General features: G+C 39.1%; 19 protein-coding genes across 19 annotated transcripts; 11 read left to right on the forward strand and 8 right to left on the reverse strand.

The window, feature by feature from the left end:
- Positions 1 to 222: 222 nt before the first annotated feature.
- Positions 223 to 1667, forward strand: GCK72_008799 (uncharacterized protein; the record flags this gene model as incomplete). The annotated part of the gene is made up of 3 exons (XM_003107625.2): positions 223 to 818; positions 867 to 1015; positions 1522 to 1667. 3 exons carry the CDS (start codon positions 223 to 225, stop codon positions 1665 to 1667), a joined length of 891 nt encoding a protein of 296 aa, XP_003107673.2.
- A 252-nt stretch (positions 1668 to 1919) lies between these two features.
- On the reverse strand, positions 1920 to 7909 carry GCK72_008800 (uncharacterized protein; the record flags this gene model as incomplete). The annotated part of the gene is made up of 5 exons (XM_053727050.1): positions 1920 to 2009; positions 2147 to 2386; positions 5779 to 6203; positions 7548 to 7800; positions 7850 to 7909. The coding sequence occupies 5 exons, from the start codon at positions 7907 to 7909 to the stop codon at positions 1920 to 1922; spliced, it is 1068 nt and encodes a 355-aa protein (XP_053586627.1).
- A 1116-nt stretch (positions 7910 to 9025) lies between these two features.
- GCK72_008801 (uncharacterized protein) lies at positions 9026 to 10648 on the reverse strand (the record flags this gene model as incomplete). The annotated part of the gene is made up of 3 exons (XM_053727051.1): positions 9026 to 9770; positions 10334 to 10516; positions 10569 to 10648. The coding sequence occupies 3 exons, from the start codon at positions 10646 to 10648 to the stop codon at positions 9026 to 9028; spliced, it is 1008 nt and encodes a 335-aa protein (XP_053586628.1).
- Positions 9641 to 10545, forward strand: GCK72_008802 (uncharacterized protein; the record flags this gene model as incomplete). The annotated part of the gene is made up of 2 exons (XM_053727052.1): positions 9641 to 9806; positions 10376 to 10545. The coding sequence occupies 2 exons, from the start codon at positions 9641 to 9643 to the stop codon at positions 10543 to 10545; spliced, it is 336 nt and encodes a 111-aa protein (XP_053586629.1).
- A 9363-nt stretch (positions 10649 to 20011) lies between the features above and the next one.
- On the forward strand, positions 20012 to 20855 carry GCK72_008803 (uncharacterized protein; the record flags this gene model as incomplete). Its single annotated transcript, XM_053727053.1, has 3 exons — positions 20012 to 20264; positions 20313 to 20643; positions 20696 to 20855. 3 exons carry the CDS (start codon positions 20012 to 20014, stop codon positions 20853 to 20855), a joined length of 744 nt encoding a protein of 247 aa, XP_053586630.1.
- Positions 20856 to 22481: 1626 nt separating this feature from the next.
- On the reverse strand, positions 22482 to 24819 carry GCK72_008804 (uncharacterized protein; the record flags this gene model as incomplete). Its single annotated transcript, XM_003107500.2, has 3 exons — positions 22482 to 23193; positions 23722 to 23907; positions 24704 to 24819. The coding sequence occupies 3 exons, from the start codon at positions 24817 to 24819 to the stop codon at positions 22482 to 22484; spliced, it is 1014 nt and encodes a 337-aa protein (XP_003107548.2).
- A 739-nt stretch (positions 24820 to 25558) lies between these two features.
- GCK72_008805 (uncharacterized protein) lies at positions 25559 to 27783 on the reverse strand (the record flags this gene model as incomplete). Its single annotated transcript, XM_003107566.2, has 2 exons — positions 25559 to 25844; positions 27119 to 27783. The coding sequence occupies 2 exons, from the start codon at positions 27781 to 27783 to the stop codon at positions 25559 to 25561; spliced, it is 951 nt and encodes a 316-aa protein (XP_003107614.2).
- Positions 27784 to 36497: 8714 nt separating this feature from the next.
- Positions 36498 to 38715, forward strand: GCK72_008806 (uncharacterized protein; the record flags this gene model as incomplete). The annotated part of the gene is made up of 4 exons (XM_003107588.2): positions 36498 to 36557; positions 36604 to 37314; positions 37393 to 37835; positions 37887 to 38715. 4 exons carry the CDS (start codon positions 36498 to 36500, stop codon positions 38713 to 38715), a joined length of 2043 nt encoding a protein of 680 aa, XP_003107636.2.
- Positions 38716 to 39536: 821 nt separating this feature from the next.
- Positions 39537 to 41014, forward strand: GCK72_008807 (uncharacterized protein; the record flags this gene model as incomplete). Its single annotated transcript, XM_003107489.2, has 4 exons — positions 39537 to 39640; positions 40099 to 40625; positions 40676 to 40827; positions 40874 to 41014. 4 exons carry the CDS (start codon positions 39537 to 39539, stop codon positions 41012 to 41014), a joined length of 924 nt encoding a protein of 307 aa, XP_003107537.2.
- A 789-nt stretch (positions 41015 to 41803) lies between these two features.
- GCK72_008808 (uncharacterized protein) lies at positions 41804 to 43415 on the forward strand (the record flags this gene model as incomplete). The annotated part of the gene is made up of 4 exons (XM_003107570.2): positions 41804 to 42168; positions 42382 to 42517; positions 42567 to 43007; positions 43152 to 43415. 4 exons carry the CDS (start codon positions 41804 to 41806, stop codon positions 43413 to 43415), a joined length of 1206 nt encoding a protein of 401 aa, XP_003107618.1.
- A 766-nt stretch (positions 43416 to 44181) lies between these two features.
- On the reverse strand, positions 44182 to 47572 carry GCK72_008809 (uncharacterized protein; the record flags this gene model as incomplete). The annotated part of the gene is made up of 4 exons (XM_053727054.1): positions 44182 to 44279; positions 44340 to 44457; positions 44507 to 45541; positions 47042 to 47572. 4 exons carry the CDS (start codon positions 47570 to 47572, stop codon positions 44182 to 44184), a joined length of 1782 nt encoding a protein of 593 aa, XP_053586631.1.
- An 8918-nt stretch (positions 47573 to 56490) lies between these two features.
- Positions 56491 to 56956, forward strand: GCK72_008810 (uncharacterized protein; the record flags this gene model as incomplete). Its single annotated transcript, XM_053727055.1, has 3 exons — positions 56491 to 56532; positions 56582 to 56792; positions 56841 to 56956. 3 exons carry the CDS (start codon positions 56491 to 56493, stop codon positions 56954 to 56956), a joined length of 369 nt encoding a protein of 122 aa, XP_053586632.1.
- Positions 56957 to 57917: 961 nt separating this feature from the next.
- Positions 57918 to 58318, forward strand: GCK72_008811 (uncharacterized protein; the record flags this gene model as incomplete). Its single annotated transcript, XM_053727056.1, has 3 exons — positions 57918 to 57929; positions 57978 to 58191; positions 58278 to 58318. The coding sequence occupies 3 exons, from the start codon at positions 57918 to 57920 to the stop codon at positions 58316 to 58318; spliced, it is 267 nt and encodes an 88-aa protein (XP_053586633.1).
- A 224-nt stretch (positions 58319 to 58542) lies between these two features.
- Positions 58543 to 59645, forward strand: GCK72_008812 (uncharacterized protein; the record flags this gene model as incomplete). The annotated part of the gene is made up of 3 exons (XM_053727057.1): positions 58543 to 58696; positions 59351 to 59413; positions 59461 to 59645. The coding sequence occupies 3 exons, from the start codon at positions 58543 to 58545 to the stop codon at positions 59643 to 59645; spliced, it is 402 nt and encodes a 133-aa protein (XP_053586634.1).
- A 353-nt stretch (positions 59646 to 59998) lies between these two features.
- GCK72_008813 (uncharacterized protein) lies at positions 59999 to 60382 on the forward strand (the record flags this gene model as incomplete). The annotated part of the gene is made up of 3 exons (XM_053727058.1): positions 59999 to 60013; positions 60063 to 60219; positions 60264 to 60382. The coding sequence occupies 3 exons, from the start codon at positions 59999 to 60001 to the stop codon at positions 60380 to 60382; spliced, it is 291 nt and encodes a 96-aa protein (XP_053586635.1).
- Positions 60383 to 61258: 876 nt separating this feature from the next.
- GCK72_008814 (uncharacterized protein) lies at positions 61259 to 61706 on the forward strand (the record flags this gene model as incomplete). Its single annotated transcript, XM_053727059.1, has 3 exons — positions 61259 to 61264; positions 61315 to 61465; positions 61519 to 61706. The coding sequence occupies 3 exons, from the start codon at positions 61259 to 61261 to the stop codon at positions 61704 to 61706; spliced, it is 345 nt and encodes a 114-aa protein (XP_053586636.1).
- A 92-nt stretch (positions 61707 to 61798) lies between these two features.
- On the reverse strand, positions 61799 to 65441 carry GCK72_008815 (uncharacterized protein; the record flags this gene model as incomplete). The annotated part of the gene is made up of 8 exons (XM_053727060.1): positions 61799 to 61862; positions 62610 to 62728; positions 62771 to 63001; positions 63426 to 63806; positions 64337 to 64459; positions 64826 to 64964; positions 65079 to 65177; positions 65416 to 65441. The coding sequence occupies 8 exons, from the start codon at positions 65439 to 65441 to the stop codon at positions 61799 to 61801; spliced, it is 1182 nt and encodes a 393-aa protein (XP_053586637.1).
- A 6739-nt stretch (positions 65442 to 72180) lies between these two features.
- Positions 72181 to 72477, reverse strand: GCK72_008816 (uncharacterized protein; the record flags this gene model as incomplete). The annotated part of the gene is made up of 1 exon (XM_053727061.1): positions 72181 to 72477. The coding sequence occupies one exon, from the start codon at positions 72475 to 72477 to the stop codon at positions 72181 to 72183; it is 297 nt and encodes a 98-aa protein (XP_053586638.1).
- A 23562-nt stretch (positions 72478 to 96039) lies between these two features.
- GCK72_008817 (uncharacterized protein) lies at positions 96040 to 100147 on the reverse strand (the record flags this gene model as incomplete). Its single annotated transcript, XM_053727062.1, has 5 exons — positions 96040 to 96217; positions 96263 to 96549; positions 97105 to 97815; positions 98558 to 99206; positions 99735 to 100147. The coding sequence occupies 5 exons, from the start codon at positions 100145 to 100147 to the stop codon at positions 96040 to 96042; spliced, it is 2238 nt and encodes a 745-aa protein (XP_053586639.1).
- Between the last annotated feature and the right edge of the window lie 2020 nt (positions 100148 to 102167).

The following is a 102167-nucleotide window of genomic DNA, read 5'->3' on the forward strand; positions in this document are numbered from 1 at the left end:
ACTAACTGTATGTTTAGAACATAATATATTTTTAGGCTTGATTTATCACTTCTTTCGAAAAAATGTCGGTATATCATAAAATCGACAAACCTTGTGAAATACGACATGGGATTGAGTTTCCAACCCGATCAATGTCTCATAAGATTTCAGCAAAATGATACTCTCAAATTCTTTTTCTCTATCAATATTCTGCGAGAGAGAAACAAGTATCTTCAAACCGAAATGAGTTCGTACACAAATAATGGAAACGAGGTTTCCATCAAATTCGCGAAGTTTTGGGTTAATTACGTTTGTGATTTATTCCGAACAAAATTCAATTTGCTCTTTTTGGATTCCAACGCATCAATCGAACACATGTCGGCAGTTGCCGAATGGACGAAATCACTTATTTCTGAATGCTGGTTCTGTCATATCGCTGGTGATGACGCAAAAAGTGAAAGTATCACACGATTTTTCGAGATAACGAATTTCCCCATTCGTTTTCTAATATTTGATCTTAAACACGAATATGAAATTGCTCCAATTAATTGTGGCGTTTTGAATGTGGAAGAAGTTCGGATCTTCACTAAAACCTCAAAAAACCCCGTCAATTGGTTTACAGTCGAGCAAATGATGAGAACAAACTGTTCCAAAATGATACTTGGAGCTTGCACTTTCGATGAAAACGATTTGAATCAATTCATAAAAGGATGGATAAACGGAAATAATTCCAAGATGGAGCTGTTCATTACAGTTGTAAAAACCATCGACTTCGCGTTAGTGTTCGATGGAATCGAGGTTGACGTGAGAGATCCCATGTTGGTACGCCCCTTTTACTCGTGAGTTTTTTCCAGGATCTTGGATTTCAATAATTTCGCTTTTTACAGTTCAATGTTGACTCACCCATTAGAGTTCTTAATCGTAGGAGGGTTAGATATTCGGAGGAATGATGGTACTGTAGCTTCAATCCAACCAGGTGCTGAGTTTGCGGGGCCACGAGTCATGAACTATTTCACGATGGTCGTATGGCCACAGGGTTCATCATAAATTGTTCATTTTCATTATCACTTGTCACTTTTTTTCTAATTTGTACTTACATTATAATCTAAATATGGTGTTATTTCTTGTATGTATATCGGTAATTTTAGTTTTCTAAAGAGAGGGGGTGATCTAATTCCTTTTATACATGATCTCAGCTTTCGAAGAGATTAATATTTATCTAAAGGCACCCTTTAAGGTATTGTAAGCCATCTCTAGCTTCAATCTCGTATGTACATTTGATTTAGAATCTCAAAGTTACACTACTGGTTTCCCAGAGTTGTCTCACTTGCTATTGTTTCATTTGCTAAAAAAATTTTGAAATCCTAAAAGTTCAAAACTGACTAGGGAAGGTCACCGAGTCAGTGTGGAGTTGCGGGACGTGACCTACATCATTAGAAAGCTGAGAAAACGCTGATTCCAAATATATACTCAGTTTTTGCTTTTGCCCTCGAGGCCTGGTATTCGAAACTACAAAATCCCTTAGAAATGTTTCTTTTCCAGGAAAACCCGACGAACTTGTCGCCAAAAAGACAGAAGACGTTCACAAAAACGGAGCCGAGTGGTACAAAAAGGCGGTTCAAGTCGTCAACGACCCGGCTCGAGTCGATAAACCAATAGTGGATAGCGATGCGTACGGGAAGAATTAATAATTATTTAATTGATTTCTTTTTTTATAATTAGTAGAACTTAATTAACACAAAATCCTCCAAACGGGTCTCTCCTCTTCCATCTTCCATTCATCTAGTTGCCTTTTCTCTCTCTCGTTTTGTGATTTTATGATGTACTGTACCAATTTAATTTATTGTTTTCCGTTTTCCCCCCATCTTGTTGCATCCGGGTTTCTATTCGATTAGTAAAATTACAAATTTCAAGTTTATTCTAAAAAGAAAGCCCGCAGTTCAATCTTCACCGACCGTCGTTGTGGCAGTCGTCTTAGATTTAGACACCTTCAAACGAACATCACGGGCGGTACGAATTGGATCGGATCTCTGGAAAAGAGAAGGACATACGGACACACAGACGGACTCACCAAATAAACAAATTGCAATGGACTTCTCGGAGCCATCCGAATCTTGGCCGACGACGTCGACGTCTTCACCTCCTTCTTGCCGCCCCCTCCACTCACCGCATCAGCAGTCAACGCACTACTCAACGGACTCATCACATTCACCATTGATCTCACCGTATTCGAGAATATCAAATGGTCGTGGAAATGGAGTTCGTCTCGTTTCCTGAGCTCACTCATCGGCTGGAACGAGTTCATTATCACTGGATTCTTGTCGTTGCACGTCTTCAGAGTGATTCGATGCTCGTTGTACGCCTCCAGATGGTCTTGGTCGACGGAGACGGGCTCCTCGATTCCGACCTGGAAATTTGAAAATTTTCAAATTTTCAGATCTTCCATTTTTGCAAAAAAAACTTCAAAAATGACAAAAAATTTTGAGGAATATGGAAGCAGGCATGCATGCTAGCATGACTTATATCATTGAAAAACTGAAAATTTGGGGATTCTGAATATCAGAATAGTTAACAGAGTGAGGGGCTGGACTTTGAAAAATTCAGCTTTGAAAAGTAAAAATGCAAAAATTTGAAATTTAAAAAAATTTCAGCAGCAGAAACATTCTGAGACTGTGAAGCTTATGATTATGAACAGGAGCATTCCGACAGAAGTGAAAACTGGGTCGTTTCAAAACCAAGACGTTTCGAAACTGTACCGTTTTGGAACAAATGTGCGTAACCAGTTGAAAACGAACAGTTTCTCTGGATTTTGAAATTTTTTTTCCAAAAAAATAGTCGTTCAGAAACCAGGACATTTCACAACCAAAATTTCAAAATACTGGGACGTTTTGAAACCGGGAGACAGTCTGAAATTGAGAAGTAGAGTACCGGCCAAAAAATCATTCTTATATATAAAAGACAATTGGGCGTTGTCTGTCTGTCTGAGGCGATGTCCGCAACGGTTTTAGAAAGAGAAGAGAAACTGAGCCAGCGGGCAAAACCGAACTGCCTTGCTTTGGACAGCGACAGCCGCTTTAGACCACTCGGCCATGCGGGCACCACAGGTAAACCGCTAAGTCCCAAAAGCGTGTTGTTGGCGGCTGAAAAAGCGCTAGCGGCTTAATAACGGCCCAATAACCGGTGAGCGACCGCCAAAGTCCCAATGGCGGCCTAATAACCGATGAGTGACAATGTTGCGGAACATTACAGAAGTTGTGTTAGAGATGGAATTTTGAGAAAATATTTTAGGAGGTGGGTCCTATTAGATAGATGATTCATTCTTTATTTCGTTTTTTTCATAAAAATGGATTTTATTTTTGGCGGCTTAAAAACGGCTTAATGGCGGCTGAACAGCCGCTGGCGGCTAAATCACTGGCCAGGAACGGGCTAATAACCGGTGAGTGAACCGCTGACGGCTAAACGGCGGCTTAATAACCGGTGAACGACACTGTTCCGAGAAAGAGTTTGAGTTGGAATTTCAAGAAACTATCACACTGATGGATAAATTTTGAATCTAATTTCTTTACTTTTTTCTTCCTAGATTGTTCCCCAGTGACTAATTAATCATACAAATAAGGGACTATAACTGTGAAACCTGTAATACAGGAGCACCTATAATGAAGAGTTTGAAGCAAGATACATATCTCGAATGGCATCTCAGTTACGAACTTTTTTTCAACTGATGAAACATTTCATTTGTATCAAGCTATATTTTGTCAGTTGGGAACTTTTTAGTATCTCTTCTTAGAACCAAGTTATGCTACGTTGAACTTGTACATCTGGATGTGTCTCTATCACAGAGTATACGGTAGTTCAAATTCATGTTCAAAATTACTGAAATGTGTCTCTTTTGCAACTCTCGGTTTTAGTCTATTTAAAACTTTTTGACGCTCACTACTTTTCTCAACTATCTGCTCTTTTTCAACATGCCTTCAACATTCAAGTTTCAATCCAAGTCGCCGCTTTCAGCGAAAAGCCGCAACGACACTCCGCTATTTCGGTGTTCGCAGTAAATCTTCACCGGCGTCGCTCGAATTATTTTTCAGTAAAAACTTTCATTTTTCTTCGATTTTCATGTATTTCTTGATAATTTATTAGTTTTTTACATTTCGTTTAGGTAATTGATCAATCTTAATTACTATCCGCTTACTACCCGTTGAATAATAACTCCATTATTCGTTTCTAGGCTAATCGAGACAACTTGTGATGGCGTCGGGCGTCTCAACGCAATATGGAGGATGTTTCCGCTGTCGGAAGACAGAAAAGGTTTGTTATCGCATGAATCTGATTATAATTCTATGTAGTTTAACTATTCTTTTACAGAATCTGACGTCTTAGCGCCTGAATAAAGCAACAGACGCCCGTCATGACTGCCAAAACGTTCTCGATGAGAAATTCAGAGACAACGACGACGTTTTTTCACATAAAATAAAGGTATTTTTGATTCTCTATAAAAGAAAATAAGCGTAGTTATTTAGGGCAAAACATCGTCAAGTGTGCTCATAATCGGGATCGAACGCCTGTCTCCCCCCAAAGGACTTGTTACACTATTCAACGAAATTCAACAAGCTAAAGAAGAAATCTATGTGAGTAACTATCGGCCTTCGAGCAAATTTTACCTATTTTATTACAGATTTGATGAACAATCTTCACCAAAAAGGGATTCTTTCGAACGAAAATCAAAACACCGATTACACAATTTTACACTTGGAACGAGGCGATCAGAAGCGAAAAAAGCAAGTCAAATGGAGTCAAAACCCAAGAATATTTTAATTTCTATTTTTCTTCTTTCTTCCTTTTTAATTGTATTTTTGTTTTTTCTTATAATAAACAATAATTATTCAACCATGTGTTCCGAAACTACCGGGGAAAGGGGCCTATTGGGAAAGTGCGCCGGGTGAAAGTTGGTCCGGTGGCGGCTAAACGTTGGTCCGTCGGCAGCTAAACGTTGGTCCGTCGGCGGCTCGCAACTTCAACCACCGTATGTTCGCCGTTGGGCAACTTGCGCGCCGCCGCCGGCCCGTTTTTGGGACTTAGCGGTTTACCTGTGGGGCACGTTTGAGAGAAGGTGGCCACGTGAATGAGGAGAGACCAGCCGACTGAACCGCCGAAGGCGGGGCAGATAGGCTGGTCTATCATATGTTGCCTTTCTCAGTTGAAAATGCCCAACTTTGAGAGGGTGTTACGGTATCACCTGAATAGAACTCCATTTTTGTAGTTGACAACTTTTTTGTACGGGCGGTCCCTAGAGAGTTATGGTCATTTGAACTGGACAGCTTGAAAGTCGCACTATTTTGTACTGAAATGGGTCGATTTGAGGGAGAAATAACTTGCTAAAGAGCGACCGTACAAAAAAGTTGTCAACTACAAAAATAGAGTTCTACTTTTGATCTGTATGATCCATTAAATAAATTACTTGGTGGAACAATTTATATAACCATAACACACTCCCAAAGTTGGACATTGTTAACTGAAAAGGGACAAAGCCGTTAGAAATAGTGCGATTTTTGAGCTGTCCAGTTCAAATGACCGTAACTCTCTAGAGAGTGCTCGTACAAAAAAGTTGTCAACTACAAAAATGAAGCTCTACTCTTGGTCTGTTCGATCCCATAGAAATTTATTTTGTGGGACAATCAGTGATACCGTAACACTTTCTCAAAGTTGGACAATTGCCACGGCCAGTTTACAACCATTTGACCGGTACTGTATTTCTCAGTTCCCATATTTTCCCCGGTTCCAAAACGTCTTTACCACCCTCACCTTATCCTTCGGCAACGGTGACATATACTCTGCCCAAAACGGAGTGACTCCATCCGAAATATAGATATTCTGTCCTTTCATCTTCACAACATCCGCCAACTTTGGAAAACTGTCATAACTATCAGTCTCCCCCACCGCCTGTTGATGTCTTTTGGAGTTCGATGAAATGGTGGAAGGTTTGAAGAACGAAGACTTCTCATCCATCAACAATTCCTCTTTACTCTTCGTCACATACTTCAGAGGATACGGTTTCTTGACGACTCGATCCATGAGTAACTTTGATTTCTCATCTATTGGCAATTGGGGAGCCTTGGGTTCCTTTTTTGCACTTTTCAGCTTTTTCAGAAGTCGTTTCATCTTCTCTTCATCTGGATCCACATTCTTCACTTCCACTTTCTTCGTCTGCTCTGCTTGACTCGAAAGGGCTGAAAATTGGAAAAGATTGTTTTGACGGTTTAGAACCGCCTCCGTTTAAGAACTGGTACAAATCAGGGACAGATTACATGAATGTTGCGTGACAACCACCCTGGTATATCACTAATCATTTAGTTTAGAGGTGGTTCTAGAACGGAGAATTTTGATTCGGGTGCTACAACCAGACGGTTCAAAACCATTAAAAGCGTTTTGGAGTCGAAACGCCTCAATTTGAACTGATTTGCTTCCCGTTTAGTGTCGAAAAGTCATGGTCTCAAAACGTCAGGTTTCGAAACGTCCCACAGCTCTGCAGTCGGAAGCATCACCCTAAACATCGATTTTTGCTTCTTTTTGGCTTCACGACACTTTGCAACTAGCCATTTCGCAACTACGATGTTTCGTAACTGTAACAGACGTCTTGTCACCAACAGGACCCTGATACCTTTTTCTTTTTATATTCACACAACTTCTACCGTAATCTCTAACATTCCATAATCTTTTAAAGGAGAACGGAAGTTATTTTTTTTTAGATAATGATACTTCAGACGATTCTAAGAAAATTTTTTTCTGACGAGTATTCTAAAAATCGCTCTAAACTCCACAATTCCCGTTCTCTGTCTCAAAATGAGAAACAGTGGAAGAGTGTTTCCACGCGGTCGTGTAGTGCTCTCGGACAAGTTTTTTGTTCAATTCCTCATATCCTAAATTTTCGTGTTTTATCAATTTATATCTAGAAAAATAGAAAACACTACGAAAATTGGTTGTGAAAAGTGAGAAAACAAGGAATTGAGGGGAAAATCTTGTCCGAGAGGACTACACGGCCGCGCGGAAAAACTCTTCCACTGTTTCTCATTTTGAGTCAGGAGAACGGGAATTGTGGCGTCTAGAGCGATTTTTAGCATATACTTCAATGATGAAAGTTTCTTAGAATCGTCTGAAGTATCATTATCTAAAAAAATAACTTCCGTTCTCCTTTAAAAGATTATGGAATGCTAGAGATTACGGTAGAAGTATTAGGGTCCATGTTGGTGACAAGACGTCTGTTACAGTTACGAAACATCGTAATTGCGAAATGGCTAGTTGCAAAGCCAAAAAGAAGCAAAAATAGATGTTTAGGGTGATGCTTCCTTGACTGCAGAGCTGTGGGACGTTTTGAAACCTGACGTTTTGAAACCATGACTTTTCGACACAATCGGAAAGCAGATCAGTTCAAATTGAGGCATTTCGACTCCAAAACTCTTTTAATGGTTTCGAATCGTCTTGTTGTAGCACCCGAATCAAAAATCTCCATTCTAGAACCAATGAGAACCAACTTGTTATTGTGTACATCCGGACACACAGACAAATATACCTACCCTGACTTCCCTTGCTCTTCGACGCCGCACACTCCTCCGTTTTTCTTCCCTCGGATTCCGGTTCCTGCTCCTTAAACTCTTTTTCTCTATTGCTCGGTGGCTTCCTCCGTGGAGCAACACCCTCTTCCGAGTTCTCCTTCGTCGGCGTCACCGTGACACTCTTCGACGTCGTCTGAGATCTATTCCGGGTCCGGGTCTTCGATTTGGTGACTGCATTCCTCTTCACACTTTGCTTCCTTTTTTTGCTTCTCGTCTGGAAAATGATGAATCTGATAGGGGGGACATCAGAGGGGGCGACTCACTTGTTTACTGTTCTTCTTTTTAGTTTTTGTTCTCGAACTTTTTTTTGAAAATCCACCCATTTTTGTTTTGTAGCAAAGAACTACTGTAGCAGCGATATCGTATTCTAACAATGACGAGGAAATGAGAAGAAGAAGTTGAGATGACACATTGAAATGGTTTCGTTTTTGGAGATTTTAAGAAAAAGTTGTTACGGAAGGGTGCCACGTTTTGATATATTTAGAAATTTGCTGAAAAGATTTTTCACGTGTTCCCCGTGTATAGTTTCAAAAACCCCCTTACCGTAACCAAATCATGCTTAGCTAATAACCTGGATAAAGTTTTTCCTGACCTTTCAAAAAGACACTGAAATTCTAAAATGTTTTGTGAACAATGATTTTTCCAAGGAATTAATTTCATTTTAGCTACAGTAAAACGCTGAAAACCACATTTTTATCTGCAACTTTGCGGAGTTTGCTCCAAACTCAACAAAAATTAGATATTCATAATCAGCAAGTTCTCAGCTTTCAGAAAAGTACCCACAAGCACAGGTTTAGTGGAAATTGAGCCCCGCCACGAAAACTACAGTAACCCAAAAATCGTGTCGAGACCTGATTCGCTCCAAATCTAGGCTTGCGGGTACTTTTCCGAAAGCTTCTGAGTACCTGAATTCAAAAATGTCAGTTTCATTCATATTGGAGCAAAACTTGCCGAGTTACAGAAGGAAACTTGAATGGGCTACTGTAGTTTTCGCGGCGTGACCCATTTTGCTCCAAACCTAGGCATGATTATACTTTTCTAAAAGCTAAATAGACGTTGATCACGAATTTGTTGTTGATTATTCAAAAAATCGATGCTACCACTCACAAGTGCTCATAACATTCCACGTGGACTACCCACAAGTGTATCCGCCACTCTGCGGATTTGTCTGATACTTGCTAGCTCTCAAAAAGTGTAGTTTGTAGTCTTACTTGCATATTCACGAAAATTTGAAATAAAATTCTGAGATTTCAATTTCAAAAAAAAAGCTTTCCAGCATTTAAGACATCGCCAAATTCATCTTTTTCCATTTTTCAAGTTTTATTCCAAATAAAATATCAACGATTTGAGTATCAAGACAGTGGCCAAATAAATATGCAAACATCAGATTAAATGAGTAGAGATTGGCCAAAGTCACAAAGAAACGAAGAGAGATCTCCTCAATTCATCAAGACATCTCCCAACATCTTCGGGTAGTATTCTGGAATCTCATGGAACCGTTTGTTCCAGACGACGAATTGAAAAACGCCAGTGTCAGTGTAGTTAATTGTCGCCATCTTTCCGTCGTCCCTGACCACATCCAACCCTTCCGAACAGTCGATTGCCACCTGCTTCCACGATTTGAAGTAACGACTTCTGAGTTCATAATTCCACGGGCCGACGTCAAGTCCCTCATAGAGGTGCGTGTCTTTCTCCAACTTGCAGATAGTGATAGTCTTGATGTTACTGGGACGTTGACATCCCATCCAGAACTTGATGAACTTGTTAAGATCAGACGTCTTCATTCTTGTCTTGAGGATATCCAAATGCTTACAATTCATGCCCACCAAGTCATCCACCTCGAGATTACTGTCATTCTCAATGCAAGCCGTTCTATACTTCAACGGGAATGCTTCGTATCCGGACGGTGGAGTTGTATGGAAACACACCAGGCTGAGATCTTTAAACTTCTTTCCGATGAAGTCTAGCTCCTCCGCAGTCACCGATGGCTTGTCGATTTGGATGCTTTTAGCGGAGAAGACCTGTGGAAAGTTGCACAGTTGACGGATGTCACGATGTGGGTCACGGAAGCAGAGACTGTCGACACATTGGTTGTGGAGGATTTCGAGGAGACGATCGGTAAGGATCTCGACTCCGTTGAGCTTGATGTCGAAGTAGTAGAAGCAAGTCACGTCGGTTTCCGGGCTGAAAATAGAGAGTTTTTGGAAGAGTTGGGAAAAAGTTAGTAAATCCGGGTTATTCTGAAACCGAACACTTCAAAGCTGGACGTTTCGGAATAAAGCTTTCTCGGTTTCAAACTGTCCCAGTTTCGAGACGTCCTTAGGGAAACAGAAAACATCTTTGGTTGAAATTTTTGAAGCGCTGCGGCCGCGTCGCGTGCGCTAGTATTGAGAAATCAGAAGCTGGCACTCCGTCCTCCATAACCGTAACGTGAGTTCTTAGGTTCTGAAGAGTCTCATCAGTTGCGAAATATCCCGGTTTCGAAACGAGAGGTTTTGTAACGTCCTAGTTCTCAAATGACCCGGCTCCGAGATGTCCATTTTTAAAATGCCACGGTTTTGAAACGTCCCTGAGCTTCAGGAAACATCTAGTAGTCAAATCACTTTTTGTGGCCCAACGTGAAGTGCTGCGGTCGCGTCGCGTGCACTGTATTAACAGCTACCGTAACACTGATGAAGACATTTATCAGTAGAGCGCACTTACTTGATCCTTCACATCAAGAGTACAACCTCCATTTCCAAACTCACTACAATTTCCCGAAATCCTCCTTCTTGACACTTCCAATCAAGTTGAACGTGAAGTCGTCCTCTCCATACTTGACGACGATCCGATTGAAGCCTGCCTCGTATTGAATCTCAATTCCCGACGCTATCAATCCACACTTCTTCACCAACTTCTCCGATTCCTTGTTCTGATCAGCCATGACAAATCTGGAGATGAAGAAGAGGAAGTTCATTAGACTGACATGAGGTGAAAACTTACACTCTGAAGAAGTCATCTTCTTCCACGATATCTTTAGTCGTTCCAGACTGATTTATCGGAATACAACACAGAAGCGACATATTTCTTTCTCCGAGCGAAAGGTGTACTCAAAAGAGTAAAGTTGTCGAGTGAAAAGAAGAGAGTAGAGCTCTAGATGCGCGGCTCGGAATCCATGGTTACCGGTGACATGTCGTGTGTCACAGAGACCCTGGGGAACTGTCTGGAGACGTCAGTCAGTCAGAAGGAGAGAGAGCTAACAATGATAATTTGGAAACTCGTGCGGGGGAAATTACTCATAGATAGAGAGGGGCTGTTATTCGAAAATAACATGAAGTACTAATTAGTGATGTCATGAGTTTCGGTCTGATAGAGAGTGTGGGGATGGAAAAGAGAAACAGAGAAAGAGATATTTCATGAGAATTTCGGTGGAGCGCAGTTGTGAAAGCTAGAATAATGAAATATTAGAAATGTTTAAAGGGAACTGAACTTATTGCAGATTCTGATACTTCAGACAATTCTAAGAAACTTTTATTATTGACGGATATGCTAAAAATCGCTACAATTTCGGTTCTCCTGACTCAAAAATGAGTCTAGGTGGAAGAGTTTTCCGTGCAGCCGTGTAGTCCTCTCGGATAAGATTTTTGCTCAATCCCTCATTTCCTAAATTTTCGAGTTAAAAAAAATTATATCGAGAGAAAAAAATAGAAAAAAGTAAGAAAACTTGGCTCAATAGGCAAAGAACGGTCCCAACCGCAAAGAATGGTCCCTCAAAATTGATCTTCTGTTTCATTGTTATACTTGGAGAAAAAAAGGGGGCGAGCAGCGAAATTTTAATCAGGAATGAATGTAGTGACAGTATGAATCATCAGGTGGCCCCGGGCCCTTCCTAGGTAAAAAGGGGCGTGTAAATTAGTTTTGCTGAAAAATATTAAAATTTTGAGTTGGGACCATTCTTTGCTGTAGGGACCGTACAATTTTGAAAGTTGTGTCACCCAAAATTTTGAGACAATTCTTTGCCGTTGGGGCCATTCCTTGCGGTAAGGACCATTCAATGCCTTGAAACCGTTCTTTTATTCTTTGGGACCATTCTTTGCCTATTAAGCCGAAAACTTAATGAAAAAAGTGAGGAAACGAGAAATTGAGCAGAAAATCTTGTTCGAGAGGACTACACGGCCGCGTGGGGAAAACTCTTCCACGAAGGCTCATGTTGAGTCAGGAGAACGGGAATTGTAGCGATTTTTAGCATATCCGTCAATAATAAAAGTTTCTAAGAATTTTCTGAAGTATCGGAATTTGCAGTTTAAAAAAATAGGACTTCAGTCACCCTTCTAAAAAATGTTCAGGTATTTCAGGTTCATGCTCCAATCGGTTGTTTTCTATCCTAAGATTCCTATATCTATCCTTAAATCTAACGGAACTCTCCATGAGAGATTTTGAGTTATGTATTACTCTACACTCTTCTTTTTTTGAACCAGAAGAATAATTTATTTCAAATGGAAAAATGGGATAAATGGTTTGAAAGGGTCATAACTCCAACGACGAAAACGAAATAGAGCATTTCAATTTAATGGACACATTTATTACCAGTTACCCCTGTCCTTTCTTCTCTATTTTGGAATACCCTGAACTTTTGAAAAGTTCAAATTTTATGTACAGTAATGGCCATAATTCTAACGACTTTGTCCCTTTTCAGTTAAAAATGTTCAACTTTGGGAGTGTGTTATGGTTACATAGATTGTTCCACCAAGTAATTTATTTAATGGATCATACAGATCAAAAGTAGAAAGAATAGAACTCTATTTTTGTAGTTGACAACTTTTTTGTACGGTCGCTTTTTAGCAAGTTATTTCTCCCTCAAATCGTCACATTTCAGTGGAAAATAGTGCAATTTTTAAGCTGTTCTCTTAAAATGACTGTAACTCTCTAGGGAGTGTCCGTACAAAAAAGTTGTCAACTACAAACATGGAGTTCTACTTTTGATCAGTACGATCCATCAAAAACTTTCTTGGTGGGTCAATCAGTGGAGCCAAGACTTCCTCTCTAAGTTGGTCATTTTATACTGAAAAAAGGCCAAAGTTGATAGAATTATGGCCATTACTGTAGGTTTCATCTCTAACAAGCGTTTAGACGATACTGTACTTTATCACATTCGAGTTCACCAAACTTCAGTTTATTCTAGTTGAATTTGCCTTACTTCTTTTCACCCACAAAATTATCACGTTCAATCGAGCGTACTTGCACAAATGTATTAAGAGACATACTATCCCAAGCCCCGCCCCTTTTCCCACAGTATCCCATAGAGGATGGCGGAACCCGTGAGATGTCTGTCGCATGAGAAGGTGTGCCCTTATAAACGAGACGGGGGTACTGTGATAGTCATGTCCCTCAGTGAGTAGTACTTTAGTACGTCCTGAGGGATTCGATAGATCTCCCTGAGGAAATTGGTATTTCTCAGGGATTCATTCAGCCATCGAATCGGCATCTCCTCGGGGTCCAGCACCTCGAGGATCGAGCCATTCGATTCGATGTCTGAATGGATAAACGATCTCTGTCTCAGGAAGAATTGGTGTTCTTCAGGAATCGAGCAGCAGGAGGAAGATCGATCGACAACGATTAGGAGTGTAATTATAAATATCTGTATGTCATTAATTGTATCTAATTAAGAACGAATAAACACATTTTTTGGATTTCTTCAAAAATAGTTAGTGCTAATTTTCCACCGAATTCAAACTTTGAATTTCAAAGATACCAGCCACAGTTGCATGTATGTCTCGGTATACTCGTTCAACTTTCTGTAGCATGTCTGCCGACTTTCTGCAGCATCTCTGGCGACAGTATTTGTATTTGTATTTATTCTTATAAAAAATTATCAATATATGGGGCGGGAGGCTGAGAATGAGTCCCTCACGAGACCATTCAAAGGGTGGGTTAAAGTGAGAGAAGTGGGGCAACAAAAAACAAATGACCGGTATGAGGGGAATAAAAGAAGGCATTAAGAATTGAGCAATGTGGTAATGCGGGGAAAGGTGGTTTGGGAGTACAGAATAAGAATAAGCTCTAATAGCGTGTGATACTAGATGAGATTAGGGTATTGAACTCGGAAGGGGAGAGAAAATATGAGCTTTGGGAGGTAATGGCATTCCAGATGGGAATGGTGTGGGAAAAAAAGTCAGAGCACTTGGGTTTAATACAAATAAGATTCATAGGGCGACGGGTGGAGGAGGAAAACCGGATGTACGAATCTAGGTGTGGAAAGTATGAGGTACCGCTTAGAAATTTATATAGGAGGAGAAGCTGGGCTTTTAGTCTACGATGGCGCAATGAGAAGAGATTAAGTTGGGCTAGACGATCGGAATAGGAGGAATAAGTTATGTTACAGCGTTGAAAGATTTTCCTGGTGAAGAAACGGAGAGGAGTTTCTAGCGATAACGATAATTTAGAAGCAGGAGGGGGTGAGTATACTACAGAGCAATATTCAATAATGGGTAAAACATAGCAATTGAAAAGGAAAATGTAGAATTGTGGAGAGGTTGATTTGAAGGATTTCAGAAGTTGTTTAGTACGTAGGAGGGCGGAAGCGATAGTCTTGTTAATGTGGGATTTAAATTTCAAGGTTGAATCTGTGATGAGACCGAGATCCCGAACAGATTTGGAAGTTTCGATAGGTTGACCAGCAATGAAATAGGGGAACGAAATGTTTTTTGAACCGAGTCGCAGGAGAGATGTTTTGGTATGGGCAAGAGGAAGAGAGTTAGAAGATGCCCAGGTTTCAATAAGATCGATGCCTTTTTGGACCGCGACAGGGTAAGAGGAATAAATTTTTATGTCATCGGCAAATGCGGAGACCTGCAGGGAAGGGATGAGTGCGAGATCAAGAAGTAAATCGTTTATAAATATGAGGAAGAGGAGAGGGCCAGAGACTGAGCCTTGAGGAACTCCGGAAGGTATCTGAGTAATAGAGGTATCGGTGAAGTCTTCAATTTTTATGGAAAATGTACGGCCGGAAAGGAAATTAGAAAACCACTCAATAAAAAGGTGAGGAATGCCAAAAAGCGCTAGTTTTTGAAGTAGAAGTTTGTGATTGACTTTGTCGAAGGCTTTCTTGAAGTCAAAGAAGATGACGTCAAGAGAGTTATTACTGGAAAGAGACGATTTGTAGCAAGATATGGAATGGACTAATGAGCTTGTGCATGAACGGTAAGCGAGAAAACCATGCTGATTTTGACTGAATTTGTGTGCAAAATGTAATTTAATGTATTCACAAATGACTCTTTCGAATAGGCGAGCGAAAGGGTCAGTCAATGATATGGGTCTGAAGTTTTCTGGAGAAGACAGCGAACCTTTTTTTGGTATTGGAATGACCGTCGCATGTTTCCATGAGTCGGGCACTTCTGAGGTTACGAGCGAGTCAGAGAAGATGATGGAGAGGGGCAGGGCTAACGATGTGGCACAGTTCTTTAGGATGAAGTAGTTGGCAAGGTGGGACGTGTAGCCGCAGCGCGGGGGGAGATTTTTTGATGTTTTTTCAATCAATCATGGAGGAAAGATTTCTGAGATAGGAGGAGAGACTGGGTGGAGCAAAGGAAGAGAGGATAGGTGAGGGAGATAATTATTGGGAGAAAAGTTTTTGGCGAAGGTTTGAGCAAAGATGGTGGCTTTTTCGGAATTGGAGCTGACGAGGCGGTTATTGATGGATAAGGGAGGAACAGAGGACCTGACTCGGACTCTCTTTTTGATAAGCGAGCGGGCAGCACGAGAATGGGGAGCAGAAAGGATTAAAGATTCAGAGCGGAAGTTGCACTTTTTCAATTTTTGTTTGATAGTGGTAAGAAGGGACTTAAGCTTGGAAATTTGGGAAGCGTGAGAGGAGGCTGAATTCAGAAGAACGGCATATCGGTGGCGAGTTCGGCGGAGCTTGTTAATAAGATTGGAAGGGCGATAGGGTTTGTGGACTTGAGACAAAGGAGTGTGTCTCAGAATGAGCTGACTAGGGAATGACTTACACATAGGTTGGAGATACACAACATGACCTATATCGCTGGAAAGCTGACGTTTCCCTGATTCCGAATCTATATTCAGTTTTTGCAGTGGCCCTCCCAGTTTTGAGAAATTCGGCTCCAAAGTTAGGGTAAATTTTAGTGCTCAAACTCAAGTTGTCAACCCGCGTGTTGCCCCAAAACGTGAATCCATTCGGAAGATAGTTAAATCAGCGGTTGAATGGTCGAGGGGGTTACAGGTGTGGTAGTAGGTGGACGCTCTGTGGTTCGATTCCTTGCCTTTTTCCTTCTTTTTTACTTTTTTGTAATCCTCGTTTTTGGGTCCCATGGTCATCACAATGTGTCAGAATTCGGTTTTTGAAGCCTTTACAGTCCATATTGACATCCTACGACGTTTAAAGAAAAAAATTTTTTTCAAGAAATTCAACTTTTCTGTGACCAAGTCCATGGTGGGCAGTCGGAATTTTTTTTTTGAAAAATTTTCGTTAAAAGTTAGAAAAACAATAGAAAATGTTGGTATAAAAATTATTTTTTCCAAAGTTTACTTGTTACTCTGGTATATTCCTTTTTGAAGCAATTACTCTGCTTCTTATGCGGTGATTCGAAGTTAAAGTCGTAGTGAAGATCTCTATCATGTAAACATGATCGAATCTAATATCAAAACGCATTTTCTATTGTTTTTCTAACTTTTAACGAAAATTTTTCAAAAAAAAAATTCCGACTGCCCACCATGGACTTGGTCACAGAAAAGTTGAATTTCTTGAAAAAATTTTTTTTCTTTAAACGTCGTAGGATGTCAATATGGACTGTAAAGGCTTCAAAAACCGAATTCTGACACATTGTGATGACCATGGGACCCAAAAACGAGGATTACAAAAAAGTAAAAAAGAAGGAAAAAGGCAAGGAATCGAACCACAGAGCGTCCACCTACTACCACACCTGTAACCCCCTCGATCATTCAACCGCTGATTTAACTATCTTCCGAATGGATTCACGTTTTGGGGCAACACGCGGGTTGACAACTTGAGTTTGAGCACTAAAATTTACCCTAACTTTGGAGCCGAATTTCTCAAAACTGGGAGGGCCACTGCAAAAACTGAATATAGATTCGGAATCAGGGAAACGTCAGCTTTCCAGCGATATAGGTCATGTTGTGTATCTCCAACCTATGTGTAAGTCATTCCCTAGTGAGAGAGAAGTTCTATGAAAAATGAGTATTTGGAGGAGGGAGAGGAGTGGGTACTGAATGCTAGATCCCAATCGTAAGAGGCTAGGTAGGCGTTAAGGTCTTTGACATTGCATTGCTTGTAGTTGAGCCGAGGTTTCGAGGACTGTGGGATGATATTGTAGTTGGGTGGAAGCGTGATCGGATAGGGAAGAAGGTCGAATTCGACAGAAAAATGATCAGAGTTAAGGAGAGGAGGATGTTTGGATATCTTTGAGACTGGGAGATCTTTAGTAGTCATGACTAGATCGAGGATATTAGCCGTAGAAGAAGAGGAACGAGTGGGGAAAGTGACATGTTGGAAAAGATCTTTGGAGTTGACAAAGGAAAGAAATTCGTGACTAGTATGGGGAGAGTCCCATTTGAGAGATGGGTAGTTGAAATCCCCTGCAAGAAGGGAGCAGTTGAGAGGGAGAATTTGATCAAGATGGGAAATTAGGGCAGCGTTTTGGGATCTAGAGGTATCAGGCGGGCGATACACTAGGCAGAAAGTAAACGGAGAGAAAGGAGGCGAGGAGAAAGAATCACTAGGAGATATTCGACAGGCTATTATTTCAGATTGATGGATAGGATAATGGAACTTCATGTTAATGTCAATTGAGGAGAGTGCAAGAGATTTCTTGTAGATGATGGCTACTCCACCGCCGCATTTTTTACGGTGGATGGAAGGTGAACGGTCGAAACGGAGAATAGAGAGGCCATGTTGGATGAAGAGAGTGGATGGGACAGTTTCGTCAAGGAAGGTTTCAGTTAAAGCAAGAAGTTGAGTGTTGGAGGAGGCAAATAAGTCGATGAGAAGATTGATTTTTGATAAGGAAGCGATACCTCTGATATTTGACAGCAGGAAAGAGAGGCGGACATCCGGTTTGTTGGGGCAAGAGGCAAGAGAACTGTGTGAAGAAGACGGACACGATGGGGTGTATGGTAGAGAGGATAACTGAAGAGGCGGGCCGGCTAATGGGACAAAAAAGGAAGAGGTTTGGGATTTAGACGGTAGGAGATGTCGTTCATAATCAAGACAGTCTTTCCAGCTTTAACGTTTTCGTTGTACACGTGTTTTCGAGATTCGCGAAGCTTCAGAAGTTCCTCCGACGTAAGGTCGCGGCGAATTCGAGGTTTAGGGTCAATAGACTTGATGGTTGAGTCGGAATTCTTGATAGAGTTGTATCCACGGATGAAGGTGTCCCGGTCATCGGAGGAGATAAATTGGATTTTGAGAGGCCTAAACTTCGACTTACAGGGGTGGCGATGGATACGACTTGGTTTGGGGAGTCCGTGGGTTTCGGCAAGCTTGGTGAGGAAATTGAGCTGGGATTGGTCTTGATTAGGGTCGTTTGGGTCGTCAGGAAATCTTTCAAGGACGGCTCTTTTTGATTTTTCGAGAATAGTGGCGGCTTTCATTGCGATATCGAATGGGGTTGGAGGTGTTGGAGACAGACTTGATGCTTGAGTATTACTTGGAATAGGAATAGTAGTAGTAGTTAGGCTAGCAGTGCCTGGAACTGTCGATAAGGGAAAGGGAGGAAGGAATTGGGGCTCAGGGAGGACAGGGATAGTAGGGATGGCAGGAACGAGAGAGGATACTTTATCGATAACCGATTTGGCTGAAGAGGAAAGCAGGGCGTTTCTCAGATCGGAAATGATGTTTGTCAGGGTTCCAACGTGATCATGGAGTTGACGGTAAGCAGAAAAAGGGACGAAGCCACTGGGGTCGTCGTCATCCGAAATTGTTAGTTTCCGTTTGGAGAGTGGGGGTGCCATAGTGAACTTTCCGGAATGATGTTACAATATATTATAGAACAGGAGTATCAGGAGTTGAAATAGAAGAATTAAAATGTAGAAGAATTAAAATGTAGAAGAATTAAAATGTAGAAGAATTAAAATGTAGAAGTATGTAAACCATCAACAGAGAGTTGCCAGAGATGCTGCAGAAAGTCGGCAGACATGCTGCAGAAAGTGAAGCCAATCCTTCATTAAACCCTCCCAATATTACGAAACAATGAATTGAAAAACAATTTTATTAAATTAAATTAAAGAGACAATTAAAAAATGAAATATACGAGTCATCAGAGTGATTTCATCCATGAATATTCGTGGGACACATTAACAGGAAACTGTAGAAGTACTTGAGAGATTGTTCCTTCAAGCGAATCTGAAAATATTTTTTGTTTTGAATATAAGAAACAATTCCTCACTTGTTCTCCATGGCCTATCGAATGCAGTCGTTTCACTCCTTTTCCGATTAATCTACAACAAAAAAATAACGAAATCGGTTTAAAACGGAAAAAAATTAGAAAAATCTCATGAAAAAAAGCTCAGAAGCACGCAACGCGGACACGCTTCGCTTGAAAATTGCTCCAGACAGTTGGGGGCACCCTCCAATTTGCTACAGAAAGTCGGGGGCGCCCACACGATATCCCTAAAAGAGAGGAGAGGTTGCAAGTTGCTGCAGAAAGTTGCGAGTATATGGACCGAAAAATAGGTCGTACACCAATGTAATTCAACTAGCTGCAGATAGTCAGAAGTTCGTGTCATTTTTCTCCAGAAAGTCGGCAGAACCTCCATTTTGCTGCAGAAAGTTGAACGAGTTTACCGAGGTATGTAAAAATTTCTTGTCCGGAAGGCGGAACTAGTTTTTATCACAAAGATTCAAAAACTCCAAGAGAAAAGCTTATAAAATTCGTAAAAATCAGGAGAACATTAATTTTTCGCTTATTTTTTCTTTGTATTTCTGCAACATGTACTCTTCCTAAGTTTTACAGTTTTGGAATGACGGAAGTCGGACCGTGAGTCCATCTTGACTTGGGATTCTTCCCAAGGCATAGTCAGACGCGACGCGTACGCAACGCAACAGATTATCGAGTGTCGCCTATTGATCTACATTGTGCTCATTCCCCTCAATCTTCTGTTTCTCACTCCTTTCGAATATGGCAGTCCCGCCCAATACGAAACCAATCCCCATTTTGAAACTACCTTTTATTCCTTTGAATTATATCATTCAACATTTCAACCCATTGTCTATGTAAGTTTCTTGACTAACAGTTCGTTTAGAAAATGTGTTTATTTTCAGACTCGATTTTTCATTACTTTCGAAAAAATGTCGGTATATCATAAAATCGACAAACCTTGAGAAATACGACATGGGTTTGAGTTTCCATTCCGATCAATATCTCATAAGATTTCAGCGAAAAGATACTTTCTTATTCTATTTCTCTATAGATATGCTGCGAGCGAGGAACAAGTATCTTCAAACCAAAATAAGTCCATTCACAAATAATGGAAACGAGGTTTCTATCGAGTTCGCCAAATTTTGGGTTAATTATGTCAGTGATTTATTCCGAACAAAATTCAACTGGCTCTTTTTGAATTCCAACGCATCAATCGAACACATGTCGGCAGTTGCCGAATGGACAAAATCACTTATTTCTGAATGTTGGTGCTGTTATTTCGCTGGAGATGACGCAAAAAGTGAAAGTATCACACGATTTTTCGAGATAACGAATTTCCCCATTCGTTTTCTAGTATTCGATCTTAGACACGAATATGAAATTGCTCCAATTAATTTTGGCGTTTTGAATGTGGAAGAAGTTAGGATCTTCACTAAAACCTCGAAAAATCCCGTCAATTGGTTTACAGTCGAGCAAATGATGAGAACAAACTGTTCCAAAATGATACTTGGAGCTTGCACTTTCGATGAAACCGATTTGAATCAATTCATAAAAGGATGGATAAACGGAAATAATTCCAAAATGGAGGTTTTTATTACAGTTGTAAAAACCATCGATTTCGTGTTAGTGTTCGATGGAATAGAGGTTGACGTGAGAGATCCCATGCTGGTACGCCCCTTTTACTCGTGAGTTTTTTTCCAGGATCTTGGATTTCAATAATTTCATTTTTTTTTACAGTTCGATGTTGACTCACCCATTAGAGTTCTTAATCGTAGGAGGGTTGGATATTCGGAGGAATGATGGTACTGTAGCTTCAATCCAACCAGGTCTTGAGTTTGCGGGGCACCGAGTCATGAACTATTTCACGATGGTCGTATGGCCACAGGGTTCTTCATAAATTGTTCATTTTCATTATTCCCTCGGGAAATTCAAAAAGTTTATCCAAAACTTTTTTGTGTGTTGAAAATTTGTATTTTTTTTTCTTTTTTAATGAATTCAATTAGTTTTGTGCAATGTTTAACCGAAAATAACAAGAAAAATGAAGAAGAAGTGAGCTTTATTAGAAAAATTTAACTCCTTATCGTTATAAACACGCGATTTGGCTGAGCGGCGACTCAATTGGCAGCCAGTCAAGTGGCGTGCTTCAATAGATTTCCGGTTTAGCGGGAAAATAATTTGAATTCATATGGGGAAAATATGACTCTGTGCTTTGAAAACCCCATAATTGTCGAGGCCCGGCCCGAAGGCCCGGGAAATTGGCGAAAAGTTGAAAATTTTCCTTTAAAAAATTTTGAAAAAGGGGCATTATTTGAAGCCGGGCTTTCGGACCGGGCCGGGCCTTGACAAGTATGGAAAACCGAAACAATGTCTTAAAGTGAACGTGCTCAATACAAGAATTTGTGTCGGAAAATTACCAACTTTGAGAGTTCGTCATAATGACAATTGTAACGATACAATGTGAAATCATTTGTGATAGTACCAGCCTGTCTGCCCTTATATTTCTCAGTTCTCAAATGTTTCTTGAATTTTTCAACTTGCTACCTGAAATGCTACTTGAGAAAACATCAATTTTTAAAACCGAATTCATTGAAAACCCGAGAAAATCTGATCACTTGAAATCACTCGGAGAGATATATAACGCGTTCTCTGTAAGACGTCATAGTACATAGGGGCCTAGAGTCTGTAAAGAAGTTAGGGTTTGCATTTTTGTACAAACATGTACTATGGGTCTCTAGTAACGCATATCCACAATATTGGCTCCCGGCTCGCGGGTACGGTAGTACGGTAGGTGCTCAAAGGTGCAAAAATGAAAATTTTTCAATTATGTCGTAGAACGCTGAAATTTTTAACATGTTTAATAGATGTGAAATCAAGTATTTTCACAAAGTTTCAAAACATGATTCATAAAATTTGCCGAGTTATAAGAAAAAATCATCACTTTTTTAGAATTTTTTGGATTAAATTGAAAAAAAAGTGTCATTTTTGAAATAACATGTCTGAGGATTTTTTTGTTTCAATTGAGCCACCCAAACCCCTTTCCAAAAAACTAGACCTCGCCCCATATCATCGATTTCGAATAGTCGAAAAGTGCCAAAGTTGAAAACTGAAAAAATTGAATTTTGTAATTTTTCATTTTTCTTTTTAGAAATGAATAGACCGTGCTTTTTTGAGTATTTTTTGTATTGACACTATAATTTTTTAAGTGATGATTTTTTCTTATAACTCGGCAAATTTTATGAATCATGTTTTGAAACTTTGTGAAAATACTTGATTTCACATCTATTAAACATGTTAAAAATTTCAGCGTTCTACGACATAGTTGAAAAATTTTCATTTTTGCACCTTTGAGCACCTACCGTACTACCATACCCGCGAGCCGGGAGCCAATATTGTGGATATGCGTTACTAGAGACCCATAGTACATGTTAATATTAAAATCTGTCCCTAGGGCACACGTTGCTCGAGTCTTACAGAGAACGCGTTATATAACACATTTAAAAAACAAAATAAAAACAATGTACATTCAACAAAGAATAGCATTCCTCGGAACATCATGAAATTGGTGTTCCCACACCAAGAAGTCAAAACTGGTCTCCTTTATCAAAACAGTTGCAATTCTTCCATCCCCTCTAACAAGATCAAATCCTTTCGAACAATCGATTGCCATGACTCCATTATCCAGGTAGATCACATAGTACTCACTCCGGTGTCTCGGATCCCATGGGTATGTTTTAATGTCTTGAAGCATTGAGATATCACCACTGCTATTGAAAATTCGAATGACTCGAGGGTCGAGTTTCCCCGGCGTCTTGGGAAGTTCCATCCATTTTTTCAGGAATATATTGAGTTCCCAATTCTCGAATCTTGAGACTTGCATCAATAGAATATCTGTCTCTATCTTCATAAAATCCGGGAGAGTGATGGCATTCGGTCCCTCCAGATACAGTATCTCGAACTTTCGATTCGTGAATCCTTGATAGAATAGAGGGAGTGCAGGGTCTACAAACAGGGAGTTCACTTTCTGGAATTTCTCCAGAACCATATCCATTTCAGGTCTCGTCAACATATCCGAAGCAATATAAATATTCTTCGCTTCCTCAATCATATCCCAATATTCATTTATGTCTTCTAGAGTGATGCTCCGATCGAAACGAAAGGTGTCCACTGATTTCTTGTGGAGAATTCCGAGGATTCGGGAGCATATCGGCTTGAAGCGCATGTCGTTGTGAGGGTTGCTGAAATTAGGGAATTGTGCAACTACTAGCGCTATCTAGTGTTTACAATTTCAGATAATTTCGGTAGAGCGTAGTTGCAGCACTCGTGTTATGAACGCTTTACAACTGCGCTCTACCGAAATCCTCTCCGTTTCTTATGCTAATTTTCAGTATTGATCGAGCGCGGTTGTTATATCGGTCTTGTGCTAGTATTTTCAATTTTGACCACTAACTTTTGAAGATTTTTTCAACGTAATTGTGATCACGGACTGTTAATTAAATCCTGCCTATGCAAGTGCGCTCCATTGTTAAGTTCCTGCTGGGCAAGTGGAGCGTGTTTGCACTCTAGAAAAACACGAATTTTACAACTGCGCTCCATCGAAATCATTAGATTTTCACAGTTTTTGGCATATTTTCGCTATTTTCAAAAGTTTTTTTGCGATTTATTAAGAAAAACAGCAAAAATAGAAAACAACTCTGCGTCTCTCGCCGATACTCTCTCGTGTGCGGTGGAGCGCAGTTGTAACCAACTCAAATTTAAAAACTCACACAAAAACGCCAGCACCATTTGTATTGACAGTCTCAATGACTCCCCATGAGTACTTCTCCCCTTTGAACATCACATTCAACTCATTCGAGAAGCTTTTCTTCAGATTCAATTCCACGTCAGTCACTTGCAAAGCACATGATCTCACTTGGGCGTGGGATCTTTTGGAGACAAGACTGAGGTTGAGTCTGGAAAAAAAAGGAAGAAGTGAATGTAATCATGCTCTAGCGAAATTTCAAAAAAGTTGCTTCGGTGGAGCGCAGTTGTAAAACCTCTGTTGCTTTAATGCTACAAATCCGCTCTATCGAACTAATTTCCATAAAGTATTATTTTGCTCTGCGTCTCTAAGTTTCACACGCAAAGTTTTAAGGTTTTGACAACTGCGCTCCACCGAAATCCCCAAAAAAAAATTTTTTCTGCGTCTCTCTTTTCTCTATTTTTCAAGTTCAATGGAGCGTGTTTTTTGATTTTCGTGTTGCATATTGTTACAACTCCGCTCTACCGAAATCGGCAAAATTCGTGGAAAATAGACATTTGCAAGAATATTTCGGTAAAGCGAGCTTGCAAACGACATGTCGCTTTGATTAAGAAGTGAAAAAGAAAACGTATCAGCTCGATACAGTTCTTACAACTGCGCTCCACCGAAATGTCCTTGAAAAATATATCTTTTTCTCTCTGTCTCAATTTCGCATACATTTTTCTTCGGTTTCGGTAGAGCGCAGTTGCAAGAACTGTGTCGTGCTAATAACAACTGTCAAAACTTCAATAAAGTGTTATTTTTCTCTGTGTCTCTATTTTCCATGCTATTTCTTTTTGGTTCAATGGAGCGCAGTTGTAAAAAGCGAAAAAAGCTTCTGACTCGGGTTCCCAGTGTTACAACCGCGCTTCATCAAAATCAACAAAATTCATTAAAAATAACAATTTTTATAAAGATTTCGGTAGAGCGTAATAGCATAAATTGATTAAATTGAAAAAAAAACTCACATTGTAAAAAACTCCGCTTGATACATAACTTTTCGGAAAGCCACAAATGGAAGTGACATCAAATTGAACTTTTCTTCCGGTTTTTTCTCCAAAATGTCCTTTTTTTCTGGTTCCATATCGATAAAAAATAAGAAGAAAAAGGGAAAAGAAATGGACAAACGCGTTCTCTATCTCTCGCCATGAGAGATAGCGAGACGGTGAGAGTAATTAGAGTGGAGACGTAGGACGACGGGGTGGCGAAGAGAATACATTCGTCTCCGTCCTCTTCTTTTTTTGTGTTTGCTTCTTTTTTCACGCATTCTAATCTGAAGATCTCTCCTTGGTAGGATTTATGAGAAAATTACAAAGAAATCTATCTTATTTTTATTATCTTATTCAAATTTCCAAACAATGAACGGCTCCATTCCAGATTAGATGTCCTTTAAAAACATAAATGTCCCTTAAAGTACTAAGACGTCCCAAAAAACATGCACTTTTACCAAAATTTTAAGAGAGCTCCCGGATGTCTCTGTTTTATGGTATCCGCTACTTTCCGGGTTCTGCGCTTAAGAGCAATGCTAAAGAAAGCAATGCTAAATTTCGCCACTAGACGTTTCGCCACCGGACATTTTGCGAAACGTCTGGTGGCAAAATGTCTGGTTGCGAAATGTCCGGTGGCAAAACGTCCCGGAGCCTTTGTTTTTAGGCAATTACTACTTCCAGGGGTCAGAGCAAGCTCCTACTTTTTTCAGTATTCCACGGACGTCTAAAGATTTCTGAGCACTTTTAAGACCCCAATGGACGTCTAAGTAATTAAAGGGACGTCTCAGTGTTTTAAGGGACTTCTAAACAGGAATGTAGCCCAATAAACTAATATCATTTGTACATATACTTTACAATTCGTTGAACACAAGCATCCTGATAATCATGAACCCAATTAACTCGGAGATATTGTTTATCGTAAGGAAGAAGACATATAGTATCCCTGGTTTCGTCATAGTCTTTATGATAGACTGCAACGATATTCTTCTCATTCTGGATTGCAGTTCTCAGCTCTTTATGCAATTGGGTATGGCAGGGAATGTCTTTGGAATAAGGATTGTCAGGGGAGATCACAAGAAGGAAGTTTTTGGCAGCTTGTACGTCACGGAGTAGGGATTCACTGGAAAATATTGGGATTATAACTGGATTTCAGGATTTAAAAATCTGATTTTCTAGCCGGAACCCTAAAATTCTCAATTTTTCGTATTCCGCTCGTCAAGACGCTTCGAATGAGTATAATCATGACTAGATTCGCTCCAAGTTGGGTCTCGACGCGAAAACGGGTTTGGGTTACTGTAGTTTTCGTGGTGGGACCCAATTTGCTCTGAATATGGGCCTGATTAACGCTTCCAATTTTTTAGGGACTATAAATCATTAGTAGAACTTTATTTTTATAGTTGCCAACTTTTTTGTACGGGCGGTCTCTAGAGAGTTACACCCTCCTTTACCACTTTGCCGCGCTATAACTCCAGAATGTGGGTTTGTACAAAAAAGTGAGCAACTAGTAAAATGAAGCTCTGGGTTTGATCTACAAGATGCATATTAAATTTTTAAAATGAAAATTAGTTAAGATCCCGTCACGGACTCTCAAAGTGAGCAATTTTCTGAATTTTTCAGAAAAATTGTTTTTCTTTTCTTCGAAAAACCAGAAAAATCTGAAAATAGTTGCTTGAAACCACAAAACAAGCGCCTGGCGCACCACTGACGCGTTCGTTAGTTCTGAAAACGCGTCCAAGGTGTGCCAGATGCAAAACATTGACCATTTCGAGCCTTCCCGCGCATTACAGTTGAAAAACGCGTCCAAGGCACGCCAGACAACTGCTTTGTCTGGCGCACCTTTGACGCAATACATATTCTATAAATGTTGATACCGTGGGGCAATACGGGTTATCGCAAAACGTTGGTCATTTTCAACAAAAACTGTAATCTTGACTTTCTAGAGACCGCCCGTACAAAAAAGTTGTCAACTATAAAAATGAAGTTCTACTAATGGTTTATAGCCCCTACAAGAATAAGAAAAGTGGAATAATCAATGACTCTCAAAGACTGCCATTTTCCAGCAAAATCTGAAAAAATTTTGAATTTTTTGTTTCCTTCGAAAATCTGAAAATTTTCAATTAGCTGTATCTCACTGAATTTTGAGTCAAATTTAATGAATTTAATATTTTCAAAATCAACGCGTCGAGAGCTTTCAGAAAAGTATAATCATGCCCATATTCGAAGCAAATTGGCTCCCACCACGAAAACTACAGTAACCCAAAGCCGTTTTCGCGTCGAGACCCAACTTGAAGCAAACCTAGTCATGATTATACTCATTCGAAGCGTTTTGACGAGCGGAATACGAAAAAAATCTCCAAAAAATACGAGACCAGCTCCAAAAATAAAGAGTTTTACCTGATATCCTGCTCCCCATTCTTATCGATGTCCATTCTGACTCGATACCCACGTAACTCCAAATGCATCTTGATCAAACTGGCCAACTCAGCTCCCGTATCTTGTCTATAAGATATGAAGAAATCGAGTCGTATTTTGGGAATAACTTTATGTGGTTCTGGCCACAACTTTTTCAAAGTAGTGGTTAACTGAAGGCGATGCACTTTACTCTTGATCCCACACGTATCCATTAAGTCATCGGCATTTGGAGAAGCAGTGAGAATATCCAAAGTGATTCCATTCTTGAGCATACTGTAGGTGTAGAGACATAGTTGAGGATCGATACTTTTCAGAAAAACATGCACATGAGATGGGTCAAGTGATGAGTAATCAGCAGAGATTTTCAAAGAATTCAACTCTCGAAGGAATCTTTTCTGATGGATATTTTTCATATCCTTCTCGATATCTTCGGGTGTCATTTGAAGCAATAAATCTCCATCGATCAATTTGAACTTTTCGAGAAAACCGTAAAATCCGATAGTGTTGAGCCAGAGGTGCACATCTGAGCAGGTCCATAGATGGACTTGTCTTGACGGTTGATAAGATGTCGAGGGATGGGATGAGGACGGTTTCTGGAATTGAGATAATTGGATAACCGTCTGTAAGTGGTGGCTTTCAAAAATCATTTTTATTTTAGTTTCCATCTTTTCTCTAAATTGTGATATCAAAGAATGTTGGAACCGATAAGAGACCACCTTGGCAAACAAGATCGTATTGCACTGATAGTAAGACTGGTCGAATAAGAACACGTCAAGATTTTGAACTGATATGGACAATTAAACGACTTCAAGAGCTCACAACCCTTAAGTACAAAAAAATTGTCAACTTCAAAAATGAAGCTCTGAAATTGTTAATTTAGCTTCGGAAATCTGAGAATTGTTTATGATTTCTCAGAAATTTTTCTAATTCTGAATCATAGTCGAAAATTTGAATTGAAAACAATTAAACTTGAAAAAAACTTTCAGGCCTTGACTGAAAATCAGCGATTTCCGAAATTTATACGCACAAACAAATATTGAGATAGTTTTCAGATATAATAATATTTTCCAGACTTGTTACGGGCCGGGCCGGGCCGAAATCAAACAAAATCTCGGCTCGGCCCGGGCCCGTTTTGAAACATTTTTGACATTTTTTTGACATTTTTTGAACTGTTTTTGGAAAAAGTATAGTTTTTGACCAAAACTTTAAAATTAAATCAAAATGTGAAAAATTTCAAAAAATGTTAGTAAAAAATGGGTACCCACTTTTGAATCCGGGCCGACCGGGCCGTGCCGGCCCGATTTTTGACAAGTCTGATATTTTCCTTTATTTTTTCACTACGGGACCTCAGTTATGGATCCGGTTCATGTCATGTTCGGAATTTTGGCATTTAATCATTTGTAAAAGTTTTTGTTAGTTTTTTACTATCTGCTACCAAAAAATCATGTTTTACAGATAATTAAATATTGAAATTGCGAACATTTGAACCACCAAACTTTAATGGTTTGGAAGACATGGATACCAGATTTATAACTGAGGTCCCGTAGTGAAAAAACAATGAAATAATTACAATTAATGTTTTCTCAAAGTTTCAGAGCAATCCGAACAATAAGAAAAAAGTTATAGTCAAAAAACTAAAACTTATTACCCTTTTGAGCGCTACAGTATCTTTCTGGTTGTAGTTAATACATTAAAATTGTCAACTACGAAAGTGAAAATTTAATCTTGAACTGTATCAAAAAAAATCTGGAATGATATAATCACTCAGAGTACCTAAATTTTCTTGTATGCCTCCATCCAAACCGTACTGTTTCCCTAAAAGTGTATTGTTATAAATTCACGGTCTGCTGTCGGAGGGTGTTAAGGGCGCATGGAGTTTTTCGAAATGGTTTCGAAGCGGAAAACAAGATTTGCAGTTCTTTTCTGACCTGTAAAGCTCGAAAACACGGCATTTGATCTTTTTCAACTATTTTTTTTCAACCATTCCGTGAAATCTCCAATAAATTCCATGCGCCTTTAATACCCTCCGGCAACAGACCATGAATTTATAATAGCGCAGCACTGTTTTTACAACTACCGAATCTCTAAATAATAGTGTGGAAAATTAAGAGACGCAGAGAAAAAACATAATTTCTCAAAAGAATTTCAGTGAAGCAAAGTTGTAAAAGGTAATATTTTCAACGCAATCGATTCTAATTAGCACGAGCAAAAAACTCACAAAAAATTCTACTTTTTTTCCTAAAATTAATCTAATAATTCACCAAAATAAATCTAAAACCCGAAAGAAAGAAGCTCATTGCTAATAATATCGATTTTAATAAAAAAGATAATGTAAAATAATTACCGTCTCCTCCTCTTTACAACAGTCTGCTAATTTCATTCCTCATTTAATTCCGAGGATTTTAGAAAGAAGAAGAAGCAAGTTGCCGACAATAATAGGTGTCTCTAGAATAAATAAATGACATCATTCAGGCGAAGGCCCTCTCTTTTCGACAGAGAAACCCGGTTGCCGCGGGGCGATGGTCGCGTGCGGCAATGCGGTCACATGGGACCATACACTTGACTAAAGGGTAGGGGGGAATGAATTCGGATAAAAATGTATTAAATCAGCTAACACTCATCACAAGAACAAAAAAGGAATAGAGCTAAAAGAACCGTAAAAATACAATTGTCAGAAAAGAAACAAAGAAAAAATAAATGATTAGTCGTCTTCTATCGAGTCTATCGCCTTGTACGCATCCGTCGGAAGGATCGAATACTCGCTGATACAATCCAGAACCCATTCCGTCGTCACCACTTGACATTTATACAAATTCTCCATATTCCGCGACTCGGCAATCGATTTCGAGTGTTTCGAGAAGATCATGTAGAGGTTTACGGGTGACTGATTCTCGTAGTTGCTCAGTATTTCACCACCGCACAGTTGAACCAATTCTATGAGATGCTAGAAACAAATTGAAATTCAAAAATTAGTTAATATTGACAATAATAATAATACCTTATAATCAAAATATGGACTCATTGTGAACCTTCGAAGTATCATAAATCGAAATCCGGCAAATAATTTCCCACCGGCGTCGCTTCTCGCTCGAAGCCATCCGATTTCAGCGCCACTTTTCGGCACGATATCAGCAGTTATCGATGATGAGCATGATGTGATTGTGTAGTCGGACTGGAAAAATAGGATTATTCAAAGAAATTTTAAGTAGAAATTGTCGATTTTAGGAAATTTCAAAGTATTCTTACTAGGCGTGACCTATATCCTTCTAAAGCTGAGAAAACGCTGATTCCAAATATATATTCTGTTTTTGCCCTCGAGGCCTGATATTCGAGAAAAACAAGGCCAAGTTTAGGAAAAATAACAAATTATTATCTCTATTTTTCCGAACTTTGACCTCGTTTTTCTCGAATACCAAGTCTCGAGGGCAAAATCAGAATATATATTTGGAATCAGCGGCGTTTTCTCAGTTTTCCAATGATCTAGGTCACGTCCTATAACTCCAAACTGACTGCATGACCTTCCCTATTTTAGAGCACGTCGCGTTTTTTTAAAACTCTGAGTTTTGCCGACATCTAGATTTTTAGAAAAACGGACAGGGCGAGTGTTTTCTGGATAAAAATTCTGAGATCACTCTCAAAAAATTGCCAGTTTTTGAAACTATTGATGCTATCTGGCGCACCTTAAACGCGTTTAAACTCCGGAAAAACAGAAAATCTTCTAGTTTTCAGAATTTTCCCGTCAATGTTTCTCTCGGTCTGTATTAAGAATCAGGAATTTCAAGCGTCATGCCAATATGACTTGTATCAATTTTTTGTTTTTAGAGGGTCTTCACATGCCAGGGCGAGTTCTGAAAATTTGAGAAATTTCTACCCGAACACTTCTACTACTAAAACAGGCGGATTCGTGAGAAAAGATAATCGGAAACTGTAATTTCAGCTGCATAAAATTTGGAAGGTTTTCATGAAATTTTCATGATTACCTTATGAAAATTCCAGTCGAAACCAAAGTTTTATGATCTCATGATCCCCTTGCCGCTTCTTCCGATAACAATAAGCTAAAATTGTTAAATTCTCGCTTCACTCTACAAAATGATCCTCTAGCTTTTAGTCTCCACACTAACATTCCCCCCGTCACCCCATATTCCTCTCTCCATTTTTCCAGAACTCCTATTTGAAAATTTCAAACAAAAATAAGAGAATTGCTCGTTCTCCAAGTTCTGTTCTCTTCGAAAAACCATTCTCCCATTATCGCTTCCCAAAAGCATGGAGCAAACAAGACAACAGAGAACATGTCGATTAAATTATTTCTGAATGTTTCTTGAGTTCTTCCAAAAAGAGGCGATCACGTGAATACGAAATAGAAAAGGTGTGATTAGAATCAGAGATCGCACAAACTTATCAGCACACACTCTAATAATGCATACAAACACTAAATTCTCTAAATACAACAATCAGACCATTGCATCGGAACATTTGTGGAAAGAGGAGAGAGGAAGAGAACTGAAGGTTTTTGGATTGAGTAAGAAGAAAAGTGGATCCAGAAGGAGGATCCGGCAGGAAATTGAAAAATTTCAACTGTTTTGATTTAAGGAAATCGAGTTCCAAGGGCCAGAAAAGTTAGATTCATACCTGTTCAGGATGCTGGAAGAAAATTGATTCTTAGGGGCTACAGAACTGCGAAAAAGTCAATTTTTCCGACCAACCAGTTCATTTCAAAGTAATTTTACATTAAAAAGTGGAGAAAAAAGATTTTCTCCACTTTTCCCGACCTATCACCATCATTCGAACTGGATTTTCAATTTTTCTGACTTTTACTAGCACGACACGCTTCTTACAACCGCGCTCTACCAAAACCGAAGATAATTGTGTGCGAAACTGAGAGACTCAGAGAAAAAGAGACATTTTTCATGCGGATTTCGGTGGAGCGCAGTTTTAAGAACTGTGCTGAGGTTGTAATAGCCGTCAGAACTGTAGAAAGTCACATTTCTTTTGGGCCAAAGAATGTGAATTCCAGTCAAGAACTGAATTTTTTGATGCAAGAAACGAGTTTTCAGACCAAAATATGGGTCGGACAGTGAAAAAGCTGTCAAAATCTAATTTTTTGAATTGATTCCAGTTTTTGCACCAAAAGTAATGTACTTTCTTTCAAAAATTCCCTTGTTTTTTGGTTTAGACGATCAAGAATGGAATTTTCTGCATTTCTTACGGATGGGACGTTATTCCATTCATAGAGACAGTCTGAAATCAAAATTTAATGTGATTTCTTTCAAATTTACAAGATTTTTGTGTTGTTTTTCTCCTTTGAAATACTCTGAAAATCGTATTTTTCCATCTTATTAGCTTCGTTACCTCTTCACAAAGACATCCCGTCTTTAAACACTCCACGAACCAATCCCTTCCAACGACCACACATTTTCGAGCGATCGCTTGTAGATAGGCAATGGATTTTTGTGGAATGTTACGGCCTTCTGGAAGGAATCAATTTTTGAGTTTCGAGTTTCTCCGATGAAGCCTACCACTATTCATCATGACCAAATGAGTGGTATGCTCATTGACGTCTTCAGAGAATCTACACGAATTCGACAAGAATTTGTGATAGAAGTCGCTGAGGAGTTCCTGAAAACTGGGGTTAGGTTTCGCACAAAGTAATAAATAAGGCCCACTACTTCGTCCTCATCGTTATGGATTCTGGAGCAGACGATGTATTTGGCGGGTCGTGCGAGTTCCTCGTCAAGTCGATCCGCCTCGCTCTGAATCGCTTTGTCGGTTCGATCAGCGTCCAGTGTTGTTGACTGAAAATTTAAAAGGGTTTCACTCCTACAGTAACCCTTCCTACCTGTGTAACATTGCTCAAATCAGCCAAATTCTCCTGATTCATCTCCTGAGTGTCTTCTTGTGCTTCTCCTTCTGAATCCTCCACGACTTCATCGTCATCGTCCGCCATCGTCGCCGTCAATGTCGGTTTTGGAGGTTCTGGAGCGTCTTCTAGTGGTACACTTTGTGTCGGATATCGATGAGCTTCCAGATTTTGACTGTTTGCGAAGGAAACTCGTCTATCGGATTTCCGTCTTTCGGGTGATGTGATAGGAATGTCGAGTTTGTTCATAAGAAGAGTAGCATTCTGGAAAAGAATTTATGAGAATTTTCTAGCTAAATTTTTACGGAAAATAGAGATTTTAACCAATTTAGTTTGTTCATCTCGAGTTTTGGCCTAATATAGGTATCGATAGAGTTCAAAAGCTCCTAAACCCATAAAAAGCAGTCCCGAGAATCAAAATTTCGCAAAATTTTCTTCAAAATCAGTGTACTTTTTCAGAATATTCAGATTTTTCGAATGTTGCGAAATGGTGAGCTTGCTCTAAATAGATCGGAGACACTGGGAATTGGAACGAAATGATCGGAAACGATAATTACACGATTTTTTGAATCGAAAATTTTGGAAAAGTGAGCAATTCTAGCCAAAACTCGATAGTTTCCAGATGTTGCGAAATAACGGGATGAAAGTTAAAGTGCTGTCGGAAAAGCTGGAAATCGCATGAAAATTGTTTTTCTGTGGGAATGTGGTGGAACATAATGGGGACTATAGCTTAGCAAGAAATCGGAAAATTTCATGGCTCCGGGTTGAAAATACGTGGTTGTGAAGGTTTTGGAGCTCAGAAATTGGTTGAAATGCTCCAAAAATAGTCGAAAATGATCAAAACATGTGGATATCGGAAATTAAAAATTCAGATTGTTATATATGGACTTAAAACTTTTGGATAGGTAATCAGAGTGAGCATTTTCAGAAAACAGATCTTCCTATGATTTTGTGATCCTTTTCATGGTGTTTTCTACCGTCCCCACGCCAAGAATCATCTTTCCAGACAATTCTTCTCATAAATTAGCTGAAATTTGATATATAATTTGCACCTTTTGAAGAAACTCTCTCATCGACGGAATCAAGTAGAAAAGTGCATCAATCTCATCCTCTCCATTTTCTGCAATAATTGACTGAAATTATCGAGAAAAATTTCGGATATAAAACTGACGACAAACGGCGTTTATGTGCTCTTGTATGTCGACGTTTTGCAGTTCCGAAGGTAGGATTCGACACGGATCCGTCATTATTTCCGCATCTATTTTTGTTTGTAGTTCTTTAAATGGCGCTGCTTTTTTGGCTTTTGAGCTCGAAATTGGAGCAGTAAATACGTGTATTTCTGGAGGTTCTGGAGCTGGATCTCCAGAAGTTGATGGCTCGGCGCTGGGAACAGGCCGACTTGTTCTTTTCCGTCGCACAGGTAACAGTGGGATCGCGAAATCCGGCGCACATCTCTTTCCATCATTCTCCGGAATAATAGTGACATCTAACGGCATTTGACTCTCCATGAACGCTTTTTCAGGTGGTAACGTTCGAAATGTGTTGATGTTCTCAATATCTTGTTTGAATGCTGTCGAAAGCTTTAAATAGTTCTGAACGGCCATTGTGATTTGATACGAGTCCCGACAACTTCGTTTATCCAACACAGTCCGACAAATCGGGCACTCGACTTTTCGTTTTCTTTCGAAGCAAGTATTGATGCAGGTCCGGCAGAAAATGTGATGACATGTTGAGAGAATGGGGTCTTTGAATGTTGAGCAGCTGAAATTTTTGAGTTTTTTGAAAATTTTTAAACTGATTTTTTTACCAAATTCCACATCTTAACTCTTTCTGTAGTCGTGCGATGGTATCTGTGATTTGGAGAGCTATACTTGCTGACATCTGAAAAATATATAACTTTTTCATAGTTTTTTTCATTCAAAACGGTGGAAAAAAGTTAAAAATCAAAACCTCTTATTTGAATCACCCGCGCTGCGGCATCAAAGAACACACACAACACAAACGCGCTCTATTGACAAAGTGGGCGTGTCAGTTTCGGGGGGAGAAGTCGCCCCGCCTCTCATTCGGTGCCTATATTTCAGTCGGTGCCTCCGGCCGTCCCCAAGCAGCCATCTTCTCCCGCTTTTCCCTCCTATTCTCTATTCTCTCTTGTTTTTCTACGATCTCTCGCACTTGGGTTTCACTTTGAAATCCAGGGAGACTTCAGAAAGAGAAAGAAGGGAAAGGACTTTTTGGAAAGAAGAAGAAGAATAAGAGGAGGAGTGCGCGAAAACGGCTTTCTTTTTTTTTATCTTTCTCTTTTTTGTGTGTGTGGGAATACTTTTTTCTGCTTGAAAGCTTCCTTTTCATAGGAATAGATTGAGCTCCGATTTCTTTTTGGAAAAAGTTTTTTTTTTTCTGTTTTGTTTTTTTTTCAATGAAGCTCTAGCTCTTTTTGTATGTTTAGCTGATTTTGTGAACTGCAAAATTTTTGCAAAAGATTTATACAGCTTCTGTTAACAGTTTTTAATTTTTTTTGCAAGAAAAATCACAATGGAATACGTTTTCAAGCATAAATAAAATTTTAAAATTAAAAAAAGTTAAATTCTGAAAATTGTGCATTTCGACGTGGTGGTGGTTGCGTCTCTAGCATTTTATTTTACGACAACTACAGTAATCCTTCGGGCGGTAAATTTCAGTTTTTGCTGTATTTTGCTCTCTGAAAATGCTCATATTGAGGATTTTGCTGAAAAAAGTGTCGAAAAATTATTTTTTTTGAATGCAAATTTAACTGAAATTGCTGTTAATCAACAAAAATTCAAACGAAAGCTCAGAAATATGCTTTTTTGTTGGAAAAGAAGCTCAAAAACTAATTTTCACAATTTTTCAATTTTCTTGTTTCATTGCTCAAGTCCATTTTGACCTATTAAACCGCCAAATGCAAATTATACCAATAAAACCAGCACGATCAAAAAACCATCACCACCACCAGCAAAACTCTCTGCCCTTGAAGTCCATTCCTATTTATTTTCTTCTCTTTTTTTCTCTCTCCCTTTCCAAACCACCTCTATGTGTCCCCCGTTTGACCCCATTGATCACAAACTGGCGACCTGTTTTCTGATCGTTCTCCGGCATAGGGTTCGTCGACGTCTCGTATCAAAGAACAGTCCAATTATTTTTTTGCTGATAAAAAAAAAGAAAAAAGAGGAAGACGTGACTTTACTGGGAACCAGTAGCCAAGAAAACCAAATAAAACAGAAGTTTTCTAGAAAAAAGAGAACAGAACAAAATTAAATTTCCTGCGTGTTATTCCGTTTATTATTGAGTTTCTTCTCTTCTTTTTTTCCCACGCGGCTCCCATTTTCTCACTTTTTCTTCTTTCTTCTTCTCTTGTTCTTTGCCCCTTCTCCTATTATGGCGCCATCGTTTTTCTCGTCGTTTTTCACCCCTTTTCCCCGCATTTCTTATCAATGTGTGCACTATTAACCTAAAAATGATTCATCTTGCAGATTCTCACATCTCGAAATGTCGGACGTTCGCGTCAAATTCAACCTCGCTAATGACGGTGATGGCCAGGATGAGGATGTAAGAAACTGAGTTCTTATTTCACAAAAACGTTGAATTTTTCCAGATCTTCCTCCCACCAGCCCCACTTCTCGCCGGTGCCCATTGCTCTGGCCTTCAATCCTATCACGACTTGTACCGATCCTCCATCAATGATTCTGATGAGTTCTGGCGTACTGTCTCCTCTGAACTTCACTTTGAACAAGGAACATCCAAAGGACTCGAATACAACTTCGACGCGAAAGCTGGAAATGTCTTCTGCAAATTCATGGACGGTGCCAAGACTAACATCTCGTACAATTGCCTGGAACGGAATATCAAGAAAGGACTCGGAGACAAAATCGCATATATTTTCGAAGGAAACGAGCCAACTGATGTGACAACATGGACCTATCGGGAACTACTCGCACAAGTCGTTCAATTCTCCGCTGTCCTCCGTTCCCATGGAGTGAAACGAGGAGACGTCGTTGCTCTGTACCTTCCGATGATTCCGGAACTCGCTGTTGCCATGTTGGCATGCGCGAGAATTGGAGCAATGCACTCTGTTGTGTTCGCCGGCTTCTCTGCTGAATCCCTCGCTGCCCGTGTGGTCGATGCTCGTTGTCGAGTTCTCGTGACAGCGGATGGAGTGTTCCGGGGTGCTAAACCAATTGGACTGAAGTCAATTGCTGATGCGGCTGTCGCTCTCGCAGCTCAAGAAGACGTCAAAGTGGAAGCTGTCGTAATGGTGGAACACTTGAAGCGAGTGACAAAGCCTGATGGGGTGGAACTTCCAAAGGTGATTATTAGTGGGCGCTTCTTGAAAATTTCTTGATTTGCATAATCCTCGAAATAAATCTATTCAAAAATTTTCCAGGCTGACTATACGCAAATCACATTTGTGTACGAGACGGAGATGCAAAAGTGCGCTGGCGTGGACTCTCCGGTTGAATGGATGGATTCAGAATCACCTCTATTCCTACTCTACACGTCTGGTTCAACGGGAAAACCGAAAGGAATTCAACACACGACGGCTGGATACATGACGTATGCATACGCCACGACAAAATACACATTTGACGCTCAAGATGATGATGTGTATTGGTGTACTGCCGATTGCGGATGGATCACCGGCCACTCGTATCTCCTCTACGGTCCTCTTATGAATGGTCTGAAGGGAATCTGGTATGAAGGTGTTCCAACTTACCCAACGCCTTCTCGAATGTGGGATGTCACGGACAAGTATGGAGTCACCAAATTGTACACATCTCCAACAGCTGCTCGTGCTCTTATGGCTCTTGGAAATAAGTGGCTTGAAAGGTATTAGTTTCCTGAAGAAAAACAATAATAAACTCAAATATAAATTTCCAGCACTTCCCGTCAAACCCTCAAGGTCATTGGAACCGTTGGAGAGCCAATAAACCCAGCTGCCTGGATGTGGTTGTACAAAAAGGTTGGACTCTCAAACGTCTCCATTGTCGACACCTACTGGCAAACTGAAACCGGTGGACACATGATCACATGCCTCCCAGGAGCAACTCCAATGAAGCCAGGAGCAGCCGCTATGCCATTCTTCGGTGCATCTCCAGTCCTCTTAGACGGTGAAGGTCGTGTCATTGAAGGTCCAGGAGAAGGATCCCTATGCTTTGATCGTGCGTGGCCAGGAATGATGAGAGGAATCTATGGAGATGAGCAGAGATTCGTTAAGACCTATTTCGCCCCATTCAATGGATACTATTTCACTGGAGATGGTGCCCGACGTGATGAGGATGGATACTTGTGGATTACCGGACGTGTCGATGATCTTATGAATGTCAGTGGACATCTTCTGTCGACTGCTGAAATCGAGTCCGCCCTTGTGGCTCACGAGAAGGTTGCTGAGGCTGCGGTTGTTGCCGCACCACACGATATCAAGGGATCATTCCCATACGCTTTTGTCACTTTGAATGTCGGAGAAAAGATCAACGACAAGCTGGTTGCTGAGCTGAAGAAGATGGTTCGTGAGAAGATTGGAGCGTTGGCCGTTCCAGATATCATTCAAGAGGCACCAGGACTCCCGAAGACTCGTTCCGGAAAGGTTACCCGACGAATTTTGAGAAAAATCGCTGAAGGATCGGAGAGCGGAATCGGTGACACCACCACTTTGGTCGATGAATCCGTCATCAAGCAACTTATTTCTGGACGTTCCGCTAGAGCTTGAATTCTTGAAACAATGAGCTTTTTTATTTCTCTGTGAAAGTTTTAGCTGTAATAATTAATTTCTTCTTTTCTTGTTTTTTCATCTGTAACTGTCAGCATTAACTCGACCTATTTACATGACCTTTTCCCCCATTTCTTTGTAATTAAAAATCCACTTTTCTCGCCTGTGTAGAATTAAATTCCAGTGTTTGTTTCCAGCCCAGTAATTTATTTGAATCCGAAAGAAGTAAATGATTCAGCATCGCAAAACCTTTTTATCATACTTGCAACGGGCCGGGCCGGGCCGGGCCGGGCCGGGCCGATTTGAGAATTTTCACCGGCCCGGCCCGGCCCGGCCCGGTCGGCCCGGGTCACAGTACAAAAATTTGAAAATTTGAATTTTTTTGAAATTTTTTTGATTTTTTCGCAAAAAAGTCGAATTTTCGACTATGTTTTTACATATCGATAAAACTCAAGTGTACATAGGATTTTTGACTATTTTTGATGAAAATTTCAAAAAATTTCGAAAAATTTTGTGAAAAAATTGTGCTCATTTTTTGACTCCGGGCCGACCGGGCCGGGCCGGGCCGGCAACTTTCTCTACCGGCCCGGCCCGGCCCGGCCCGGCCCGGCCCGGGCCGGGCCGGGCCGGGCCGGGCCGACGGGCCGAGCCGGGCCGGGCCGATATTTTGCAAGTCTGCTTTTTATTTATTTATCGTATTCCAGAATAGGAATTATATATATGGGAATCGAATAGTTTCCAGCTGAAATTGATTAAAATTGTGCGAAACTTTCTCCGATTTTCGAATTTTTCTGAGGAAATTATTTCCAGGAGCGTTCAGAATGAAGTTCGTGTTGAAGCACGTCTTCGTAAACGTCCCGAAACTTCTGAATGGCGAAATCATTCAGATCGATAGCGAGCAAGAGGAACATTTCAACGTAACTTGGTGAATATTCAGAATTTTCGACAGATTTTTCACTGAAAATCCAGTCTGGTTGAATGAAAAACAATAGTACTCGCCAGAAATGAGCCAAAAACGTTGATTTCGGTCGGAAAAAGAATGTGAAATCGCTGAAAAGTAGTTTTTCTGAATTAAAATGTATTTTTTCTCACCACAATTTTTGTGAAAATAATCAAAAAATAGTCGAAATCTCCGAAAACCCCAACTTTCAGCCGGAAGACTCTCAAAAACTGAAAATTACAGACAAAATCGAGCGTTTGGCTCATTTTTCCCGTTGGAAATCGCGGTTTTTGGAGATTTTCATTAGTTTTCGAGAATTTTTACAGGAATTTTCGTAATTTTTAGAGCGATTTGCCTTTTTCTTTCATTGAGACGACTGAAAAGCATAATGTAAAAATTTGAGTGACAATGCAGAATCTGGGTACAATTCAAGCATGTTTCAGGGGAATGTCTCTGAAAAAAGCGGGAAAAACGGTTTGTCTCTGTTTGAGTATGACCAATCCGAATGACAACGACGACTACGCGATTCAAACAGTGCTCGATGTGAAAACAATCGCATCGAATGGCAAAATGTGTACCAAGACGAAAGAGCACGTCTTCAAGTATTGGGATAACGAAGACGTCGGAATCGAGTTGATGAGTTCTGGAAAGATGTCGAAGAACTATGTGATTGATGGGAAATTGACAATTGAGGCTCGTGTGAAAATTCTGGAAATGAGTGGAATCAAAAAGAGGAAATTGAGAAATTTCGATGAAACTACAAAGGGGTATTCAGATATCACATTGGCTGTCGGTGAACATAAATTCTACGTTTCAAAATTGTACTTGGCTTCCCATTCCAAGTATTTCGACTCTCTGCTTCTCGGAAAATTCCAAGAATCAAAGAAATCGGAAGTAGTTCTTAGAGATATCCAACCGGAAGATTTCCAGAATTTCCTCGAAGTTCTTCACGGAGAAGACGCAATCAGTGGTGATTTCTTACATCTTCAAATAGCAATAAACTACTTTTTTGACCTTCAGATGAGACTATCAAAGGAATTCTCTTTCTCGCCGATATGTACGACGCTCCGACTGCTCACCGTCGATGCGAGCAGTTCTTGATTAATGAATCCAAAATGTCACTGAAGGAGAAGTTGGAAATCTCTGCGAGATACAAAATGAAGCGTGTCAAGGTTAAACAAAACCCCGAGAAATCTTGTTTCAAATCATTTTTTCCAGAATAAGTGTCTCTCCAAGATCAAAACAATCGAGGATATCCGAGCAGTTCTTCCAGGAAACATCGAAGATATGGATCATTCTCTCCTGGCGACGGTTCTTCAAAAATCATTGTCTTACATCGATAAATTATCCAAGTGTTAAAATTTATTGCATAATTAGGTTTAATATCTTTATCCATTTTTCTGTTTCTAGGTCATATTTAAATAGACGTGTTTTATCTTTATGCATTCCCGGGTTTTAATTAATTATTGAAATGAAAGGTTTACTATCAGCAACAAAGTAATAAGTTCGAGTTTTGAACACAGTAAACATTAAAATCCGCATATTTACTCAATTTTTGTTACATTTTTCATCATTCGTCTTCAATTTAGCCTTAAATTTGAATTTTAAAACTAATTTTGAAAGGTTCGAAACAAAAAACCCATTTTTGAAATTCCGCGCATGTTGTACACTCGCACACTCCGCTGGTATACGGTGAAAGCGTGTGGAGCGTGTCACCGACGCACAAGTGTATGCCGAAGTGTTTGCAGAGTCGGCCGACATTTTTTTAGGCCCAAACTTCATTTCAATTCTTTTCTGTCCTAAATTTTTCAGTTTTTGTCGAATTTTGTCGTAATTTTTAGCAAAAAAACTTTACTAAATTCGCATAGTGTTCGATTTTCATATATTTTCGCTCCAAAAGTCACTGTTTAATTGAAATTTAAAGTAGAGGGAGTTTTTTAAATCATTTTTAGGACCTTGAGAATTATTCTCTTCGTCTTTTAAGTATATATTTTTGTTAACAATTGGAAAAAATTATTCAAAGAAGGATCTTATTTAATTTTGATTGCAAATGCAGCTTGATTTTCGTAATTTCCGTTCAACTACCGTTTTTATTTTATTTTCCACTTCAAGCAGTTCATTAAATTTCTTATTTTCTAGGGTACAACAATGTCTCACCGAAAGTTCTCGGCTCCGAGACATGGACACATGGGATTCACCCCAAAGAAGCGCTCACGCACTTACCGCGGAAGAATAAAGGCTTTCCCAAAGGATGACAAGAGCAAGCCAATTCACTTGACTGCTTTCCTCGGATACAAGGCCGGTATGACCCATATCGTCCGTGATGTCGACAAGCCAGGATCAAAGGTTAACAAGAAGGAGGTCGTCGAGGCTGTTTCCATCATCGAGACCCCACCAATGGTCATCGCTGGAGTTACCGGATACATCGACACCCCACAAGGACCACGTGCTCTTACCACCATCTGGGCCGAGCACTTGTCCGAGGAGGCTCGCCGTCGCTTCTACAGCAACTGGTTAGTTTATTTTACAGATATTTTCATGTTTTATGGTGTATTGGTGCTGGCCCTACTCATTCAATGGTTCCGTGATTCCAAGTCTGTATTTGCAGTCGCGTTTCTGAATCGGTTGCCTTCCGCTGTGCTTATGCATATGAAGGACAACGAACAGAGTGGCTAAGGCGTCCTATACGCTAAAAGGCACTTCGTTCGTAATCGTAGAAACTACAGGGCCAAGTCTAAGAAGAAGGCTTTCACCAAGTACGCCAAGAAGTGGCAAGACGAGGACGGAAAGAAGCTCATCGAGGCTGATTTCGCCAAGCTGAAGAAGTACTGCTCTTCCATCCGTGTGATCGCTCACACTCAGGTACATTTCTTTTTTTAATATTCATCGTTCACCTATTATTTCTTTTCAGATGAAGATCCTTCGCCGTCGCCAAAAGAAGGCTCACCTCGTTGAAATCCAAGTCAACGGAGGAACCATCGAGCAGAAGGTTGACTGGGCTCGCGAGCACCTCGAGAAGCAAATCCAAGTTGACACCGTCTTCTCTCAAGACGAGATGATTGACACCATCGGAGTCACCAAGGGACACGGATTCAAGGGAGTCACATCCAGATGGCACACCAAGAAGCTTCCTCGCAAGACTCACAAGGGTCTCCGCAAGGTTGCCTGTATTGGAGCCTGGCATCCATCCCGTGTCGCCTTCACCGTCGCTCGCGCCGGACAGAAGGGATTCCATCACAGAACCATCATCAACAACAAGATCTACAAGATTGGAAAGTCTGCTCTCACCGAGGAAGGAAAGAACAACGGATCCACCGAGTTCGATCTTACCCAGAAGACCATCAACCCAATGGTTAGTTTGATTTTCTTGTTAATATGCTGTTCTATGAAGAGAAAGTCTGCAATTCGTACTCTGTATGGCGACAATTTTGTATCTGAGAACAACATCTTCACAAGAATTTCTCTATTGGCTGAATACTAAATGTTCTATTTCCAGGGAGGATTCCCAAGATACGGTATCGTCAACCAGGATTACATCATGCTCCGTGGTGCCATCCTTGGACCAAAGAAGCGTCTTATCACCCTCCGCAAGTCCCTCATCACCCAAACCAAGAGAGTCGCCCACGAGAAGATCAACCTCAAGTGGATCGATACCTCTTCCAAGACCGGACACGGTCGCTTCCAGACCACCGCCGAGAAGCGTGCTTTCATGGGAAAACTCAAGCGCGACTTCCTTGCCGAGGCTGAGGCTAAGGCTTAAATTTGTATTTGTTACAAATAATAAATTGTTATTGTTATCAATGTGTTATTTTTCTTTTTCAGATCTGAAGCACTCGTTTGATGTTCGCTGCTCTTGATTTTTCGCAAGTCTTGTATTCTTTCCCTCTGTAGAACAAGATAGTTATTCCAATTCTTTTATTAAGAAACAAGTGCAATAGAAATCTGGGGGAGGGTAGGTAGTGACCCGAGAACAAAGATAGAAATTTCAGTGTTAAAGAAGGACAACAGTTAAAGAATTGAATGATTGTGGGTGGGTTTTGTTTCCTGAGTTGGGTTTGATCGATTATTACACGTGGTAGAAATATAAAGTTTGGGGGGAGAAAAGAGAGAAGGAATAGTTTAGAAAGTGAAACAATGGGTGGAAGAAAGAGATCAGATTAATAAAAGAAGTGAAAGAAAATAAGAGAAAACATTGGAATTGTAACATTTTTTGGTCGTATTTATATAACACACATAACTTATTCAGGGATTATTACAATTATTATTGTGAAGGAATAACGTGGTGGGGGGAAGGGTTGAAATCACAGATTCTACGATTTGATTTTCCAGTTTTGTTTGGAACATTTTCAGAAGAAATTAAAACTTTTTTGGGAGAGAAAATAGACATTTTTGAAAGACTTTTGGGATGATGATGTTTTTTTTTGAATGATGATGATGATAGTGGGTTGAGGACTAATAAAAACCGGCATATTATATATAGATAGATTAAATAAATACATGAAGAGCAGCAACTAGAAGACGTCGTCTCAATTGTTATTTCTGACATGATCGGAGACTGTCGACACGGACGATTGGATTTTCCTCCTCGTGGATTGAGCACGTTCTTGTGAGCCGTTGGGTGTGACTGAAAAGACTAAACAAAAATTATTAATTGAAATAATTCGTTTGTTTTCTTTAAACTTACAAGTCGGTGTAGGTGGCTCCATTCGGCTATTGATGCTTCTGGACGAGGTGCCGGTACGGATGACGTTCGTCGCTTGCCATCTTTGTTGTTGAGTGATTTTACGGGAGAGTGCTGGCATCTGGAATAAGAGAAAAATTAAAATTTGTTATAAAAAAAGGGAAACTCACTTCTTTAGTAGTCGGTGTGGTTCTATTAAGCTCTCCTGAGATGAATCTAACGACCTTCTGCATACAAGCATCCTGATAATCGTGCACCCATTTGACACCATTGTACTTTGTGATCATTCGAATATCATTCGGAATTTGATCTTCTTTCGATGGGAATTCGAATGCTTGATCGAAGATTGGAATGATGTTCTTCTGATGTTCAAATGCGCATTTCAACTCCTTATGCACCCAATCCTCGCAGTTATCGTCATTCAAAAGACGGTCCAAACTGTTCGGGGTGAGCACCAGAATGAAGTGTTTCGCCGCTTGGATATTCTTGAGAAGTGAGCTATCGAACTTTCCAGCGTACAACTTATCCACGTCGATGAATACTCGGTATCCACGAAGTTGAAGGAGCACTTTGATGAGACTGGCCAGTTGGTTTCCATTACTTCTTCTGTACGAGATGAAGACATCAATCTGTTTTGAGAGCATGGCGACTTCAACGTCATCTGGATGCTTAGCGGTCTCGAATGCTTGAGTCAACTTCAGCCGATGGATCGGGTTCGTGATTCCACACGCGTTTTGCATCATTTCATCGGTCAGCGATGAGAGAAGTGATCTATTGACTCCATTTGTAAGCATTTGGTATGTGTAGACAGACAGTTCGGGACTTAGACCCATCAAGAAGTTATCGAGATTTGACTCGTCGACAGATGAGTAATCAGCAGCCACTTTCAACGTCTGGAGTTCCCTCAAGAATCTCTTTCGATGCAATCCAGAAACCATTCCAACGTCGTGTTTCAAATCGTTCTCAGTCAACTGGAGCAGCAGATCTCCGTCGACCATCTGCTTGGCGAACTTCTCAACGTATTCCTCGAAGCCGATCTTCTTCACCCAGTACTGCACATCGGCGCACGTCCAACCGGGTACTTGTTGAGCCAACTTGTAGGGCACCTCTTCTCCGATTACTGTAAGGGCTTCTGATGCGTTCTTGGCGGCGACCTCGTCGGGTGAGGAGGCCACTTCTTTGAGTGCTTGGATTGCACCGATTTCCTGCAAGAAAAGGAAGAATTATTACTTTTATTTGGATTCTTAGTTGTTTCTAAAGGTCTATAAGTATGAACAGATAATACAACTAATTGTAAGGAAATTGGAAATACCTTAAGCCTCTCCCAAAGAATTCTGAAAATGGGTAACCGCATAGTAAAGGAGAGTACTAGACAGGTCACCACCAGGTATGATGACAAATAGAGCGTAATGGCTGGTACCAAATAAATCTAGAAGAGGGACCATGAGGCTCCGCCTACTCGGCTTGACCTATTGCGTTGTCAAGGTGAATCCAAAACTATATTGCGCCATAGTAAGCCGGGTGTCTTCTAAGATATAATTGACCTAGTTGCGCCATTTCTCTTCTGAAGAACATTGTCCTGCCTAAGAACTAAGAACTCATTACGTCATCAAGGGCTTTATGGTATATGGTCCGTCCCACAAAAATTTCTTTTTCGAATCGTGAACTCGGACCATCTGGGTCGAGTAGAGGTGATGGCGCAACAACTTTCTGTTTGAGTGAGCAAAAGAAGATTGCGTGAAGATAACGCAATCGGGGTCAACGCACTTATGCACATTTGAATTTGAATGTAATGGCCTGAGGGGGCGGAGCTTACAAGCTAAAGGGGAGAGAGATGATTACTCATTTCATTGTATGCTTCAGAGAAGGTCACCTCTTTTCGAACACGGAAAGTGGGAAAGGAATTTGAATTTTGGAATTTTGGAATTTTGGAACGACACGAAAAGCTTGTTACTTTTTCTTATTCTTTGGGTTTTTTTTGATAAGAGAATATACTATCAGAGAAGGAGGTTTGGGCGTTGTCTCCGATATGTAATCGGGTTTTTTTTCTCTTAAAAAGTGCGGTGTGATGATAAATAAAAACCCAACAAAAACTCGTAAAAATTACGTAAACCCCGGGAATCGAGTGAGTCGGTTACCGGGTCTAGCCGGTAGTGGCGACGTGAGTTGACCTAGACACTGATCTAGAGGGCGGCATTTTATTAAAATGTAAAAATTGTGAATTCCACCGGAAGCCGGTGTGCTGCTCAAACTTCCCACGGGCTCCGCAACAAAATTTATGGAATATAAATGAGACAGTTTTTGGGGAATAGAGGGGGAGGGGGGGGGGGATGAGTCATATGAAACTCAAATAATAGAGAGAGAGCCCTGATCCGGTTTTGATTGTGGGGAGCAAGATGGATGGAGAAGAGGTGTGAAAAAGAAGAGTGAGGTCCTTCGTGTGTTTGCACGAGCACACGATGTCCAGCACCACCGAGACCAAAACAAGACCATAGGTATACGGTTTCGCAACGTTTCGAAATATTTGTGGTCTCTAGTAGGAGGAAGGCTACAAAATACTAGAAGTATCGAAACAAGGCCAAAGAATCAGTCAGAGAATTTTAGAGTTATGAAGAAGAACCAGGCGGTATGATAAGACAACAGCTGATAGAGTGTGAAAGGAGACTTAAGTTGGAAAAGAGAGCTATTTTCAGAAAGAAACTCACTTGTGCATACGGATGAAAGAATCGGCGGGTCTTTGACCGTCTGAATCTCTCCAACTGAACTGTATTCTCCTTGGCAACGAATTGGGGTCGGATGACTAGCGCCGTTTTCAGGGGCAACTTTTTCAGTGGAGTTTTCAGAGGTGTTCTTAGTAGAGAGTGGAATGGTAGTTTAGCGAGAATAGAAGAGGAGGATGGGTTATGAGTGGATGTGGATGGAGTGTCAACTGAGTTACATGGAAGTATAGTTGGCGTTTCATCCTCATCGAATTCTGGATTCTCGAACTTCACCACCTCCTCCTTTGCCAGAAGCATTGGAAGATCCGTAAGGCTTGAAGGCCTAGATGGAGTAGTGGAAGAACAGGTGGTAGAGGAATTCGAGAGAGCCGGACTAGAAGACCGGACGAATGGGGTGACTGCGGCACGTGGCCGAGGGGAAGCCGCTGCAAAGCTCGGAAGTAGATTCCGCCTGCATTCAGGTGCGACGTTCTCATTAAAAGGTAGGGGGACCATTGGTGATACAACGGCAGACATAAAGACGGTATGAAGTGAGTGACACAAACTGACAAGAAGAGGAAGGGTGGTCTCTCTCTCCCGCCCTTTCACCATGAAGCTCCGCCCCCTTCCCGTCGCATGGTCTCTGCGTCTCTGTTGTCTTCCCGGCGGGAGAGGGAATCAGATGGAGAGACTGATGGGGGATGAAGAGACACAGAGAATTAGAGAGACTAGATGAGCACGTTGTTGTTGAGGGAAGGAGTTGAGGAATTGAGGAAAGAAGCGACGAAAAAAAAGAGTTGCTCATGAAATATGAGGAAAATGAGAAAGAGAGACTTCCATATGTTTGTATGTAGTGTCAAGAACTGTTTGAGACCAAATACAAACATGCTCCGAGAGCCGACAGGAAGAGATCATGTCGAAAAAAAGAAAAGCAAAACATATTTAAACGATTGTAAACATTCAACTAAACCTCTATCAAGAGATGAGAAACACACACACACACATATTGTTGTTCTTGACCTGATCTATGAGAGGGTTGTCCCCTAGGGTTGCCACGGGGCTGGTGTCTGCTTTTGATGTCTTCTTTTTTCTTTCTATCGACGGAAAGTTTATCGACCAGCAAAATAATAGAAAGCAAAATCAGGGGACCACGTTAGTCGACCACCCCTCGCTAGGTACTTTTTGAAGGGAGCGTTCGCCAACTGCTCATCAGCTGTGATCTCTTAATTTTCGTTTTTTTTCTGAGATCTAGGGAATCTGGGTGGCGGGGAGCCGGGGCTAGATTGAAATCTAGTTGACCGCAAGGTGCAAGACCCGATGGGTCGGGTGTCCTAAACTAAGTGCCCTAGCTTCGAGCTTGCAGGGGTTAGGTCTAACATCTTAGCTCAGTTATGAGACAAATGATCATATAAGACGGTAGGTGTGATACCCCACCCAGCATAAAATTTCTATACATAAAATCCAGGTTTAACACTCCAGTACGTTGCCCTGAAAGTTAGTCTCTCACTGAACTCTGAATTACAAATTCCAGACAGATAGTTTACGGGTGACCTCTACTACGCCCATGCCGCATAGACTATGCCGCATAGTCTTAAAAAACCAAAACCCTCAAAAATTTGGGCGTTTCAGTCCCCTAGAGGCTCATGATGCAACAAGGTCACCTATCTAGAAAATGATGCAAACACAACAATAAACAAAAGTGTTTTATTTGTGATCTTCGTCTCATCTCTTTATTCTTATCAACCTAAATAGAGACAGGGTGCAGAAACCAGTTTCTGATCTTTAAAAGATATATATTTATTGACAGATTGATAACCCTTCGGCGGGGTGGGTGGGTAAAAACCTGTGGAAGGGTACAAAGTACAAAAACTACAGTGGTCCTTTTATCAGTCCCCACGGCAACTTTATCGGTAGAATAGTCTCCAATATTCTAGAAAGATCACGTAGAGACCAGTCCAGTTCGAAATCCAAAATACTATTCCTATTCCCCCTGGCTGCAAACGATAAGCTCCTTAACCTAGCAGATTTCGGGTTTTGGCTACGACGCCGTGTAAATCCTCTCGCCGTTTGGTCTCCGATCTCATGATAGTGTTCTTTTTGATCGTCTGAATCTGTCGAATCAAACCTCCAAACTTGGTGGTGAATCCGACAGCATGATGCAATAAATTAGATACCATCCACGTGGTCTTAGTCAACGTCTTCTAACTTTTTCCGCGCGGAATCTACATTTCCCTTATTGCCAACTGGGGGTAATGGTTATAAGAATACGAAATGTTTCGCAATCCTTCTCTTTTCCGCAACGTCGATTAACGCGGAGAGGACCGTGCGGCGCTTCCGCAAAAGGTCATATAGGAAGTGGCGGACCGGTTTAGTTCGGGTTCTTCCGGGGGGATGATGGACAAAAGAGGGAAGAGCTTGCTCACTTTCCTATCCAAATATTTGCTCTTTTTTTGGAACGAAGAAAGCCCAAAAAAAGTTTTTGGAAATCATGATACTTAGGCACAGCAGACTATACGTGAGTAATCATGTTAATGTGTGTGGTACAAAAGAAAAGTGTGTTTGTGTGTTCCAACGACAGACACAAAACACAGTCTTAAAGTGTATAGAGTGCAAAATTGGCAAAAATCGAAAATCGAAACATCTAGGTCTCCTTCTGATGTAGCTATGAATCCTAACTAGAACCATCAAGTTTCTAGCTTTCATTCAAAATATTGTATACTGGAAAATTTCTTTTTCGTTCCTATTTTTTCTTCCCCAGATTTTCAAAATTCGGGGAAGAAAAAGGTTTTCCGGATTTCGGTTTTTTTGAAATTTTCAAAACTTTTTTCCGAAATTCTTCTCTAAGTCTTTTCGCAGATTTTAGCCTTCCCTCCAGTCAACATTCCAACATTTGTCTACAAAACACAAAAAACAATTTCGTAGTACAACCGCATGAAGAGAATAAAAAACGGATTGTTTCGAGTCGAGTCGTAAATATGAAAAACTGTAGATCATCTCTCTCTCAGCTGTCACTGTTTTTTTGATCTATGATACTTTGTCAAAAAATAGGAGACACAGACATTTTGAGGGAGAAAGCTTCCCTCCTTTTTCAACCAGTTTGTCTATTTTCGGTCTATAACTGTGAGGTATTGAGGCAGCACACACATACAATACGCCAATGGCCTAAAACTTCTTTCTCAGCATCCTGTTTGCGGTCGTTGGTTGATGGTATTTAACATGGTTAAGTCACTATATACAAACACAACACAAAAACAGTCAATGTCTAGGAAGAAGATGGAGAAGAAACAGTGTGTGACTCCGCTCACTCGGATGGAGAGGTGATTGGTCACATGTGTTGATCTGATCGGAGAGGAGTGAAGAAGCACAGGAACACCATATGATTGGAAGGGTATTAGCATTTTTAGACACGAATGGTCAAGCTTTCCTCGAGACAGGGGAAATGTTTGTATAGTGGTGGGCAAAGAGGCATTTTTTCCATTTTTTCAGAGATGGTGACACAGATCTCGGGATGTTCCTTATGATTCTGGGAATTCTTTCAGGGACGTCATGAGCTTCCTTCTGGCAACCTTGGGTAGACTTTGGGAACTTATAGGCTACATGATTGATGATGGGGATACTACCAAGTGTAGCCCCCGCATCTCAGATCTGAGATCAAAAGTCGGCGGATTTCATAACCTCTAATCCTTACGCATACCCAGGTACCACTTATCCATCTCTCTCCGCCAAAAACCGTGTCTCCTCCTCCTTATTCAAATATGCGGGACCACCACCACCACGCGGGGATACTGTACGTAATATGTGTAATTAGGGGGGTGGTGGTGCGAAGAGATGGGTGGTTCGAGGAGGTGAGAATAAGAATAAAGAGACAGATGGGAAGCGGACAGGAGGAACATTTGAAAAGTAAGAATTGGAAGTCTTGAACTTTCCAGGGCTCTTTCTCAGAGCTCAATACTCTTATGGGCCGTAACCCTCCTAACATCATACTTGTCAAGGCCCGGAAAGTCCCGATGGACCATGTCGAAGGGCCGGCTTCAAAAAATGAACCGATTTTTTGAAATGTTTCACTTTTTCGCGAAAAATTTGAAATTTGAACTTTGGCGCCAAGTACCCGAACCTTGATTTTGCTGACATGGCCCGGTCCGGCTCTGCTCGGGGCTTGACAAGTATGCCTAACAACAATTATCACCTCTTCTTGCACACATAGCACACATTACCCCATCTAGGCACCCCACTGTCTTCTACTATCTGACCCGAATCTCCCGGAACTCCGGCACTTACATAATTACCCCCTGGGTGTCATATTAACAAAAAGTGGACCACCACCTGATGCACACCCAACTGATATTGCGTAACTCCGTATGCTAAGCCTGTTCGTCTTCAACGTCGGTTGTCAACGACACATTCAGCGAAGATGTTACGGTGGTTTTAGAATGGAGAGGAAAAGCGAAAGTAATTGGTCTTCAGAATACGACGAAGCTTGTCGGTCGTTTTGCAAATGCAGCAGCAGCAGACATTAGAATTGAATCGGTCTCTGTGTATGTGTGTGTGAGTGATTCAGAATCATCTACGTCATCAACCGTATTTGGCCGAATGCCAATTATTTATGGACCGGATTACCGTACGGTTTTTGTACTCTTCTGTCTCGCGGTCTCTATGTGCCTCTGCCTACGTCATCAGGTAGCGGGTCATACCGGGTGATGACGTAGAACTGGGTGTTGGGTGGGTCCAGATCAAATTTGAGTCATTCTTGGCGGTGTAAGGGTTGGTTTACGAGAAACGATGGTTTACGAGAAAAGCGGTCGGACTGATAAGATTATTGTGTGGCTCGGGGGCTGATAAGAGAATATTTCTTGCAAGAATGGCGCCATGATGGTCATGTTGATGGTTATGTACGATGATGATGATGATGATGATGATCGTGCGGAGCAGCATCAACACTTTTATGTGATGGCGCCATGATGTTAATCAGTCGGTTCCGGGAAAGAGAGTGAGAAATAATAAAAATGTTAGCATGAAGTTTCTGGAAGGGGGAATAGGGGAAGAATGTGCTTCTTACCATGGAACGTTTCGAAACCATATTATCTTTTTGGTTGAAGTTTGTCAAATGTAATTGAGATATGAAGTTGGAAAGGTTGAGTTTTTGAGCTAACTGTTGTGCAATTTGATCCAATTGTTCGACTGAGAAACATGGCAAGACTTTTACTCAGGACTTTTACTCAGGACTTTTACTCAGGACTTAGGAAACGTGACTCAAAATTTTTCTCAGGTTTCAAATCGTCCCGATTTCGGAAAGTTCCAAAAATCCTCGTATTCCCAAAACCTCACAACAATACCTATATTTTCAAATTTTCTACGTTTTTCGTTTCTGACCGCTGTGGTGGCTGGCGACGCGAATTCTTCTCACATGCGTCACTTTCCCCCCTATGCGTATTGTTTCATGCAGAAGCAGAGAGTGATGATTCATCGCATTTTCTTAAAAGGAGAAGGTCTCCGTTCGCTCCTCTCGTTTCCGCGCGGACATAATGATTTGATAATTGAGACGGAGATAGAGATAGTGATAGAGAGATATGTATTATGAAATTCTCAGGTACATTGGAATGCCGACAATGCAAAGAAGCTGGAGAGAGAGAAACATTTGAGTCACACAGAAAGAGAGAGAAAATAAAGAAAAACAGTAGGAGCCTCCCGTGGAGGGGAAGTATTAGTTTGTTTGAGAGATGATAAGAATAAAGAGAAACAAGCTCCCCTCCTACTCATTGAACCAATTCGACAATATCTAACTAGTTGGCTGGAACACACATACACATACAAAAGGGTGCTATGATTCATATAACGGGACTTTTAGTAAAGGTTTTATGACTCGCGGTAAGCTAGCAGGAAGTTATGCTGCGGGCAGAGAATTCATTTCACAAATTGGGGTCGTTTATAGGGGGTTGTTGAGTATGAAGGACGAAGAAGATTCTAGACTTGCTTGTAAACAAAAAGTTTTTCTTTTGAATTCTGCGCGGGATTCTATAAAAATTGAGGCTAGAGATGTACGTAAACAATTTCGGAACTTTCAGAAAACTTTGAGAGCGTACTATAAGTCCAAAAATTGTCTCGCAGCAACAATTGTTGTACAGTACATATATAGAAAAAATTTGGACCTACATTTTGATAGTTGACAATTTTTTCAAACGAGTCTTCCATAGAAAGTTGTGGTCCTGCGAAGTGGGCCTGTGTAATATTTGCACCAGGTGCCTACTGCAACATCTTCTTAGGGAAAGCCCGTACAAAAAAGTTGTCAACTATAAAAATGTAGCTCTTGGTTTGTTCTATACACCCTGCAAAAATTAAGTCTATCGGACAGTCTATGACTCCATAGCGTTCTCTCGAACACAAGAGTCGCCCAGTTCGCATGTGGCGGGGTACCCCCACTCAATTGTGGTATAACTGCTTATGGAGAGCCCGTACAAAAAAGTTGTCAACTACAAAAGTGTAGCTCTTGACTTGTTCTGTACAGCTGGAAAAAATCAAAACCATGGGACAGCCTCCGACTCCGTGACATGAACTTAAAGACAGGAGTTTTGACGTGCCAAAATCAACACACTGTCAATTAACGTCTCGACAATAGAACCTTCTAGATCTTCCATACCAGAGATCTTTCCGAATTTCAGAACCAAATTGAGCGAAATCGAAAAAAAAAACAAAAATGTTGCACCCGGTGTAAACGTCAAACACCGCTCCGAACAACATCACCGGCCGACTATCGTTCTTCAGTTTTATTACGCAAACTCAACTTTATCTCCAGAAAGTTTTTTCCCGAAATGTTCAAGTTTAATGATCGACCTTCATATCGATCATCATCACTGATCAGAAATATGTTTTTCGACTTATTTATTGGTTGACCTAGATTCAGAACTGCAGACATGTTTAAGGCTGGGGGGACCTAGACCTAAATGATAATTGCCTACGTTATTGGGTTGTTGTGGTCGAAAAGACAATTGTTGTTTACAGTCATTTGGTTTTTTGTAGTTTCGCCTTTCACAAAGACTTTTAGACTTAAAGGTCAAGGTACTTGATCTTTGACGATATTGTTCTTTTGCTGGCGAGGTGTAGACATAGTATATTTGCTAAAGGGTTATCAGCTCATTCATTTAATTGAATTGAAATGAAAGAATGTTCGTCAGATTCAAAAGTTCGGATTCCATGTTGTAGGTGACTATTTACCAACTAGCAAATCATTGGTATTACAGATTCGAATTCGAATTGTAGTCAAATGTAGATTCACTCTTCGGCAGATTGTAATGTCTTATTCGCTAGATATCGCAGCAGTGTGAGAAGTTTTTTTCTGACATGAGGGATGCGTTCTTTGGTTGATTTGATTTGCAATAAATAAAAGGTTGGGCGGTGGGAAAATTTGGAAGAGGGGAGGGGGTGTAAAGATTTCTTAAAGGGAAATCTATACGGTTGAAAAGCGAAATTCACGAGGATTCGAAATATGTCCTCAAATTTGGCTAAGAGCAAAATGAGCAGAGTTACGGGACTTCAAAGTCCAGGACGTTTCAAAACTGAGAAAGTTTGAAGCCCGGACATTTCAAACCTGGACGGACATCTCGCAACCAGAAATTTTAAAACTGAGGCATTTAGAAACTTTTCCAAAACCATCCCGTTTGGAAACCGGAAAAAAAGGGTTAAAAAATCATAACTTGTCACGGTGCCAGCCAACTTTTAAAAACCGTTTCCCTTCCACGTGGCCCTCTTTATTTCTATTATTCTATTAAAAAATAACATTGCGAAACTTATTGTTATCATTATTTCCGGTCAGTCGTGTAAACATACTTGCCCTAGTGTCGAACATGAAATACAAGCAAAACAATAAAAAACACATAGTCACAAACCATACGTTCCCCTTTTTTTCTTATCACAATGAACTTTATCAAGAAAAGACGCGAGTCCTGACGAATCTTGATGTAATTTCATGTAATTTCGAAATATTTCAAAAAAAGACGTTTTCTTAATTTGCTCTTTTCTCTAAAATGGGCAATTGCACATTCTCAACTAGTACAAAAGAGTGGGGACTGAAAGTTTTCCGAGGAAGAGGAAAACTAGGGATACTGTAGGGGTACTGTATTGGTACTGTAGGAGTACTGTAGGATTATTGTGCGGGCACTATTGAGGTACTGTAGAGGTACTGTAGGGATACTGTAGAATACTGTAGAGATACTGTAGAGTACAAAAGCCCCAAATTCCAAAAAAGGAAACCGAAACACACCTGAAAAACGTCCAACTTATTCTGCTCCTTCTTTATCACCGCTTCAAGTGTGAAATGGAACGCGGCGACACTTCGAGCCTCACGACGACTGGATTGCAGCATTGGGAGAAGTCTGAAACAAACATTTTTGAAATATTTTAGTGATGAATGACTTGTTCCTTTCTCTTATCAGTGGTTTGGTAACCCACATGTTTGTTAAAAAATGAAAAATAAGAGCAATTTCAGCACGTATCACTTGATTATAATATGTGCAATGTAACTCACTTTTCCAACCATTCCTTTGGTCTTCCTTGTGCATATTTATGATGCTCAACTGCAAATGTCGCTGGGTCATGAATTTGCAAGAATGGCTCCACTAGCTTCAATGTTCCAGATTTGATAACAGCTGGCTCGAATTCTTTGACACTTGCAATAGTGCAGACTGCCAAACATGCATAGTATCGTGTCACATCGTCTGATTGACTGGCCAAGAAGAATAACCAATCTGGAACTTTCTTCTGGATAATCTTCTTTTTTCCCTCGAAACATGAGTAGAGAGCGAGGTTGGCGAGTCCGAGAGCAGCGTGGCGGAGTATGTCAGGGCAACCGGTGGCACGTTTGAAGGTCAGGATGATGTGCTCGATGACGTCAGATTCGATGAGGCTGGAAAAATGAATAGAATAATAGATAGGCCGGAATCGAATAAAACCTAGCCAAATTTAGACTTATTTTTCTCAAATAGCAGACCTCGAGGGCGAAAAGTGAGTATATATTTGAAATCAGCGTGGTTTAAGCTTTCCAGAAAATTTTCTCCGACTTTTTTTTGGAGAATCGGATGATTTCGGAGATTGTTAAAAAATTTCCGAAAATGTTTCTAAAACGGGTTTTTTGTAGGAATTTTCAGAATTCACAAAGCTTTCACCAGTAAAAATACAACAAAAACAGAGTTTTGAGTGTCGTGGATTATCCGAAATTTTCCGAAATCTCCGATTTTTTTTTCGGAGAATCGGATAAGTCGGATATCCGATTCTCCGACTCCTCCCAAGCCTGTATATGACACATCCCATTTTTTCTTCACTGACTTCATGACCTCCCCTAGTGAACCCCGTGTTCCTATGAACTACTCCCAAAAGTGCAGTGGCACAGGACGACAATGTCATTGGAGAAGGGCAAGTAAACCCTCTAAAATTTCAGTTAGAAGTTTCTCGAGCTCTCAAGTACAATGTCTGCGGAAGCGACAACGTTATACCCTCCATACGCTGATGTATGTTTTCATAAAACCGTTATGTACAAATCCCTTTTTCTTTCTTCAGTGTAGAAACGAGAATGGCCTAGTGCGTTGCAGATGGACTTCATGGTACACGACTAGGTGGCTTGTGACTGGAACTTATGAACCTTCTTCCGGCGGCGGGTTCCTCCTAATAATTATACTTGGTTCGGTTATCTGTTGTTTGGTGATTGCTGGAATTATCGTCGCTGCTGTTTTGATGACGCGTAAACCAGCTCAACCAATTATTATTCAGTGTAAGCTAGAGTACATTTTGAAAAGTTCCAGACTGATTTAAATTCTAGCTAACAGTGCAAGCGCTCCGAGGAAAAGACGTTCACGAGATAGTAGAATGAGTGGAAAAAGCGGAAGAAGTAGCTTGAAGTCTGGAGGAGAGGTTGATCCGGGAGTCGGTGCCTAACTTGATGAACTCTACTTGGTTGACATTAATTACTAGTAAATGATAAATTTGTTTTAGTGGTAAATGATTAGTGGTTAGCTGAGAAAGACCAAAGTTGAGCACGAGTCACCAAGTCACAGAAGGTCGGAAAAATTCAATTTTTCTAGAAATTGCAGATCTAACCTGGTTCTCTACTTTAGCAGTTTACAACTTTTTATTGCTGAGCCTCCATGAGCAGATATACGAGGTAGAAGAACTTAGGGTGAGAACTTACACCTCACGACTTTAAAAGACCAAAACTTTCTGGCGAAGGTTCGTACAAAAAAGTTGCCAACTACAAAAATAGAGATTTAGGTTTGATCTACACATTCAACAGAAATTTGAATTGTGAGATCTATAGCTTTCACCTAGCGTTACACCTAACGCTGAAAATGAGACACAATGAGACACCCCTCGTTTCTGTACCGCCTGACCACTATTTCAAAGTTCACTAAACCAGTTCAATCAGCGAAAGTACCACAATATTTTTTTCTAAACATTATCCCCCCAAATGACTACCGTAAGCCAAGCCGCTGCTATCGGAATCCTTCTACTCATTATCTTTGGTGCAATCTGTTGTTGTGTAATCGGAATCGGTATTCTGGCTACTGTATATTTAGTTACTCGGAAAAAGGATCAGCCAGTGGTTATGCAGGGTAACAGCGAATTCTATTCAAAAACAAAAAAAAAATTTCGAAAATTTTCAGCAGGTGCTCCAGCTCAATCCGTTTCAACTCCAATTATTATTCGTCAAGTTTAAACTTCATCGGATCAAAATTAAACTATTTTTTCCTAGATTTTTTTCTAATAAAATTTTTAAATTTATATACAAAAAACTTTGCTCTCATAGTCCGGTCAATGGGAAAAGTTCACTAAACCAGCGCAGGAATTGGCAAGAAAAGCCGCATATCATTACTCTCAGCAAGACTAAAATCCACGACAAATGGCTTATAATGTGAGTTGTTTTTAGCAACTGCGCTCTACCGCACAAGAGTTCTTTCAGTGTGTCACCAACAATGGAGCCAGAGTTTGTACGTGGACGACATCTGAATTCTCTACAACTACCAAAGAATCGGCTACACTCAATAATACGGCATTGGGGCTTCTGTTTTTCATGATTGTCGGTGGAATATGCGTTTGTTTGAGTATCATTGGTGCTGTTGTGGCTGTTGTGATGATGCGGAATAGAACAACATCTCAGCCGGTGATTATGCAAGGTAAGAGATGTCAGTGCAAGCGCGCTCTATCGGAATTCAAAAGTTCGGTGGAGCGCGGTTGCGAAAAAACTAAATTTAAATTCCAGGCGGTGCTGCTCCAACTCCGGTCATCGTTCAGCAAGTTTAAACCATCGAAATTTACTTGTTTGTTTTTAATTAATTGATAATTAATAAATATTTTTCCCACTACAGCCAGCTACCTCAAAAAAAACAGTCGAAAATTGGTTTGTGTAGATTTTGTGTAGATTTACGAACCAGACCAGTTCACCAAACCAGGGTGCCTACCCCATGGAGCTAAACCAAAACCATCTACCCAATCAGTGCAGATTTATCAACAAAAAAATCTCAAAAATGGTCAAATCCACGACTCTGGATGTAACCATCGGTGCCGTCTTCATCGTTTTCATTATCATCGGAGCGATTTGTTGCTGTTTGAGCTTTATTGGAGGACTCGTGGCAATTATAATGTGTAATAAGAATAAGAGTAATCAGCAACCAGTTCAGGGTAAGTGAGATTTTGGGAAAATTTGAAAAATTTGGATGGTTTTCAGCAGCTCCGTCAGCTATGAGCAGTCCGATCATTATTCATCAAGTGTAGATCAAAATGGAATGTGATACCTTACTTGATAAAATTTTTAATAAATGTTTAGTTTTTCTATATCGCAGTCAACTATGCAAATGCGCTCCATTGTTAAAACCAAGGTCTATTATTAGCACATGATATGCTACGAGCGCTCCACCGAAATCGCAGTTTTCTTCAGTAGAACGCGTTTGAAACAGCACAAGATCCACAAATGCGTTCTACCGTAACTGATAAAAACTTCGAGACAAACAGATATTGGTGGGATTTCAGTAGAGCGCGTTTGAACCATTTCAAAAATCTTTCCAAAAGTGACGTGTCAACTCTCAAAGGTTACTGTACTATCAAAAGTTCCCCCAGGTTTCCGGAACCGGCTCACTACAGAGGCTAGAAGAGGCTAAATTTCACTTTTTTTCATTCAAGTTAAAAGTTGTTAGCAAGAATGGCGGTAAGTTGTTTCTTTCTGACAAAAGTTTCTAAAATCTTTCTCGCAGAAAACATCGACTGTTTTGACTTATTGGGGAGTAGCGGCCCTTTGGCTATTTATATGTATAGGAATTTGCTGTTGTCTCAGTTCAGTTACCGCAATTGTTATGATTTTCGTGTGTCATCGAAAAGATGATCAACCGGTTATTGTCAATGGTAAGACACTCGAATTTTGAGTACAAATTGGATAAAGGAAATTTCAGCCAACGGCCCTGCACCTGCACCAAGTCCAGTAGTGATTCATAAGGCTGCTCCAAAGAAGAAAAAGGGGAAAACTACTACAAGTACTGGCGGGACGACTGGAAAAAGTGGAATGAGCACTGCAGCGTCTACTGTGAAACCAGCTAAGACCGGTGATGACGATGAGGATCCGGGACTTGGTGCATAACTCGTTTTTGTGTTTTATTTTAATTGGAGAAATAAACGTTTTCGTGAAAATGGCTTTATAGCGCAGGTCTAGGCTAGGGCAAATGGCTTGAGTTGGAAAAGTTGGTATTCAAATTTCGAAGTGCGTTCTAGACAAATTGTCCATTGATTCCTCAAAATCATTATTACAACCGCGCTCTACCGAAATTGAGAAAACCGAGATCCCCAGAAAAAGAGATATTTCTCACGGATGTTTCAGTAGCTCTACCGAAAAATTGAAAATTGGGGGTGACCTAACCTAGGATAGGGCACCAAACCGTGTTAGACAACTTCAGTTTGGTTTTTTTTTCAATTTCGAATAATTGAATAGCTAAGATGGTAAACAAGACGGTAAGTTCCTTCCTCAAACAATTCCAAATCTCAAAAAAACCTTTTTCAGCCATCCTCATCTACAATAGACATAAAAGCGGCCACTAACACTCTAATCCTCGTCATCTGTGTGTCAATTGGATTGTGCTGTCTGATTAGTTTCGTTGCAATTCTTATCACAGTTCTCATTACTCGAAAAAAGAAACCTCAACCAGTTGCTAAGAATAGTAAGAACGATAAAGATTGAAAAGTATAAATTTGATATTTCTAGGTTCACCAGGCTCTATCATGGTTAGAAGTCCAGTGGAAGCTCGTAACTCAGTTGAAAAAATGAATAATGGAATAAGTTCAGGAGCACCAAAAGGAGAAGAGGAGGGGATTGGTGCATGAATACATTCTAATAAAGATTTGTAATCAATTCAAGATTTTTTGGGGTAATTTCTGTCTGAACAGAATTGAAAAAAATAGACTCTTCTCCAGAAATTCGATTGTAATAGAGCGCATTACTCAAGTGAAAATGACCAACTTTGAGTTCTTCTAACTCTGTCTCTTATTGTCACACAAACTCAATTTTTAATTTGGTTTGTAGATCAATTCTAGGGCTTCATTTTTGTAGTTGACAACTTTTTTGTACGTGCACTCCCTAGCATGTTACATATCGAAAAAGCAATTTCTCACTCAAATTGACCATTTTCAGTTCAAAATAGTGGTTAATGAGCTTAAAATGACCATAACTCTCTAGGGAGTGTCCGTACAAAAAAGTTGTCAGCTACAAAAATGAACCCCTAGATTTTATCTATAAGACTAATTAATAATCGGAAACATGTGACAATAAATGGCTTTGTGACACCTTCTCAAAGTGAGACACTTTCAACTAAAAACTGCAAGTGTCACAATTTTTATGGTGAATACTGTACCTTGTGGGTTTGGTTGTAAAAGTTTAGTTTTTTTTTTTTCAAAATTACCACTAAACCTTCTATTAGCACGTCACGTTTCTGACTACCGCGCTCTACCGAACCCGAAGAAAATAGTGTGGAAAATTGAGAGACTTAGTGAAAAATTACATTTTTCAAGGGAATTTTGGTAGAGCGCAGTTGTATGAACTGTGCCGAGCTAATAGATTTCAATAATTTAAACTTTCTTTTTTCCAAACATTTCCTTAAAACTTGTGAACTCTCTATACTTCAAGATGACCGGTACACACTAGGCTATTGAACCATGCTGCCGATTTTCGATTGAAAAATTTCAATCCTCAACAACATCAATATGGTAGTAAGTTTTTCTGCAAAAAAATTCGCTCTACTTATAATTTTTCTTTTCAGAAGTCCTCAACAATTAGTAAAGAGGCGTGGGCTGCTGCTAATTTGATTGTATGGATCTCAATAATAACTGGAGTATGCTGTTGTCTCAGTATTATTGCGATCATTGTTGCGGTTATTCTGAATCGGAGAGAGCGTCAAACGATTGTTGTTGGTTTGTGATCTACTGAGATACTAGGTAAAGTAAACTCAAGTAAAATTTTTCAGCCGGGAGCCCTGCACAGGCACCAAGTCCAGTAGTGATTCATAAAGCTGCTCCAAAGAAGAAAAAGGGGAAAACTACGACAAGTACTGGCGGGACAACTGGAAAAAGTGGAATGAGCACAGCGGCGTCTACTGTGAAACCAGCTAATAAGACCGGTGATGATGATGAAGATCCAGGACTTGGTGCATAACTCGATTTTTCATTTAAAAGTTTTTAAATTAATTTTTTTTAGTAGAAATAAATGTTTTTGTGAAAATGACTTTGTAGTTCTATAGCGCAGGTCTAGGCTGGGGCAAATGGCTTGAGTTTGAAAAGTTGGTATTCAGAATTCGAAGAGAGATTCGTTCTACACAAATTGACCTAGGAGTCCTAAACATGGCGGTCACGGTAAGTTACAACCACGGTTTTTACAATGGCGCTCTACCGAAGAAACCCAGAAGAGACATTTCTCACGGTTGTTTCAGTAGAGCGCAGTTGCTAAAGCCGTGACGTGCTAGTAAGTACGTACTGTGAAAATATAAAGTTTCGACAAGAATATTCAAAAAAAATTTCGCTGGCGGGAATGCCAGTGCGGCAGGGGATCGTGGGCGGAGCTTAAACTGCAAGCGCCGCGGATAAAATTCCAGCTGATTTTTTAACGAGCAACATTGCATTTCAAGGTAAACTCGTATTTCAATCGTTGTTTTCAACTTTTTTCAGTATAACTGAATTTTTCATGTTTAATTGACACAAACCCAAATTTATCTAAAAATTCAATGTTGATCGTTAAAAAATCTTGCAGTTTAAGCTCCGCCCACTATCCCCTGCCGTACTTGTGTTTCAGCCCGCGAAATTGTTGTTGAAAATTATTGTCAAAACTTTGCTTTTTCACAATAATGCAGTGATATCGTTGCCAGGTTGGATTCTTGCTTTTCTTCATTATCGGACCAATTACTATCTCTTGTTGCCTAATCGGAGGAGCCATCGCCCTCTACTTTATGCGGAGAAGAAACGATCAACCGATTATTGTGACTAATACGAATCCTCAACAACCAGTTATTGTTGCGAGTTGATAATTTATCAATAAAATAATTATAAATAAAATATAACTAACCTCAACGAAACCGCGTTACTGTGCTGGAATAGACTCTCCATCAAACTCAAGCTAAGCCTCTGTTGATCTGGTGTCTTTGTCAGCTTCATCGCAACTGTCATTATCTTTTTCACGTAGTTCTAAAACATACATTTGAAGTACGCCCCATTGCTAAGACTCACCTTGTTCACAACAAAGTCTCGATTCGCACTACTCATACATTCCTCCAATACTTTTCCACAAGATAGCTTCACTTGATCACAAGACGTTGAAGTTGTACTCGTAAACATTTTAATGAGTTTATCGAAATAGTCTCGATCCCGAAGATAATCACAGAGGGCGTTGGCCAAGTCAGACGACACTTTCGGTGTGGTCCAAGCCTTTTTCATCACTTTTATGCTTATTGTGCAGCCCTGGAATGCATTTTACGTATCTACAGTCTTGTCTTGGTATCCCTGATTGACCCACAAAGAAAATTTTGCATGGACTATACAGATCAAAAGTAAAGCTCCATTTTTGTAGTTGACACCTTTTTTATACGGGCACTCCCTAAAGAGTTATGGTAATTTTAAGACAACAACATTATTTTACACTGAAATTGGTCGATTTGAGGGAGAAATTTATTTTTCGATGTGTAACTCTTTAGGGAGTGTCCGTACAAAAAAGTTGCCAACTTCAAATATGGAGTTCTACTATTGATCTGGACGATCCATTAAAATCCCACTTGGTGGCACAGTTAGTTTTACCATGACGCACTGTCAAAGTTGGGTATATTCAACTGAAAAAAGCAAAATATGATATCTTTTACTGTAAATTCCAGAAAGTCTGACTACTCACTTCAATAATTTTCTCATCAGTATTCTCGGCGATCAACTCGAATGCTCTATCCAAAAACGACTGATACTTTGAGAGTTTCGTCTTCAACGTATGCATCATTGCCACTTGTTCCGTATTCGACAGTTTCGTGATAACTGACGGATTCACGACCGAATCCTGTTGCATCAGAGCGAATCGGGTGGTACCTGATGTTGAGCGTTGATCTACCGGAGACAGCTCGTCCATATGGGTTTTCTCGGCGGCAGGGAGGTTGGCTCCAGCCGTTGATCCTTCTGATTTGAATCGCCGGTATTCGGAATCTTTTCGTTGTTGACCGTGCATTTCTTCTTCAGATCCGTTGCAAGGCGTGGAGAGACTTTGTTGTAGTCGGGATTCATTTATCTAGAAAAAATTGTAATGGTACTTAGAGGCTCCGCCCTCAATTCGAAAATTGGTTGTTGACAAAAAGTGGGCGGAGTCTAAACGCCATTTTACAGTACATCAGAGTTTTCGCAAATGCGCTCTACCAAGCTTGTTTTCTCAATTTCAGTAGAGCGCGGTTGTAAATACTAGAATTGCAACAGACCGGTCCGGCCCGGAAAAAAATGTTTCGAACATTTTTCGATTTTTTGGACAAAAAAATTCTTAGGAACGTTTCTTTGTAGGTTTTAAAGGGGTTTTGAAGAATACATTTTAGAAAAAATATGGAAAATTTTGAGAAAATAAAATTGTAGTGAGGAAAGCTCAAAAATTCAAACCCGAAAATTTGCAAGCCTGCTATTTTTCTGAATTTCAGTAGAGCGCAGTTGTAAAAACCGCTATGTACTAATACATTGGAAATATAATAACCGCGCTCCACCGAAAAACAAAATAGTCGATTTCTATGGAGCGAAGTTGCATGCAGTATGCACATAATTTCACAAAAAACTCACGAGATTAGACACTGAATGTGCAGGTGACATTCTTCCAGGTGCCAGAGGAGTCCCGTTTGACAGTATCGTAGGCGTACCTGTCCCGGAGGCGGGATAGATGTCTCCATTTATCGTTGGGGCGGGCTTAAATTTTTTTGATTTAAAGGGGGACACAGGTATTTCAAAAATTGAGATTTTTTGATATGGATCGACTCAGAATTTTGAAAAAAGAGAAAAGTCTCTTGGAGCCAAAATTCCGAGTCGGTCCATATCAAAAAATCTAAATTTTTGGAATATCGCTGTCCCTTTTAAGGATTTCGTGGGGCGTGAAACTTTCTGAAACACTTTCCACACGTTTTCACATCTGATATTGTTTAAAAAATCAACATTTTTAGACTCTAAATATTCAGAATTCCTTAGCTTCGCCTTTTTTGAAGCACAATTTTTTATTTTCAACAGATCTTTTCTCCTGATAACGCTAGATTTTAAATTGCTACCCCTCCAACCTACCTGTGTGGGGAAGGGCGGTGCAGACTTTGGTGGCAGGGGTACGGTAATCGAAGGAGGATCCACAGAAGAGGGTGACGGTGGAGAACTTGGACTGGAGAAATCATCGTCGTCTTCGATTTCGAAGAATGCGTCGTCAGTTCTGAAATAAATAGAAAGAGGTAATTAGTGTGTGTGTTAAAGATAATTGCAGGGCTGAATAGTCTGCTTTTCGTTTTTTTTTGTCTAATTGGTAGTTTCTCCAATTCCCGCCTACTTGATAATCAAATTGTGGATATTTCGAATTTTCTTGGGCGGCGATGTTCCAGTGGTGCCAACGCCGCCACGTTGGCCAGCAGTGGCGATCTCCAGGATTCTTGAATTTTGAAATTGAATTTCAGATTTTTCAAAAAAGAAAAAGAAGAAGAGAAAGTAATAAGTAAAAAGATGGGGAAGAGAAAAGAAAACAAGTCGAAAATAGCAAAAACGAGAATGAAAAAAGGGGGAAAAAGAGGAGAAAGAAAACGAGAAGGGTCCTCTTGTCCTCGCCCCTTCTCTCTGTTTTTCTCTCCTTATTTTCTCTCTCATTAGGCATTCATGAGCGGTGTACGTACGTAAAAAGAAGAAGAAGAAGAAGCATCAAGTAGATCCAATGAAGAAATTAAAAGAGAGACACAGGCAGTTCAAGTGGAACAAAAACAGGAGCATGGATGCACAATTTCGGGGATATTTAATCCAAATGTTTTCGCACCCCCATCCCCCCTCTTGCTCATCATCTCCTTCTCTCTCCCGGCTCTGGAAAAAGAAAATCTCCTATTGCGTGCCGCCGGAATCATGCCACTTTTGACGAAAGAGAAGAAGAAGAGAAGAAGAAATGAGTGTTTTGCTGCTTTTGATTCTAGTAGTCTTGTTAGAAGAGTAACCTATCATTTCTATGAACGCGTTTTTGTAGAAATTCATAAAATTTCAAAACTTGAACTTTTTTGTATTTTTCTTCTGGAAAATCAAGCATACTTGCAAACTCGCTCTAAACTCAATATTACGAGCAGTAAAATATACCAAAATGTAGATCTCAATAAGCTCAATGCAGGGATGTGAGGAACTAAACATTTTGGAAATTTCAGAAATCGGAACTTTTCCGATTTTTTCGGAAATTTCGGTTTTTAAAATTTTTCATAGTCAAAATCTATAAATATGCAGTAAAAACTAAACGTTCTGTAAATTTTGAAGGGGGAACCGTTCACGGTTCATTTTTATTCATCACGAAATGATTCGAAATTTCGGTAATTTCGGAACCAAAGTTTTTCCGAAAAAGCTTTTCGGACATTGGAAATTTTCGAAAGTTCCAAAAAAATCAAAATTTTCAGACGGAAAAAAGTTCCGAACAATGTCTGAGTGCCGAAAAACGCGAAAATGGCCAAAATAGCATTCTAGCTCATCCCACGGCACATTACCGATCTACCATCCGGCCTGTAGTAAGTCAGAGACATAGAACTCATTGTGATCTACATTTTGGCATAGTTGTCAAGGCCCGGGCCGGCCCGGCAAGGCCCGGCAAGGCCCGAAGGCCCGGGCCAGGCCGGGCCGGGCCGGTAGAAAATTTTCAAGGCCCGGCCCGGCCCGAAGGCCCGGCTTCAAAAAATGACCCTTTTTTTCCCAATTTTTTTTTCGAAATTTTTTCAATTTTTCATCGGAAATGTGACCATTTTTGACTATTTTTCAGAATTTCTTCTAATTCTGACTGATAGTCGAAAATTTGACTTTTTCGCGAAAAAATTCAAAAAAATTCAAAAAATTTGAAAAAATTTGAAAATTTGACTTTCGCGCCAATTTGCCCGGGCCTTCGGGCCGGGCCTTGACAACTATGCATTTTGGTATATTTTTCAGCTCATAGCGTTCTGCTGTTGGTCTGATTTGCAAGTATGATATCAAGCTTCTAGGAGAAAAAACAGACAAAAAATCCCCAATAAACTCTGTGAGGTCCCGAGTTCAACTTTTCCTAAAAATTTGTGTGAACACTAATCCGACCACAAAGATTTCAGTTGTGTAATCAGAATTATCTAAATCCTGCTAGGTACTGAGTTATTGCTCGACGAAGTGTACTATTTTTAGGCCTTGCCCTTGAAACTTAGAAGCGAGATCCCTGACGTTCCCTGATATCATTCAACTGATTATGATCTCAAATTTGGAATCTGCGTTATCAAGATACGTAGTGTTGTCTAAAACATGCGGCTAGGCTCCGTCCCTTCACCCAAAAGAACTCCGTGCTATGGTCAGCAAAATGTGGGCGAAGCTTCCTAACTAGAAAATATTTAAAGTTGACAATAGAAATTAACCCAGTTGGGGTTGGAGCAATAATGCACATTCTGAAACTCGAATTGTCAGTTTTCCATTGAAAATGCACAAATTTTAAGACAAAGTCTCTAATTGATCGCTCGCTTCAGTTTTTACAAAGCGTAGATCAAACCTAAGTCTTCATTTTTGTAGTTTACAACTGTTTTGTACGAGATCACCATAGACAGTTATAGTTCAAAGAAGTGAACCAGGTACTCGAGTACATTTATTTTAAGGAAACCGCTCTATGGCATACGGTAAGTTTTCAGTGGGACATTGCACAAAGAAGTGAGGCACTAATTAGATACATTTCTCAGCTCTTGGTCAGCACTGCACTCAAAAACTCTAAAATGGGACACTCTGCCGTCTGGAATTGAGAAAAAACTGAACGGTGATACTGTAGTACAGAAGACAAGACCTTACAAGTGTTCTTAAAATCTAAAATTTCCAGAAAACATACGTTAACAAAAAAAGTGATAAAAAACCGAGTCACTCCCTCCCTCCCTCACTTTTCTCCTTATATTGCGTTCACATAATTGCCGGTTATGGTGGGGGTGTTATCTTGACAACTTTTCTGCTATTCCAGATCAAATGATTTCACTTTTTCCTCATCACGACATCACTATATATTCGGTTGTACCTATTTTTGTGTTGCACATCAGATCGCGAAAAAAGTGACGATATCTTTTATAGATTTTCTGTTTTTTGAAAATATGTGAATCGTCATCTTTTGGATCCCGTAAGATATTTAGTTTAGTTTAGTCGTTGGAGGTAGAGATGTGTTGTTAGGAAGTGAAGCCTCAATTATATTATATTTGTATGCATGTGTATGCTTTAGTCGGTGGTTCAGAACACGGGAGATCCAAAAATGGGAAGAGAGAAGAAAGCCCCTCAAAAGTGTTAAAAAGGTCACTGAGTTTTGTTCTTCTTGTGAAATGAATGAAAATCTTTTGTGAAGATATATACTATAGGTCTTCTGGAATTGATGCTGAAATAGTTGTTGATCTTCTAGTAGACACCTCAGATTGTTAGAAAAATCGTATACCAGGTATTTAGGAGACTTGCTAATAATAATTCTGTCACTTTTAAAATGGTAGGAGAACTCAAAACTATGAAAATCACTAAAAAGGGAAGTCTTTGGAGACGCGGCTTTCAAACAATCTATAAATTTGGTTATAGATATTTTCGACGACGGGGAGTCCATTTCTGCACTCAAAACCTGCTAAATGTTTCTGCGAGCCGAATTATGAGCTCTCAAACTTTTCATATGGTTAAGCTGTTTCACATGGAATTCCAAATCAGCGAATGGTGTAAGCAAAGCGGTTTACCGTTTTCTTAACCATTTGAAACGTATGAGAGCTCATAACTTGGCTCACAGAGACATTTATACGGTTTTGACTGCAGAAATGGATTCTACGTAGTCGAAAGTACCTGTGACCAAATTTATAGATTAAAAAAATCAAGTTTATAAGAAATACTCGTTTTGATCAGACTCCGTATCGCCTACAAATGTCTTTGTTATCAGGGAGTCGCTACTCAGCAAATTTGATACACAAACAGACCGGATTTTTGGAAGTTTGAAACTGACACTGTTTTTTGTCTTGTTTGACTAGACTAGTCAGTCAAACAACGTGATGTGGGGTTCGAAATTTTCAGAAGATTTTTTTTGACAAACTCATCCGATTCTCTGAAAAACTGCCTCATTTTTAAGGTAGATATTATATGTCTTTTATAGCACTTTTAGGTAAAAAGTTGTGATTGGTCAAATTTGAAGAAGCATTTTTCACATTTTTACGGACCTCAAATGTTGAAAATCTCAGGGGTAACCGCCAAAAAACTCGAAAAATTTAAGCTTTTTGAAAAAAACTAGAAAACCTAGACTTGAATAATTGAAGTTTTTGTTTTTGAGTTTTTTTTAGCTTTTCACCTAAAAAGAAGAGTGACTAGTGATAGTGACTAGAAATCAGAAGATTTTAGACAAAAAACAAGACAATTAACATGAGAACAGACATAAATACATGTCAAAAATAGACGGCGAATTCTCAATTTTCCAATATTCCAACAAATTCATCGAGTTTTCCATTCCAAAAAGGACATGCCTGAATGCTCAAAACCATAAAAAAGTTGCTCCGCCATGAAATGTGTCTGCGTCTCCGAGAGTTTCAGTGCTATTTTTTGGAAAAAAGTCATTTCGCATAAAATGGTGTAGAGGGAAAGAAAATGAGAAGAATCGGTTCGGGGCGAGAGAGAGAGGGAATTGAAAAATGATGGAAAACAAATTATTTGAGGATTAGGCGCCGGAAATTGACGTCTTTTAAGATTTGTAACATGAAAAATGATTGAGAAAACGAGAAAATGAGTCTTTTGGCAAAAAATCGAAAAATGTAAATGTTTCGCCCAACACATAATGATTCTCGTTTGACGATTCTTCCACACGGATTAGACGCCAATGGATTAGTGCATTTCTACGAACGAAAATTGATGGTGGTGGTCGTTGTGAAGAGAGTATGTACCGCCCACTTTCTATTCAGAGGAAATGAATATTAAGGGATGGTCTTTGGTAGATCAGAAACTATTAAAGAGGGGAACAGGAAGGTACAGTAATGATGTCAACAGCAAGGTACAGACAAATGAGAATTCACAAAAAGTTTTCAGGGAACTGAAGGATAACTACAGTCGACCTCGTAGTTACTTAACAAAAACTGAAATTATTAATAGCGTTAAAAACAACTGCGCCCTACTGAAATCCTCAATTTCTCTCACTATCAGTTTCGGTAGAGCGCGGTTGTAAGGGGGGGGGGGGTCCTGTGCCAAATCTAAGTTACAAAAATTTTGGATTGACTACAAAAATTGAAAATCTGAAGAGTTCCGACAAAAAGAAAAATGGGACATCCGGAAAGTTGGACACACAGACAGGCAAATTTATTGGAATCCTGGATACCCGCCCATAAAACAGACAGGCAAAATAAGAAAATCAGAATTTACGCAAAATGAAAAATCTCGGACATCAGGAGATGTGGACACAAGGAAAGACATTTATCATGGGTGGAAAATTGTGAAAAACGAAATAAGGGCATCCCGACTAACAGACACAAGAACAGACTATTGGAAAAAACTGGCCATCTGGATATCAAGAGTCACAGACAGACATCTCAGCGTTGACTGAACTTTCGGAAAAAGCGAATTATCTCTTCCAAAATTTTTCGAGGTATTAGAGATCCTAGAAGTTACAGTAGGCTTCTGTGATTTTCAGAAAAAAACATTTACGTTAAAATTAAAATATATAATAGCTCGGTACAGTTCTAACAACTGCGCTTCACCGAAACCCCCTTGTAAAATGTATCTTTTTCTCTGAATCTCTCAATTTCGCATACAATTTTCATAGGTTTCGGTAGAGCGCAGTTGTAAAAAGTGTGGCGTGCTAATAGAAGAAAACTTCAGAATGGTAACAATACCAACAGATTTTGAAAAAATTCAATCCATGAAGGACAAAAGCCCAAAATAGGAACCAAGTTCTCTTTAAAAATGGAAAAAAGCAAATATGGGGAAGAAGAGAAGACGAGAACAAATAACACACCCGCGTTTTTAAATCACTCCAGTTGGATCTTTTTCAAAAAATTTGAATTTCAAATTACGTTCTCTCTCCTACTTTTTCTCCGTCAAACAGCTGTGTGGTTGACTGAAAAAAGAAGAGAAAAGGGAACGAAAATCTTTTGTTGTCGTACGTCAAGGTAAAGAGAAAACATTATTTATCATAAGGTGGGGCAGGCGAGAACGTATAATAACAAAAAGAGATGATACATACAGTCTGGAAAAGTATAAATATATCTATAGAGAGAGAGAAATTCCAGAAATTTCATTTCGGGGGCGGGGCAAAGAATTTCTCTTGTTTTTTCGAAAAACCAAATGAAAAATAGATTGTTTGCTTGGTCTGTACTTTTTATCAAAAGGTTGATTCACATCTTATAACACTTTTTTTTTCGAAAAGTTTAAGTTTATTTGAGTTTGAGTTTATATTTCAAATTTTTGTATCATTCACTAGAGTGATAGTATCAAAACTTGTATTTTGAGAGAACAATGTATTCAAAAACGGATGGAAAACTATTTTGCGACTATTTTGAACACTTGTAAGGAAGAGGAAGTGTGAAATAGTGTTTTTGGATGGTCACTTTACCGATTTTCTTTGGGAATTCGCATAAATGAGTATTCAAAGTAAAATTTGAAAAGTTTTATTACTGTCTAACTGTCCATTTCTTGAACTTTTCAAGATTCATTTTCAAAAAAAAGTGCTCTACAAACGAAATTTTTGAAAAATTGGAAACATTCTGAATATCTTACAATTTTTTGTAGTAAAACATCTTACTAACACACGTCAGATAATCGAAATTTCGTTCAAAAACGCAGATTTCCTACTGAAAACGCGTCAAATACGCCCCAGACGATAGATGAAACATGCAAATTCTCTTTTGTAAAATCGCGCCCAAGTCACGCCAGATATAGAAATTTCCCTCGAAAACCTTAATTTTTCACTAAAAACGCGCCAAAGACACGCCTGATCACCCAAAAGTCAGTTTTAGTTAGTTCTTGATGAATGAATAATTATAATGCAGTCCTGTTGCAAAGTTTCGAAAAAAAAAAGAAGGAAAAGTTGGACTTTTTTTGAAATTATATAAAGTGTTTAATGTTTTTTTAAATCCAAGTCGAAGTTTAATTTTGTTCGGTCTCCATAAAAAAGTGAATTTATCACAAAAATAAAATAATTTTTTAAAAATTGCATCCGTAATCTCATCAGAAATTATATATCCACATATGAATCGACGATACTACTAAATTTAGAAAAAAAAACTCAAGGAGCACTCGAAAAATCAGACATGTATAAAGCTGGAGTGTCTACAAAAGAAAACATAAATCAAGTATATCTTTTTAGACAATTCTTAAATATATTCTATAAAAACAGGGTGTGACTCAGAGTTTGTTGACCATAAAATGGTCAGACAGGCAGTTTTTTTTTAAACAATTGAAACCCAAAATATAAAATAAAAAACTCACGAAACAGTGCCATCATTATTCTCACTTTGCTCCTCCTCATTATGCAAAGCCATCAAATATCGATGCTGTACCTCGCGGAAATCAAAATCCTGAGATTGTAGCGGCGTGATCAGCTCATCATCCTTCCCATCCTCCGATGGTACAGTAGGCAGTGAATGGGCTTGAGAGATCTTAGGGAACCGACGCAACTCGCCACGTTTATTGTGATGACGATGGTTGCCAATGGTATTGTTATTATGGTTGCTTGTGATAGAGGGACTCGGTCTCGGTGGTTTTCGGTTTTGGTGGTGCATTGTAAGAAAGAAGACCAAAAAGGGGGACGGGCAGAGATAGAGATAGAGAGAGAGTTCTTCTCTTCCTATTTCTCTATACACTCCTATGTGTGTGTGTCCACAGTTTTTCGTTTTTCTCCACAAAAGACAGGTACAAATGGGGTGGAGTCTCTCTACGTGTGTCTTCTTCTTTGTGTCTAGTCACTCTTCATTTAACAACTTCTCTCTTTTCCTGCTTCTTCCTCCCCGCTCTTTTATGAGATGATAAGAGAGGTAATTTGAGGAAAGAGAGAGTACGATCCATGTGAGATTCAGACACATTGAAACAATTTTTCCCTCGGCCGGCCACCCTCTTTAAGTGACCCTGAGAACGGTCTTGCTGGCTGCTGAAGCATTTCGCAATTTTACCGCATTGCAGGTTTTGACTTGATGAGATTAGAATCAAGAAGTCAGCAAATAAGATGAAAAAATCGTTTAAAGGTCGTAAACTTCCAGTTGGCAAACATGACCATGTAGTGATGAAGATCAAATCGGTGGGAAAGAATATTTTCAGTTCCTCAGATGTTACCTATGAACTTTTCTGAGTTGAAAAATTTGTCACTATTCAGATGTTTAGCAGCGACGCAAGTCATATCCAATTTCGGTAGAGCGAATTTGCTTCATCTGGTTCATCCTCAATAGATACTTTTTGAGCTACGGAGCAGGAATGGGCAAAAAATTTGGTTGCCATCGTATTCAGAATGGTCGAAACTATCTATGAGACAATTTTGAGCAAGTTCTCAAACATTTTCTAACAGGAGTTCCTTGTAAGGTCCTTGAGGTAAATGAAACTTCTCCTTGCCGTATTCTTCATGGTCCCAATCGTCCTCACGAATTATCCGTCGAGGACAATTATTTTCAGGTTGTTAATTTCAGATGATTACCAGGATTTTCAGTAGATCAAATTTGACTATGATTGGATTCCGAGTCAATTCCAGAAACGCGTTATTTGAATAGAAGTTGAAACAGTGAGACATGGTTTGAGCCCTTACGGCCCTAGGAAAGGCCTCCAGGTGACCGTGAAGTTATCGGACGTGACCTATATCATTGGAAAGCGTAGAAAACGCTGATTTCAAATATATATTATCAGTGCTTTCCTTCAAGGCCTGGTAATCGAGAAAAATGAGCTCGAAGTTTGGACCACTGACAAATCACCGACGTGTTAACAGGACCTCTTACTCAACTCTAGATTTCAGTCCGTTGCTCTTAAGATCAGCTTCAGAGAATCCACGTTATCTTTGATCGTTCAAAGCAATGCGATCCTTTCATCAATATTCAGGTTTTTGCCGAGACAACCCGCTGTGAAATATCGCACCGAGAAATTGGAAATTTGCATATCATATCGGATGAAATTCAAGATCTTATCAGACCTGTCTTGTCCTTCCCGCATAGAGACTCAGTTCAGGAATTCTGAGTACAAGCAAGAATCTGGTCTTGTTTAGGTGCCTAATGGGATTACCTCCCTCGTTTTTTTCACAAAGACGGAACACGAAAACGAATTGAATCGCATCAGGAGGTCAAATGACGTGATTGAATACTTGGTAGTTTGGTACAGGTCACTTTTTAATCTAGATCGGGTTTTTTAGGGGAAAGCGAAAATGAGCCATGCAAAAAAAAGGAGGAAAAGAAAAAAGAATGAAAAAAACTGAGTTTATCAGCTAGACGAGACTAAACGTTTATTCTTAAAAGTCTCCGGAAATCGAAACGGAAATGCATAATATCGACGGAAATTGCAGATATATGTAACTGACCAATGTGCTCTTACTTGCATCATTGTGTCATTATCTGATATTATTAGATATGATCAGTCCCCCAAGACGCAACAGTCCATTAGTCCCCAGTGCTCCCAGAATAATCTGCAGGGACTGAAGACAGATGAGTCAAGAATAATCTCGTTTTCTCAAAGATTGAACAGAAAAAAGACAAGTTTCAGATTAGCTGGGGAAATCTAGAAATCCCCGACCGATTAAAAATGAAAATTCAATCTATTTGAGTAGTGAGTCCACCACCTAACACGTCATGGAATTGGATATGCAACATTGGCATTTTGGAAGGTTGGGAGTTTTTCAGTTAGTTGAAAATTGGTGTAGAGCTGAAATGTAGCTTTCCCATAGAATTTTTACATCGTAAATTTTCTGAGCCACTTTTTTTTGGAAATCTAAAAAAAAATCTAAATGATTTCAGTTTTTGAATTTCTTGGACAGTTTTTGCACAAGGTTCCAGGACAATTTGTGAAAAATAATTTTTCAGATTGCCTTCAGGTTCTAGCATGCCGTATTGAGCTTCTCACTAAACCGATTTTCGTGAAAATTGGACAGACCGACAGGGAATTTTCTCCTGGTTACGGCTACACAACCATGCGACCATAAAAATTTCGAATTTTGGGGCATCTAGAGACCTCTGAAAAACGAGGAGTCCAGGATTTTATAAACTTTGCTCAGAACTTTGTCCCAATGATAGGGATCGACTTAAAAATCCCACCATGTACTCAAATTTTGGAAATTTTGGGCATTTTTTGAAATTTTGAACTATTTTGAATTTTTAAGGTATTTTCGGAGAATCCGGGCGTTTTTGAAATTCTGGGCATTTTTGGAAATTCCGGGTATTTTTTGGAAATTTTGTGCATTTTTTGGAAATTCCGGGCATATTTGGGCATTTTTGGACATTTTTGGACATTTTTAGAAATTTTTGGAAATGTTAGGCATTTAATTATGAAATTTTGAGCATTTTTGAAAGTTTTGGGATGTTTTAGAAATTTTGGGCACGCTGACACGATTCAAAAGTTTTCCTGCATCTAAAGTTAATTGTTATAACCTTGGATTCCACTTTTAAGCTAAAATTCATTTAGAATCACTTCTCGACACACAGACAGGCATTCTTATGACTGTCCTTCCTCACTTGTTTCCTTGATCTCCACCTGATCTTATTTCTTACTATACTTGTCATATATTGTGCTCCGTACCTGTCTTCATGCTCTCGTTTTTGTGACTCATCATTGATGATGATGACAAACAAAGTGAAGAGAAGTACAGTTTTGCGGTCTTCTCTGCGCGGCGCGGCGGGACGAAAAAGAGTACATAAAACATCTCGCTCAATTGAGGTGGCTACCTGTTGTCTTGTTTCTACAAAGGGGACAGAATGTTCCACATGAATTCGTATGGTGTGACGTCATCTGAAGTCGTGTAGACCAATTGACATCATTCGTTTTGCAGAAAGTGTTTTTTATAGGTCTCTTTCTATGAGTCATTTCATTTTTAGTGGGGAGGAACACACTTGCTCTTTCTTTCCACCACACAGGTACTTCAAAAATGATTCCGACGTTTTTTTTGTCTCTTTTCAGATTCGATACGTCGCAAAAATTCTAACAAAAGAGGGAGTACAAAGGGGTCGAAAAGGATGAGAAGTTGAGCAAACTTGGGTTCTTTTTTGGGGGAGAAGAAGCGAGAAGGACTGTATTATAATCGAGTCTTCGGGGGAGGATGAGAAGAGTGGGAGGATTTCGATTTTGATTTCGAAAGGTAAGCAGAAGCGTGGGAGTTTTTGGGATATTTGAGTTGATTGGGTGTTTGTGTTGGCGGGAAATTCGAATGCTGTTTTTTAGAGTCCAGATTGGAAATAGAAAAAACAGGAGTACGAGGATTCATGAATGAGATCAAGCTTTCGAGGCCGGTTTTATTAACCGCGCTCTATCAAAACTGTTAATTTAGAGTGAATATAAGAATCTCCTCCAGCTTTGAAAAGTTTTCACGTACAGCATTGGTCAAAAATGTAATTTTCAGATTTTCAGATGAAAAGTAACGAGTTTCTGTCAGTCTTTCAGTAATTGTCCCCTAACCTCAAAACTTGTGTTGGGTGTAGATCAAATTCAGAGCTCCAATTTTGTAATTGACTATTTCATGTTAGGAGCGGCTTCTAAGGAGTTATAGTACTGCAGAATAATGTCATGAGGTTTCTGATTTGTTTCACGTTTATTGGCTTAAACATTTTAGGAAGTGCCCGTACAAAAAAGTTGTCAACTGCAAAAAAGAAGGTTTATAGTTGATCTACAAACCTCGTAGAAATGGGAAAATAAGAAGGGCCGTGGTAAATTTTAAGTTCAGCTGGAGACTGCTAAAAACAATATATTTTTCTTGTGCTGTATTATTTTCAGAATTTTATTTCAGGCGCAAGGGCGTTGAGACATCACGGTAATTTTTTCTGTTTCAGATGATCCAGCAGGAACATTCAAAAAAACTCCACAAAAGTTATGCACCCCTTTTTTTAAATTGAAATTACAGTTTTGGACTTCCTATACTATTTGTTCATTGATCACATCACTCGTATTTATTCATCTTCTAACACATTTAAATGTTATCAAGTTTGTATAAAACAGACTCTGATAAAAAAAAAGCTTTAAAAGATCAAAAGTACACGGAATGGTCTCGTGAATTCTATGTGTGGGGAGGGGGGATGGTCACTGACACCTGTTGAAGAAAAAAAAAACTATCAAGAATTGGGATTCCTTGAACAAAAAAGGAGACGGCATTTTCAGTAAGAATTCAAGGAATTGACATGTATATAATATAATGACGTGAATCTAACTTATGTTTATGGTTTTACAGTCTCAAGAGAGTCTTTGAAAATAGTATGCGAGATGAAGAGACGCAGAGAAAAGGTTTTGGATTAAATCAAGTAGTAATTGAAAGCTTTCCTTGTCAAGTCAAAAAAACTAAACACAAATTTTTTCAAGAACCCAACCACTTCACTCAGAATCCGGGTATTTTTTCCGTTTCCACTTCAAAATATCCACAATTTTTCTTGTTTTTCTTGAAACATAAAGTAGAAGAAGCGTACCTTCCAAGGGGACTTCTGGGACTGCGAAAACACGAAGCGTCCTGTCGGGATAGTTGATTTCGTTCCGTTAAGATTTCCTCACCCATCATCGTTCGAGCTTTTCCATTCTGAGAAAAAATAGAGTTATAGAAAGTAGATTCTAAGATTTTGTAACTGCGCTCTACCGGAACCTGATTTTTTAATCTGGTTTTTTATCAATGGAGCACCGTTGTTAATTTATTACTTTGACAGTATTTTTAAAGACAAATCATTTTTTAAGACGGAAACTTTATTATTATTTTGCAACCGCGCTCTACCGAAACTCACTGTGCTTATTTTTCAGAAAGTACGGTAGAGCACAGTTGTAAAAACCACAGTGCAAAACTGTTCTAGCAACTGTGCTCTACCGAAACTCAAAGAAATGACGCGAAACCCCCTTTTTCAAGAAGAGTTCGAAGGAGCGCAGTTGCAAGAACTGTGTTATCCTGAGTGCAACTGCGCTCTACCGAAATTTCGTTACGGCTCGTTACGGTTCTTACAATTGCGCTCTACCGAAACTCGAGAAAATCACTTTTTCAAGATGTCTTCGGTGGAGCGCAGTTATAAGACCTTTTTTTGAATTTTTGGTTTTTTTTCTTCATATCTCGAAAAAACTCACTTTAAGCGATTGTCGCCGTGCGCCCACATCCTGGGAGACGAGGCTATTCGAGTGAGTTAGATTATGATCGGAGGGAATGATTGGTCTGAAAAAATGAAAAATAAGGGTAGCCGAAGATTTTTAGAATTCTGGAACTCCTATTCACCTTCTCCACGACATTCTCAAATTACAATAAAACTCAGAGATATATTCTCAAAGAGACGCAGAGAAGCAGAGTAATTAATATATTCGTGCGGCGGAAAACAGATTTCAAATAGTCTCCCCTACTTTTAATCCTGACCTCGAAAACTATTCACAAAAAAAGTCGAAAATTGTTAGGGGTAGGCGGAGATTACGAACCAACCGAAGTAATCCGGGCGGTTTTTATTTTATTGAGAAGGAGAAGATGTACAGTTTTTGAAATTAAAAATATATATTTTGTCAGGGACTCTTCACACCAATTTTCCGAAACCATTACCGCATAGTATGGACGACAGAGAATAGGAAGAGAAAAACGAGAAGAAATTCATAAATCAATCAATAGTAGGTTGGAGTTATAGAGTGAGGGAAGTTATCTTTATGTTTCACTTTTTTTAGAGGTGTTAAGAACTTGATTACGTAAGACGTACTTAGCTATTTAAGGGTGGTAGACGAGACGGGAATAAGGAGGAAGAAGTGTAGGGAGTACAATTGTTTTTGGAAATTCGCTCTTGTGTTTTCGAAAAAACCCGATTTGTCAAAAATCGAGCCCGGATTCAAAAATGGGTATTAGCTCGGCACAATTCTTACAACTGCGCTCCACCGAAATGCCGTTGAAAAATTAAATTACCATACATATACCTTTTGATTAAATTTTAAACCTGAAAACTATACTTTTTTCAAAAAAAATCAGGAAAAAGTCAAATTTCGGATCAAAACGGGTCGGGCTCGTGTCAAGTCTGAAAAAAAAACAGTTTTCAAAAAAGTTGCGTTGAAGCGCAGTTGTAAAAATTGTGCCGTAAATGAATGTAGGTGAGTTTCACCGAGCTCAATGTATAACATGAACTATCCGAGACGTTTTGAAACTGTATATTTCAAAAGGGGACGTTTTGAAACAGCGGAAATTTCAGAACCGTGCAGACGTCAATGAAACAAGAATTAAAAAAAAATCATTAGCGAAACACGGATTGTACAACTGCGCTCCACCGAAATCCTCTAGAGATCTGTCACTTTTTTGCATCTATCCAGGATGTTTTTCCTCAGTTTTGGTAGAGCGCGATTGCTGGAACCGTGAAAGGTAAACTAGTAATTCATTAGGTACACAGAAAAAATAAATTTCAGTCAACATTCTTCGGTCCTGGACGTTTCGAAGCCAGATGTTTTGGAACTGAGAGCTTCAAAAACGGACTGACGGATATGAAGATGTATATGTTCCGGAATTTCTTTATTGTATAGTCATTAGGTTAGCAAACGTGCTCCACTGGCAATTTAATAACTTCACGACTCCGATCTCAACAGTGTTTTCCCATTAAAAACTCTCAACAATCATTCCTGCGATTAAAATTTCGATCTCTGTTTTTCAACTATCTAAAAACTGACCATGACACATTGGAGACGGGTCAAAAGAGAGTAAGATCAGATATGGTACAGTCCATCACGTCACCGGACTAAAATACAAAAATGACATTTGTCAGCAGTAGTAAAAGTTGATGACGTACACAAGATGTTTGATGACATATATGTCACTAGGGATTTAGATTTTATTGTTGTTAACGAGTTGGCAACTTAATAACTATGGGGGGATTACGGATCGAATGAGGTAGAGAAGTCGAAGTCATTGAGTAATGGAGGGATAAGTGGAGCATTAGGCTTACCGGATGAATATTGGCACCATTTTAGAGAGATTAATAGCTATAACCAATAGGAGAAGGCAATAGGTGGTCAGTAGTTATGCTAATGAATGGGAAGAGCGGGCGTACTTCACAAGTACAGTTTGTTTGCCTAGGTACCCCTGACTAGTACAGTACTTGAATAAGAAGTTGATTAGTGGAGGTTTAGAAGTGTTCAAAACATTTGACTCTTTAGGAGTTTTGGCAATAGTTCATACGAGTAAAAGAGGAGGATAGTGAGGGGGAGTTAATGGACATAAATGATTTTTGGCAAGATCTCGGTACACATTGGGTTATTACCCATTGGCGGCTGACCGCTAGCCCAAATTTGGCCCGGGGACGACTTTACGGTGGCTCTCTACAATACTTTTCCCAAAAAATGTAATAAAAGTACGGTACTCTCAACGAGACCCATATTTCGTCCCCCGGCCGAACTTGGAGCAAAGACTCAGTCACCGGCGAGTGGTAAAAGCAATTGGGTCTTAACTGGGAGACTACAGTAAGAGGGACGTCGTTTTACGATTGCCAAACAGAAAATGAAAATACTGTATCACCTCGAAAACTCCAACATTTTTCAGAAATGTGACTCACTCCGACTCAAAGTTATAAACAAAAACTCCCACTCACTGGAACTTTTTTCTAGCAGATCAGATTACTAGCGTATATACAAATGGAGTTGAGGGACGATAAGGTTCACAACTGAAGTCTAGTTAATTAACCTGACGAAAAAAGATAATTAGGCATGACTGGAGTTTATGAAAACAAAAACCCATAAAAACAAAAATTCAGCTAGTGCTCTTTGAAATATCAAATTACAGAATTTATTTATTTCTCGTGCAACAATGGTGCTCGAAGTCTCTCATTATGGCCCAACGTACATTAGATTCAGATTTACATCAATTTTTTGAAACCTATTAGCGCAGAACAGTATTTGCAATCGCGCTCCCTTGAAACTAGAAGATTTCGGTAGAGCGCAATTGTAAGAGTCTGAGCATCAGGGTTACCTGGGTAAGAACATCTGGAACCATCTGAAAATTAAAAAATGAGTACTTCTCAAGGCCCGGCTAATTGACGTCAAAAGTCAAAAGTCAATTCTTTTCGAATTTTTTGTGAAATTTTTGAAAAATCATCAAAAATGTTCGCATTTTCGAGGAAAAATTGAAAAAAATGTCAAAAAAAAGTGGAAAATTGCTTCTTTTAGACCGGCATGCCAAACTATTAGAGGGAATACTGTACTGGCTCTAAATACAGGGATTTTATAAACTCTCCTTTTTTTTAAAGTTTTATAAAGCTCAAATACAAAAAACTTGATAACTGCAAATTTAGAGTCCTGAACTCCCAGTTCCACATTTTTGAGTTATTAGCACGGCACAGTTCTTACAACTGCGCTCCACCGAAATGTCCTTCTCAATTTCGCACCCAATTTTCTTCGGTTTCGGTAGAGCGCGGTTCTGAGAAGCGTGCCGTGCTAATAAAGTTTTTGGTTATTAAAAATCTAACTAAACTCCGCCTACTTTTTGTTATTGGCACGTTGCTCGTCTATCGTTGATAATCTATCAGACATCCCTCCGGAGATAAGTTGTGGGTGCAAAAACTAGAGTAACCTCCTCCTCCGTTGGAAAAGTGTCAATCTTAAGTACAATACCACTTATCAAGAAAGGCGTGAATAAGGTGTGAATGATTAAGCCGTTACATGTGATTACTCACTCCTCTTCTTCCCAGACCCACTTATTTCCTGATTCGGTTACTTCAAGTCCGTTGTCTCTTGGACAGTGGATGACGTGATTCGGGTCATTTGCTCTCTTATCAGTACGAAACTTTTTCTGATAAAATTTATTTCTTCCAATTGTTATGGTTAACTATGACATCAGGGATAGGAAAACTGAAGAAAAGAACGAAAATGTAACGCAAAGTGACGGAATACCGGAAATGAGAAAGACCGGGAGTCCCGCTGATTTCGACACTTTCACTTTTTGATTGTTTAACGGACGGAAGTTTTTGTTTGAGGGATTCTGGACGCATTACGAATTGATAAGGAAACACAAAGAGTTATCAATAAAAATAGAGGGCCTCGTTTCGTAATTACTGTTTTTTCTTTCGTGAAAAATTGAGTATGACGATATAAAAAGGTGTTTGGTTGTGAGGAATTTTTATAGTTTGGAGCTTAAAATAACTTTGAAACATTTCAAATAAAAATCATTGTGGAATACTTATGTAGAAACTGAAAATATTAATTATGAATTCAAATAGCGCTACGATTTCTCAGAGTATTTTGGACAAAGTAATTTCTCTCTCGAATCGACCAATATCAGTGGAAAAGAGAGTGATATTTGAGCTGTCCCTTAAAATGACCGTAACTCCTTAAGGAGCGCTCGTACCAAAAAGTTGTCAACTACAAAAATGAAGGTCTACCTTTGTTCTGTATGGTTTATACATTATTTTCTTGGTGGGACAATCAGGGAGACCGTAACACCCTCCCAAAGTGGACAATTTCAACTGAAAAAGCCAAATTGTATGTCTTACTGCACGGTACTGTACATATCAGAACTGTGCGGAAGTAAAATTTTTGAAAAGGGAAGAAGGAAGAAGGAAGAAGGAAGTAACTTTTTCAAAAGGGAAGAAGGAAGAAGGAATAAAAACGTGAAAAAAGCCTGGAAGAAGGAAGAAGGAAGGAAGAAGGAAGAAAGAAGGAAGTTGAGTTCCGAACCGGGAAATCGGAAGTTAATTTTGAAAATGACAAATTTGAGGAAACTTTTTTCTAGTCATCTCCGAAAACGAATTTTGATGTTGTTTCATACGAAATTCCGTCAAAAACCACCAAAATTCCGCCAAAATTCCGTCGAAAATTACGAAATTTTAGTAAACTTTTCAACGGAAGAAGGAACAAGGAAGAAGGAAGTAAAATTTTTGAAAAGGAAGAAGGAAGAAGGAAGAAAAACGTGAAAAAAGCCTGGAAGAAGGAAGAAGGAAGGAAGAAGGAAGGAATTCCGCACAGCTCTGGTACATATAGTAATTGGTTCAACTTGCTGTCATGGCCAAACTTTTCACGTCTAAAATATAATTTCCTACATAGAATAGCTACCGTGCTTGGTATAATATGTAGACAAGAATGCTCTATTAACCCGGCATTGAGGAAAAGTGGCTGAAATTCAGACTGAGCAAAATGTTATCTTATTACAGTAGGTATGATTAGTTACAGGTGAATTCTTCAGTGGTAACGGAACATAAGAAGGTTGTGAAAATCGAATAATTGAGGAGCAGAGTGTAAAAAATCAAACAAACGGAGATTTTAGGTACGGTACAGTTAAAATTTAGACAATACCAAAAAGGAATTCCAAGTTTCAAAAATATCAGAAATTGAAGGGACTTTTCAATTTCGGAAAACGATATAAGCTTGAGTCAGAACTATTTATTGCAGTAGGACTTAGTTTTATATATACACTCGGGAACACTTTCAAAATTGATCCTGATAATTATCTGGATATAAAACGTTTCGAGGATTACTGTGTACTTTTCCCTATTTTCCTAGAATTTTAGTAAATCGAGATTACAAAAATCATGACAAAGATTCAAGACTTTTCATATCTCAATTTAAGACTAGGACCACATTTCATAGTGATAAAATCCTCACGTTCTTATTTTTAATGAGCTACTTTTGTGTTTCAGAGAAACCAGACGGTGTGTGAGTTTTGGATTTTCATGAAAAATAAGAGACGCAGATACAACAAAAAAATGGAATGAGGTAGTAGGTATATGAGCAGAAAAAGGAGAATACGAGGAGAGAACAAACATGGAATATTTGATACATTTTGATACACTTTTCAGTGTTGGAGGTATGTATAATGACTAGAAACTCAGAAAATTTAAAAAAGAAAGAACATTTTGTATTTAAGAATGTGAGATGAAGGAGAAAAGATGAAGATGATGTTGTTGTATCAAAAAGAAAAGAGAGAGAAAATCCATTCATTTTTGATTTGAAGCATAGATTAGGGTAACAAGAAGAGCGGAGAGGGGGCGGGGTTTGAGGAAGGATGGGGGAGATGAAGAGGAGCAGAGATTTAGGATAGTTAGATTAGGAAAAGGGTTTTTTCTGAAGTTTAGAAACTTTTTTTTTGAAAAAAGCTTCACTGTCATCGAAATTGGAAAAAAGGTCTGAAAGGAGACGTTTCGAATTGGCTGCAACCACGCTCCATCGAAATTGGGAAAAAGGTTTGAAAGGAGATTTCGGTAGAGCGTAGATGCATGCTGATGGAATTAAATTTTCAGTATAATCTAAAATGAGATAACACATCTAAAATGAGGAAAAAACTTGATATTTATATATTCCCAAATGGGATTAACTATGAATATCGGAGGTGGTGCACTTATTTCTTTTCCGGTTTTTTTCGAGTCTTGATCTACTTTTTTCTTGAAAAGACTAAATCTTTATATTAATCCTTTTTTGGCTAGGTTGAGTCACAAAGAGCAAAAAAGAAAAGGGGCAGGTTCATTTTTCTAATCTGATTGTGAAAAGGGCGCTAAAAATAGAAAATGAAGGGAAAATGTTTTCTAGAATTTTGAAAAAAAAAACTTTTTGAATGAAAATAGCGGGCAAAATACTTTCAGACACATTTTTATAAAAATTGGCACAGTTTTGCAACCGCGCCCTACCGAAACCGAACAGTGTGGAGAATAGAGAGACGCAGAGAAACTCAAAAGTTTCGGATTTCGGTAGAGCGAAGGTGCAAAAGCTGTGCAAAAGTTATAAGACCAGACCATTTCTTTCTGTAGAAAAAATACTATTGAAACTAATTTTGTTGTGAAAAATTGTCATTTCTCGAAGATTTAAGAGCAAAATTTTATATTTTGGAAAATAAATTCGAAAAAATAACACCAATTACTCACAAAAATATCTAAAATTGCAGAAAAGTGCAGTCAAAACGCATTTTCTTTTCAGAATCCACAAAAATTAGATTAAAATTCGGAAGTTCGACTCTTCAAATAAAAAATTGCAAGAAAAAATGTTTTAAATTTCGAAAAAAAATTTTGCTAGCTCATCTCCTCCCAAAAAAGTGCATCTGACTCTCTTGTGCTCTCAACCATAAATAAAAATTCAAGCTCAAAATAACAAAAATATTCAGAAAAAACCAAAACTACTAATTCCTATTGCTCTCTGATAAAGATCAATGAGCATACTACTAAAAAAATGCGAAAAAATAAAAAATCCAGAAAAAAGGGGGTGTGTATATGTGTGAGTGTGTGTTGGCTCGTTGCCAACAACTTATCTCTTCTTCTCTTTTTCTCTCTCTCTTTTCCCTTTTTCAATTCCCCCGACCAAACAAGAAGACGTCCGACGACTACATATTCAGAAGGGAGTGAGAGCCTCGGCGGGTTTTTTCTTTCTCTATTTCTCGCTCGCTGTTTCTTTTTCTGCCATTTTTCCGTTTTTGAGAAGTGGGAAAAAGTGGAAAAAAACGAAAGAGGGAGAAAGAAAAATAGAAGAAAAAGAAAGTGAAAAATATATATCCATGTATAAAAGTTGAAGAAGTTGAAGAAGAAAAGAAGAAGAAGAACTTTTCTTCCGTTAGAGAAGAAGAAGAAGAAGTCTTCTTCTTTCTTCCAGAAGACGTGCCATCTACACAGAAAAAGCAACACAAATAGAGTCAGAATCGATAGAGAAGCGACTAGGAAAGAAGGCAAAAAGGCGACACGAAAGGTCTCTTCGGAAATAGAAGGTGTTTGGAGAAATAGAAGGATCTCGTGGGATGATAGAGCTCTCAGATTAGATGAGACGAGGAGGGGATTAACTTTTGAAATTAGATTGGTCGTCCACTGATCCAGCACGGTTGTGCAGAAAATAAATGGATTTATGTTAGGAACGCTTTGGCAAGGCGAGAAAGTTATTAGTTTTGAGCAGCGATTCACCAGGAGGGATTTTAAGGTGACACTAAATAAATCGCTGACAATAGTAGTAATATGATCCAGGACTGACGTTTTAAGAGCGTTTAGCAGAGTTCAACACACCCCAAATCCATACTGGTCAAGACCCGAAAAGGCCCGAATGTCCGGCTTTTTTTTTTGAAATTGTTCACTTTTTTTATCGAAAATGTTAATAATTCTGATAATTTTTCAGATTTTCTTCAAATACGGAATGATAGTCGAAAATTTGACATTTTCCGGTCCTCGCCTTGACAAGTATGAGTTTTAGGACCGATTTGCTCACAGTAGAATTCAGCAGGCTCCAAATCCGTAGAATATTGAGGTTGTATGATTAGAAAACTTTTATTTAACAAAGTACGTCATTCGGGATAATAGTTCGTGTGAACGCTCACGGATTTCAGATTTTTTTGAGAATGTAGTAGACCTTGCTCTTCAGTTTTAAGAAGAAAAATTGACATAAGTCGGAGAAACCGTAAAACCTGTAATACATTTTTTCAGCAGTGTCCGTTCAAAGATATATATCTTGGTTCCGAAAAGAGATGTCAAAAGATTGACAATCGATAAAATATGATTCAATACTTATGGACCATTTCTTAAGTTGGAAAAAACTACGTATCTTTGAAGTCAGTCTTGCTAGTTGGTGCACCTCTATTACAGGTGTTACGGTTAGGTTATTTAGGGCACAACAATTGAATTTCAGCTGTTAGAATAAGCGAAAAAAGACAAAGGTGTGAAATGGTCTTGGTGTAAAACGATGGATTTAGCAGAGACATAACGGATAGTCAGTCTCTAGAAAGATTTAACTGATTTTGTTTGTAGAAGTGGATTCCTCATAGAAAAAAAAATTAGTATTTTCGTTTATATATGTATTTTTTTATTAATTTTAGTTCAAGACTTTTCAAGTAGGATTGACGGAAAGCTCTCCAGCAGTGTAAAAACAAGTTGTGATCCCGCCTAGTACGGATAACAAATGTATTTGTCTGTTAGTGGTGTCTTTAAAAATGATTGGCTGAAAAACTGTTGAAGAGGTTGTACGTGAGAAATATCATCCCCAACGATTCTGGGTAGAATGTTTTTTTAGTACGGTACGCTTCTTACAACCGCGCTCTACCGAAACCGAAGAAAGTTGTGTGCAAAATTGAGAAACTCAGAGATAAAAGACATTTTTTCATCTGAAACTCATACCTGTTAAAATCGTCAAATTTGAAAGTGTCCATGAGTACACGTTAGCTGGAATAAATATGTGCTCCGAGTGGTTTCTTCTTCTTCTTCTCAAGATTATTGCTCTGCTTTACGAGCGAGAGCAGAAACAGAATATGAATGAATCTTGGTGGAAGTCAGAGCCATGGGTGTATGTGTACAACTACAGAAATTGTATTGTATCTGGAGCAGGATGGCACGACGGTTGGGGTTGACAGAATACAAAAAGAGTGTTGAATTCTGGCAGAAGGAACAGGAGAGCCACTATGTTGAGATGTTCAAAGGGTTCTCCTCCGATCTTTTTGAAAATGTTGATAGGACCCAAGAGAATTGGAGAACCCTTTTTTAGGTTTAAGAAGGGGGCGAGAAAGTTTGCAAAATTTTTTCCTCTATTCAATTTCCCTAACAGTTTTTTGTGACCGAAAATACGAAAATCGGAAATGAGAATTGAAATTAGGAGAATCTCTCAGAAGGTCTCTGAGATAATAGGATAGGTAAGGATTAGTGAACATGGGAAAGGAATGCGATGAGTAAGATATGTATACATACTCTAAAAGAAAATAGATTAGGTGGTGGTGGTGGTTGAATGCGAAATGTGGGAAATGTTAGTTTTCAAACTAGACATTTTATTTATTGTTATTAGAGTGATGTGGAGAAGAAATTTATAGTTTTACTGGTCAAGAACTAATACACAGACTTCCAACGTGTCGGGTTGGGTCGGGTCGGTAAAATTTTCCCGGTAGTTCAGTATTGAAAAAATTCAAATTTGCAAAAATAATTGTTTTGAAAAAAAGTTCAAAAATTCAAGACCCGGGAAATTGTAAGTCTGTTTATACTTATTAGCTCGGCACTGTTCTTCGCGTCTCTCAATTTCGCACACAATTTTCTTTGGTTTCGGTAGAGCGTGGTTGTGAGAAGGGCGCCGTGCTAAAATGATTATAACCTTATTCATGGTTTTTTAATAAAGAATCTGGAATGTTGAAAAGCGAAAGTCTCAAGTTGAGAATTTTACAAACGCGCTCTACTGAAACCGAAAAGAATTGCGTGGGAAATGGAGAGACATAGAGAAAAATATGAGGATTTTGGTAGAGCGGAGTTGTAAAGACAGGGCATCAATAATATCATTATGACATATTTAATAATCAATTTAAATTAAAACTGGTTTTGTCATCGCTTCACCATAAGTAGGCACGAAGTTTGTGACACTTGCAATGTTAAATTGAAGTTCACAAGCTTTGAGATCGTGTCCCTAAGTCACTGATTGTTCCATTCACTCAATTTTTTTATAGAACAAACCTAGAGCTTCAATTTTGTAGTTGACAATTTTTTTGGGCAGCTACTTCCTGAGAAGTTATAGCTTGGTGAAGTAAATTCTCCGTAAATCGGTTCTGCAATCATCTAGTATCAATAACTTTCCAAGGCGAGTCCGTACAAAAAAATCGTTAATTACAATAATCAAGTTTCAGATTTGATCTCTAACGAAAACAGGACACCCTCACTATTTTCCTAATCAAAAGTTTACAACTTTTCGGACGGCGGCGTAATGAGCAATTTTTTCTGTGAGGGTACACAGATTGCTCACGTGAAAAACTATGTGAAATAAAATACAGTAACCGATGTACGACTCTACATAACAAACATAAATACATAAAAGTGTCAAAATAGAGTTTTGCAGAATTGTGTTAATATTTGCCTTCACTCAATTTTGTTTAGGAATTCCTGAAAGTTCAGCTGGCGGTCAAGTTTGTCTAGAGCAATGATTACTTGGGAAGGTCAATAATTTTCAACGAAGGGATTTAAAAAGTGCAAGTTGAATTTGGTTTGCTCATTTGCGCTCTACCGAAATCTAGAAAAATTCTAAGATTTTGGTGGAGCGCAGTTGTAGAAGTCATGAACCGATGATTCAGATATCAAAAATCTGTGTGAACATCTGGGAACAGCAGAAAGTAAGAGTAGCAAATAAACAAACTATGTTGTGTTTTGGTTCCGCTTTGTTGTTGATAAGAGAAAGAATACTCGAAATAACTGAAAACAGGTGGATTTCAGAAAATAGAATAATTTTAGTTTCCGAAAAAATGATGTAATGTAAAAAGGAGGTTTCAGAAATGTTGAGTTGAAGTTCCACAACTGCGCTCTACCGTAACCGAAAAAGATAGTGTCAAAAAGCGAAAGTTTAACTTAAAGAAAGAGAGTATTTCGGTAGAGCGCATATGTTATTCAGAAGCCGTGGACTTGTACTGGCCTAACCTTTTCTGGTGGTTTTCTAGGCCATGGTTTGCGATAATTCTATAATTTCAATCCCCAAATCTCGAATAGTTTTTAGTATTGACAGCCTGGAGATAAAGCAATAAGTTTTATCAAAAAGTCTTAAGAAAAACAGGAAAATGTTTCACGGTGGCATAGGACACAATAGGAAAATTCAGTCAGCTTAGAGTTTTGAGAATGTTTCAGGACATTTTCTACAGATTTATGAAATCGATCTTGAATCAGAAGAGCAAAATTTTTGCCTGGAAAGAAAATTCGGAAAAAAAAACTGACCTTAAGCTACCAAATAAGATTTCTGCAAGCTTCATGTGAATACCATTCATTTTGACTTACTCAAAAAAATCAACTTCCATTTTATATAGCAAAATTTATCTGATTACTCCCATGTCACAAACTATGAATAAATGTTATTTCATTAGGAAGTTGGGCTCCCGACCAAGTCAAATTTCGAATAGATTTTTGTAGTGTACGGGTTTGGAATCAACGGTTCTGGTATCACAAACTTCAGATCTGATATAATTCTATCAAGTAGATCAAAATGAAATTATCACTTTAGAGTGTACGATTTAGAGATCTATGAATCAAAGGCGGCAACAGTTCTAGTTTTGGTTTTTGCAACTGCGCTCTACCGAAATACTATTGAAATATGAAAACCGGTAGAGCGTGGTTGTAAAACGGTGGTCTTCTAATAACACATTGTTCTATTGAAAACTAAAATTTTACCTGTCGCAATCCAAATCGTTATGCATTTCTGACTCAGAATAATACTCACACTGGATTCTTCTTCTTCGAAGCAAGTTACCGAAAGAAATGTACCAGCTTAAGTGTTTTTGTATTCGAAATAATACAAAAAATGTTCTTCTTCATCCCATGAGAATTTGTTAGATGTATACATACATGAATATGTGATTAACGATCAAACTGAAAACAAAGTGGAAAGAAGAGGATAGGAGTTAAATAATGCTCCCGTTGGGAAATTAACCCGGAAAGAGATGGGAAAATACATGAATAGTAGGTGTTAGTTGGGGACAAGTGCATCGGATTTTTAAAAATTATGGAAATATTGAATCCCGAGTCTTTTTTGGTCTTGGAACAAAAGTTGGAGCTGTCTAGACGCTTTCAAAGCTATAATTTCTCCCTCAAATCGTCAGAATTTCAGTCGAAAATGAAGAGATTCTTGAGCTATCGTCTTAAAATGACCATAACTCTCTAGCGAGTGTCCGTACAAAAAAGTTGTCAACTACAAAAATGAAGCTCTACCTTTGTTCTGTATGGTTTATACAAAATTTTATTTGTGCGTCAATCAGGGACACCGAGACATCTTCTCAAAGTTGGTCATTTTCAACTGAAAAGGCCAAATTGTATATCTTACTGCACGGTACTGTAGCTTCTAAGATATGGCTCTTCCAAAAAAGTTGAAACACTAGGTATCATCTACATAACAGTGCAAAAATTTTTATTAAGAAACTATCCGCGACATACTCTCAAAGTCCCTCATTTCGCACTGAAAGCATCTCTCAGGTACCGTAATCCTACAGTAATCTGACAGTAGGATTTATGCGTTACAGCAATCCTACAATAAGGTGTCAAGACAATAATGTATTGTTAGCACGGTACCGAAACCGAAGAAAATTGTGTGCGAAATTGAGAAGCTCAGAGAAAAAGAGACATTTTTCAACGGCATTACGGTTGAGCGCAGTTGTAAGAACGGTGGTGAGCTATAATCAAAAAATGAAAAAAAACTGTTTGTGGTAAAAGGAGCATTTGATTTCTTGAAAATGAAAAACTTGCAAACTAGATCCTAGTTCCTTTGCTCAGACGTAGATCAAACGCCCCTCCACTGGAGCACATTTGCATACTACTCTCGATTAACATGTTTGTATACACTAACATCATCACTAAATCGTTTTGACATTTACATCCGGATGTATAGATAAACATTCCGAATTTCCGGTTTTGAGAAAGGAATTCTTGATGAAAATGTTTTCAGTGGTTTGTATCCATTTGTGTAATCTTAATCTCAGAAGAAAAAAGAAGTATATTTTTAGAAAAACGAGAGAACAAATCTCGTCTCGATATTTGACCATTTGCGTCAGAGGTAGGTACAATTGGTTATTGATACATATATATATACGAGTTAGGAGACAGAAATGTGTATTGGATTAGGGGTACGTGAGATTTTGGAGGGAATTTTTTTGCAATGGTTACTAAGGTATTGGGGGGATTCTGTCTTGGAACAGCGCTCTATTGGAAAAAAAGAAAACAAGTTCGGTAGAGCATGGTAGTATAGGTCGATGTGAAACTTACTAAGAAAAGATGGATTAACTGTTTCTTTTTTCTTTTTTTGAATTAAAGTTTTTTTGGAATATGTAAGTGCGCTCTATTGGCAATTTTGTGTTCTCAGGTGTTTTGGATTCCGCAAGTGTTCTTCATTGAGAAAACGTGTTCGAGGGTATGCAATTTCGCTTTATCGAGAAATTTTTGCATTTTTTCAGTTTCTTGCCGATTTTCATTCAGATCACTGACAGATACAGTGTAAATGCGCCCCAATGAGAATTCGTGAGAAAATGGGCTTGAAATAGGTGAAAATCGTGCCAGCTTAAATTTCTCATTAGAGCGCACATGCTCCTTTTTTAAAGGTATTCAATTTTCAGGTGGTATGTAAACGCGCTCTATCGATAAAGTAAAGTTTTAGCCATTTTTGTGCAAACGCGCACCATTGAGAAAACTTCAAACAACGTGGTTTTTCAAAAGTTCCCCACCCGGTTTCCAAATTCCGTTTTTTGACTGAAACATTGTCAATAGAGCGCGGTTGCAAACCTACAAAAAATCTGAATAAAACTGGGAACTGAGCAGACGGAAACTGAGCAGATGACGTATGAAACTTCGCTCCACCGAAACTGGGAAAAATATTTTTGCAAAGAAATAGATGCAGAGAAAACACTGGAGCACCTATTTTCTATAGTTTCGGTAGAGCGCGGTTGTGAGAACCGTATACTTCATTAGAGCGCTGTTGGTACTGCACACTTCTTACAACCACGCTCTACTGTAACTGAAGATGATTGGGGTGATAACTTGAGAGACGCAGAAAAAAATGAGACATAGTGGATTTCGGTGAAGCGCAGTTGTTACAAAAGTTAAGGAATGATAAAGCTAGGCCAGGCGAATAATTTATGGCCTAACTATTTATATTTAACCAATGTTCAGCCATCAAATAATCAGTGCAGGGCGGAGAATATTGTGACACAAAGTGAGTGGCCGAACTTTTCAATTCTTCAAATCCTCGGCCACCAATCACAACTTAGCAAAATAATAAACTTACCACCACTTATCCGATGACCTTCTTCTGCTTCTTCTTCTTCTTCTGATTCTTCTTCTTTTGCCGACTTTTATCCAGATCCAAATAGAAACTAGATTAGAATAATATCCAGAGCCTTCTGCTTTTGACGTGAAGTCTCTTCTCTCTTCACTGCTTTTTATTTCCAAAAAGAATATTTCGAATTGAAATTTGAAATTCTTTTCGCTTTTGTCCCCTTCTATCTGAAATATCTAATTTCAATGTGAGTGACTAGACAATGGACATTAAAACAAGTGGAGAGAGAGAGAGAGCACATGAACAAAAAACAGAAAAGAATGGAATTTTATATTGGAATAAAATGCTTATAAATTCGTATAATTTTGATGTCAAAAAATGGGGAAAAATGATAAAATTGGGTTGAGAATATTATATTAAAGCGTTCGTCTCAAGAATTGAAACTTAAGATGTGAAAATTTTTTAAAAGAAGAATTTCCTATACTTCAGACAATTCTAAGAAACTTTCATCATTGGAGTATATGCTAAAAATCGCTCTAAACACCACAATTCCCGTTCTCCTGACTCAAAAGGAGGTTTGGTGGAAGAAATTTTCCTCGCGGGCGTGTAGTCCTCTCGGACAAGATTTTTGTTCAATTTCCTCACTTTTTCTAACAAACTTTCGTAATTTCCTTTTTTTTGCGATATAAATTGAAACAAAACACGTTTGAAAAAGTAAGGAAACGAGAAATTGAGCGAAAATCTTGTCCGAGAGGACTACACGGCCGCCCAGGAAAACTCTTCCACCAAGGATCATTTTGAGTCAGGAAAACGGGAATTGTGGCGTTTAGAGCGGTTTCTAGCATATGCACCAATTATAAAAGTTTCTTAGAATTTTCTGAAGTATCGGAGTAAGGATTTCGGTGGAGCGCAGTTACAAAATGTGCTCTCCTAAATATGAAAAATGTCAAGATTATAAAGAAAAATTATTTTTTATAAAAGTCGGATCTAGATGATCTAGGTTATAGACAGGATATGAGCCGATATTCAAACCAAGTACAGACTTCTACAGGAAATTGACTAGTTTAATCATTCCCTTGTTAGTCGGGTTGGTGGATGAGTAAATGTCAGTTACACTCCATTTCCTGGAGAACTTGATGTTCTCTGAACTGAATTGGATTGTGTCAAGAAGCATTTCTCAACTAAAACTCGTTTTTGAATTATTTGAAAAAGGGAAAGGTCTCTTTCAAAATGATCTGTTCTAAAATTCTTGAGGAACGGTTCCTTCAAGCTCCGCCCATTTCAATAAAAATGACATTTACTACCCCGTCACGCTTACTACAACCGCGCTCTATCGAAACTAGTAGAAGTTGCGCGGGAAAAAGAAAAAAACAAACTTAGGTAGAGCGCGGTTGTAAGAACTGTGTTGTACGAATGAGAGTCTTTAAGGAAAAAGTGGAAAAACGATGGAAGCGTATTAGCTTGGAACTGTTCTTACAACTGTGCTCCACCGAAATGCCGTTGAAAAAAGTCTCTTTTTCTCTGCGTCTCTCAGATTCGTACACAATTTTCTATCGTTGCGGTAGAGCGCGGTTGTAGGAAGCGTGTCCTGCCAATATTTCCTTTTTAAAACAGAAAAAAACAATTCATTCGTTGAAAAAAGTGCAGAAAAGTTCTCCTATCTTCCTCCGGGTTAGTTCCAAGAAATGATGTATCTCCACTAAATAATTTTGTGTCTATTTTTTCTTATTTTTCCACCAACTCATTAGTATTCAAACGGGAGTCTCCCCCCACCACGAAAAGAGGGAGTAACAGATCTCGTGAGAAGAAAAAATAGAGAGAGAGAAAGCACTCGAAGTAATTACTAAAAGAGGTCAAAACGGGGGGGAAAGGTTAAGAAATGTCAAGTGATCCTTTGAGCTTTTTGGAAAGAGTATGTTAGAATTAATTAGAAGATTTGTCTGGATCTGTCTGGTTGGAAGAAGAAAATTAAAATTGAATAACTTATAATAACAAATTGTTTTATTTCAGTCATCACTTAGTTAGTAGGTACCAAAATGTTCCAAAATAATTTATCAAAACTGAATACCACAATGATGACTTTCTGATATTTTTGAGCATGTAGAAATTTAAAGGTGTATTGTGGTCAATTATGATATTTTCATATCGTAAAGTATGTATTTCGACGAGTTAATTTTCATACTCCAAGAATTTTTCAATTCGGTGCAAACCCTGCTGAAAGCGATCGCCGGAAAGTTTGGTCAGTGAAATGGCCGAAGAAAATTGGGCGCGGTGGCCTAGAAATTCGACTTCGGCCGCATTGATTTTTCAAGTTTCGACGATATTTTCGATAATTTTTGTTGAATTTTTCCATAAATTCGATAAAATACGGCAAATATTGTTAGAAAACCAATGAACTCGGTAACAGATTGTTGAAAATTTGCAAATTTCAGCTTGAAATCCGGCAAGACTACAAAAAATATGCTAAAAATCGCTATAGATGCCACAATTCCGGTTTCTGGAGCCTTCGTGGAAGAGTTTTTCCACGCGGCCATGTAGTCCTCTCGGACAAGATTTTTTGGTCAATTCCTCGTTTCCTCGCTTTTTTCAACAAAATTTCGTGTTTTTTTCAAATTATATCGCAAAAAAACTACGAAAATCTGTTGGAAAAAGTGAAAAAACGAGAAATTAAACAAAAATCTTGTCCGAGAGGAATACACGGCCGCGCGAAAAATCTCTTCCACAAGAGCTTCTTTTGAGTCAGGAGAATGGGAATTGTGGCGTTTAGAGCGATTTTCAGCATATGATCCAATGATGAAAGTTTCTTAGAATTTTCTGAAGTGTCCTAATCCGAAAATTTTTCAAAAAACCAACTTCGCTAGAGCGAGTTATCTCCAGGTCGGAATGGATATCGCTTGCAAAAAGTCAGCAAAAATCCAACACCAAAAAAGAGAACCAAACAATAGACTAAAAGCAAAACTCTCTCTCTGAGTGGAGCTGTTATTGGATAGAGAGTGCCCACATCTCCATTTCCATATCCTCTCCCACTCCACTCTCACACTAAAAACATTTCCGGTTATTCCCTTCCCAACTAGTCTTTTTTACATCTTCCTTCTAACCTTTCGCAACTACCATTATCATAATGAACTTATAGGGCTAAAAAACTAAAAATATCAGTCAAAAATGGGTGAGATACTGCTAAACTTATTACATTATGAAAATGTATACTAGTTATAACATTGAGTGGGAAAAAAAGTTGGGGGGGACATGTGAGAGGAAAAATTTAATAAAAAGCGCATGTTTATTGGTGTTTTTACGGGGGCAATATTCAGGAATTTCGCAGGGATTTTGTGGATTTTCAGAGGCAAACAGGAGGAATCTAAAACTGGGAAAACTACGAAGGGGTGTGCAAAAAGTGAGAATATAATGGCACATGAATACAAAATGAAAATCTATAGAATCGACCGGTTAGTCTTTGCACATAATATTATACATTATAAAAACATGAACAATTTCAAGTGGGGGACAAAATGCAATAAAAATGAGGAAAATTAACGAGCGGCCGCCTTTCCTGGAGCCTCTGGAAGAGCCTTCTCGAGTTTATCAAGAATTTGATTGGCGCATGCTGGGAGACGGGTTCCTGGACCGAAGACGAGAGCGACTCCGGCGTCGTAGAGCTCTTTGTAGTCTTGTGGTGGAATGACACCTCCGGCGACGACGAGAATGTCTCTGGAATCAAAAATTATACCTCAAATCTCGACATGAGTAACTCACGGTCTTCCAAGTTTCTTCAGTTCCCCAATCAATTGTGGAATGAGTGTCAAGTGTCCGGCAGCCAAACTAGATGCTCCGATAACGTGAACATCAGCGTCAACAGCCTGTTGAGCAGCTTCTTGTGGTGTCTGGAAGAGTGGTCCGACGTCGACGTCGAAACCGAGATCGGCGAATCCCGTGGCGATGACCTTCGCTCCACGATCGTGACCGTCTTGTCCCATTTTTGCGACCATAATACGTGGCTGACGTCCGTCACGATCGGCGAACGATTTGACACGGTCGAGGACCTGGAAATTCCAATTTTTAGATCTGAATGAAAAAGGGAGTTTGGTAACAAGGCATAGAAAATTATGATATTCAAAAACAATGCAAATGTTACCAAAACACGATTTTTAAGCCTGAAAACGGAAAAATCGTAAAGCGGTCCGTGATGGCCGAACTTTTCTTTGGAGTTTCTTGGCTGGCGGTTTTCCACTGAAAATGAGAGTCTTAAGCTCGAAATGACACAATTTTCCATTTAAAATGTTTTAAAAAACCAAATTGTTTATGAGCAGAGAATTGGTTTTTTAGTTGGAGATGTGCAATTTTTGAAATTTTTTACATAAAAATAGCTATTTCGAGATGTAAATCCCACTTTTTCGATGAAAAATTATCGAAATTATAATTAATTAGAAACTCAAAATTTTGGAAAGGGAAGAACTCTCAGAGCTGGCCTAAAATCCCAAAAAAACAGCTCAGCCACCACTGACCGCTTCGGAATTTTCAGCAGTTTTCGGGGATTTTCCCAGTTTTGAATATTTTGAGAAGTTTTCCCCGATCAAAAACTGTGCGTTTCCCCGTACCTGTGACATTTCGGAAGTCTCTCCGAACTCTGACTTATAGGCTCCCGAAACAAGTCTATTAACAGCCGCGTGTCTATTGAACACCTTCTCCATCGCATCTGAAATCTCTCCGACTGTGCAACGAGCACGGGCGGCCTCCACAGCGAGTGCCATGAGATTTCCATCTCCCTTGGCTCCCTCTGTAATGTCATCCAATGCTTTTTTAGCCTTCGCAGCATCTCTCGTCTCTCTAATATGATTCAATTTGGCGCATTGTTCCTCTCTAACTCTAGCATTATCAATCTTCAACACATCAACTCTCTGCTCTTCATCCAATCGATATTTGTTGACTCCAACGATAATATCCTTTCCAGCATCGATTCTCGCTTGTTTCTTCGCAGCGGCCTCCTCGATTTTCAGTTTAGTCATTCCAGAAGCGACAGCCTTGGCCATTCCTCCCAACTCGTCGATTTCCTTGATGACTGTCATCGCCTTCTCGTAAATCTCATCAGTCAATGATTCCATCATATACGATCCACCCCATGGATCGGCGACTTTGCAGATTCCTGACTCCTCTTGGATGATGATTTGAGTGTTACGGGCGATTCTCGCGGAGAATTTGGTTGGGAGACCGAGAGCCTCGTCGAATGAGTTGGTGTGAAGTGATTGGGTACCGCCGAACACTGATGCCATCGCTTCGATTGTTGTACGGATAATGTTGTTGTATGGATCCTGAAAATTAGTGGGGTTACGGTACTGTAGAACTTTCAGTTAATTTTTCTCAAATAAACTGAAGTTTCGATCAGAAAAAGTAAGAAAATTATCTATTTCCAGCAAATTGTAAAACAAAAATGCATTTTTTTGGCGATTTTATCCTATAAAACCGAAAAATTTCTTCTAAATTCAAAAATCTGAGGATTATTCCAAACCGAGGACGTAAATAACCATTTCTAAAGGAATTATTAGCTCGGCACGGTTCTTACAACCGCGCTCTACCGAAACTGAAGAAAACTGTGTGCGAAATTGAGAGACGCAGTTGCAAGAACTGTGCTGAGCTAATAGTTTAAAAATAATTTTTGGTCCGATTTTCGAGTGATTTTTCTCAAAGAAAGTGAAGTTTCGTTCAAAAAAGTACGAAATTTAGTTTTTTATGCGAAAAGTATAACGAAAATGAATTTTTTGCGATTTTATACTATGAAAGCCGAAAATTTCTTCTGAATTCGAAAGTCAGAAGATTATTCCGAATTTCTTTTTTTTTTAATTTTCAAAAAAATGATTCAATTTTCTCATATTTTTCGAAGCTGAAATTCAAAAACAGTCTCGTGCAGTGGACAATCAGCAATATTCCCAAAAATCAATTTTTCGATAAAAAGGATTCAATTTTAGTTAAAAATTGGTTTTGCGACGGAAAAATTCCAAAAATACTGTGAAATAGCTAGTTTTTCTATAATTTCATCGTTAAAAACTCTATCACCTGCTCAGTCAATGACCATCCAGAAGTCTGTGAATGAGTTCTCAACATCATACTCTTATCACTCTTTGGATGGAATCGCTCCTTGATCAAATTAGCCCAGAGACGACGGGCGGCACGCATCTTTGCAATTTCCATATAGAAATTCATGGAGATTCCCCAGAAGAAACTAAGTCTCGGAGCGAATGCATCGATAGTCAACCCAGCGTTGATTCCAGTCTCACAGTACTGAATTCCATCGGCAATTGTGAAAGCCATCTCGAGAACCGCGTCAGCACCGGCCTCTTGCATATGGTATCCGGAAATCGAGATAGAGTTGAACTTTGGCATTTCACGAGAGGTGTACGCGAAGATATCTCCAATGATACGCATCGATGGCTCCGGTGGGTAAATGTAGGTGTTACGAACCATGAACTCTTTGAGAATATCGTTTTGGATGGTTCCGGCGAGAAGTTTTCGATTGACTCCGGCTTCCTCGGCGGCGACGACGTACATGGCAAGAACTGGGATGACAGCACCATTCATTGTCATTGACACTGACATTTTTTCGAGATTGATACCGTCGAATAGCTGACGCATGTCTTCTACCGAGTCCACGGCGACTCCAGCCATTCCGACGTCTCCGAATACACGCGGGTTGTCGGAATCGTATCTGGAAATTTTTTTCATACTTGCAAACCGGGGCGTAACTTGCTCAAAACGAAATGCTATGGACTGAAAAGTATACCAAAATGTAGATCTCAGCGAGTTCTGTCTGTGACCTACTACCGGCTGGGTATCGTTAAGGCCAGGCGAGAATGGCTTTTCCCCTGAAATTGTCAAAAATAAAGTAATAAAAATTGCGATTTTTTTTCCCCTTAATTTTCTCTAATTTTGTACTCAAAACAGGTTTCTGGGGGACTGTCTGTGAAATAATTACAGTTTTCATACAGATTCAAATGTTTTGACTCCGAAAAACTCATTTTACAGACAGTTTTCTTGAAATTTTGTTTTTCGAATGTTTTGGTTTCTTCGGTCAAAAATTTTCGGAAAAAAAAGTTTTTCGAACTTTTTTCGCACAGCCCTGGTCGAGATCTACATTTTGATATATTTTTCAGCCCATAATATTGCGTTTTAAGCAAGTTATGTGCGGGCTCGTGTCCGCCCGGTTTGCAAGTATGCTCAATTCCCTGTTACTAACCCTCTGTGAGTTGCCAAATCGAATGCAACCGATAATCCCTGTTGTCCTGCTTTAATATTCTCTTTATAGAATTTATTCGACTCCTCTACAGTGGAAAATCCGGCATATTGACGAATAGTCCATGGTCTCTGAGTATACATAGTCGGATACGGTCCCCTGGTGAACGGGAATTGTCCGGGAAGCTCGACATTTCTGTGTGCATCACAATCTCTGTCGTTTCTCAAATAGAGTGGTTTGATTGCAATTCCTTCTGGAGTATTCCACATCAATGTGTCCGCTTCACGCCCTTTCATCGCCTTCTTCGCCATCGCCGCCCATTTTTCGTCGATGGGAAATCGAGAATAGGCGCCGCCCGAGGAGGATGGGCGAGTCGAGCATCGGACGAGAGTGGGTTTTAGTAGGTGATGATACATCTTGCCCAGGTGAGCCGATGATCTGGGAAATGGGAAAATTGATAAAGAGTCAGGGGATGATTTCTAGAAAGTATTAGCAACGGGACGCTACTTACAACCGCGCTCTACCGAAACCGAAGAAATTGTGTGCGAAATTGAGAGATTCAGAGAAAGAGAGAGCATTTCGGTGGAGCAAAGTTGTAAGAACTGTGCTGAGCTAATAGGAATGAGGAAAGAAAGAGGATATCAGTGTGAGAGAAGTAGAAAATAATTTGCTGAAACTGCTTAAAACAGTGTTAATATCGATTTTTCTGAAAAAAGTTGTATAATTAAGAGAATTTTTAAAATTTTTGAGAGAATAGCCAATTTTCGAGAAAAATTGTTGAACTTTTGAACTATTTCTCATTATTAACTTTACCGAACAAACTGACCGGTCCCTCAAAAGATATCAGGTTCGGCGCAATTTCAGGAAATTTGAAGTTTTTGTGAATTTTATTCTCCAAAATTATAATTTTTACGAGCATCACAATTCTATTTTTCGCATTTTCGGAGGTTTCCGACTCAAAAATGCTGAAAAATCGAAAAAACTTGTGAAATTTCCAGCACTGTAATTTACTCCCGTTGTGTTTTAATTTTTGTTCCAATAACTCGAAAAACTTGCAGAAATTTTCAAAAATAAAAACATTCAAAGTCACGGAAATCACAAGAATCGAATGAACTTTCTCTCTTCCCCGATCACTGATTCGTTGTGACGAGTTGAGTTCTTCTTGTCAAAAACAAAGGGGAAATCGAGACATGATATATGAAACGTTTACTGCACGTAAGCAGATTGAATTTTTAGAAAAATTAGGTGAAAAATAGATTTATGAGGGGAAATGATGGATTTTCTGGGAGTTTAAATTGAAAACTTTAGTTTTTCGAACAAAAAATCACATTTCTCAGCGAAAATCATTATTTTCGATCAAAGTGTTTAAATTTATATATGGAAATGCAGATTTTTCACTGTTTTTCATCGTCAGCCCTATGAAAACAGCAAAACTACACTTTTCCTATTCTGAATCGACTTTTCTATCTCTCCTCACTACATTTTTCTCGTAGCTTGACCAATGAACATTAGCCACTCAGAAAAACAAGTGAAGGGAGTCGTGCCTTGATGAGAAAATCGGAAATTTGCTGGAAAAATACATATTTTCAGAGGGAAAATGAGGTTTCGGAAGAAGAATTTGGCTGAAAAATGGAAATTTTCTGTAAAAAATTTTCGATTCGAAAAATTACGAGCAAAACTCATTTGCATACTAAAAAATGAGTTCGACTAAAAATAATTACCTCGCCAGTGAAAATTATGAAAGAAATCACTGTCAACTGCCAATTTTTACAACATAAAACAAAAAAGTCGACTGCAACAGTGAATCGCATGATTCTTATCTTGTAAACAACATGCGGGGCGTCAAAGAAACAAGTTGAGATGGGCGGTTCATTTTAAATTTTAAAAAAACATCTTTTTAGAAAAATCTATTCAGTTTTCAAAGGGTTTTACTGGGAAATTGGTTTCAAAATGATACGAAAACTGGTAGCCGCCGAAAATCCAAAAAAATTCAAAATAATAAATTTCGGCGGAAAATTAATCGATTTTCGACATAAATCAGAGCAATTTGCACATTAAAATTCGCAGAAAACGTGGAATTTGTGACAATTCAATGTGGGGATAGGACAAGAAAGTAGTGGACACAACAACTGACACTATATGTCTGCGTGCAAAACCAAAATTCGCATTTTTCTCGGCGGTCTCTTGATATATAATAGTGTCTAGAAGAGTCGAGTCTTTTCTCTATCTTTTTCTTCTTTTATTTAGTCGTTGGTTCACGTGAAGAAAAACCGAAAAAAAATTGAAGAAAACGTGTTTATTCTTTAGAGTGAAGGGTTCAGTTTGGTGATTCGCGTCTAAAATTAGTGGGAAATATTAGTAAATATATAAATTTGCAGCATTTTCCCAGATATTTGTTAGAAAAAACTGCACGTTTTACTCAGGTTTTACCGATTT

The sequence above is a fragment of the Caenorhabditis remanei genome, chromosome III (genome assembly GCF_010183535.1).
Source record: "Caenorhabditis remanei strain PX506 chromosome III, whole genome shotgun sequence".
Classification (NCBI taxonomy): domain Eukaryota; kingdom Metazoa; phylum Nematoda; class Chromadorea; order Rhabditida; family Rhabditidae; genus Caenorhabditis; species Caenorhabditis remanei.